The sequence below is a fragment of the Aquila chrysaetos genome, chromosome 14 (assembly GCF_900496995.4).
Source record: "Aquila chrysaetos chrysaetos chromosome 14, bAquChr1.4, whole genome shotgun sequence".
In the NCBI taxonomy this organism is placed as follows: Eukaryota; Metazoa; Chordata; class Aves; order Accipitriformes; family Accipitridae; genus Aquila; species Aquila chrysaetos.
The window spans coordinates 2,736,859-2,854,829 of record NC_044017.1 but is presented as its reverse complement, the minus strand read 5'-3'; the positions used below and the strand labels follow the sequence as shown (position 1 = coordinate 2,854,829).

The 117,971-nt window shown below is 42.1% G+C and overlaps 5 protein-coding genes across 15 annotated transcripts; 4 read left to right on the top strand and 1 right to left on the bottom strand.

Annotated features, from left to right (window-relative positions):
* Positions 1-15,983: 15,983 nt before the first annotated feature.
* On the top strand, positions 15,984-23,827 carry TEX30 (testis expressed 30). Of its 2 annotated transcripts, none has more exons than XM_030036616.2 (5): positions 15,984-16,018; positions 18,099-18,329; positions 19,783-19,834; positions 21,349-21,554; positions 22,745-23,827. In XM_030036616.2, the coding sequence occupies exons 1-5, from the start codon at positions 16,001-16,003 to the stop codon at positions 22,916-22,918; spliced, it is 681 nt and encodes a 226-aa protein (XP_029892476.1). In that variant the 5' UTR covers positions 15,984-16,000; the 3' UTR covers positions 22,919-23,827. The 2 variants fall into 2 exon arrangements, with proteins under 2 accessions (XP_029892476.1, XP_029892475.1); XM_030036615.2 differs by having other exon boundaries at positions 21,313-21,554.
* A 561-nt stretch (positions 23,828-24,388) lies between these two features.
* POGLUT2 (protein O-glucosyltransferase 2) lies at positions 24,389-36,110 on the bottom strand. Its single transcript, XM_030036609.2, has 10 exons — positions 35,721-36,110; positions 33,439-33,644; positions 32,817-33,022; positions 31,975-32,052; positions 28,003-28,175; positions 26,773-27,010; positions 25,979-26,188; positions 25,520-25,609; positions 24,874-24,978; positions 24,389-24,657 (listed from the first exon to the last, which is right to left on the bottom strand). The coding sequence occupies exons 1-10, from the start codon at positions 35,885-35,887 to the stop codon at positions 24,640-24,642; spliced, it is 1,491 nt and encodes a 496-aa protein (XP_029892469.1). The 5' UTR covers positions 35,888-36,110; the 3' UTR covers positions 24,389-24,639.
* Positions 36,111-38,711: 2,601 nt separating this feature from the next.
* BIVM (basic, immunoglobulin-like variable motif containing) lies at positions 38,712-55,965 on the top strand. 5 transcript variants are annotated; one of them, XM_030036602.2, is made up of 12 exons: positions 38,712-38,826; positions 39,126-39,328; positions 40,026-40,629; positions 42,121-42,247; positions 43,143-43,238; positions 43,328-43,432; positions 45,286-45,380; positions 46,676-46,808; positions 49,088-49,159; positions 50,026-50,109; positions 53,459-53,555; positions 54,457-55,965. In XM_030036602.2, exons 3-12 carry the CDS (start codon positions 40,140-40,142, stop codon positions 54,745-54,747), a joined length of 1,590 nt encoding a protein of 529 aa, XP_029892462.1. In that variant the 5' UTR covers positions 38,712-38,826; positions 39,126-39,328; positions 40,026-40,139; the 3' UTR covers positions 54,748-55,965. The 5 variants fall into 5 exon arrangements, with proteins under 5 accessions (XP_029892462.1, XP_029892467.1, XP_029892463.1 ...); XM_030036603.2 differs by having other exon boundaries at positions 38,749-38,826; positions 39,152-39,328; XM_030036607.2 differs by lacking the exon at positions 49,088-49,159.
* Positions 55,966-57,743: 1,778 nt separating this feature from the next.
* Positions 57,744-74,872, top strand: LOC115350718 (DNA repair protein complementing XP-G cells-like). 3 transcript variants are annotated; one of them, XM_041128715.1, is made up of 16 exons: positions 57,744-58,073; positions 58,233-58,353; positions 58,974-59,149; positions 59,665-59,780; positions 59,877-59,969; positions 60,788-60,848; positions 61,790-61,933; positions 63,446-63,653; positions 63,932-64,882; positions 65,288-65,520; positions 66,964-67,083; positions 68,813-69,026; positions 70,708-70,852; positions 71,677-71,915; positions 72,802-72,876; positions 74,204-74,306. In XM_041128715.1, the coding sequence occupies exons 2-15, from the start codon at positions 58,266-58,268 to the stop codon at positions 72,834-72,836; spliced, it is 2,823 nt and encodes a 940-aa protein (XP_040984649.1). In that variant the 5' UTR covers positions 57,744-58,073; positions 58,233-58,265; the 3' UTR covers positions 72,837-72,876; positions 74,204-74,306. The 3 variants fall into 3 exon arrangements, with proteins under 3 accessions (XP_040984649.1, XP_040984648.1, XP_029892461.1); XM_041128714.1 differs by having other exon boundaries at positions 57,745-58,073; positions 71,677-71,877; positions 72,792-72,876; positions 74,204-74,872; XM_030036601.2 differs by lacking the exons at positions 57,744-58,073; positions 58,233-58,353; positions 58,974-59,149; positions 59,665-59,780 and adding an exon at positions 60,119-60,318 and having other exon boundaries at positions 59,891-59,969; positions 71,677-71,877; positions 72,792-72,876; positions 74,204-74,872.
* A 105-nt stretch (positions 74,873-74,977) lies between these two features.
* LOC115350721 (protein-lysine methyltransferase METTL21E-like) lies at positions 74,978-94,138 on the top strand. Of its 4 annotated transcripts, none has more exons than XM_041128716.1 (6): positions 74,978-75,454; positions 77,456-77,561; positions 78,479-78,563; positions 89,007-89,167; positions 91,690-91,807; positions 92,679-94,138. In XM_041128716.1, the coding sequence occupies exons 1-6, from the start codon at positions 75,336-75,338 to the stop codon at positions 93,101-93,103; spliced, it is 1,014 nt and encodes a 337-aa protein (XP_040984650.1). In that variant the 5' UTR covers positions 74,978-75,335; the 3' UTR covers positions 93,104-94,138. The 4 variants fall into 4 exon arrangements, with proteins under 4 accessions (XP_040984650.1, XP_029892472.1, XP_029892471.1 ...); XM_030036612.2 differs by lacking the exon at positions 74,978-75,454 and adding an exon at positions 75,496-76,771 and having other exon boundaries at positions 77,456-77,587; XM_030036611.2 differs by lacking the exon at positions 74,978-75,454 and adding an exon at positions 75,497-76,771.
* Positions 94,139-117,971: the final 23,833 nt, after the last annotated feature.

The window sequence follows — 117,971 nt, the reverse complement described above, 5'->3', positions numbered from 1 at the left end:
GGGGCTGTCTGGCTTTGCGTCCCTGTTGGTGATATGAAGGACGAGGCTACGACCCCGCTGCCAGAGCTGACTTGGCTGAGCACGTGGGGTTAACCCAAACGGTGCCCAGCACGTGCGGGGAGAACCTGCTCCGGTGATTAGTCCAGACGAACAATGACGGGAGCCGAACACAAAGCAACGGGCCTTTTGGCAGAGCCAAAATAAATCAGGAAAAAGCATTCAGGAAACCCTTGGAGTTCAAGCCAGCCAACGCAGACCTCGCGGCGTGCGCCGGGTGAGGAGCTGCCCGAGCGCAGAAGGGGGAGAGGTGAGCTCTCCCGGTCCTGGTCACCCGCCGTCCCACCCGCAGCCAGACAGGATACTTCTGACCTGCTCTCTTCAAGGCCTAATTAGCTCAGGCTTAGTTTCAAACGAGCCGTGACACCCTCCTGAGTCAACCGTCACAACGCCGATCACTCCATCCTAGGTCTGACCCACTCAACCCTCCGTGGGGTGGGAGGGGACAGCCTGCACGGGCACCTGAGCTTTGTAACCCTCGCCCCACGGGACGGGGGGGTCTTCTTCTGCTGGAGAGGGTTTGCATGGAAGCGGTTGAGTCTCCATCCCTGGAGGTATTCAAAAAGCACGTAGACGAGGTACTCCAGAACATGGTTTAGTGGGCACGGATGATGGTTGGACTCGATGATCTTGAAGGTCTTTTCCAACCTAAATGATTCTATGTGCTACGGTGGCCAAGCGGCGCCCGAGGGAGGGCAAGGAGACAGTGGCACTGTGTGGTGGGAAGCGATGGAAAGAGGAACAGAAGTCAAGGAGAAGGAAGAGGAGCCACATTCTCGCTTCCATTCACCGCTCTGTGCTGGGACAGAGGCTCCCACCCTGCCAAGAGTCCCACAGCTGACTTGTTTAAATCGGTTCAACGGGGTACTCGCACACCGCGAATGAAGCCTGTGTTTTGAGGGCTTGTCCTCTGCAGAAGTGCTGCAGCCCCTTCTCCAGCCAGACCGAGGAGTACCCGGATCCAGCACATGTGCATTGTACACGGAGAGCGACAGAGATGTTGGGAAGTCACCTCCCTCACCCATTTTTTCCCCATCCTCCCTCTTACCCTGCTGTGTTTCCAGGACGCTCTCCTCTTTTCTTGCCTAGGAAAGTCCACTGGCACAGTTTTACATGAGCAAAGACTCCTTCCACAGAAATAGGAGCTTTTCTACTCTTGTCCTCTCTCTGCTTTAAAGACTCGCACTTAGACCTCTGACGAGGTGCCTAATTAGTTGTCGTGGCTATTACGGCATTTCTAATTCAAGAGGACACTCGGTAACTCAGGCTGCCTTTTCTGCTGGGCCACAGAGAGAAGCGGTCACCCCACCTCACCCAGGCACATCTCTCAGGTGGCTTGAGAATCCAGGCACCGGGATTATTGGTTCCCTATGGAAAGGGAACTGTGGTTCCCCGATGGAAAGCCGTGACCGAGAACTAGTCACAGTGTAATTTAAACACACCTAAGAAGTGCCCAAGTGCACTGCTTATTCCATCGACAGTGTAACATGGCCTCAGCAGACCAGAGACTCTGGCCCTTCCAAGCCTGCTGAAGTGGTACCTAAGCAATTACATTATTTATTTTCACCTTTCTGCTGTCATTTACCTTCTCTTACTGACTCAAGTAGTGTTGAGTTTTCCAGAGTGGGGACCATGTCTGTTTGCCTGTAAAGCACTCAGCACAGCGAGCTTTCCGTGGCCGGGCGTCCTTTTATCCCAGGCTGTTGCAGATGTCCCATCCGGACAGGGATTTCACCTCCTCTTTCAGACACAGGGAAGGAGAATAGGGAGGCAATGAATCCTTTGAATCACAGACTTTAATATACACGCGCTGTAACATCTCTGATTCAGAGCTGCCTAGCGCAATGCGACACGCTTGTGCTGGAATGGAAGCAGAGTCCTGTTAGAATAAAATTCACTATACAGACCAGGCCTCCTAATTCAATGATTTTATTTCACGAAGCCAGCACCCCAAATTCTAATTCAACAAAGTTCACGGTGGCACAGATGTGGCCTATCACTCGGGCATGTGTAGCTCTAAGCATCAAGTAACGCATGGTGTGCTCAAGTTATGGATGTGCTTAAGAGTTCATGTTTGACCTTGGTCCCCAGCAGCAAACTCCTTTGGATCTGATGTGGATGTGATGCAGTTGCAAGGAATTCCTTCTTCAGTTAAATACGGCCTGGAAAGCAGCTGTTTAATAAGCTGCAGGTGCATTTAGGGGTCTTCATACGTAAGATTACTTCTTATTTTAAAAAAGCCTGGGAGTGTTTATTTCTATCAGAGGGTGCAACTCTTCACAAGCAATTATTTTTGCGTCCTGGACCTTCCCAGCCTCCCTCGGCAACTTTTCCTAAAATCCTTTGACTTTACTGTACAGAAAGATCCCAAAAGTGTTGGGAATAACCTGTTCGCTTATCTCGGTGCACTTAACATGTACAACACTCCTGGAATAGCCCCGCTATCCCATTCAATGCTCCTGACTATACATACACCTAAGAGAAACTGAGGTTGAAATACGTATATCCGTATGTGTGTACGTGGACTCTGCACACACACAGGCATACAAACATTTCCTTAAAAAAAAGACCCGACGAAGCCTTTGACATACACCTATTTAAAAACGTGCGGTGAGTTTTTTGAACGCAGGTGAACGCGTCTCACTTCAAGCACCCCCGAACTCATCTGGATCTTTAACTCTGCAGCTGGCTCCCGGCACTGGGAAATACGCTGAAGCTGGATGCCTGACACGGCCAGGCACCATCGGGCCAGCGCTCTCCCGATTCTGCTCCCCTCACCTCTGAGGAAAAAGGAAATATCCTGGCATGGTCCTTCCCCGGGAAACTGAAACCTCAAGTCAGAAGCAAGTGTTACAGCCCTGCCGTTGCCTCAACTACCCATCCGCCAGGATGGTGCCAGAGCTTCGCCTCTGATATCTGTCATAGTGTCAGAGGTGTTAACATCCAATTACAGGAAAAAATGAGCTCTGCAACCAAGGGAAAAACTGATTCTGCCTTTGCGTAAGCCGGGAGATTTTTATTCCTGGGAGAGAGGGTATTTTTGTCAGCTATGAAATAAATAAAATCACCGTGAGATGCGTTTGTATTAAACTGAAAATGAGGGCTTCTTTTAATGTGTAGCTGTTCTTCCAAAGTACGAGGGACGTTATACACAGGAAGGTTTTGCCCATGTACGAGAGTGGGGAAGTTAAACTCTCCAGCGCTACCGCAGACTAAAGTTGTCTTGATCAACACCTGAGGCCTCCCTAGCTTTCGGAAACAGAATTTACTCTTCTCCTTTTTTCTTCTGTTCATTTTACTTGTCCATTGGCATGGATTTTTATGCTTGCAGTTTTCAGAGTCTGTGGCAAGCTGTTACTTGAGTTGAAAAGGCTGATGCAAAGCACGGCACCAGGCATTACCCTCTCTCTGCACATCAGTATTTAGGATCCCCCTGCCTCTGCTGGGATTAGGTTACCGCTGAGCAAGAAGACCTTCACGGTCACAAATACCCCGGGGACAGTCCGCTTCCCGACTTCCCCTAACAAGCAGCGATGAAAGAAAATCTGCCACGCGTACCCGCAGCCATAGCTGCTCTCTGCGCTCCCCTCAGGCGGGTTCGGGGTGTCCCCGTCTCGGCAAGCTGGGGTCCCTTCCCTCACCCCGGGAGGGACGGGGAGATGCCCTGCCTGGCTGCTCCCTCCCGCGCCTCTCACCCCACGGGGGATGCAGAAAACAGAGCGGCCGGGAAACTATAACCTTACAGGGGCAAAACGGGGAATAATTTTCTCAAGCTCGGTGCCCGTTCGGTTCCCTCCACGCAGCAAGACTTTCTAGGGGAGCATCGTAAAGCAACTCGCCGAACGAATACGGGAGAGCGCGGGAGGAGGGCTGGGCGGACATTGCCGGGGAAGGGGCGAAGTTAAAGGGAGTACCACCTCGCGTGTCCACCTTCCAAAGGGACGTGGACGTCTTGCCTCATAGCAGGGGCTGAACCGCGTCCTCGTGACTTCTGGCAGTCAGAGATAAAAGGAAAGAAGACGAACCTTCGAAGACTTGCTCACGGCCCCCCTGTGAACTCGCTGCCTGGTCCCCAGGAGGATGCAGGCAGAGCATCCTTCCTCTCCCGTGATAGAAACAAAGACAAAACCAGCCGCCACCACCTCGTCCCCCACAGCCCATCCCCGAGGCCTCTAGGCTGGCCGGGGCTGCCTCCTGCCACCAAGACCAACCGCTGATGGCACTTTGGGCTGACGAGGACAAGATGGTGGTGCTCTACCCACCCAGAAAGGGAGAGTCCCTCCAGGGGATGGAACCGTGGGGTACGATCCAGTCGGGCTTTTGCGGGTACCTCTCCGCCGCCTGGGGGGACACCCGGGCACAGCCACGACGGAGGTCACCTCACGCTTTTGGCAATCTCTTCCACGACCGTTCCCAGCACTGCTTTCCTCGCCCTCGCTGCAGGCGCCCGGCAATTTATTGATCATATCCTGGCATCATTTCGAAGCCCGCCGCTCTGTTAGGCCAGGCAGCCTGAAATGACGGTTTGGGATGAGGTGACAGTAGGGACGGGGGCTCCTCCAGAGCTGGACGTTGGAAGCAGTTAGGGAAGAGGGCCCCAAGAAGAGCTCTGTGCTATACCCAGGCCATTCCTGTCCCAAATACGGCCTCAGACAGACTCTGCCTATTCATGCTATCTATACCAAACGTGGCCTGAGGAGCATAGCTAAAAAAAAGTCATCTTCCCTCAAAACATTGATATTGCGGCATCCGAATGCTGAAAGCGAGGAGGATGCTGCCGCCGATGCACGCATCCCTGCCCCGATACGGGCATCTTCCAAAGTTACCCGTAAGCCCCGCGGCACAGGCGGGGAGGTGCTGCTGTCACCAGACGTTTTGCCTAAGCCGCACACCAGATGCCTTTCGTAAACGTGGCGCCCCTTGCACAAAGACTTACTTATTTATATACTTGCCGACCGATTGATCCCAAAGGACCGGGATGTCAGGGAGATATGCAATAGGTGTTTCTGCCCCGTGGATGCACCTTCAAGCTCATTACCCTAAGCGCTGGTGGCGAGCTTCCCGCAGCAGCATGGGGTTCAGTCTAGGCTTCAAACCCTACCCCACAAATGAACAAAACAGCTCGAGCTAAGCTCCGTGCTGCAACGTTTTACTGGTTTGACGCTACTGACCTGGAAGTGGTTTTGACGGGTTTGTCGGAAATAAGGGCACTACAGGCTTTTTTCACAGCACCACCGCTCCTTCCCTTCTGATGGGTGTTTTGATGGGGATTTCTGCCATCTGGAGAATATCTGGAGAAGAATTTTCTGAAGGGAGCAGCTGACCGGCAAGGGATCCAGCTGCCCTCAAAGCCGTCATGTGAGATTTTTCACAGGATGCCAGAGAGGGCAGCGAAATCAGCAAGATCACAGGTTTTCCGGGCATGGATTCCCAGTCACCCTACCTGTATCTATTAACACAAGCATTACTTCACAGCAAACAAACTCTACCCACTCCCCTTGCAGAGACGTGGCATGAGGCTCCTGCAACATTTAATACTATTTAAGCTCTCAAAATAGGGCGTTAATGGGGCTTAAATGCTGAGTTTGTGCTAGACCTTCCAGAGGGAAGTTTATATCATCCTGCAGGCCTAATATTCATGAACTTGAAAGCAACTCTGGTATAAGGTAAAAAAAAAAAAAAAAAAAAAAAGAGTGCTGTTTTACATGTGCGTAGGCATATCTGCATATTTTTGTGGGTATTCCTGTGTGCTGGTATTTGAAAGTGCACCCCATGAAGTTTCTGGCCAAAGATTAAGTGGTATAAGTATAAACATGAGAAAAGCTGGTGGGGTTTTTTTTTTCCGCTATATTTTATTGTCTGCAATAAGCATGACATTAGCATTGGAAATGAAGAATGAGAAGCTCCAAGACTGTGAACGTAGCCCGCTGATGTTGTACGTATTGCAAGTCTCCATCTGTACCCACAATGCACAGAACAGAAAGCGTTACCGATGATCCCTGTGGTCCCTTGAGGCTCAAGATGCTCTAACCAGTCCTTGTGGCTTGGAAAATCCTTTTATCAATTGCCTGCAGGTTAGTTAAAAGACCTGCTGTCATATAAATGGTGTAGTAAACGTACATCTATCTTCCAAAGATGTGGTCTTACTTTCACAGCTGCTTTGGGACTGGGAAAAGTAAACTGTGAAATAGAAGACCGTTTTTATTAATATTTCTGTCATTTCCTTCCCTTGCTTTTCTCAGCAGTTTCTCACCATCTCTAAGATGCAGAAGGAGGAAGCCTACACTTACTACACTTCTGCAGTTCTGGCTAAGACAGGAACTCACTAGGCTCCAGGAGGACCATGTACTTCAGCGCGCGGAGCCAGCAACAGGTCATCCATACGGATGAATGCTTAGCTTGCAGCGTGTATTAGCTTTACCAGCTTTACCAGCACAGCTACCACTTCGGTGGCCCTAGTGCTCCTGCTGCTGAACCAATATGCTGTGGTATGTGCAGGTACCGCATAGGCCAAGCTGCCTGCATTTAGTATGAGAAACTGTTAGCACAAGTAACACACGACTAAACCTTCCTCAAGCTGATAACAAAAAAAAGCAACTGCCACTGGAGGATTTATGGCTCCTTAGGAAGAACAAAAAGAAAAAAAAGGAAAAAAGAAAAAGAAGGAAAGTTGAGGAGAGTGTTCTTGGAAAGGTAAAGAAAGGGATGCAACTACTGGAGGAGAATAAGCAACACTTGATGTATTTGAGGTATTATCAGCCTCAAACAATAAACTAGAAAACTTGTAAAAGGTGGCCAGAACAAGAACCCATGAACACAGGAACTTAAAGGAGTACGTCTTCACGAAACTGTGAAGTCTCTGTCTTCAGGTTCCCCGGAGTCTCTGGGTGTTTGGCCCGCGGGCTGGTGATGAGATCTCTCAGCAAGGTCTGCAAGTCACCGCTCGGTTTCACCCAGTTCTGAGTGTATCCAGCAGAGCTGGCTGGCAGAAGAGACGCTTGGCTGCTGATTGTTCAACTACCAGCTATCCAGTCTCACCACTTTGGTAACAAACAACGTTGGGACATATCTGAGAGCTGACAATGTGCATTTCTGACCACTCTCTCTGCTACCCTGAAATGTGGAGGTGTCTGCAAGAGTCGAAGAACAGTAGAGTTACAGAAAATGAACTCTTCTCTGCAATCCTCCACTGAACCAAATCAGAAAGAGGACAGAGAGAGGTCAGTCCAGGAAAGAGAAGGCCCCAAAATGGCATGTGACATCCTCCAACTTCTTCTTGATGGATTCACCTCCATCAAGAAGACTCGAGAGCCCTGCCTGGTCACAAGTCAGCACAATCTGCTCAGGCCAGGCCATTTGGGCTGCCCACAAACTGCCAGTCTGCAGAAAATGGGCCTGCCCTGCCAAAAGACAGGAGAAACGATCTTGGGAGCTGAAGAAGCACAGTATGAAACTGTAAGGGCAGTTCGGTATGAAACATTATAAGACAGTGTTCAGGATTAAACAGGCAAGCCCTGGGACTGGAACTTTGCACATAAACACTTTGTCATATGAACATTAAAATAAACATGCACTAATCTGCACTGCGTGTGCAAAGAGAAAACAAGCAATCCATTTCAGAAGAAGATACACGGTTGGTCGCACACTTCCCCTAGGCAGAGGGGGAGAGGACAAACATCTGATGTTAATGATATTCTTTAATATCGGTATAAATTTACAGGGAGTGAGAGGGGTGAAGGGACTAAACAGATCACCTGGTGTGTTTGTACTGGCACTGCCTCTTCCTTCCCCTATTTGGGGCTGTGTCGCTGCAAACACAAGGACTGCTGCCGTAATGTGGTCTTAAAAGTTCCCGACAGCTACCACCGCGAATGTCATACAATGTTGCGCCGGCAGGGATAGGACTAGATGACATTGCTGGTTTCCGATTCTCTCATTTTTATGGTCCTAGGAAAATGCCCTACCACTTAAAAGATACTGAACTGCAGTGATGTCAAAGCATCTACTGAGATACATTTCTGCTGCTTCTCCATCTGTCGGATCCCACTAATCTATACTGAAAGAAAGATTTTAAGAATTTTAATAGATTGAAGGATTGATACAAAATTGATGCAAAACCATGACTTTCTTTCAACATTTCTTTGACAAATCAACTGACCAATCTCATCGATCAACTGATCTGACCTCCTTCTTTGCTGATACAAATTCATACCTGACTTTTGGTTTAGACAGGGTACAGACCACATGAGGGCATATAATCTCAGTCCAGCATTTGGACAAGGCCAAGAGCTCAAAGCGAACGGAACATCCAAGAGAATGACAAGTTTATAAACACAGTTTGCCACCACTGGCTCCTGAGACTGATTTGGCCAGAGTACAACACTGGGCTAAATCTAATCTTGATCCAAACTGAGGGTTGATAGATCTGCCTTAATCTGGAAGTGATTCATTATAAGGGTCAAAATTCTAAACTCACTGCTCAGAAACCCTGCAGTTATTCCCTTTGGGAAAACAAACAAACAAACAAACAAACAAACAAAAAAACCCAACAACCCACAAAACCAAAATCAAAAGAAAAACCACAGGGAGCAAATATTCCCTTTGGAGTGTAAAAAATTGGAAGGACTGAAAGCAGCAATTAAACCACAAAACAAATAGCACCATAAATTCCATCCTGCAGATGATCTTTCCCTAGGTCCCCTTTTCACCACCCCTTTCATTAGCCCTGCCCCTGTCCATCACGCTATAAAGCTCAAGGCCAAAACCTTGCCGCGTGCACCGGCGCAAGCTGGCACAGGCGCGATGCACTTTGCCAAGTCTGCCTCCTTCTGACGTTATCACCAACTTGCCTTTGACTCCAGGGACGGTGTGCCTGATGTCATTGCTCAGACATCCTCAGTCTGATTTGCTGCCGTTGGCAAAGACCTACGAATTCCCTACAGAAATGAGTCCTCCAGCTTCTGAGTATAATGTTACTATCCTTAGCGTTTTCCCAGAAGGCTAAAGTGCAATGAGCTTTTTTTTTTTTTTTTTTTTTTGGTTGTTTTTCATCTAATGAGGAACGGACACGTGAAAGACCTGTGATCTTAGATCCAATCTCCAAAGTAAACGATTGGGCTTTGCTTGTGGAGGTGATCAAGGCAAGGGTGCATGTCCAGAAGTTCAAAGGTTAAAACTGGGATGACCAGTCCCACATAAATAAAAGCCATGTAATCCTACAGGAGCTTGGAAGTACTCACCGTGGATGAAGTCCTGTGCTTCATCTTTCTTCTAAACTTATTCGCGCCATATAATCTATTGATTTACAAGTGCTGAGAAAAAGAAGTGCCAAACGCATCCGGGGCTAAAGGCTGTCACATGGACTCTGGTAATTTGTAGCCCTTGCAGCATCTTGTGGAAGATTTTCCACTTGGCAATAAACAAGTCCTTGTAAAAGAAAGGCAGATTTTGTAACATGCAACCCATAACTTCAAGTGGAGGTCAGGATACCTGACATGGTTAACCACATAGCAAGAAGCTCAGAAAAGAAATAGGTCAGGACACATTTAATGGTGTATCAGAGAAGCTCTTATGAGGCTCAGCTTTATTTAAAATCTGGATTTTAAATGAGTCACATGTACAATGTGTTACTACCTGCACCATTCCCAAATCTTCTCTTCCAGCCTATCAAAGTCTTTGCAATGGCTGCAAGAGCCATTCCTATACAATTTTATAACAGCTCTGATCCGTTAATTTCAGCTGAGTTCCAGCTGACTGACGGCAGCACAAGAAAAAAACCAGCATAGTCAGAGCAGGTCTTTCAGCCCTATTCAAAGAGTGTTCTTAGTTTGGTCACCATATGTTCAAGTTTCAACGCGTCTCTTTTGTAAATTTTACAGCCAAAACTGCAGAGCACAAATGGGGGGGGGGGGGGGTAGAGATAACTCACACCATATTTAACCGTTGCTTTTCAGGTAGCTGTAGAAGATGTGAAGCACACTTGCAAGAACTGAGGTGACAGTACACCTGATGGGGATTGGAAGCTCCTGAACAACATTGTTTCTGGCTGGGCTTTCCTTGGGAGGGAGATTGAGGAAAAGAAAGGAGGGCGATTATAGGACAGCTGAGATGATGGAAAAAAAATACAGTATACAGAAACAGAAAGTGGGGAGGTTCTGCTCAGTTGAGAGAGTATGGATACAAGGACCCAAGAAAAGGGTAAAGGAAAGGCTTTTCAGCTAGTGACACGGCTGGGGGAACACAGGCGGGCCGTAAGGCAGGACATCATCTCTCTACAGTTGATTCCTCCTGCGCTCAGAGGAGCAGGTCTTGTAAATAAAGAGATCTGTGCCAAAGATACTTGAGTCCCAAGACAAATGTCATCTCTCCAGATATGCTCAGATTTGTTTTAGCTATGGCACCAAACGCAAGACTTCAAGAATGCCCACCTACTTGGATTACCAAGTGCAGCAAGATGCTAACTCCTGAAAGCACTGATACATGGAGCACACGCACCCAGATGAATTCACTAGTTTGCAGAGCAGTGAGCGTAGCTTTGCATGGCACCAGGAGGATTTAAAATAGCTGGCAATAGCCATGTAAGCATTCCCCCACCTAAGACTCATCGAGCACAGTTAGGTGATGTCTGAACTGTCCTTTGGGCACACTGTGAGCTAGAAGATGGCTCTGAGCAGTACCAGTACTTTTAAAAATTCTGCCTGGGGCCACCCATGGCCACATCCGTCAGTCCTCAGACATTTACAGACTTGTTTCCTTGCTTGCGAACACTTTTAGCGTGCATGTGTGTATGGATGGGTATGGATGTTTATATTCAAAAGTGTATAGCTGGTAGCAACCTAGGTTCTGTTACATATGTAAATTCATGACAATGTGTAAGTTAAAAGAGGAAAATAAGGAGAAGCCAATAATCAGACCTTTCAGTTTAACTTCAGTTCCTAGGCACTATTAAAGCAGATACACACTCTTTGTGTACACTGAAATCTACTTAAAGATGAACGGTATCCAGAATGGATTTGCTAAATTGTGTCAAACCAAAATTATTTTTCCTCCTATCCCAGTGTAGCAGATTTTGTGAGCAGCAGCAGATGTTGGCTTTAGTGAACTTTGCCACTGCTTCTGTCGGACTAGAGAATTGTAACGTAAATTAAACTTCCAACAGCACACGTGCAAGGCCAGAAAACACTTCTCAGTGATGCCAGTGGTATTCTATCGGAACAGAAGAATAAATCAAAGAGACTTCCATGTGCTCCTTTCTGAAACTCACTATGTCTAGAAATAACTTGGATTACAGAGTAGATAATGTACTTCTTAAACGTACAGGTAATGTGAGGCTGAGAGGGATTGCTGGAATGCTTTGGAGAACATGGCTAGAAAGCAAACATCTGCATCAATGAAAGAAATGACCTGGAGGAATAATAACTGAGGAAGGTACGACAGACATCTGCAGAGCCTCAGGGTTACTCTGCAGTTGCCCATGCTCTGACAACTTATGGATGAACAAAGGCCTTCATGTTCCAATTTGTGTGAATCTGTGTGAGTTAAAGGTAAAGAGAGGTTCAATGTAATTTTCTGCATCTTAGAATGAATCAATTTATTAGTGGAAGTGAAAATGGCCTAGGAGCTTGCAACAAGATGCAAAATGTACTGAGTTCCTGTATTTAGGGGCTGTAACACTGTGTTTATAAATAGCAATAATCTCCAGGTAAGTAACTCACTTGGATGACTGATAACATGACTGCAGAGGGTATCAGTTTTAGACTGAGAATTAAATGTTAAAGAGTCTCAGATCTTAACAAAATGTTCACGATAATGGTAATCCTAGCAGCGGCAATAAAGTTCTTTATCATCCCTAACCATGCTAATCTTTTGAAGAAGCAAAAGATAGAAACAGAGTGAACCTTCAGAGTGAAACCATACACGGAATTGAGTTCAGCACTCGAAGACTGTACGAACATGCCAAAACTATTAATTCTTTCCTTGCAGCAGCGGGAGCAGAAATGTTTGTTCCACTGGCTCCTGGCCGGGTCAGTTCACCATTAGCCAAGGGGAGAGAATAGCCAGAGCGACCTCCTGCCAGCAGTCCACCGTGCAGTCCCAGCACACGAATGAATTGTAACAGCTGCCACTGGAAAACAAAAGCGGTTGCATTTATCCAAAACAATGAGGGAATACAAAATCCCTAACAAAGACCCTGAGAAATGTATAGCATCCAAAAGTTGCCATCCAGAAGCACACGTTATGATGACACCTTCCTTAATTAAAGCAAGGACCTTCCATTTAGCACCACAATTACAAAGCCAGAAATGTTCCCAAAGACCCTCGTGCAGTTTGAAAGGGAAAGTTTTTGTGCATTGCACATTTGTTACCTGATGTTATCTGTGCTCCCAGAGTTTGTGACCGATATAACGCTACAGAAGACACCAGTTCTTTGTACATGTCATAGTTTCATAAAAATCAGTATCTAACAAATACACATTACAGTAAGCGTGTTACTGATATATTGCAGTCTGAATAGGCTAATTAATGATGGATGGACACAGCGAGAAAGCCGAGACCACAGGAAAAGCTAGAATAATAAAACAACACTGTTATCAATGTCAAATGAACAGATCCCCTAATAAATACATTTTATCAGACTGAATGACAGAATTACCACTAATAGAAATGGTTTCAGTTTGGTTTGAGTAGTTCACCTTCTGACTAGCCTAAGGTCCCAAGGGAAGCTACAGCCAGGAGTTTCTGACCTCGCTGGTGGTCAACGTCCGTATCTGCAGAATGTGAGCATCTGGCTTGCTCCTTCACCCTTCCTGGAGAAAGTCATCCAATGCAAACAGCCAAGTTCTCTAGCTCATCATGAAGACATGGGGATTTACACACGCCACGTTAAAATCTGTGTTTTTCTACATGCTATAGTGGTGCTGCTTATCGCCTGCCCATCACTTCTTTCACAGAGGACCTCAAAATCTTTTCAGACCCTCAAGAAGTATGATACAATAGTTAAAAATTAGCCAGCATTATGGATATCACTACTTTTTAACTCAGGAAACTATACTGGCTATCAAATAATAGCTTGCTGATCACTTTCAGAAAATTAGAAAAGGTGCTTTTGATACCTGTGCACACAACGTGTGCACATGTTGCTGTGTATCCACATCCTCAGGAAAACTAAAAATGAAGGGTCTTGGTCAAAAGACAAGTTTCTAGTTTAGAGTAAAAGAGCTGAACTTTTAAAACAAATATGTATGTCTCCAGCCTAAAACAAAACAAAACAAATTTTGATGGTCTTTCATTAAAAAGTTTAAGAAAAGAAAAAAATTGTCTGTTTCTGATCTCCATGCCCTTCAGCCTTTAGTTATTTTGCACTGAAATACAGGGAAAAACCTGTATTACATTATGCTTTTATAATTATTTTTATACATTTTCCTAAACAAATCTGTTCTGACACAAGATTAGTGGGAAAGGTCATCTCTGTTGTTCCTATTGCATATAAATCTAAGTCTCTGGTATGAAAAGCTGTATTTATAATCCAAGGAAAAGAACAGGGATTGTCTGATGTGCTACTGAAAGTTAACAGGTCCCAAGTTTAGATTGGGGATAATGTCATTCTTTGATAAACAGCCACTGTTTCTTCAAACCCAGCTGTCTTTGGCGTATCAAATCTGTCAGAGGTGCTTACAGCAGTGTATAGGTTATTAAAACACACAACATATATTCTTGTTGAGACATGTCAGCTCACATACCTTTCATAATTTTAATAATTGATGACAAATTTAGATTATTATGCACCATATATTGTTTCCAGAATAAAATTCTACTTCCAAGAGTGATGTAAGGTTGAAGTTATAAAATTATGCCATGCATCTTAAGAAACCATGTTTTCTTAGATGTTTAATTAAAAACATTAATTTAGAAGTTCAGAAAATATTTATAATCAGTATTTTCAGAGGCGGGAGCTTAAACTTAGAGACTTAATTCATATTTGAGCATGTAAAGAGAAACATTGATTTTTAATGACTCCTGGCAGTGGATACTTCTGGATTTCAGAAGAGTTACTCAGCACACTTGAAAATCAACCAGATCTACTTACATGTCCCCCTAAAACCACAGAAACCTAATTTTGAGTTGCTAGATATCAGAGTTGCCTCACGTTACAAAATAAAAAAGCCCAATTCCTTCACACTTAAATCAACAGATTTCATTACATATGCGGAAATTCATAACACCAGAATTTATCCATCATAAAAAATATACCCATGAGTTGGAATCTAATATGTATATTTATATCTAAAGTTCCTAGCCTTTGACATATTAGCAATACTTGGGCCACTATAATTTAAAAAAAAAAAAAAGAGAGAATTCAAAAATCAGACCCAGAAAGAAGCAGAACACCACCAAAAATATAAACTATACCAGAGCAGGTAAGCATCCATTAAGTACAGGAAAGAAAGCAATGAAGAAGAAAAAACTAGAAAAGTAACATGAAGTTTTTCTTAACTCTCTCTCTTCTTCCCTGCGTTCCTGTGCTCTGAATTGGGGCTGGGGTTGTAACTGCTTCAGGGTAACAAATCTTCTCTTTTGCTAAGCATCTCATTTATAAAGGCTTAATTGGCGTTAAGTATTAATTGGAATAGTGTGATCTCCACCCAAGATAAGTCAATCTGGTATTACTCTGAAGGATTTGCTTTCCCCTTGCCTGCTGGACTCCCCAAATGTGAGCTACGGCTCGAGGAGCCGCTGCCCTAACACCGTCTGCTCCCAGCGAACGGCGTCCAACTCACGCAGGTGCACCGGCGCCTTTCACGCAGCTTTATGCTTCCGCATCTCACCTGAGCTCGACATTTTTTAGGCAAGGTATTAGTTTAGACAAATAACGCTCCCTGTCTTTTTCAGCTCGATTACAGCTGAACTTCTCCGCTTCTGCCCTTAACACTTACATTTTACGGTAACAATGCCTGGGCTGGGAATTTGGGTGGGTACATCCGAGCTGGCCTGCCAGGTTCGCTTTTCGGAGGGCCGCGGTATTTGGATGCCAGCGTTTGACAATATCCAGCCGGCAGAGCGACAGCGAGGCGCTGGGAGCGCAAGCCAGCATGTGTGCTTATTTTCCAGCAGGTGAACACGAGAAAAACAAAGTTCCGCTCGGTGATGGCATCCTCAATCAGCTAAGTAATAGAGTATCCTAATTTATATGAGTCTTATACGCTGATAGTGGAAGAAAACGTGATCTCTGACTAAACACCTTGCCACAGGGGCTTTTAGAAAAAACTCTTTTGACCTATCTGTGGAACAGCTGGTATATAAATGCTGCAAGCGCTGTTGTAGAATGTTGGTGCTGCTGTCCGTCAGTTTAAGGCCGTGTTTCGAACACACTAGGTTTTATTACTGTGCAGTAGAGCACGGCCCCGGGGATGCTGGGCCACGCAGGCTCGCCCTCCTGTCTGCGAACAGCACGCAGAGCCGGCGTGCCAGAGAGCCCGCCCGCTGTCTCTGCGGACACCCAACTGGCAGCAGCACTTAACCGCGTCAGGCGGGAGAAGCCGGGGAGGTTCGGGCGCTGACGATGCTTTCCCCCCCCCGCCGCCTCTGCCCGGACGCGGCCTCTGAGGCCTACTTCAGAGCTGCCTCCCGCCGCCTCCCCACACGGCTCAACCCCATCCCCGCTCAAAACTCCCGCCTTCAGCCAACACCTGCCGGTGCCGGTAGCCCAGACCGAGCCGGCGGCGAACCGCCCCCCCGCCATCTCGCCCGCCCACGGCCGCCGCCGCCATTTTCTCGCCCTGAAGCCCCCGCGCAGGCCGGCTACTTCGCCCCGCACTTCGGGGCGGGGCCCCGCACCCCTGTGGGCCAATCAAACACCGCGGCAGCCAGCAAACCCCGCCCCCCGCCCCTCCTCCGGGGAGGTTTCCTCAGGCGGAGGGCTGTCGCTTGCGTGACGGGCGGCGCCATGAGCGGGCAGGCAGAGGTATGGCCGCCGTCCTCCTGCGCCCGTTCCCCCCCTCAGCCCGCGCTTTTTGCTCCTGGGCGCGTGGGGTGCCGCGGCGGCAGCAGCCGTTGCCCTGTGAGGAGCCGCCGGAGGCGGGGAGGGGGCCGGGCGGGAGAGGTGCGAACGCGGCCGTTGGTCCGGCTGAGCCTCCCTCGGCCGGCTGTCCGCGCTGAGGCGGCTCCGGCCGTCCCGCGGCTGCCGTCCCCTGCCTGGCATCGCCCGCCCGCTTCGGCTGGGCAGGGGCTGTAGAGGCAGCGGCTGCAGCTCAGCGTCGGCTATTTCGATTATAGACGTACGTGAAATATGTATCTCGTGATATCTGCCATCACTTCATGAAAAAAGTCATTCCTGTGGGTTTTTTTTTTTTTCCTTATAGTTGCGCGTAATACCTAAAACTAGTGTATTCAAATCCATTTTTTGTAATACTCCATTTTGGTCTTTCTGCTATGTCATCATGCTTGTACATGGATCCTACAGCTACAAGATTAAACGTTTGCTGGCAGCATGGGCTTCTCTTAATACTATATACTCCATATGGCTCTACAGACCTGAAGTAATTTGGTTGTAATAAATGTTTAGGGACTTCCTTAATTCTTTTATTTTAATAATGTCTGTGACAGATGGGAGAAAAAAATACTTTTTCCACTATAGGAAACTGTAATTATAGAAGAGCTCATATTTCTTACTTATTTTTAAGACATAGAATCATTTAGGTTGGACAAGACCCTTAAGATCATCGAGTCCAACCATCAACCATGCCCACTAAACCATGTTCTGGAGTGCCTTGTCTATGCACTTTTTGAATACCTCCAGGGATGGTGACTCAACCACTTCCCTGGGCAGCCTGTTCCAATGTCTGACAACCCTTTCAGTAAAGAAATTTTTCCTCATCTCCAACCTAAACCTCCCCTGGTGCAACTCGAGGCCATTTCCTCTTGTCCTATCTCCACCCACCTGACAGAAGAGACCAGCACCCACCTCACCACAACCCCCCTTCAGGCAGTTGCAGAGAGCGATCAGGTCTCCCCTCAGCCTCCTCTTCTCCAGGCTGAACAGCCCCAGATCCCTCAGCCGCTCCTCACAGGACTTGTGCTCCAGACCCCTCACCACCTTCGTTGCCCTTCTCTGGACACGCTCCAGCACCTCAAGGTCTGTCTTGTAGTGAGGGGCCCAAAACTGAACACGGTACTCGAGGTGCGGCCTCACCAGCGCCCAGTACAGGGGACCATCACCTCCCTGCTCCTGCTGGCCACACCATTTCTGATACGGGCCAGGATGCCGTTGGCCTTCTTGGCCACCTGGGCAGGCTGCTGGCTCACATTCAGCTGGCTGTCGACCAGCACCCCCAGGTCCTTTTCCGCCGGGCAGCTTTCCAGCCGCTCTTCCCCAAGCCTGTAGCGCTGCATGGGGTTGCTGTGACCCAAGTGCAGGACCCGGCACTTGGCCTCGTTAAACCTCATACAATTGGCCTCGGCCCATTGATCCAGCCTGTGCAGATCCCTCTGTAGAGCCTTCCTACCCTCAAGCAGATCAACGCTCCCGCCCAACTTGGCATCGTCTGCAAAGTTGCTGAGGGTGCACTCGATCCCCTCGTCTAGATCATTGATAAAGATTTTAAATGGAACCGGCCCCAATACCGAGCCCTGGGGAACAAGTCTTACAGAAGAGTTAATTTTTCTTACTGTGGAAGACTTAATATTCAAGTCAATTATGGCAGTTAGCTCTTAAATAGCTGGATATATATATATATATATAAGAAGGTAAGAAGCATATCAGTTTATGCCTTGAAGCATCCTTTGAAGCTAGGGACGCTTCTTTTTCTAATGAAGAAAATAAGGTGTGGAGCAATAAGGTAACTTGCCCCTTATTGCATGGAAAATCTTTGAGCCAGAGGTAGAGTTACTCATTTAGTACTCTTAAACAGAAGGAATAAAAGTGGACGTGCAATTTTGGTTTCTTTCTTAATTGTCTGATTTTTCTTCATCATATGATGTGGACTGGGAAAATGCTTGCTTTCTTTACTTTTTCTTTATTATATTGTTTTTTGTTTCATTTCTAGGTTAAAGTGAAAATACCTTTTGGAAACAAATACCTTGATGCTATCTTTTCTGTCCCAAAGAAGAAATCAACATATGGAGTGATTCTTACCCATGGAGCTGGAGGAGATATGAATTTCCCTCATTTAGTGTCTTTGGCTGCTTATCTTGCATCCCATGGAGTTCTGTGCCTGCGGTTTACTTGTAAAGGCCTTAATATTGCCTATAGGACTAAGGCCTTCAAAACAGTTGTGGTAAGAAGTGACCAAATTCTGCCAAAGCTTAGATCCATGGATGTCTTCTTCTGGGTTTCTTAAATTGTGACCACAGATTAGTCAAGCAACAATGGGAAAATTAGAAGTGACAGTTAGTGAAATGGAGCACTGTCTGTGAACAGAAACAGCAGGAGCAATTTTTATATGGGCAGTAGCTGGAACAGCTGCAGCAAGTATGTGGGTTTGAGTTCAGGGAGAGAAAGAAAAGCCTGAGAGAAGGATGTGAAGAAAGCAAGGGTGTTTTGTGGGAAAACTTACAGCTTGAAAAAATGAAAGTATTTAGGATGGAAACAAGAGGTAGGTGTTCTGGGAGGGCTTGGTGAGGGGAGGGGGATTAAGGGATACAGCTTTGGGAGTGGTTTTGAGAGGAAGGCAGCTGACCTGAGAATTGTGCTGGGTCTCTGGCAGCTGAGAGAACAAGACTTTGGGGAAAGAGTAGGGGACTCTGGGTCGCAGGAGGAGTTGAAGAAAAGAGATAGGGAGTAGCATATGAGAGCCCTGGAACCAAAATGGTCTTTGATCTCAGAATCAGTTTAAACTGTTATATGCCTGTGTTTATCTTCTGCTGCTACATTATTTAAGATGTTCTTATGTACCTAGGTTTTGTTAAAATAAGTAACCTTTTGTTATAATAGTATCAGCTTAGAGTATCTTCCTGTTCTGGAGTGTGTAGGAAGGAGTGAAAATTTTCTCCTGATTATCTAGCTACTTTTACTGGGGCATGTGAAGGTAGCTTGAGCACTTTGCATTGAGCATCAGACATTTTTATAGGTGAACTAAGCCCAGTTCTTAAGGAATTAATTTGTAGGATGTTATTGTGATTATATGTACATTAATTTGAAGTTAGACTTTGCTAGCTTTAATGTGGATCTGTTCTCCATTCTTTCTTGAAGAAGCATAATGTTGTGAGTTTATGTTATTATGCTGCTGTGTAAAGGTAATGTAAAGGCCTCTGCTAAGATAGCATCTGATTAGTTATCTCCTCAAGACTGAAAAATTCGTTGCTGAATTTTATCTCTTCTGTCAGACATAACTGTCTTAAACTTTTCGTTGGGAATATGTGACCGCGGTGAAGGGCATTTTCGCTAACTTGTTTTGCCTTTTGATGGGCTAAGAGTGCAGCTGTCTGTCACTATAACTAAGTTGATACACAGTAATCTTTGATGTTTTGGTAACTTGATAGGGCATCTGGTATTTTGCTGAGAGCTAATGTGAAATTGCTTGTGTTCATTATGTTGTTGCTGCAAAATGTTATGAAATCATTTGTGTGAAAAAACAAGAGAGCAACTTGTATGTATCTGTTCTTTTGTTTAACCTGCAGTACTGAAAAAGCTTCCCATCTTCTGTTTGGTAGCTATAAACAAAAAAATCCCCAGCCTCCCAGCTGTCTTAATTCTGACTTGTAATGCTTCTCTTTATCTTATTTCTTTAGGAATACTTAAAGCTTTCTGATGATTATAAACTTTCGGGTGTCTTCCTTGCAGGTATTGTTTTTATTATCTATAATTTTCTCTCTTATACTGCCTCTAATGATAGCAGTCTGTAATTACTCCATTTTTGAAGTCTGTCCCACTTTGGTAAGAAGTGAACGAACAGATGGGGATGACAGGTTTCAGTTTGAGGTGGGCACTGAAAGCTTGCAGTCTAATGTGGGAGCAAGCGGAATAAATTCCCACTAGTCAGTATTGCCTAGGGAGAGCAATTCAGCTATCTGCTGACAGTTGAATGCTCTGTGACCTTCATTAATTGATCAGCAGTCCATGAGTGCTGTGGGAACGTAGGTGCCAAGCCCACTTAGAGATCTGCATTTGGGTGTCTGAATGCGACCAGCCCTGTAGCCGGTGGCTGTGCAGGACAGGTGTGCAGCTCGGCTCTCCGGTGGCACTGCTGCTCGGGTCGCAAATGGCAACACCCAGCCTGCCGCTTTCATCGGATTCTCTTGGGAGCACAGCTGTCTAGACCTGTTCGCCCTCCTCATGACGCCACAGATCTCGCTCCAGAAGGAGGAAGGAAAGAGCAATAGACCTTGTTTTCCAGGTACTTTGGGTGAAAACTTCCTTGTCACTTGTAAGTGACAGGGCGTGAGATCTGTGATAATCCATGTGTGCTTTTTCACTGCAGGTCTTGAAGAGTTCTGGTTACTGGTAAATGGAAAACCATTTTTCCCAAACAGGTTTTGGTAGATAAAACCTAGTGGCAGATAAAAAAATCAGATCTGTTATGTGAAAAGGGAAGTAGATGGGTGTGATTAGGAATAACTTGATACGGGAAACTCTGAATGTTCTCTGACTAAGTGAAACCAAATCTGCGCTGATGCAAGTTAATCCCACTGGAATCAGCCACTTCCAACACTCAATTACAGAGCATTGTCAACTCATGTGCCTCCTCTTTGAGGAGATATTTTGATATCCCCTTGCTGTTACTGGCTGACCTCATGCTACATGTTCACACTTTGTTGGGTTTTTTTTCTGCCCTTCTACTTTTACTTCTAGGCTGAAGTTTGAGGTGTGCATAAACACCTGCTGGGTTTGTTTTGAGAGTAAGGCGCATAAAACTCTGTTTTTAATTTGAGCAGATTAAGGTTGCATGAAAAAAATTATCCAAGATAATAACAGCATTGCTATCTTGAATTTCAAGGCTCTGGAACATAGGACCTGTCCCTCTCTTCCCCCTGCCCCCAGGATGGGCTGTTGTTCTTCCAGTATTGCAAAGGATCTCTCTCTGTTTATGTTGGTTTTTTTTTTTCCCCCTTCTTTTTTAAATGGGGATGTGAAATCGTAATATAACCAGGCAAATATTTTAGCAGAAAATGTTGAAATTAGGATTAGTATTTTTTGTGGAGTAGATGAATAAAAGCATCCCTGGCATTTTGTACTAGTGGTATGCTGAAATACACTCAGTTGGATTGTTTTTAGGAGTTGTTTACTCGAACAGAATGTAGGCGAGGTGACAGCAGAAGCAGATACCCTTTTTTCCTTTATTTTAACATGTGAGAAAGGCCGTTCCATGGGCTCACGAGCTGCTGCCTCTGTGATACGTCAGCTTAGCCAGGATGATGATGATGACTTCATTCAAGGTCTAATATGTTTATCTTACCCGTTGCATCGACCAAAACTTCAGTCCAAGCTACGGGATGAAGATTTATTACTCATCAGGTGTCCAGTGCTGTTTGTCTCGGGATCAGCAGATGAAATGTGTGAAAAAGTGAGTACCCTTGTAAATCCTGCTATGAAGGGGCAGTATGGAGGAATAGGAACGAGTCTGAGTGATGTCTGCACTGGTATACACAGCTGTGACTTTGATTGACAGCCTTCTCTAAATATATATGTATCTTCACAAGGAAGCCTTGGGTAGGAAACTTCATCAGACATGAGGAAGCCTGGTGGTGCTTTCTTTCGCTGCTTACAACTTCTGCATCGTGCTTAATCATCCACTTTAGCAAACTCATCTTTGGGCCACTAAAATACTGCTGATTTAAATGTAATGTCTTTTTTGATAGGATTGTACAAATTAAAAGTGGCCTATGGAAGGAGCGAGTTATTTGCTATTCTGTTTTAACCATTTCATGTTACAAAACGCAAACACTGCTGTGCTACCAATTTCACATTCATCACATTTTCATGACAAATTCTTCTAGCAAAGCAGTTTTATCCACAAGTCAGACTTCTGTGGTAGAAAGCAGTATTTTTGTAGAGATGAAGAACAGGTGTGCAGAGATGAGAATACAGTGGTTTTCTGCCTTGTTTTCTTGCAAATAGGTATCTGTTGTTCTTGAACAGTTCAGCTTGAATTTGGGGTGCGTGCAATTGGCACTTTCCATGCTTGGACAGTTTCTGAGGAGTTCATAATGCTTTTGTGAGTTGTTGTCACGAAAATAAGTCAGGCTAGCAACCGGCAGATCCTTGGAGTGCCCTCTTAAAGGGGAAACCGTTAAGGCTTTCTGAGCTGGTTCTGAGATCTGTTTGCTGAGAAAACTGAATGGAGTCAAAGCCAGTCTCTAGGGAATTGGATTGCTACTCTGCCACTGTAGACAAATCTGACTCAAGAAGTTCTGTCATTTTATTGCTAGTACTACCCCCTGGCAGTCAAAGTGGATTCCTTCGTCAGCGTGGGGAAGGAGCCTGCAGGGAGTTGTGATCTTTGCAGTTTTTGAAGTTCTAATTTTCTGCTCTTCTGTGTTCGAGTGAGGACAAACCTTTGAGCGAATTCCATTACTGAATACAGTTATCATCACATCTTTTCTATCAAGGTGTCTTTAATGTGCACGCAGATCCATCTTGTTTTTAAGAGCTGCCTATTATGCGTTGCACAGGCAAAGCAAGAGACATCTAGGAGTTGCACAGTTGTAGCAGTTGTTAGATTCTCTAACTTTTTTGTTCTTATTTTCTCCATAGCAATTGCTAGAAGGTGTGGCAAGCAAAATGAAAGCCCCTAAGAAAATCCATTGGGTTGGTAAAGCAAACCATGGGATGGCAGTCAAAGGACGGACAACAGAGGATGTCATGGAAGAAATAAATGCCCAAGTTTTTTCTTGGCTTAGAGAGAATATTGAACTGGAGCACGAATGATTTGCAGTATCTTCATTTAGCTGTTCCTAAATGTGGCAGATCAGTTTATTTCTGAGGTGTTGTTTTTTTAAAATGGGTGTTTTCAGAGGTCTGAGTGTAAATGCAAATAAAACTTTTTTTGTATGAATGAAAAAAAATTATGCAAAACAATAAAGAACTTTTTAAAGGAAAGAAAAAATTTACAAAATACTTTATATGGCAGCACTCTTTCCTGTGTTTCTCTGCCAATAACTGTATACAACACTTAGTAATGGAGAGCACTAAGTAAATGCTTTTGACTAATACTTGAAGTAATATACTGGAAAAAAATATATTTAACAGCAAATCTTTAGGTGCCTTTCACTTTTGAGTGTACTACTGATGCTGTTTGTTTGAAATGAAAACCTACCGCTGTGCAGAATTCCACAAGCACAGTCCCCGAGGCTGGCCCGGATCGGTTGTGCTACTCTGCCGTGGTGCCGTCCCCGGCACTCCCATGGTCTTGCGAGGAGCTGTTGTGTAAACATACGCCGGGTCAGCCCTGGTGAGCCAAGAGGGTTTCTGTCATGTTTTGGTAAGGTGCTTAGATTGGAGAGCTTTATTTTGTATAAAAAAAATCCATTCCAAGACTGTAGGCTCGTATGGTTAAATTGTACCATATATTGTTTACCACACGATCAAACAAACCGTTCCTTAGGCTTGCTTTTGCTCTAGTAAAAATAATTTTGCAGGTGAAAGTTAAAAATGTTTATCAGATGATACAATATTCTTCTGTTGTTTCTCACAAGATGCCTCAAGAATGCTGATGGCCGAGCAGTAATGTTCATAGGCAAAGCACACATCTAAATGTTTGCAAAGAAAAGAGCTGTATGGATTTAAAATTGTCTGGCTGTGTTACAGAGAAAATAAATCCTCACTGTGGACTGGAAACATATGCGTTAACTTTAGGATTTGATGAATTTAGACGTGACTTTAAATTCACCTATAGATCATTTTCGGATTATGTTGATATGCTCAAAAGTAATAGCTGAATTGCTTAGTATCACTGGAAAGCAGGTTATTTTAAAAAGACTAGACTGTTGAAACAATGCTTGGTTTAGTTTCAGTAGTCACTGTTCAATGCTACTTAATTCTTTTCGTATTGCCAAAGAGACTGAGTTTCACAGACAAAGCAGCTGTGAAAAATCGTATAGAACTTAAAAGTTTTATCTAATACTCCTGAACTGTCCAATAGCACTGTGTTTTCCCTTCAGATTAAAAAGATGTATTATAAACCCCACATCATTGTCTCTGAGAATACCGATTCTCTCAGGAGGAACAAAGTCATGGTCTGAAAAAGATGACTTTGGTTGGATACATGGGGTGGGAGGGTAGATTTAAAATTCTTACCTGCCCTTTTTTGCACAACAGGCTTGGGAATAGACTCAGTGTAACAAGCATGAGTAAAAAGTATCTGCATTTCCAATGTATCTCAGGACAGTAACACATGACTGATACAAACGTGTTTTTTATTTAAAAAAAAAATTATAAAAATGTTTTTGAGCAAGGCTCTGCAACCACTGCATGATAAAAAAGGAAATAGGGGGTGCTTGGTTTTCTTCCAGATGTAGATCATGATACAGTAATCTTCATAATATCCATTGACATTATGCATTGGCATTTTAACCCAAATTTTTCTTCTTTCCTTAAGATGACAGTCTGAATGTAGGTAAATATTAAAAAAATTATTTTATTTCCTTCTGTCAGAGTTCATCTTTGGCCTGCAGTCACGAAAGAAGAAACAGTTTTCAGTTAATTGGAAACTCAATTTTTAACTGTCTAGTCCTGCAAATACATTAAAAAATGTTTCTACGTTGGATAGGCGTTAACGGTCTGGTAACCAATACCATGGGCTATTGAGCAATGCCTGTTCCAGTTTGGCTGAATAAGAAGGGAAGACATCCAGCACTTTACGTTTAACGCTCTATGTACTGTACCTTTTTTCTGTGGCAAGTGCATGGAAAAAGGTCATCATCAGGCTGCTGCACTTTCTCCATCCCATCTCTGATTTTTGGCTCACTCACTTGCAAGCTGGCATATTCCTGGTTTTAAAAGAGGAAGGCGGTGTTAATTCATAAACTTGTTAAGTGTGTACATCCAGTTGTAAATACTGCACCAACTCAGCCGAGTAATTCCGTAAAAACTCTGGGGCTACACAATCTGTTACTCCACACTGCGTCATGGACAGGGCGAGCAGATTCTTAACTGCCGACAGGAGCCCCTGCGGGTGCCTCGCTGGACTTTCGGTATCTCAGTGCTAATGCACAGATATTTGCAGCTGTGGTTCACAGGGCATGCGTCTGATGTGGAATTCTTTGATCGTTGTGGGCAACATATTCTTGCAGATTAGATCAAGATTTATGGGATCTGACTGCTGCTCTCGGAAGCGCCAGCATAATCTTAAGAGTTTCAGAGGATATAACTGCATGCAGTGTTTGTAAACCAACTGAAGTTCCTAATGGCTGCTGCTCACTTTGTGGCTTCAAGTACTGGACTGGCCAATTTCCAGCAGCTCCGTTGCCCTGAATTCTTTCTGTGGGATTTCTATTTTTGTGGTAGGAGCCGTTAAAAATATAAACTAACCTGGAAAAGTTTGAAATAGTAACAAAAAATGTGGTCTCCCATGAGATTGTTTCTTGCAAATTCTTGTCCAGATTTTGCAATATTTTTTGCCTGTCAAAGAAAATAAAAGGGTTTTTTTAATTCTCAAAAAACAGTGGTTACTTCAGGATGCCAGTGTTGATTCTGGAGTTAAGTATAGAGTTGACAGTTTAGGATAACTTACTTACTTTTATTTAAGCATTCTTAATTTTAAAAGTAAGGCATTCTTATCAAAATACACTTAATTTTTCCAAAGTTCAATTTAATTTCAAATTAAGGGCAGTGTTATGTATTTTTTCAAAAGTATTTTTCTTATTTGTAGAGTTGATGACAATAATTTTTAAGTCCTCCTAATAGATTTTTTTGTTTTAAAGAAATGCACTTTTTGCTCGCTCTATTTTGCCTAGAAACATTGCCGAGTAATTCTAAATGTATATTTACCTCTTCATCATGCTCTTTTGCCCACTGAAGTTTTTCTAGTAGATCACTCAGGTCACCTTTAAATGGAATATAATGTTTCCATGGCTGCAGCTCGTTATAAAAATGCTCATAGTAGATGGAGTCTTGCTTGAGCACCACACTGTTTCCTGCTAGTAGATAAGGCAATCTGTATGCTGCCACTGTGCCATCAATATTAATTTGATATTTATACTGGAAAGAAAATGACCATAAGTTATTAACAAACAGAAGATCCAGGTAGCTTGGTTAGGTTATATTATTCTGAGGGCACTGGTTACTGACTTGCCGATATTGAGAAATGTAGGATTGGCTAGGCAAGCATCAATGTTTAAGTAGCTTTTATTATTTAGTTTGGAATTCATCACAGTGCAGGGAACACAGAGATGCCCTCTTCATCAATTAAGTTCTCCGGAAATTCTTAGACGCTCATCCTTGGATGTGAGGGTAGATGTGCCACTTCATCCACTGATTTTCCCACTATGTTAGTTATGTTAGTAGTCCTGATCGCTGAATCAGGAAAAAGAAATAAAAAGGAACTTGGAGTTATATAGATTACACAAGGTTCTACAGAACCTTTAGATGTAAATCAAACATTATTATCCTCAGTGTAAGAGCTACATAGCAGTTAATCCCACTGGAGGGATGCCTGTTCATGCTTGTTACTGGTGTTGTGCTGAAAAACTAATAATCACTTTATTATCAATAATATATACAAAGTTATTTGATAATGGGAAACACTGAGAACCTAGTTCTGTGAAAAATGGTTAGTAGCTTACCTTAAAAAAATCAAAAAATGAAATGTGCTTAACAATGGGGCCATAGAGGCTTTCATCATGTTTAAAAAAAAAGAAGTTTGTGAAAGCAGCATCTATGATCTCTGGGTATTTTCTGCTGAGTTTTACAAGTTCAAGCCTCTCTTTGCGGCTGTCACGCCCTCTCCAGAATGCTGTGGTATTCTTGTCTTCCCATGATGGGCCAGTATTTGCTTGAACTGACATCATATCCAGACTGACTCTGGAGGAGAAAGAAGTGATTTAATAGTGAAGCCTACTGGAAATCTTTTTGAGAGCAATGACTTAGAAGAGCTTACAGTACCAACAGGCAAATACCAAGGATGAAGGTAAGTCATGAGCACACCCGTATAGGTATTTTGCAGCAATAAAAATAGATAAGGAAGATCAAGTTCACAGGCCTGTGGCACAACAGCATCAGTTCATCGACAACGTGGCGTGTGGAAAGAGTACCTGTCAGTTGTCATGGAAAAAAGTAGTCAGAAGTGGACATGGTTGCCAGACAGATGAAGGTGATGCAGGGTAACTTAACTAGCTTAATACAACATATTTCACTTCCTTAAAAGCTTTGCTAAATTCAAACACATAAACTGGGGGGGGGAGGGGGAAGCAAATTTAGGAAAAGTCTTGATAATAGAGACAAAGGACCCTGATCTAAATGCAGTGAAATGATAAACAGGTTCAAAATGGATTACAAAGATCATATTAGAAGCTGGTGTTGTAGTGTTTTGATACAGCAACAGAGCAGTTACCAAGGTGAGTTATGATCAGTAATCAAAGTGGGAGATGGTAGGTCCTAGGTTGAGAATTCTGGCTACGCTGGGCTTTAAAAGGTACAGAAAAAATATTCTCGGAAAATCAGGAAAAAAGAGACCTGGCCAGTTGCCATCATGTTCATGGCAGGGAAACAAAGCAAACAAACAAAATACCTACCCTTGAAACATTCCCTCTAAGTACTGTTTTCAGTGACTTGACCATGTTTAGATTAATTTTGATTTTTTAAATAAAACGGTTAAGTATTTTAATGTATGTCATTTATGTTATATAATACATAACTTGGTTAATGTTAAGATATTGATTACACAGTTATTGCCTACCCGTAGGGTGCCAATGTCTCAATGAATAAATAAAACCAGTTAATATACTGTTAATACAAATATCTTTTTGGAAGACCATTCACTGTGAATTTTGTGAAAATTTTAAGCAATTTCTTACCGTCCCATAGTCTCCAAAACTGAGTCTGTTAAGTCATATGTTGGCATGACAATGTCTTTTGACTCGCTGGACCCACACCATGAGAAGATGGGGTGCAAGTTCTGTGGGGACTTCCTTTTCTCCAGAGGCCAGTCCCCCAGATTAACAAAAAATTCTACATCTGGCATTTTCACCTAAACAGAAGCAAAGTAGGCACAAATGCATTTTAATTCAAAGCAGTACTCTTCTGCTGGCATCTTGTATTTTGAAAACAACCTCACTAAGAGAAAAAATAGCCAGGTCTCTAATATACTTAATGTACCTCTAATAAATCATTAAAGTTTAGAAACATGTTAGAAGTAATGAGACCACAGAGTAAAGCCTACAAGGTATATTTTAGAGATTCGCACAAAGTCACATAAATGCTCTCTCTTTTTTTTAAAGGATAGGAACACCCCAGTTTAGAGGATGGTTTCTTGTTATACTTTACATAATTGGCCACACAATCTTTGTACTAGGCTAGCACTGGGATCTAGTAAGCAATCGTATAGTTCCAAGGTAAGCTGAACCACCTTGCTGGCTGTATGGAAAATTGCTTTTGGGTGGTAAATTAGTTTTGTGTCACATCAGTGAACTGATTTACCCCATGCCTGCATGATGAGTTAAATCCAACAGAAGAGAAGTAACAGAAATGAAGAGCCGTGATGGGAAGGCCACGTTTAGTCAGTGCTGGAGTTAATTATTAAGCATAACATCCTCACTTACTTAAAATAGTTTGTAGTATGGAACCATATCTGAAATCACCGTCGCAGCCAAAACGCAAGCAAAATACTGTTGACAGCCAGGAAATGTTGTAACAACATGACAGAGGGCATAATTTTGCTGCTATATGAAACTTTGATGTGCCTCCATCTTGAGCACTGTGTGTGGTTCTGGTATTTGCAAACGAAGTAAGAGAGGGTACAAAGAAAGGCAGCTACTATGATAGGGATGGACCAGCTGCCTTGTGAGAAGAAACTGAAAATGGTGGGACGTTTCAATTTGGACAGCTGAAGGCAACATATGGTTGAGTTTTACAGAACCCTGAAGGCATGTATAATGTCAGTGCAGAACTGATGTCGTATCTGTTCTTAGTTCACCCTCTCTGTGACATTAATTTTTTTAAAATATAAATCTCCACTACATCACCCTCAGCTGCCTCTCTCCAAGCAAAAGAATCCTAGTCAAATTAGCTTGTCTTCGCATGCCCCAACAGCCTTCTTGCTGGGTAGTTCTTTTTGAGAAAGTGAAATGAGAACTGCACCGTTTTCACAAGATAGGCATGTCACAGGTTTTATACTGCGCCGTAATCTTTTTTTTTTCTTTTGTTTTTGCCTCCCTCCTTAATAAGTCTTAACTGGGTATTTGACTATTACAAACATGTGATTATTATACTGGCATTTGTGGAAAACTGTTGGAATAACTCCAAGATCTCCGTCCCGACTACTAACAGATAATTTAGAGATCATGGTTGTATGTGTGTGATCAGGATGTTTTGCTCAAGTGTTGTCATCAACTATCTTAATACCTACATGAGAAATTATCTTCTCTGAAGAAAGAACATTTATAAATGTTAATAATTCTCAAATTAAAAATATACATATACACATAAAAATAGAGTTTAAACATATTGCTGACGACTCATCATATATATGCATCAAAGCATTTCTCCTCTCAAACCCCTTTATTCTTCAGATCAGAACGGCTGGTCAGAGGCTAACATTTCAGGATTCTTCTGTGGCCCAGATAGGTTTCATTAAGTTTATAGATTAAATTATCTCTATGGACAGAGGTAGAAATTTATAATTATTTGCCAAATATCAAACACCCTCCTAAACAGCTGAAGATACTCTTCTCTACCTTGTCGACACAGAAGAACCTTTGGCAGAGACATCCAGAAATTCTAAAGGCAGAGACCCAAAGCAGTACTTTTTGTCTTCAGTAAACAGACAGAAAAGGTTTTATTGTGTACCTTCATTTCAAAGGGGGTTTGGCTACACGTTCTGATCTTCAGCACTAAACTTTATTAGTACAGTGCCATCTAATGGTTGTAATGGACATAGAAAAGCTACACATTGTATTTTACCTACATCCTCAATGGCAGAATCATTCAGCAGATTAAACCTTCTTCTCCAGCCCAGTAGATCTATTGTCTTTCAGTGACACTGTCTTAATAGAAATTCCTGAAGTATTTAATGGGGATGAGACAAACTGTGTTTTCTAGATCTGTAAACAGTTTCTGTCTTTGGAGTTAGCAAATCTTTTCCAACATTTAGCCTAAATAACTTTGATGCAATTTAATTCCACTATTCCTTGTCCAACACGACCGGCACCGAGAACAGCTTACTTCCATCTTCTACACAGCAACCTTTTAGATAATTAAAGGCTACGCTGATGTCTTTCCTTAGACACTGTTAGATGAAACAATCCCCACTTAAATGGATCTTCATTTGTATGTCTAGTCGTTCTTACCACTTTCCTGTGCAATGTCAGTAATTGAACAATCTTTCTTGAAGCATGACACCCAAAGGCAGACACAGTAGCATAACTGATCCATTACTAATCCCAAGTATAGTGGAAAGGTTACTTTACATTTCTTTCATGTGTTTGTTCTGTTAATGTGTGTGTTTAGCTTTTCGCAACAGCATGCCACTGTTGACTCATGTTAAATTTGTGATACTGTAACCTTCACACTTTTCTGCAGAAAATAACCACTCACTCCCTATTTTAAATAGGTGTCAGAACTAAATGACTTATCCAGCCCGTGTCACTTTATTTTATCCATTTTTCCATACAGTTTCTCTTACTTGTTAAGAAAATTTTTACTTATGATGCTGTACCATGAAGTGCTTACAGGTTCTTTCATTTTTGTTATCTGAAAGTTCAATAAGCATATTCTCCAGTCCATCATTCAGTCAAAATATAACTAAGTTAGTAAACGGGGACTGAACCGAGGACAAATCTCTGAAGAATACATTTGTGACGCCTTTCGCCCCTCTGGAAACATTGGCAACTATTCTCCAAGTAAGGCTTTCCAAGCAGGTTACAGTAGTTTCTTCTAGGCAAAGTCTTCCTATCTTGTTTGTGAGAAACTTGTGAAACTTATGCTCAAAAGCCTAACTAAAATTAAGATACCTGACATCCGTACACGAAGTCTATTATCTTGTTATAGAAAGAAATTATATAGTTATGACTTATTTTTAGGATAAATCCATGTTGTTTCATACCAGTTATCTTTCAGCTGCTTAGACATAGTGTGTATATTTTGTATTAGATTTTTAAGGAATTTTTTTAGGTGAACAACTCCACACTTCAGTAGCTCCTCTCTCTTCCTTCTTTCCTTTTTAAAAGACAAAGTGCTTTGTCTTTCTACAGTCAAAAAATAGATATTAACTTGGGTATCTTCGTATTTCTCTTACTACTCTCTTTATGTAATAATCACTTATTTGTGTGTGCTGAAACTTCAACCCTGCTATATACTGTCACTATGCACATAATGTCAGTTTTTTCCCAAAGTTTCCCTAGTCCGCATGGTGCTTTTTTTTGCTTGTACGTGAAGGGAGTTTCCCCACACACCACCTGTTGAACTTTTGGTACTCTTTCTGAACCCTTCCTGTCTTGTTTTCAACATACGGAATTTAATGGGGAACAATATACGTTCCCTATTTTTTGTTTTTTTGAGTCATCCTGTAAAATGTACTAGCGGAGACAGAACTTTCTGTTAGATGCTACAGGATGATTTATTTAGTCTATGGAAAGATATGCTGATCAGATAGCATTCTAGAACATGCCAACTTCAAACAAGGAAAATCCATCTGACCTTTACATTATTAATCAAAGAACAAGAAGAGCTTTTTAACGGAAATAGCAACAAATACGCTGAAGTATATTTGTTAAGCCCAGGCTTCTATAAATTAGGACATACAGAATAAATGACTGTACAGATGTACTCACTTTTCTTGTCAAAGAAAGCAGTATGGCATCCATGAAAATTCTGAAGCCAACATGTTCCCCATACGTCTTTATATAAACCTGAAAATAAACACAGGTTTTACTGGTCTGGTGTTTTCATTTCAGAGAACGGCCGGCACAATTTAGAGCTCTTTTAATCACTTAGTAACTAGTCAGACAGATTGTATGGCTGTATAGATTTATGAATCAGCCAGGAAGCTTCAGAATCTCATCCCTCTAACTCATTGCAGAAAAGCGACCAAAAAAAAAAAAGGACAAGCTTTGCTTGCTTTTGCAGATGTTTTAGGTCTGTCTCATGGAAACAGAAACTGGTTGCCTGTTGCTGTTGTGTTCCATTGTTCTCATTTCCATATGAAACGCTACTGAAGACAGTACCATTTTGTTAAAAAGTACTGTAGCTCTGATCCTCAGTGGAGCTAAAAGTGGCATTTCTTTGCCTCAGAATTATGCACAACGTAATTTATTGATGCATGTCAAATTAGATAATCGTAACACTCCACAGCAATAGTACTCAGAGAACAGGAAACTGAATTAGCATTTAGGAGACTTGGGTCTGTGCCCAGTACTCATATTGATTGCTTGGAAAGTAATTTGCTTTCACTGTGCTTCAGTTGTAACAGGGACAAAAAGCACTTTACAAAGTAGAACAGATATTGCTGAGCTCATATACAAACCGCAAAGTATTCCAGGACAGAGAAGCGAGCAAAGGAAGTTTCTTCAAGAACAGACTACAAGAAGCCTTTCAACTGGGAACAGCCCAACAGCCTAGCTGTAGGACTTGCCACCAAATCCCCGTACAGACTTCAGATCAACCTATTCCGTACCTCATTATCTTTGATGGTGTAGTGACACAAACTCTGTCTTTGTCCAAACCTCTGTGGAATTTCTTCTGCAATCTTATCTGGATCAACTATGGGAAAATTTGCTAGGTCTCTTTGAATCTGTGGAATGATTTGAGGGCAGTTCATCTCTTCCAGCCATGCACTGCTCTCCTCCTGAGGGCAGTCACAGTTTTCATGGTAAATAGGTCCTATCAGGAACACAATTATTATTTTATTTTTAAAGTCACACTACTGAGCTGTTGAGATGACAAAAGAGGGTCAGGCACTGAGCATTCATTGCTTAGGGCCAAACCTTCAGCAACTCTAACTGGACACGTTTGAACTTTTTTTGACTCCAATGAAGTCATGCCAAGCTACATCAGCTTCTGCATGAGCCCTCTACATGTATGTGCTAGGCAACAACTTCACAGCATTTGTTTCTTTTTCTTATTTAGAATAGTACACACGGGACACTTATAATGAATCCGTAATTCCAATGGGATTTGATAGTCCAGAGAAGTACTGAGGTCCCGCAGAGTCCTATGCTAATCCGAGAAGACATTCTGGGACACAGCTTGTGAGAAGAAGCCATGATAGGAAAACTGTGTGTAGTGCTGCTTCTTACCTTTTAAAATATATGGAGACTTTGCGACATGTTTATCTCCAGTTTTGACTTCTATCTTCAGGTTTTTGTAGCTTGCATACATCCTATACCTTACAAGGAAGGAACCATCTTTCCTGTCTAATACTTGCACACCAACCCGAGTGAACTGTTCATCAGGAGCAGTGATCTTCACCTGGAATGCATTTTCACCCGGTGATGAAGTGAACCTACCCAGAGAATAAGTGGGAGCTTAACAAAAAAGGAAACACACAACAGCTTTCTTAGTCCGCTCCATTCAAGTTGACAGATTTCCAGTGACTTCACTGAGCGACACCAGGTCTTTACAAACACATCCTAATGTTCACAAGCAAGGCACGATTTTTCCAAAGAGAATTTTGTTAGGCTACCTAAAACGCCCCATGCTGTTAGAAGCATTAGGTATCAAGAAGGTTCCACTCTGATGCTCATGAACACACCTCCAACATCACTTGGTGCTCTACATGTTGAACAGTGTTGGAAATACGGTCTTCGATTATATGGGAATAGAGAACCTTTAAAAATCCAGCACAGATCTTGATTAGTAGTAGTTCAAGTGTAAAATGATGGGAAGGTAGAGAGCACGCAGATAAGTGGATCTTGGTAGATGTATCTTGGTGTCCTGTCCTGTAGGACAGGAGAAGGGGCAAGGGTTTTTAAACTGAAAGAGGGTAGGTTTGGATTGGATATAAGGAAGAAGTTCTTTACTGTGAGGGTGGTGAGGCACTGGAACAGGTTGCCCAGAGAAGTTGTGGATGCCCCATCCAGTGTTCAAGGCCAGGCTGGATGGGGCTTTGAGCAACCTGGTCTGGTGGAAGGTGTCCCTGCCCGTGGCAGGGGCGTTGGAACTAGACGATCTTTAGGGACCCTTCCGACCCAAACCATTCTATCATTCTATAAAAAAATACTAGAACAAACTTCACTTTAGCAGCTTAATAAGTCTGTTATTTTACATACAGGAGCAAAAAGTTTCCAGATTACATTATTTTCCAGGTATTATTTAAGGAAGTAAAGAACAAAGTTAAACTTCTTAATCATTATGGTCACTCATACAGGGGAAAAAAAGGATATTACAAATGCCAGTGTCCTGGTCGGAGAAAAACACTATAGTGGGATCATGTAATTCACTGTGTACTTATGACATTTTGGTAAAATTCACCATACACCAATCATAGAAAAATCTCCATAAAACCCAATAAAATAATTTGAAAAATCATTAAGTTATCACATATCATAGAGGTATTAACAAAGTTGGCACAGTCAAAATGCTACATTTGCCAACTTTCTTCCAGCTCTTTAAACACGGTCCCAAATACGTAGGGAGAGCTTGGGATAAAGAGGGAGGTGGTGCGAGCGGGTGGACTAACGGATTACTGCCCAGCAGCCCGGTCACCTTTCCTGAAACTTTTACAGACATACTAGAGAGCTGCCAGTTCAACTAAATGCAGGAGATATTTACTCTTCAAGACAAGTTGAACTGGCAGCTTCCAGACTTGCACGTGCCACGGTGCATCTAATCTGGACAACCTGGACAGAGCACTCTGAGCTCCCATCTAGCTTGTATGGTCAGGGTTTCTTTCCTCTAGAAATGGAAAGCCACGAGTATCCTCTGAAAACTAAGTTTACCTCTTTCATTCCTATGAGGTTTACCTAATGGCCTATACAGTAGTTCCTAAATGACTCTACTGATCTTGTGCCTATGTGTTTAGGGGAAATGTGGATGTTCCTAAGTGTGGAAACAAGCAGGACACCTGAGCACATGTATCATAAATTATACATATTAGGTATTGTTAAGGTTTTGACAAAGCAGGATAAATCATAAATTCTTGGTTGGACTAATACGCACGTTTTGCCGTTTAACGTTTTAATCCTCTTGTCTCATCCCCTCGTGCAGTTATGTGATGCTCCTAAAAAGCTTTTTCTAAGCGATACACAGAAAAAGTCACGCAGGGAGCCTTCAGCCCTCCGTTTCTACAGGAAAACCCCAAGTAAATTTCTGCCTAAAAGGTGACAGCGGCTCGTTCAGCCGGCACACGGGCCGGGAAGGTCGGCCTGGCCGGGGAGGGGGCACGGCTGCGATTCACAGGCGGCGGGGGGGGATGGTGGTCGCTTCGCTCCCTCACAACAAACCCAGCCGTTGCGGTTTGGACCCCGGGCCCGCAAACACGTACGGGGCTGCCCAGCCCGGGCAAAGCCACGCACCCCCGGGGAATGCCTGGGGAAGGGCCCGCAGAAAGCTCCGCCGCTCCCCGCCCGGCCGCCCTTACCTCTGCCCTTCGGCGTCCGCGGCCTGCACGTAAAAATAGCGAGCGGGGAGGGCAGCCTCCGCCCGCAGCCCGGGCCCCCATACCGCGCTGCGCTCGGGGCTCGGCCGGCCGCCGGCGCCCGCCGCCACGGCTCCCAGGGCGACGCAGAGCGGCCACAGGACACGCATTTACGGCGCCTCCCCCCCGACGGAGAAACACGGCCGGGGCGCGGGAAGGGGAGCGCAGCCGGGGCCTTCCTCCTTCCCTCACCGCGGCACCGGGCGGGCTCGCCCCTCAGCGCGGCTGCATCGGGCGGGAAGGGAGCGGGGCGGATCGCGGGGCCGCCGCCGCCGCCTCGCCTCCTCAGGGAACCGTGTGTGTGTCCCGGCCCTGAGGGGAGCGGGGCGGGGCGGGCGGCGCCGCGCTTCCCGCGCAGCGCGGCGCTGCCGGGAGCTGTAGTCCGGCGACCGGCGGCTGGTGGCCCGCACCGGGTTAGCCCAAGGCTGCCTCAGCTCCGCAGCGGCCCGCCGGCTCCAGGGGCTTCTTGGCTGGGAACCTGCCGCTGGATTACCTCAGAAGACGGGCACTGGGGATAGAGGCGGTTCTGCCCCCCCCCCCCCCCCCCCGCGCCGTCTCTGGCATTCGGATGTTTTTTCTCCTCGTCATGAGCACAAGTTCCACCCCCTCCGCCCCCGTTTGCTCCGTTTCGGTAACATTAAGGTGAGAAATAAAGAGTTTACGATCGGGAAAACAGGTTTTCAAAACTCTCCCCAGAGCGGCAAGAAGGGGGTGCGTGCCATCCAAGAGAGCGTGGGACACTGACGCTGTTCTCGACTACGCATGGACACACGCACACCCAAATGCTTTTCTTTCGTCGTTTAGCCACGGAAACCTCACCCAAATTAAGGTTTCTTCATGGGAGAGCTTCAATCCCAAAGCATAACTTTCACTTTTGCTGCTCATTGCTTTTCTCTCGTTAAGGGAAACAATACAGAAAATTGAACCTCACCATCAAGGAGTCATGGATTTCAAAGAGACCTCGTATTTCACCTTTTGAAACACTCCAAGTATTTTTATAGAAAAGCACACAAAAAATGACTTGCTTTGAGAAAAGTGCAAGCTGAGAAAGGACCGCTTGGGTCAACGAACACGGTCTTTTCCAACCAGCAACCTCATTACGAAACGCCTTAAAAAATTACCAAGCTCCAACTTTCAAAGGCACAGCTTTTGTCTCCCGCTGTTCCCATTGACATGATTTTACAGGACATTCAGCAGTTAGAATTGCAGTTTCCAGCTGAAAAATTCACGCAGGCCCTATTTTTTATCCGTGACCCTTTAGCTCCTCTCCCTTCCCCATCTTTACTCTCCTGATGCATTTCACAAGCTGAAATCACGCTCCTTCTCAGCTTATGTTTTGCTGCATGAGACGAGCCAGTCTCCTTTAGCGGAGGAGAACTTTAAAGATGCTTTTATTTAAAAAGAAATTTCATAGCTACAGAATTCACGGAACGTCCTTCCTCCTCCTAGCAGGGCGGCATCGGCACGGTAAAAACAGCACAGCAGCGATGAAGTAAAGGCGACACGCTTCTACCCTCCTGCCGTTCTCTCCTCCAGCTTTTCTCCCCCACAGAAGCGCAGCTCGGGGAATCTGCGTACAGATCTGGCGCTATTTGTCAGCACCCAAACAAGTTGTAAAATAAATCATGCAACCTAATTTTAGTCCTGGCTGGCAAAGCCAACGTTGCTGCTATCCTAATGCCTATAATTTGGCTCAGAGAAAAATGCTTTGGAGGCAGAGTTGTTTAATTATTTCAAAGGCTGTTGGCCGACGAAGGCTCAACAGGCTTCCAGCTGGCAAAGGCAGGAGGGACGCTCTCCATGACGAGAGGCAGGTTGCTTTGGGATGAAGCCACAGCGCATTCTGAACCCCACTGAGGTCTTGTCTTATTCGTGTCCAGGGGATGGCAAACATGGCTGTGCCAACAAGCGTTAGAGGACTTTTGCACCTCTGCTCTGCCTAACCACCGAAAGCTATCAAGTAATAAGAAATGGGATTCTTCTTTCCATTACTTGCGGCACCTCTCACGGAAACCGCTGCCGGGAGTAGGAGCTCCGTGGGCTGAGGGCACCGTGCTGTCACCGCTAGCATTGAATCTTCTCTCGGCAGGACACCACCGAGCTTTTTGATCTTATAAAAGCAATCACTCAGTATTACAAACCTGAATATTTAACAATAAGTCAGTTTTAAATAAGCGTGGCAGTACCGAAAGCGCTCCACTCGCGTCTTCGGCGTCGCTCTGTTTGTTCACGTTGAAAATCCGCCGACCGTGGTGGGGACGAGGTGAGAAATACCGTCAGCAGTTCCAGACACCGCTTACCTGACGAAATCTTTCGTTCCTTTGCCGAGTTTCCCGGCGGCGTTTTTGTCACACGCGTGTCCCACTGCGGGCAGAGGGAAACCGAGAGAGACCCGGTGCGGCGGCAGAGGGGTCCGGACGCCTGTCCCTCGTTCCCCAGGAGGAACACAACGCTCCCGGGTACGGCCCGACCCCTTCCCCGCCCCGGGCGGCAAGGTTTAGCCGCGGTGGGAAGCGCGGTACCACAGCGGAGCCCAGCCTTGCCGCGTCAGCCGAGCCTCCCCGAACCCAGCGGCAAACCCGGCCGCCCCGCTGCCCTCGGAGCGCCGGCCTCGCCCGCGGGTGAAGCCCCCGGTCCCGCCGCTCCCCTTTCGCCCCCGCTCGCACCTCCCGGTCGCGTCCAGCCGAGGGCTCCGCCGAGGAGGAGCGCGGCCGCCATTCCCCGAGCCGCTCCTCTCTCCTCCCTCGCCCGCCCGCAGCGGACGAGACCATGAGGGGGCATACCGGGGGGGGGGGACCGGACACACACACAGGGCCGCAGAGGTGCCTCTCCCCGCGCCGAGGCGCAGCCGGTTCCTCTCCGGCGCCGCCAGAGCCCGCAGGGACAGCGCGGCTCCCCCCGGCCGGCTGCGGGAGTTGGTGCCGGCCGGCCGGGGGCGGCGGGGGCGCAGGTGAGCCGGCGGCGCGGCACTCGCCGCGTCTGTTTCCGGCGCGCTCGCGTCCCCGCTCCGCCGCGGCCGGGGGAGGCGACGCAGGCGGGCGCCGCGCAGGTAACGGGCCGGGCCGGGCCGGGCCGGGCCTGGCCGCCCTCTCTCCCCTCTCCGCCGCCGCCTCGCTAAGCGAGCGGGGCCGTCCCGCCCTGCCGGCGGGCCCCGCTGCCGCCGAGCCGCGGCCCCTTCCGCCAACGCGGGGCTGTTCACTCTGGAACCGACTGGCGGCAGCGCCGGGGGGCGGGGCCCCGCTTGGCGGCGGCGCCGCAGGCAGCTTGCTGCGTCCGTGCGCGCGTTTTGATGTTTCCTTGTCCTGTTTGGTTTTTTTTTTTGTTGTTGTTGTTTTTTTTCCCGAGCAGAGCCCCCGCTTGCGCCTGGTTGCGAGACCCGCTTCTGTCAGAGGAGGACCGCGCGCGCCGTGGGTTCGGTTCGGCCACCCGAAGTCGGCGTCGCAGGGGTCTGCTCTCGAGTGGAACTCCGGCCTCCCGCCCGCCAGGTTTCCCGCCGGCGGCGCGCCTCGTCGCCCCGCAGATGTGCGCGCTGCTGAGATGACGGATGACACGTACTGTCAGTTTGCTTTTTAAAAAAAGATGGTTAGAAGCAAGCCAAGCTTCTAAATTTGTTTTTGGTAGTTCTTAGCTACTCTAAACAAAACCTGCATTTCTTTGTCGCGTCTTGAAGAATAGCAGGCGCGTAAAAATTAAAGGGAACCCTGAACAGCCGTATGAGGGAAGCAGTGAAACAGATTGAGGGTAGTGTTGTCAATTTACAGTCAACAGAGGTAACAGCTACTGTAATTTTCTGTAAGCTTGAGCCTCACTTGCTGCGCAAGTATGGAGGATTCGTCAGAATTAAGTGACCTTGAGTTGCTGTTGCTGTGATTTATTGATTTGTACAGAGTATTTTGTACTCCGCATAGGCAGTGTATTGTGACTGGAAGGAATAGAAGTGACCAACCACAACTATGTAAATGTGGGAAGCTTTTCTCTATTTTTTTTTTTAGTCACGTGCTGGTTTACAAGCGTAATTACTCTTGATGTCTTCGTCATGGTATCACTGTGGTGTATGCTGTTGGCACCTCACTAATAATAAAAAGTGCTGTTTGTAGAATTCTAGAGATGCTTAGGAAAAGACACGGTGTGTGTTGTGATGTATCTTGAAGGGTGTTTCAGCTTTTGTTGGATGCAAGTTCAAAGATAAGCGTTGTATATATTTTATGTTGATTGAGACACCTGTACTAACTTCTCATTTTCTTTCAGGTACCTCATCAATACCTTGCAGAGGCAATGGAGGCAATGATGCAAACTCTGTTGTAATTAAAACATAAATAAAAAAATATTCTTAGCCGTACAATACTCTTTCAGTATTGTTCAATGCCTAACATTTCAGAAGATGAAAAGGAGAATGGTGCTGGAAATAATGGAAACGCTGAAAACAAACCTGGGAAAGAATCCCCGGAAGCTTCTCTTTGTGATCCCGTGAAGCCATACTGCATGTCAGATGCCTCCACTGCGTCCTTGGTGTCTAGGGGAGATGGGCATTATCCATGGGGATGTCCTGTGACTCATACACGAGAGAAATTTTACACCATCTGCTCAGACTATGCTTTTTTAAACAGAGTAACATCTATTTGTAAAAGCCCAAGTGCTTCAGTTAGTGCCTGCCTGTCAGGCGGTGCTGCCTTAAACGTTGGCAATAACACACCTAGCTTGCTCGGCATTCGAACTGGTGCTTCAGAGATCATCTACAGTGAAGATGCTAACTTGGAAAGCCTGCCTGGCGATCTTGGAAAGCTTCCACTGGCATGGGAAATCGACAAATCGGAGTTCAATGGCGTGACCACAAATCTGAAGAACAAAGCAGGTGAGGTGGTGAAGATTGGATGTGGTAGGAAAAGGCTTCTTGTTTACAGCTTGCTTGTGGAGGGGGCTGGTCAGCACATGTACCTCTCGAGGAAGTGCTATAGAACAGCCTATACATCATTTCAAACAACTGGCTCATTGGGAAGGGAGGGAGGGAGGGAGTGTGAAAGTCAGGTGGAGCTGCCTGGGGAAGTGGCTCTAAAAAAAAGGCTGGCTTCTGCTTAAGTGTGTGTGGGTTTTTTAGGTATTGTTTGGGGTGGCTTCTGGTTTGTTGTTTTTTTTGTTTTTTTTTTTTTTTTTTTCCTGGGGCTTTGGGGGTGTTTTTTTCTTTCTTTTCTTTTGGTAGGACCTAGTGCATTGTGCAGTGATTACTTTTACCTGTTAAGTACAGGTTTTTCACTCGCAGAAATGTTTCAAGGTACTTCAGAGGTGTATTTTGAAATTAAAGACGTGGTTTATTTATGTGAAGAAGTAAATGAAATCGTTACGGCTTTCTAGGAAAGCAGTTGATTTCTGTAACAGAATTCTATTTATTTTGATTTGCTATATGTATACAGTGTCAGGGAGCCCATTTCTTTAAAACTGGCTTCTTTGCTGCCTCCTGTGTTCTTTCTCTGCCTAGTCACAGGTTGCAACTGTGAATCAAGCACTTGCATACGCACTTGGTTTTCTTTGTCCTGTAATCCCTCTGCTTATCTAGAGTGGGCTGTAGATTTTTTTTCTTAATGGCTTGGCGAGCTAGTCAAATTGCTGTTTTCTCTACCTTAGTGTGAAACCAGTTTAGCAAAACTTAAAAACGTGTTTGGCAAGTTGCCATTGCCTTTTCATGTGTATAGGTAGTGTCCTTAAATAAAAATAAGAAACAAATGATAATATCTTACAGGATGTCATTTTTGCTATAATGTATGTGATATATTTCATTTGGATATGATGGCTTCAAAATGGGACGGAAATACTCCTGCTCTAGCATGTGGCGCAACTCTTCATTTTCCACTGCCTCAGTAGCTTATAAAAAAGAAAAGACCTTGGTGGTGTATTATTCTTACTGAATTTGCATATAAGTTCTCATCAGAAAGTGTAGCTGGTTACAGCACTTGGCTGTGAAGAGCGGGTGTTTCATTATATTTCCCTGTGCATTTAATGTTAGGAGATGGAAATCCTTGTTGGTCTGAGAGTCTATTTCTGGGATGGCTGATTTAACGCATTAGAATAATCAGATTGGCTGCTCTCTCTAAACAGTTGAGCAGGTCATCATTAATTCTGTTCACGATCTAAACATGATGTTGTTTACGGAGCTAATGGCAGCTTTACAAACCTGTTGACAATCTTGATTATGTATTTGAGCTTTTTCCTTCAATTAATGTTTAGTCCTGGTTTGCACTTACTAACACAACCAGTGCTTCTGTTTGAGGTGCATGCTGTTACTAAAAATATTTAAGGAGGGAGTGATGAAAGGTAAACTAGTCATTCGTTTCTGAAATCTGTTTTGCAGGCAACATGAAGAAACAAGTGACAAAGAAAAAATCTGTAGACAAAAAAAGCAAACAATACAGGGAGTGTCCTCAGCGTTCTGCTCTTGAAGATGTGAAGGAGAGGAAAGTGTTGGACCTCCGGAGATGGTAGTATTTATTAATTGTATTTAAGAGTATCCCCATACAGTTTGTCGGTAAACACTGTTGGTAGTTATCTGATTTCAAACTTCTTAATAGGTCTTCGTACTTTTTTTTTTTTTTAGTAGAAAGGGGGATATGTTAAGCATACATACACTTAATCTCATACTTTCTACAAGAAGAATGAGAGCTTCCCTCTGATCTGTTGAAATTCTAAAAACACTTTCTAAACTTTTTTTCTTTCAATAAGGAAAATTTGGGGATTCATTGCTTAAAAAAATGCAAATTCATTAGCATGCTCGGGCAAAAAGTAACCTTGAACACAGTACTATATGTCTTACTCCTGATTTTTCATTTCGCTGGGAAATACTTGATCAGAATCTGTTGGTTCTATACAACCTATATCATATGAATATAGTTCACTAAATTCACTTAGTTCGATGACTCTGTCTGGTTCTTACTGTATGTCTGTAACATCAGACGGTTAGAGCTAGTCTAGGGAATCTGCGACCGGGAATGACATTCTTTAGTGAATTGGCAGAGATGCAGTTTCCTACAAGTTCACGTGTTAGAAGAGACCGGATCAAACTGTACATTATATTAGTATAGAACCATTTCTTCCTACGGGAGCATTTGTACAGAACTGCCATGGGGCTGTTAGAAATTTAACTGGTTTGTATGAAATAGGGTAGTACTATCTGACAAGCTTAAATTGGTTAACATATTTGCTCCATTATGTATTTTTTTAAAAGAATGCACTTTTTTTTTTTTAATACAGGCAACGTAAAAACATTTACTATAACATGGCACTTCAGTGGCATGTCACATAGGAAAGTAGTTCAGGTTGCTCCTCTAACTAAATGAAGAATGCTTACCAATCTGTTTGGGTTTTCATTTGTTTTAGGTATTGTGTTAGCCGACCTCAATACAAGACTTCCTGTGGAATTTCATCCTTAGTGTCTTGCTGGAATTTCTTATATAGTACACTGGGAGCTGGAAGGTAGGTCACACAGACAGCTTTGCCTCTAGAAAGTCTAAAATATGTTGCCAATTGTGTTATTAAACAATATTTCCTACCCTCCCCTCCAGTTTACCACCTATTACTCAAGAAGAAGCTTTGCATATACTGGGCTTTCAGCCCCCGTTTGAGGAGATTAGGTTTGGTCCCTTCACTGGAAATACAACTTTAATGAGGTACGTTTGGTTCTTTTGATGCAGCTAAATTGTTAATGTACGCAAAAATAACATAAAACTAAGAGACAGGACCTTTAAAAATACAGTAGTAGTTCATTTGTTAAAAAAAAAAAAAGTGGCATACACAAGTTAGTCGTCTTAAGTTTTAGAATAATGAAGCATACCTGGGTACTCTGACAGCGCCCAAAGAAACTCCTTAAAGAGTTTTTCGCACTAGCCATTTTGTATAGCGCGATGTTGCTACACAGATCGGGTGAACATGAAATTCTGTTTGATTTTTGTTCAGTTTGTTTAATGGTTGTATAATACTCTAATGGATTGAGTCTCCTGGTTAGGAAATTTTTTCTTTACTCTCATTTTCCTGTTTTTGAAAATGCATGTTAAATGCTTGTTAACGTCACTGAAACAGCCTGGAAAGGCAATTGATATACTAGTAGCTTTATGTAAAATATAATTTAAGAATTGAAAATGAGATAGTGAGTGCTGCACCTTTGCTGCAATGGAGCTGTTCAGGAGGAGGAGGGGAAGAAAAAACCCAACCAGAAAACATGGGGCTGGAGTCACAGAACACTTGAACTTTCAAATTCTGTTTCACTCCTGCTCTTCTGTTTCCTGATCTTGATGAGTTGGGTCTAAAGTCTTTGTCCTTTTGTTTGTTTGGGTTTTTTTATTAAGCTCATAAGGAATTTTAGGATTAAACAGGGCCAGGAGTGTTTTGTACGTGAGTGTTGAACATCTCGACAGGGCTTTGGTGTATTACCCTTCTCCGAGATTTAAAAGTTTTGCAGTGTTCTTGCCTGTTTCCTGAGTGGCATTTGATCTAGTTAGTATTTTTTGAAGGCAATGTATAGGGTTTGGCACAGAATGTGGGTGCTGGATTTGAAAATGTGGCAGCAGTCTGTTCTTTAATGGTAGCATGCTGGCTAGATCATTGGAGAGTGTTGTGAAAACTTCCTTCTCTGCCTTAGGAGACTCAGATCCAGATTTTGTATCTCTTTAGCAGTATGTTAGGGTATAGCAACTCTTGTAGACCAAGCTGATAAATTGTTCTGTCTTTTCATGTCAACAGTCTATACAAACGAAAATTAAACTTGTAATTCTTCTTCCTTTTCCCCTGTGAGTGCCCTTTGCGCTGCAGAAAAGTTACCCTTATTAGTTTTTTTTTCTGCCGGGTCAAATAATTTTTAAGTACTCGGCAGACTGGAAGACAGGAGGGCTGAGAGCCAACTCCATCACCCAACATAGCTTTATGATTGAATATCTTCAGAGATGTGAATTTTAGTCTTCTAATGTGGAAAAAGTGAGTATCTGAGACAAAATATTATTTGCAGACCTGTCCTCACTTACTGCTGCTGTGAGGAGTTGCAGTATGGGACTCCTGTAACGCTTGGGCATTGTGAAGCTTATGTGACAGAAGCCCAAAATGATATGCAGAAAGTCTCACTTGAAGGGTCCTGCCTTCTGGTGTCTTAGAAGGTTTCCTTCGTGTAGCTTACAAATCATGCTTGAAGCTTGGCACTTCAGAATTTGAGTGCCTTTCTAAAGGCTGAGTTACTGAAAGTTAGGCGTGACTGGACTGAACACAATAGGACCAACGTTTCGTATCTAGTCCTTTGGTTATTATGGATCTATGTTGGAAAAGGCTTTGAGTATTTCTTTCTCTCTCTAGGACACGTTAAGTTTTGTTTGTATTAGGGTATTAGGTCATCTACAATCTATATCCTAGCATGCTAGGTTCTCTAGTAGCACACTGAGACGTTTTTCTAAACAGTCAAGCAGAGGGAAAGTGGGAGGAAAGACAATTGCATTTAATAACTCTTGAGTTACTACAATCTTTAAGCTTATTGTTTCAGATGGTTTAGGCAAATAAATGATCACTTCCATATCAAGGGATGCTCATATGTTCTGTATAAACCTCATGGGAAGAACAAGACAGCTGGAGAAACTGGTATGTAGCTAATCCTAAAGCATTCTTCTCACAGTATATAAACTGAAAAATCCTGCAATGTGTAGCATTTGACAGGACAAATTCTGTAAGTAGTACTTGCAGTTTGAGATAAGCTGTCAAATAGCTCCCAGTTGCCTGATTTTTCTGGTTGTACTTTTTCTCTTATTTTGCCAAAACTTTCATTTGTACTTTTATTTTGATAAAATATATTCTGTGCTATATATTCTGCTATCACAGAACTGGAATTTTAAGGTATCCAGGAGGACGCTGCACTTCCAGTTCTGTGTTGGTATCCTGGAAGATGCGTTTGCTGTAATACACTGGGGGGGGCAACACGGTTGTATTTCAGCATTTTAGAAATCTGTGTTGTATAAAAATTTAGAGTGTACAGCACAAAAGTATTAATTTCTTTAATAAATGTTTTATACTTTTAAAAAATGCAATTTTAAAGTTAGTGAACTGATCCGATCTGCCTGACTTTACCTAAACATCTGTCTCTGAAAGTTAGGTGATTATTCTCAATTAGCTTGTGAAGCTGCATTTTTATGTCTACTTTTAAGTGTGTTACCTAAAGAAACATTATACTTTCATACACAGTTTATTAGCCTTTGGTATAGTCTGGGTAATTATCTTCTAACTGTAAGGTTCCTTAAAAGGATAAAAGCCATGCTGAAAAGTTTTGGGGGAGATTATTAAAGTGGAAATAATTTTCTGTTCTTGGCATCCCATTTGAGAATTCTGTCATGTTTCAGTGCCTTTTCTAGTCTTTTCCTGAAACTGAGCACTGCAGTCATGTTACAAAATATTGTATGCCCAAATGTGGAATGTGTTCCTGAGACTAGGAAGCTCCAAGAAGCTCATGATACCAAAACAATTGAAAGCTTTCCGGGGTTTCAGTAGTATCATTGATGTGTGCTACATCTGACTTGGGGCAGTGGGACTACATTGTGTTGCAGTGTGTATTTTCTAGGTTAAGAGATACTTCTGGTTCTTTTTTTTTTTTGGCAGAACAAGTAATTTTTAATATGACTTCGATCTAAATATAGTGCCTACTTTATATTGCATTTCCCTAGTACAGACCGTGTGGCAGATGCTGGGTTTTTTTTGTATCAGGCAGGAAATTAAATACCAAGAAGTTTGAAATCAAAACTGTATTTTGTGCATGCCAGTCAAGTCATGTTCTAACTTAAAAAACAGTGTAACTATTTTTATGTTATCATATAGGTATTTTTTGCTGAATATGTTAAGGCAGGACTCAAAGTGCTCTGGACTGTTAATGTGATCTTTCTTTGTAGCTGCAGGGGCCCTTGCAAAGCTGACACGTGGGCTGAAAGATGACTCAATGGCCTACATCTACCATTGCCAAAACCATTATTTCTGCCCAATTGGATTTGAAGCAACCCCAGTAAAAGCTAGTAAAGCCTATAGGTAAGATACTGTGTTTATGCTTATTTTAGTGGAGGAAACGTACAGAAAAAATTTACTGCAAGTTGATATCATTTTGCTCCCAAAATAACTTTTCAGTGTATGTTGTAAAAGCATTTATGCCTGAACTAGCAGAACGCTACTGTGTGATTTGAAAGGATTGACTTAAAATTAAACACAACTAAGCAGACTAGATTGAGAGAACTTAAACAGAAGGCTATGAATGGTACTAAGAAATTGGTTAAAGACATTTTAGCCAGATAGGGAAAGGGTAGTTATTTTCTTGAAGGACAAGTGAAGGTAGTTAGTCTGAAAAATAAAACCATATGGGCTGAAAAAAAATGGGTGTTTTTTAAGGTAAAACAATAAAAAGCCAGCTAATTATGGGGGGAGTCTGTTCCCAGAGAACTTGGGGGGAAACAAAAGAAGGAAGTGTGTGTGTGTGTGTGTTGGGATTTTTCTTTGTAGACTAGAAGCAAAAAGCCTACAGTGATGTTGATCCATTACGAAGTGGACGTGATAAAATCTGCACTTACAGAAACCAGTGTTTGTGTATGGTGAGAACAGGGGATGTGTAGGTATTGCAGGATGGTGGTAACGTACTTCTGCAGTGTTGACTAATAATGATGCTAAACTGCAACTACTGGAGTGTAAGGCTTAGAAAAGTAAAGGTATGTGAATAATTTGTTACCAGGAGTTGGTGGGGGTGGGGGGAGAGAAGGTAGACGAGATCTCTGGACAGTCACAGTTTTGCTTTTGCTATGTTGGCTTTTTTAAACAACACTTGGAATGCTGAAGCACTTCTCAAAGACCAGGAGAAACTTAATACGCCAGTTGTTTTAGAATAAAAATACAATTACCTGAATAATTTCAGGTTTGTCAGGGTGATATTACTGAGGATGAAATAATGGAATAATTGATACAGGTTTCAATTAAATATAGGTTTTGAAAGAGGATAATAGCATTGATATTCATACTGAGTTTAGGGAAAGTCTTGCATTAAAAACACAAATTTTAAGTTCGAAAAATTTCATTATCTTGAGGCAATTTATCTTAGCTTTTGTAAGGCATTTAACTTGCTGCAGTATGATATGCTGAGAGTAGTTTGTTTTACCTCATTCACAGAACCATATTAAACTAAACTGGTTTTGCGCTCTCAAAGTAGTTGCAAACAAAGTATGTATTGGATGTTTCTGTTGGACTTCCTCAAGGTTCAACTGTTGGTCAGTATTTATTAGTATTATCATTGAGCATAAGAAGACAATCCCTGACAAAATTAGCAGATACCAATAGTGTGGAGTGCCAAACAATGAAAAGACTAGGTCCCTGGTGTAAGGTGAACCTCAGTCTTGCACTTTGCTTACCAAGCAGTCTACCTTTGGCTGTGTTGAACATGTAGAGTCGCATCAAGGAATGGAGAATACTAGCTCTACTTTTAGAGTTCAAAATGGTAATTGTTTGGAGGTAATAAAGCATAATCGTCTGAATCTAATTTGTTGCCGGTGTGAGTCTGACCATAGGGTTAATGAAAGCTTTTAGTATGTGAACAAAAGAATACAGAAGTTTATAATTAACACTGCATTCACTGACATGCCATGTGAGTGAGATGAGTGTGGAAAATATGCCCCAAATAGAAGTCCAACACATCAGTCTGCTTAAGTTTACCAAAAGGTTAATGGCTTACTTACTTGACCAGTTACTAAGAATTTGCACTGGAAGAGCAAAGTAAAAAAAAATAATAAATTGTTTACTAGGTCAAAAATGCAGTTTGAGAAGCAATATGGTCCACTGTGTAGAAACTTAATGTGCCTTATATCTAGTTTAAATTTATATAGTTTAGTAACGAACGAGAACAACAGTTTCAATACTTTACCCATGGTTGAAATGGATTCTCAGTCACTAGTGATGTTATTTTTAAGTCAATATTAGATTTTCTTCCTAATGACAGATGTCTTCTAACAATGTAACATGAAGTAATGAGTTCAAGGAGCTTTTATAGCCTTATTTTAGGCTGGAGGTCAGACCAGAAGAGCATCCTCTTCTCTTGATATCTTCTAATATCTTACTGGGAAAAAAAAAGTTTAGGTTTCAGAAGCACTATCAATAAGATTCTGCAGCAGTTCTTGTTTACCTGTTTTTGCATTCTAGTTACAAAGGAAAGCTTTTCTTTAAAAATCCAGCTAAGAAACATTTAAGTTCCAAAAGAAAAGGGTAGATAGGTTGCTAGGCTGAGTTTAGGAGACAGTTGTTAGGTCACCCACAGACTTCCTGTATGATCTTAGGTTGCTGGATTTGGACTCGGGAGACCTGGGTTCAGTTCCCAGTTCAACCACAGACTTCCAGTGTGACTTTAGGTAAGTCAATTAATCTATCCTGTGTCTTGGTTTCCCATCTGTAGAATGATGGCATACATTGTTATTTTACAGGGAATTTTTTATAAGTAAACAAATTATTACAAGTAGTAAGGCCACATGCTGTCTAATACCCAAGGCAGAAAAATCTCAGGTTTTGTCACAGTTGAAACTGAAGTAGTTTTTCATGGGATTATTATACACAGGAAGTCACAGAACAATCCTCTGTATCTCATCAGTCTTCCCTGATGTCTGTCACAAATTTTCCCTGTCAAGGTTACTGCAGGCTTTGAGTTTTTTGGATGTTGCTCACAAACTTGAACTAGTATCGGTTGAGGGTTTTGTTTTTTAATATGTGGTACTGGATGCTTAGGAGGAAGCAGTTGAAGTTACCAGTTGTTTTCATACAGGTTACCCTACAGCTGTCAGTAACAACTGTCAGCTGGGGTACAGTTTAAAAATAGTGGAAGGGACTCTTTAGTGATTCTGTTAGACATCACAGATAGGAAGATGTTTGTCACACCTTCATGTGGCTTTCCACAACTCTTATTTCCGTTGTTACGTATATATTTATTGTATATTTATATTTGGATCTTACACTAGACTGCCTTTCATCCAAGTAACACTATTTTTAATGAAGATCTGTCTTCCTGCCAAATAATGAGTAGCTTCTATCTTGCTTCCAGGCCGTGTGAAACAAAAAGTTCCCTGTATGCAATTGCAAACACTATTTATGGCACAGGAGCTGGTTTTTAGTTTGGGTGAGGAAATGTTAGAAAATCATAAAAGGAACAATAGAATGTTAATCTCTCTTTTTCTTTTTAGTATGCATAATAAATCTTACTAGGATTGTATCTTCTATTGAACAGAGGTCGTGTCTTGCAGCAAGAAGTAGAATATTGGATCTTAATTGGAGAGCCGAGCAGAAAACATCCAACAATACACTGTAAAAGGTACGTTACTTGGTAAGGATATAAAACAATATGTTTTCTTTCAAAACAATTTGTATTTCTCTACTAAGGGTCACCAAGTGACTTTTTAGTTCTCTTGAATGAATATACTATAGTTCTAACAGAAACAGGCGCTTTAGTGAGAAACTTCATGTTCTGACCTCAAGGCTGGCTCTGCAGTTTTATATCATGTGGCAGGACACATGTGGGCTGCTGAAAGCCAAAGCCTGTTTCTCTTGTTAGAGTGTGACACAGCTCACATTAGTTATGAAGAAAAGACACCTCAGCTGTCTGTGATATTGCTAATTGCGACTTACAGGCTGTACAAACCTTGGGGGAGTTTATGCTGCAATTGAGGATGTACACAGGCTGTGTCTGGTGTGTGCACAGGGTATTTCGCTGCTACCAAGGTTCTCCTAGCTCAGGTGCAGGTACAGCCTGTGCTCTGCTGCACTATTAGCTTATCTATGCGGTAAAACCATACATTTATGATGAGGTCTGGCTCATACGAAGTTGGTGTCTAAATTAGACGTACAGATTAGGAGAGCTAGAGGGTGCTATGTAGAAATTTCATCGATTAGTTATATTTGTCATGATAAATTAATAGAACAGCTTTCTCATCTTGATGTACTAGTTTGTCATGGTTAATATTAATTTCTGAAATGGGGGAACAGTGCAATAGAATAGTATTTCTCAAGAAACCAATTCCGTGGCCAAAACATAAGTTTTAGTGAATAGCTTCTCTGCCTGGCCCAAGTTAATTATGGAAAGATTTTTCTTGATACATTAGGAAAAGAGCTGTGGAAAAAAAAAAAAAAAAATTGAAAAATCACACAACTTCTTTGTTTCCTCTTCTTTATTGTCTAATTATTTTGAAAAATTGTTTGAAAGCGCTTATCTGATGATTTCATAGCCAGTCAGATCTAACCCAGTACCTAAAACCCAGATACCTTTTTTTTTGTTTTGTCAATGATGTGACTATGTCAATAACTGTAAATAGCTGAATATTTTGGACTAATTTAAGTACAACAAAATAAAAATCACATTATGCATGTGGTTGCTGTGCTGAGAAATGGCATACTATACATCCCACTGACAGACTATTGTCCTGTGGTATATCAGCTACAAATGGCACAGGAGAAGGTTTCTGAATATAGAATACAAACCTTTGTAATATTATTTTTGGTTGTGGAGACATGTTTCCTCCTGCTACAGTCCCAATGAGAGCTAGCAGAAAGTTCTGTGCTTAAGGTAGGAGCTTGGGATAGAAATGGATTTTCTGAACTTGTAGGGTGGTGTTAGAGAGAAGCAGGTAATTAGATGTTGACAGAAATGAAAAGGTGATGTGTATGCTTAAAGAGGTCTGGCACGTGAGGTTAGCAAATGTGACGCCCATGTACAGGAAGGATCAGAGGGGGTACCTGGGGAACTACAGGCCTGTCAGTCTGACCTCCGTGCTGGGAAGGTTATGGAGCAGATCATCTTGAGTGCCGTCACTCGTCACGTGCAGGACAACCTGGTGATCAGGCTCAGTCAGCATGGGTTTATGAAAGGCAGGTCCTGCCTGACTGACCTGATCTCCTTCTATGACAACATGACCCACTTAGTGGATGAGGGAAAGGCTGTGGATGCTGTCTACCTAGACTGTAGTAAAGCCTTTGACACTGTTTCCCACATCATTCTCCTGGAGAAACTGGCTGCTCATGGCTTGGACAGGCGTACTCTTTGCTGGGTAAAAAACTGGCTGGATGGACGAGCCCAGAGAATTGAGGTGAATGGAGTTAAATCCAGTCAGCGGCCAGTCACAAGTGGTGTTCCCCAGGGCTCAGTACTGGGGCCAGTTCTGTTTAATAACTTTATCAATGATCTGGATGAGGGGATCGAGTGCACCCTCAGCAAGTTCGCAGACGACACCAAGTTGGGCGGGAGCGTTGATCTGCTCGAGGGTAGGAAGGCTCTACAGAGGGATCTGCACAGGCTGGATCGATGGGCCGAGGCCAATTGTATGAGGTTTAACGAGGCCAAGTGCCGGGTCCTGCACTTGGGTCACAGCAACCCCACGCAGCGCTACAGGCTTGGGGAAGAGCGGCTGGAAAGCTGCCCGGCGGAAAAGGACCTGGGGGTGCTGGTCGACAGCCGGCCGAATGTGAGCCAGCAGCGTGCCCAGGTGGCCAAGAAGGCCAACGGCATCCTGGCCCATATCAGAAATGGTGTGGCCAGCAGGAGCAGGGAGGTGATCGTCCCCTGTACTGGGCACTGGTGAGGCCGCACCTCGAGTACCGTGTTCAGTTTTGGGCCCCTCGCTACAAGACAGACCTTGAGGTGCTGGAGCGTGTCCAGAGAAGGGCAACGAAGGTGGTGAGGGGCCTGGAGCACAAGTCCTGTGAGGAGCGGCTGAGGGATCTGGGGCTGTTTAGCCTGGAGAAGAGGAGGCTGAGGGGAGACCTGATCGCTCTCTGCAACTGCCTGAAGGGGGGTTGTGGTGAGGTGGGGGTCGGTCTCTTTTCCCAAGTAACAAGTCATAGGATGAGGGGAAATGGCCTCGAGTTGCACCAGGGGAGGTTTAGATTGGATAATTGGAAAAATTTCTTCACCTAAAGGGTTATCAAGCACTGGAAGAGGCTGCCCAGGGAAGTGGTTGAGTCACCATCCCTGGAGGCATTTAAAAGACGTGTAGATGTGGCACGTAGGGACATGGGCTAGTGGTGGACTTGGCATTGCCAGGTTAACAGTTGGACTTGATTATCTTAAAGGTCCTTTCCAACCTAAATGATTCTGTGATTCTGTGATATTTGTTTCAGTTGGGCTAGAAGGAGCTCTGAAGCTCTGAAGAGCTGAGTGAATGGGGAATGATTGAATTGATAGTTTATTACAGATGGGAATTAAATAGAATGCAGGAGTGAGTTATGGTGAGAGCTGTCTGGTAAAAACAGACTTAGGAGGTGAGAAAAACAGCCAAGTGTTTGAACAAAATAATACAAAAGGGTAAGAGAGGTATAAATAAAGTAAAAGCTAATGTTTCTCCTTGCCTAAACCGCACTTTGCTGCTTCCTTTCACAAACCGATGAATCAGCAATGCAACTAATGCCTCATGGTGCTCTAACTCATTTTGGAAGGTGTTTCCCAAGAGCAGGAATAATCACTGAATGCTTTGATTAAAAGTGATGCTTTTATATCTAGCTTGATATCTTTAATACTGAGGCTTTTATATCTTTACATGTTTGTTTATCTTTAAATCACTGGTAAGACTACTTAAAGCTGCAGATCTGTATTTGCATGCGTGTGTACATGAGTCTTATTGGTGGTGAGGTTTCATAAATGTCATCTCAGTAGTAATAATCGTATTCTGTAGGTGGGCAGATATTGTCACTGACCTAAACACCCAAAATCCAGAATATCTAGATATTCGACACCTAGAGAGAGGATTGCAGCATCGAAAAACAAAGAAGGTAAGATGAACTTACTAAGATGGGAGGAAATTAATGGTGGATTTTTCACAAACTTACTTTTATTTCAGCAGTGTAAGATAACTTCACTAAAAGAAATTTGTTATGAAGGGTTGCTGAAGACAAAAGTCAAATATGGGTACTTACATACCAGAGTCATTTATATTTACTTGCAGGACAAGATACAACACAGCAGTAGCATGCCATGTGCTAGGATGAACCAGGATATCTGCGTATACAGTATATTTGGTCACAACATTTAACCTTGTTGGCTTACAATGTAGCTGCAGCAAGTGTAGAAATAGTCTACAGACAAATTACAGAACCTTTTGGTGCATGACCTTCTAGCTACATGTAAGTGGGAAAGAAAGTACAGTTGAGTAGGATGACACATAAAGGAATGCATGTGTCTCTTGTGCGGACTTATTGTCAATACATACAGCTTGCTTTCCTATAAGTAGGGCTATATCTCGTGGGTGGGGATGCAGTTTTGATTTGGAGATTGGAAGCCTATGAAAAATAATAGGCTGAAGAGATGATTTCAGATGTGGAGCCTCTATGGAAGACTGTGTCAGCAAGATGAGAAGGGACCAGAACAGATAATTTGTGTGAAAGTGGCTAGAGGGTAAAAAAGATTAGCAGAAGATAAGTTATACTAGCCCATGGAAGATAAAAAGGGTAACTTAAAAAGATGAGAAAGGTGGCAGTAATTGAATCTGGGAAACAATCAAAATTGATTGAGGTGAGTTGTTTGTTTGTGGATATGGTTTTGTAGGGGTTTTTTTGTTTGCTTTTTTTTTTTCCTAAATAATTTGTTCCCCTCCAAGATGTTTATTTCAAGTATCTGTGTCTGTTAGAAATGTGCTTGTGTGCATTTAACAAAGAACCTTTTTACTTTGATTAGGTTGGAGGAAATCTTCATTGCATCATTGCCTTTCAGAGACTTAACTGGCAAAGATTTGGTCCTTGGAATTTTCCATTTGGAAGTGTTAGACAGGATAAACAATGCCAAACACAAGGACAAGGAATTTCCAAATCTGAGAGTGAAGACAATATCTCTAAGAAACAACATGGACGACTGGGTCGATCTTTTAGTGCTGGCTTTCATCAAGAATCTACGTGGAAGAAAGCTAATCTTCGTGAGAGGAGGAACAGTGGGTATCAGAGTTATAATGATTATGATGGAAATGATTAAAATTAACTTTAGATAATAGAGTTGATACATTAAAGTTAGTTTTAATCAAGACATATTAGGGATCTATTAGTCCTAGAATACATATGAATAGAAACTATGGTATAAGATACAGCTTCATAATTATTAAATAAGTCTGATGATGTGGTTGCGATGGATGAGATCTGATGTATAAACTGACAGATAAGCACAGATTATTGTACTTTTGCAATCAAAAGTAAATACGACAGCAAAATCAATCATTTCTTTTGAAGTAATTGTACCATGTCCTGATTTGTGAAAATGAGAGCAGATTGAAATTAGTCAATGTAATAAACAGACTTTGCTGAAAATACTTAGTATTCAAAAGCATGAAAATTTATGATACGACTTTATAAAAAGGGTTATGCTGCAAATGGAATAAGGATAAAAGTAACCATTGCCTTCCTTTTTAACACTCCATTTTATTAAGGCTGCCCATACCCAGTGAAAAGGAAAAAACCCACATAGGTTAGAAAACCTTGTCAGATTCACAAAGTGAAGGTACACTCTCCATTTAGTTCCCAGTAGACTTCTGTCAGTCAGATAATCAGATTTTGTCAAGCAACTCTCAGTTACTGTTAGTTCCCTTAGCTGGATGCCTCTTGTAGACTGAGAGGAATTGCCTGTGGCAGGGTAAGTTCGAGGACGGACTTTCTTCATTGCTTTTGTTCTGTGGGTACAGCGGCTGAATTCTTACCCTGCAGCCTCTTGAGAGCACGGACTTGCTTAACACAAGCTTGTGAAATTCAGCATTAAAAAGCTGCATTTACCACTAGCCAAATGAGCTAGCTGAACACTGCGTTCTGTTGGCAGTTCTTTTCCTTGTTCAGTCTTAAAACCTCTGTCATTTTTCTGCTGCTCTTTTCATTTTGTATGAAGGGGATGCAAGTGCCGAAAACTGCTGGCAGCCCTGATGATATTATATACCTCTCAGCCAGCAAACAATTCAAGCTTTTTCAGGTGACCATGTGCAGTCTCTTCCCCCCCAACCCCCTTGTTTGAAATTCATGCAGTTGTTTGCCCAGACACATCTCAACAGTTGTAACTTTCTGCATACAAATGTTCATACCTGCTCAAGGATTAATTTTTTGACATAAAAAGATTTGTCATGGAATGCAGGGGTTTTGTAGGTTGCTGCTTTTGTTAACCAAAAATGGGAGACTTTTAGACTTTTGTTCATTCAATAAAATTTGTTTTCTATTTTGTCGTTTGCTTTTCATTTGTCCTGGGAATGCTGACCCTATGTTTAGTGAAGGCTTTCAGGAAAGTAGGTAAGCAAAGCATCAGAATTGCAGCCCCTACTTAGCAAGGTAATCCAGGAGGTAGGATCACTTTGCTCGTAAGCCTGTGCAGCCACTGTGACTTAACTCGTAGTATTTAATTTCCCAAAGTCTGCAGGCTGATGACTGAACAAAACCCATAGGTTTTGAAATTTTATTTTCGAGATGAACTATTTTCAGACTTTTTTTTTTTTTGGCAAGCTGAATTTGGGCTGACTCCTCAAATTTTTTTAGAATACTTGAGCTTTAGGGTACTTCAGGCTTAAAGGAGTCATACAAACGGCTCCAAATTTTGCTTAATAATGATAGTTGCACTGAGGAACAGGGAGTCTCCTCTGACAGTAGCCTGCTGCTATTCTTAAGTAGGTGTGTTGTGATGGATGTCTGTTTTTATGGGTACTTTATTTTGCTCTGGGGTCGGAGACTGTCACGCTTCATCAGTGAAGTACGTGGCGTATTTGATTCTTCCAGCCTTAGCAGAAGGAAGCTGCCCGTCCTTGGGCACCCGCTGCTGGGAGCTTTCCCTCGGCATTCCCGGGTGGGAGGTGGGTGCAGTGCGAGGCACTGGGGATGGGGTCTGAGCGGAGCGGGGATGATACCAAAAAGCCGGTCGAAGAAACTCTCCAAGACTCCTTTTGGAGTTTCAGAAAGCAGGCATTCTTTATTGCAGTGCTGGATGCACGGGGGATAGTTCACCTAGCGTGCATGCCGCAGCTGTAGCACAAACGGGTTATATAGAGTAACTAATTGCATATTCATCAGATTAGTATACGTATACATAAAAATGATGGCAACTGGTTATCATAGTACTGCCTACATCCGATCACGCGCAAGGAAGGATCCATTTGAGACGAAGGGCTGCTTTTGCGACCGCCGACCCATTTGAAGTTCCTGCTGGCTGTCCTCAAAGTCTTTATTCTTGTCCTCGTTCTTTGATCTTGAAGCTTAACACAGTTTCAATCACATGTGGTCAGTTTGAGCATTGTTCTCGTCTAGCGTACAGGAACATCTAGTCATAAGAGCAAAGAACTGCAAAACTTATGAGTAACTATCTCTGCTAGTTAATTGCTTGGCTATACTTGTCTGTTGTTTCAATCATAGTGTTAGTATAAGATTTCTAATAATTATTTACCAAATCTCACTTTTACAGTCACCTAGCAGCAAACAAGTTTCCACGGCTGGTACAAAATATTAAAACCATCAAAATATTTAGACGTGCCATACAGAATGTATGGAAATACGCTATCAGGGAGAGCACCGGCTGCAGGGAAAATCATGCTTAGGGGAAAAAAAAAAAAGGACTTTTTTTTTTTTTTTTTCCCTTTTTTTGCGACGGGATGTTCGGTATTTCGCTCTCCTGCGGGCAGGCGAGGTCCCCGCGGGTGGCTGCCGCCCCCCTCGCTGGAGCCCGCCCGCCTCAGGCGACAGCGCGACGCTGCGCTGCCTCCGCCCGGGGTTCCCCCCCGGGGAGAGGGGGCTCAGGCCGCGGGGGTCCATCGGAAAGGGCGGTGGGAACCCCAACGCCATGGCAGCTGGCACCCCGGGGGACGATGCCGGGCCGCCTGAGGGGCGAGCGGGCCGCAGCCCCGCTGGAAAGCGGCTCCCGGCCGCGCCGGCACCGGCACCCAAGATGGCGCCCGGCTCCGCCCCGCGAACTGCGCTTCCCGGCGGGCAGCGGGGCAGGGCGAGGGAGGCGCAGGCGGGCGCTGCGCGGGGACGCGCCGGAGCGGGGCTGCGCGGCCTGAGGCGGCCGGGCCCCCTGCCCCGCCGCAGGCGAGCTCCGCCGCGGCTTGGCGGCCTTCCTTCCCTTCCCTTCCCCTCCCTTCCCCTGCCTTCCCCTCCCTTCCCCTGCCTTCTTCTCCCCTGCCCTGCCCTCCCCTCCTTCGGGCCGGTCGCCGCCCCGCGGAGCGCCTCGGCGGGTGCCCCGGCGTGAGGGGCGGTTGTGTGGGAGCCGTGGCGGTCTCCGCAGAGAGCGGAGCGGAGGCTGCCCGAGAGCTGTAACGCTGCGCTCGACCGGGTTTTTTAAAGGTTTGTCACGTACCCAAAGCCGAGGGAATCGTCCGGATCCGGCCCGAGCGGCTGGCGGGCCCCCCCCCCCCCTCCCCAGCCCCCTGATTTCTGTTTGCGGCAGTAACGCCTTCGCGGGTCGTGTAATCTTTGGGTTATTCCGTCTTTTCTTCCTCATAGGTTCTTCTCGCTCGGAGTGGCTGAGAAAGCACGATGGGAGTTCAAGGACTTTGGAAACTGCTTGAATGCGCTGGGAGACCTATAAACCCAGAAACGCTGGAAGGAAAAATTCTTGCTGTTGGTATCCTTTCAAAGTAAAGCTGAGGAACCAGATTTGTGAGGGAGGTTATTTTGACTGTTTATCTTACCTCTATGTGATCAGCTTTTTATTTTGTTTTTATATTTTAAAGCATGACAACATTTTGATGAGTAGATTTTATGCTTTCTAATATGTGGAATACTACAGTTTGTTTTGTTTTTATCTTTTAAAAAAGAGACTTTTAATAGGTTCCTTACACAGGTGTTGGGCTGTAGGATTTTGTGCCTTGTAAATAAATGTGCTGCTCTCAGTAGGACTATAAGATGAAAAAGTTTAAATACTTTTGCATCAACTTCCCTATCATATATACTTGGTTAAATGCTGGAAAGGTGTGGAAAGAAGTCACCCTTCATTTATTTGTAAAAATAATTGGGAAGGTGTTATGTGCTGCACAGTTGTTTTAACTCTGCTTTTTGTCCAGGGAGATAGGGGCAAGAATTTATTCTCTGAAGTTCACAAGCATTTGAATAACCTTGGCTTTGATAAGCCAAGCCTGAAACAGTGGGCAAAAGCCACTCAGTCAAATATGTGCACTTCATAGAAACTATTAATATGGTATATGTGTAAGATAGCACATTTTTTTCTCTTAACCGTTCTTTAAGATATCAGTATTTGGTTGAACCAAGCAATAAAGGGAGCCAGAGATCGTGGTGGTAATTCCATACGGAATGCTCACCTCCTCACTCTGTTTCATCGACTCTGCAAGTTACTGTTTTTTCGAATCCGGCCTGTCTTTGTTTTTGATGGAGAGGCACCGCTTCTGAAGAGACAAACGTTGGTAAGTACCTTTGCCGAGTCATTGCAATGCAAAATAGGATGTACGTTTGCTGATATTAAGTAGCCATTTTCAATTTCCCTCTTATTCTGCTTATGCTTCTGAGCCATGAGGTTGGAGGGCTTGACGTGCACTGCTGTACACGTGTTCTTTGCAATCCCAGTCTTAGTTAGCTGTTGGAGCATGCAACAGTTCCCTTTTGATATATTCGGGTTTGATTTGCATAGAAACCAGAATGCAGAGAGGTAGACGATGGCATAATCCTGGGTCTTGCTCCAGAATGGGCCTGACCAGAACTCTTGCAAGTGTTTGTAGCCAGAAGCTGAAAACTATTCCCGAGTCCCACAGAGGAAACCTACATAGAGGGATTTAGAGGATCTGAAGGCTGTGTCCCCATTGATGTAGGATGAGTTAGGAGTTGCTTGTAGACTCAGCAAACGGAATTATAACATTAATTCAGTGGATATCTATCTTCAGCATCCAGCAGAATTCTGATGGTGTTAATCTTATTTTCACAGGCTAAGCGAAGGCAAAGAAAGGAAGTTGCCACCAGTGATTCCAGGAAAACTACAGAGAAACTCTTGAAAACATTTTTGAAGAGACAGGTTATCAAAACTGCTCTTACAGGCAAAAGGCAAGAATAAAAATTATTTTCCCCTTGTTTATAAGGGCAGGTAAGTTTTTATGTAGCTCTTCGTCACTAGGTTTTTTTTTTTTTCCTTTCCTTAAGCAATGAAGCTTTGCCCAGTATTACACAAGTTCGAAGAGAAGAAATTGATGATATGTATGTATTGCCTTCTTTAGAGGATGAAGAGAAGAACAGGTAGGTAGAATTAAGAAAAATAGCTTAAATGGCTATAATAAACTCAGATAAAAGTATGAAACACATTTTTTGACACTGCTGAAAGGCCTTTGACCCATGAGACTCCATAATATGTAAAGTATATTTCTTTAATTTCTATTGTATTTCAGTTTCTTTTTGGAGAGTTTCTTGGTTTGTAGCTCCGGATACAGAAGCTTTCTAGTTATTTATGGGAAAGTAACAGAAGAAGCTTTCAGCCCACAGACTAAATTTCCACACTGCGTTCATGTTTAAGGATGAAAGTGCTACTTCAATCTCTGTGGCCATGTCTACGACTACAGGGAACTGATTGTTGAAGCTTGGGTAGCTGGTGTGTGGCAGCTTGATTCTGGTTTGCATCCCCTCATTCAGTAGCGTAGATGTGTTCAGCAGAAGTAGGCTTTGTATGTACTTGTCAAACTTGTGACATCTTAAATAATAGTAAGTGGGAATGTGGAGCTATTGGTTAGATTACTCTTTGCACATCTTATATATACTTTGTGATGACCAAATAAGAATTGGGTAATGATTTAAGCAGCAAGTTGTCTCAGTCTGGTTTTAACTGACCTAAGTCTGCCTTCTTTCTTTCTCTTCAGATCTTTTTGACTTGTATATGTATTTATATGTATATGTACGTGTGTATGTATGTATATGCATATATATATGTGTGTGTAGTTTGATATTGTGTGTGACTTTTTGTACTTGCTAGTGAAGGGATGACTAATGTCCTTTTGCTTAAAATAGGAACTTTATTTTCCTAGGTAAATATATACATCTTTTTTTCTCTTTGTGATTTTTAGCTCGGAGGAGGAAGATGAAAAAGAATGGGAAGCAAGAATGAGCCAAAAAAAGATGTTGCAGGTAAGTGCATCCTAATTGCCCTGTGGCTGTGAACAATCCTCTCATTCATGTGCTATGCTTAAAAGACAACCAAAAAGGTTAAAAAAAAAAAAAAAAAAAGTGCTTGGAGGTGTAGGTCTTACTGTAGCATTACTTATCAAGCAAACAAGTTAATTTTCAGTACTCTATAAATTCCTACTAATGAGGAAATACAAATGTAATTTTCTCCACTAGAATACATCAGAATAGGGATTTCTTATGGTATCTTTCTTTTTTTTTTTTTTTTGACTACTTTCTCTGGACATGTGGAGAAGAAATTGTTTTTTGTAAATATATAAGTGAAATGTATGCATTTGTGCACATGTTTATGCACATATAAGACAGCATATTTAACAAAATTCCCATGCTTTTCTAAATATGAATTGATGTTGAAGTACTTCGGTCCTTGAGTTTTCACAGATAAATTCTGTATTCCCTTCTGATGTGCTGATCCCCTGGGATGAGGAGAAGAGAAATATATAACCTAAGAAGAAGGTATAATGAATAATACAATTATGTCTGCTTTCATCAAGGTTTAAAAAAAAAAAGGAAGAAAAAACTCTTGGAAATACTGTTTATCTTTGAAGTACTTCACATTCAGAAGGAAACCCTCTTTAGAAGCATAAAATCAGACTAGCTGAGGCTATAGGACCTGCTTCTGTGATTTATACTAAATATCTTTTTGTAAAAAGAATAAACTCAAATTTCTCTGTATAGCGTACCTCAATAATTATGTACTTTATTTTATTAGGTAGTAGTTACCTTTTTTTTTTTCTTACCTGTTTTCTTCACAGTATAGGAAGTAGCAACAAAGATTTTGTGGCGTTTTTTTTTTGTTGTTTGGAATAATGCTCTCAATACTTCATTGTTCTTGCTGTGCTGTAATATAAAATAGGTGTTTCTGTTGTTTTCCATTTTTATAGGAAGAGTTATGTGAAAATCCTCATTCTGTAGATATTGAATCAGAAGATTTCAACAAGCTGCCTCCAGAAATAAAACATGAGATCTTGACTGATATGAAAGAATTTACAAAGCGAAAAAGAACATTATTTGAAGCAATGCCAGAGGTAATACTTAAAATAGTTTTCAAGCCACCAGAATGGAGCTATTGCCATTAATGCAGATGAAGACTATGTGAGAGTATCACATCTGGAAATCTTTACCCCTGGGTCTATTTAATAAGAGATGTTATGCTGAAGGGGGAAAAACCCCAATGAGATAGCGACTCTTAACAGAGCCTTCCTGTGTGTCTATTCAGAGTCCTATCTCTTGATTTCCACTAAAATTAGCAGAACTAATTCAGTTTGGCAAGAATGGAAAAAATCATGCCATCTCATGCCTCATCAGCATTATGCCCAAGATTTCAATTGCAAGAACATACTATGGTGTGGATAAACCAGGCAGAATGAATGCAGCTTCAGTTCCAAACTCTCAGGTTGCTAGGGGAGCTGGCAGCTGGGAAAAGGCTTTTGTAGCTTTGGCAGATGTGTTACTGAAGCCATTCAGAGACAATCGGGGAATTCTGTAGTGCCACTTCTATGACAGCTTTTCAGAGCACAGTTAGATTTTAAAAGTACAATATTGTTGTGGTTTAACCCCAGCCAGCAGCTAAGTGCCATGTAGCCACTCACTCACTTCCCCCACACCCAGTGGGATGGGGGAGAGAATCGGGGGAAAAAAAAACATAAAACTCGTGGGTTGAGATAAGAACAGTTTAATAGAACAGAAAGGAAGAAAATAATAATGATAAGAATAACAATAATAAAATGGCAATAATAATAATAAAAGGATTGGAATATACAAAACAACTGATGCACAATACAATTGCTTGCCACTCGCTGACAGATACCCAGTTAGTTCCCGAGCAGCAATCCCCCGCCAGGCCACCTCCCCCCAGTTTATATACTGGGCATAATGTCACATGGTATGGAATACCCCGTTGGCCAGTTTGGGTCAGCTGTCCTGGCTGTGTCCCATCCCAACTGCTTGTGCCCCTCCAGTCTTCTTGTTGGCTGGGCATGAGAAGCTGAAAAATCCTTGATGTAGTATGAACACTACTTAGCAACAACTGAAAACCTCAGTGTGTTATCAACATTCTTCCATACCGAATCCAAGACATAACACTGTACCAGCTACTAGAAGGAAAATTAACTCTATCCCAGCCAAAACCAGGACAAATACAGGTCGGATCAAATGATAGCTTGTGCCCAAGTGTAAGCTAGGAACTGTCATCTTAAAACCATCCACATGTGGATTCTGTTATCATTGCATTGTTTTTAAGATGGGGACCAGCTGTGTTAGCCAGCTAAGTTTTGTTGGTCACATCATTGAGATCTCATTGTGTTTAGCCAGCATTCAGAACTGCTTAATGCAACCTTTTAGAATTGTTGCATGTTACCAGGCTAGTGTTGCTGTTGCTTGGGAGTGCAGCAGTCAGTAAAAGGCAAATGTTATGTGCTTAAAGGAAACTCTTAAAAGGCTCTCCAGAGCATGGTATATGAACTTGCTTAAAAGGTGCAGCTGGTGGCATTTTATTTAAATGGACTTGGTTGTTTGTTTTGTTTTTCTTTTTTTTTAAGGAGTCCAGTGACTTTTCCCAGTATCAGCTTAGGGGTTTGCTTAAGAAAAGCAACCTCAATCGGTGCATAGAAAATGTACAAAAAGAATTGAATCAGCAGCACTCGGGTGAAATCCAAACGCAATATGAAAATGAAGGTGGTTTTGTGAAAGAAGTGGAATCTAGTAGGGTAGTCTCTGAAGATACTTCTCACTATATCCTAATAAAGGGTATGTCAGGTCTTAATTTTGTAAAACCTCTTGTTTGGTGTGTGCAATCTGCAGCTGTCAGTTTTAAGAAAAAACTGAATATTGTTCACAGGTGCATGTAGCCAATACTTTGTATGAAATGTGCATTACTGTTACACATCATTAACTGTGATCTGTAAATGTGTAGAAAACTGCTTTATTAATCTTTATATAATGATGTTCATTATGTAAAATGGAATGTTAGTATAAAGCAGTTTTTTTACTAAAAAAACATAAATCAACAAAAACCTTTCTTTCAGGTATTCAAGCAAAAGAAGCTACAAGTAGAGACGTGGAAACTACTGCAGGACCCTCATCAAAAATGCTTGAATTTATTAAACCGAATAAAGTCAATGAATCTCCTGCTAATGCAAAGCTAGTTGCTTCTGACAAGTTGCAGACAGAGAAAGGTAACAGTGTGGTGACAGCACCGCCCTCTCCTCGGACTTTGCTTGCTATCCAGGCAGCTATGGTAGAAAGCAGCTCAGAAGAAGAACTGGGGGATGAAGATACAGGACGATGGAATGTGGACCAGTCTGTAACAGAAGGCGGCGGTGTGTCTCCAAGAACGCTAGAGGCAATTCAGCAAGTTCTGAGTGACGATGATAGAAGGGAGGAAGTTGTTACTGTTAGAACTGATGGAGTGCTACCAGAAAGATCAGAAGTGAAGGATTTTCTGCTTAGTAACTCAGACGAGGAAGATCAGATTCTTGAAGTTAAGGAGGGAAAAAAAATACCTACATCTACAATTCATTTGTCAAACCAAGTGATTATGCAAGATGCTGAATTTGAACAAAAGAGTCAGGAGTTGGAAAAAAGTCATGTTACGCTTAAGGACACCAGTATATCCAAAGCTGAAAATTATTCTTGTATTGACAATACGAGAAAAGGCACGGAATATGTAGAGAAAGAAGAAAATGGTTCCAAAATGGACTTAAATTCTTTGGGAGATAAGGATATGAACTTGTGCACACAGAAACCAAGCTGTTCCCCTGTACAAACTAGTATAGGGGATTTGATTCGTGCTGAAACAACAGACCTTTCTAAAAAGGAGGAAAACTTGAAAATTTCTGAAAATATAGAGGAGGTAATTTCGCAAACAGAAGAGAATGTATCTGAGGTACAAAAGGATATTAGACCTTTTCTGGAAGCAAAAGGTCCTGAGGAGGAAAGAGAAGGGATATCACAGTCTGAAGACAGTGATTCTGATGGTATGTGCTTTTTAATTGTGTAAAAAGATAAGAAAATACGGCCTTATTGTATTTCTAGTCAGTCAAAGTTAACCTTTTCTCCTAGTAAGGAATGCTTTAAAATACATCTATTCCTGTGTATGTAGGAGGTAGGAAGAAAATCTGAGCTATGTATTTCCCCTTGGTGTTATGTTTTATCATTGAAACCTGAGTATACAATACGGAGAGTCAGGAAAGCATGCTGTTGCATACATTGAACTTAACTGGTGTGTTAATGGTCAACCACTTGGTTTCTGTAATTTCACAATACTTATATCTATTTACTGCATATAGGAAAAAAAAATCACTGCTGAAGTTAAAAATGCATACAAATGCTTCTTTTTAAACAAGTAGCAGGAAGTTGAAATTTTTGTTTTCCTTTAATAGGAAGCTTTATTGAAGTGGATACTGAAATCAGTAATGAGGCTGAGTTTCCTACTAAATATGATGAGAAACTGGGTGATGAAACAGCACTTCCAGAAGTGGAGACAGACAGACATGCAGTTGTCACACAGGACTTGCTGAAGGAGTCTGATGAAGTGCAGTTGGCAAGCAATCAGAACGTTGAAAGAGAAGATGATGGTAAAGATGCAGTGGATGAGTGGCAAGACGTCAGTTTGGTAACTCGTTGTTATTTGTTTTGAGCTAATAATGAAAGTGTACTCTTCGCTGGGTAAAAAACTGGCTGGATGGACGAGCCCAGAGGATTGTGGTGAATAGAGTTAAATCCATTTGGTGGTGGGTCACAAGTGGTGTTCCCCAGGGCTCAGTATTGGGGCCAGTTCTGTTTAATAACTTTATCAATGATCTGGATGAGGGGATCGAGTGCACCCTCAGCAAGTTCGCAGATGACACCAAGTTGGGCAGGAGTGTTGATCTGCTCGAGGGCAGGAAGGCTCTACAGAGGGATCTGCACAGGCTGGATCGATGGGCCGAGGCCAATTGTATGAGGTTTAACGAGGCCAAGTGCCGGGTCCTGCACTTGGGTCACAGCAACCCCACGCAGCGCTACAGGCTTGGGGAAGAGCGGCTGGAAAGCTGCCCGGCGGAAAAGGACCTGGGGGTGCTGGTCGACAGCTGGCTGGATATGAGCCGGCAGTGTGCCCAGGTGGCCAAGAAGGCCAACGGCATCCTGGCCCGTATCAGAAATGGTGTGGCCAGCAGGAGCAGGGAGGTGATCGTCCCCTGTACTGGGCACTGGTGAGGCCGCACCTCGAGTACCATGTTCAGTTTTGGGCCCCTCACTACAAGACAGACCTTGAGGTGCTGGAGCGTGTCCAGAGAAGGGCAACGAAGGTGGTGAGGGGTCTGGAGCACAAGTCCTGTGAGGAGCGGCTGAGGGATCTGGGGCTGTTTAGCCTGGAGAAGAGGAGGCTGAGGGGAGACCTGATCGCTCTCTGCAACTGCCTGAAGGGGGGTTGTGGTGAGGTGGGTGCTGGTCTCTTCTGTCAGGTGGGTGGAGATAGGACAAGAGGAAATGGCCTCGAGTTGCACCAGGGGAGGTTTAGGTTGGAGATGAGGAAAAATTTCTTTACTGAAAGGGTTGTCAGACATTGGAAGAGGCTGCCCAGGGAAGTGGTTGAGTCACCATCCCTGGAGGTATTCAAAAAGTGCATAGACAAGGCACTCCAGAACATGGTTTAGTGGGCATGGTTGATGGTTGGACTCGATGATCTTAAGGGTCTTTTCCAACCTAAATGATTCTATGATTCTATGAATTGCTCTGTCCCCACGTAGTTTTTAAGGAAAACTATTGCACAGCTTCTTAGTGTTTCATTGCTTTCTCGTATATGTATCTAATTTTGTGGGAACTGATTTTTCTTTAAAGATGATAGTTAACCATAATCTCTCTGAAATCAGAGGGAAACTTTAGGTTTTAGCACTCTGAAGAATAGACCCATCTCTGATCTTATAATTTACTGTATTAGTGAAGCTATGACAACTTCCAAGTGTGAATTAATGGAGCATATACTACTAGAATAATTATAGTTGGAGACTCAGAGCTTACTTAACTAAGTATACCTGAATTGTTGAAATAATGAAAATCTTGTTTTATTTTTCAGGAGGAACTAGAAGAATTAGAAAATGACCTTTCTACTGAGCAGAATGTGCTTCAGGCTCAAAAACAGCAGCAGGAACGTGTTGCTGCTTCTGTAACAGGACAGATGTTCTTGGAAAGCCAGGTAGCATTTGTTGAATCATTTTGATTTGATATAGCATCATGTGGTCCCCCCTCTGCTCCAGTCAAACATTTTCTCAAAAGGTGTTAGTAATTTTGCTTAATTATAGGCCACCTTTTTCTCCTCTTAGGAGCTTGTTTTCTTCAGTCTGCTTGATTTAAAATATTGAAAGTATTGAGATAATCTTGAATTCCAGCAATGTTAGATAACTTATAACATTATAAAATAATGATAAAATCATGAGTAAATCATCGGGTTTTTTTAAGCACCTACTTTTTAAGGTTGGGCCAGTTTGATCTTTGCCCGTTGCTGTGAAAGGTGCAAATTGAATAAAAAAAATACTAGGAAGTTACATTCAGCAGTATGGAATTGGTGTAATCTGAGTATTAGGTAAATTGTGATTTCCCCTAGGGATTAAAAGATAAAAGTTTACAAGAAATCCATATGGTGACCCAGGTTTATGCCCTGGTTAACTGATTTTTAAAGAATCTCACCAGTAATACCTGCATAAGCCTGTAACTTCTGTTTCAGTATTAGCATTTAAAGGTTAATGCAGTCTAATACAAGGACTATGTGCAATACAATGTGTTGGGGTTAACATATTCATAATACAGTAGGCTACTGATAGTATCTATGATGTAATAAACTTATTCTAACAAATTAATTCTGAGAAATATGTAAATGCTTTTATTTTCTTTGCATATAAAAGGGGTAATTTAGATAAACATTTCAATCATTTTAAGACTGTTTCCTTTGTTAAACATTTGCTCATACTTGTTTCTTCAGGTGATTTTTTTAAAGGCCAGTAGATTGTGCTTTTGTAATATTACGTGCCATATAATGGTCGATACACCATTATAGTTGTAAATCTTTTGACCTTTGTGCTTTTTCTCTTTATTACAGTAAAAGTCTGAAGTCTTGAGCATGACTTTGTCAGGGCACAAAAGGCAGCTGCACTGAGAAAAAAATAGTGTGTATTTGTGCAGATATATGTATACATATCAAATATATATTTAATAATTTTTACACCTTAGCTTTTGCAGTGATTGTTACATCCAGCTTGAGAGCAGGAGAGTAAATGGAAAGCATAATTTCTGGAGATGACGTAATCCAGAATTGTGTAACTAACACAAGCCTGTAAACCTAGTGTGTGTGGGATATTTATCTGAGGTTAAATAATGTATTCCATAAAAGCAAATTGTGTAAAATGCATCAGAATACACGTATATCAAAACACCATCCAAAGGATGATTAGTCTGCCCACTGTTTCCTGCTTGATATTGATGTTTCTCATATGCTTTCATACTATTTTGTGAGCTAAGGTGATGGCTGTTTGATTTTTTTTTTTTTTTATTTTTTTTTTTTATTTTTTACTTAACCTGCATCCTTTTTTCATGGAGCCCACATAATTCTAATGCACGGACTTTTCTCTGTGTTATGGAAAGCACAATACTTAAGTATGATTGTGTAATTAAGATAGCAGATTCTCAAACTCTGTGGTAATAGTGTGATCAAGCAGTGCTTGACTTACATGGCACTATCTGCCTGAGGTGAGTAAGTGGGATTTCCACCTTGACTTAACTGTGCTTGCCACTTTCTAGTGGAAATTAAGATTTGCTGTGAAATATTAAATACCTCCTAAGTGTGAATCTAGCAGTTCTGAGTCAAGCAGAAGTATAATAGAAGTTCATTCTTCAGATGAAATATTAACTGTTTTCTTTCCATCCTACAGGAGCTTCTCCGTCTGTTTGGCATTCCATATATTGAAGCTCCGATGGAGGCAGAGGCACAGTGTGCTATATTGGACCTTACTGATCAGACCTCTGGGACAATCACTGATGATAGTGATGTTTGGTTATTTGGCGCACGGCATGTTTACAAAAATTTCTTCAGTCAAAACAAATATGTGGAGTATTATCAGTATGTTGATTTTCAAAACCAGCTAGGTAAGCCTCAGGTATTGATTTGTTAAACAGAGTCTTTAATAAGACAGCGCTGCCATGTATCTCTTTGAAGTTGTATTTTCTACAGAATTTTGTGTGTCTGTTATTACAATGCCTGTTCTTTGGAGAGTCTCTAAAGACATTCATTTGGGTTGCTGTTTTTACTGCCAGATGACCCCCCTGAATTTGCAGACACCTGCATTTAATACACTGAATTAGTGTGATGATCATCAAGGCTGGAGGTATGAGCTGTGGTACGAGTTTCTGGGTAAATGTCAGCATGACTTTTCTGTCATGGTGGGAAAATTATATTCTGATCACATCAGATTTATAGTTTTCTGGAAATGAAAGTTAATTTGGGACATACTGTCATGTAATGTATTAGAAGAGGATCTGGCATATGTATATGGTCTGTAAAAGGTTCTTCATTTAGTTAATACCGACAGCTTTTTTTCTTCTTTCAGATTGCTCTTGTACCAGTCTAATCAAATTGTTGCTACTTATGTTGAACTACTAAACTTCAGTGTCACGTAGTGTATTAAGGAAAATATGAGCCAATTTTAACTTTTTCTTATGCTTTGTTTAAGCAGAACTCTTTTAAAATCAGTTTTGACATTTTCAAAGTTGAGAGAGGCTATAGACTTTGAAATAATATTTTAATGGCTTCAGCATGTAAAATTTCGGAACATTTTTCTGTGGTGAAAAATATGTCTTTGGATTCTTCTCCCAGAAAATTGGGTGAAATATTTTTTCCCCCTACTTGGGTATGCTACTGTAGCTTACTTGGAAAGGACTGCTGTAAAAGCATGTGTGTGATTTTTAGCTGTTATTAATGTAATAAACCAGGGCTTTTATTTATTTATTTATTTATTGGGGAAAAAATAGTCACCATTGGTCTTCATGTCACATTTCTCTGTAGTCTTGTACTTCTACTCCTTTTCCACGCATTGCACAAGTCTTATTTCTTGACAGTTGTTGGATATCCTGAGTAGCATGCCGATGGTCTTGCTTTGTGTGCTTAGACACACATCCCTCCTTTTCTCCACTGATTTTTTTTTTTTCTTTTTTTTTTTTTTTTAATCTAAACTCCTCAAGCTAGTAAGTGAAAATCCGTCTGGTTGCCTCAGATCTTACAGCATACCAAGTAGAAGTGGTCAGCTGAGTTCTTCCTTTGTTCTGTCTGTTTCGCAGGGTCTTTTGGTCTAATTAGTAACTAATGAGCACAGAGCAAAAGGCTTCCAGTTTGGGTACGCTTTTAAGAAGCAGAGGCATTGATATTATGGACTAGAATTCAAACTGAATGTTTTTATTTGTGATTCAGGGGGTTATTAAATTCAGGTCACCATTAGATGAAAACTGGAGAAATATATGTAAAATAGTATCTCTTAGCTCTTAGGAACACAGAATTTCCCAGTGATCTATACATTGTAACATTTTAATTTTGGCAAGATGCATTTGCCAAGTTAGGACAACTACTGGTGCTTGAGCTGGTAGTAGCATATTGACACTGCTCCAGAATATAATTTAGCAAGTTCTAATGTTGAAGTAAATGTAATTTTACAGAGTTAATGCCTTTGTGTTCCTTTTGGGTTTTGCCTTTCTAATAATACGTTATTTTTTAATTTGTAAGAGGACAGATGCTGAATCCCCTGGTTTTATTTGGTTTACTCACTTTCTTTTACAGGGTTGGATCGAAGCAAGCTAATTAATTTGGCATACTTGCTTGGAAGTGACTACACCGAGGGCATCCCAAATGTTGGCTTTGTAACAGCGATGGAGATTTTAAATGAATTTCCTGGGCATGGCTTGGAACCTCTCTTAAAATTTGCGTATGCTTCGTCGTCTTTTGCTTTTTTTGTCTCTCAGTAATATGAATATTAGTGAATATACTTTTCTGCTGCTTAAGCATACAACAAAACATATGACCATCACTGACCATCATTAAGGAGACTAAGTTAACTGTAAAATATATGACTCCATTACTATATCACTATTTGGAATGGCAGGTAAATAAGGTGACATGTTTATACAGCAGTTACAGTGAGACTAATGAAGACAATAGAACAGCTGTAGAACGGTGCAACTGCCTCTGAGTTCATTGCAGAGTTGGATCCGTAGTGGACTGGAGGTTTATTCTCTCTGAGTTTGTGAGAAGGTGCTGTAGCTTGCTCGTAGAGAAAAGAGACTTGAGTGAGGAATGGATGACCTGGAAGGAGACAGACAGGTAGGCTGTGGGGAAGAACAAGATTTGAAGAGGCAATGTATTGGCAATGGCGAGGATAGTTAGAAGTCTTTTTTGCCTTTTTTTTTTTTTTTTTCTTGCATACCAAAAAACCTCCCAAAATGATCATTATGTGTGGAACATCCTCCCCAAGTGAGGCTGAATTTAGGGCCTTCTGTTCAGCAGCTTATGGGGAATCCAGGCGATGTTGGCTACTGTGGCTTACAATGGCTGCATTTACTGTGTATGTTTTGTCTTTTCTGCTTTCAGATTATATGTCCCTTTGGCCATTTTTTAATTTGGAAATTTCCTACCTCATCTCACATAGTAACTGAAGTAGGGAGACTAAGGCTACTGAAATTAGCATGGTGGGTCTTGATATTCCAAATTGTATTTTATGGAGGCAAATTAATACTTTCCTCTGTTTTTCAGTGAGTGGTGGAATGAGGCTCAGAAGAATAAGAAACTGAGACCTAATCCACATGATACCAAAGTCAAGAAGAAACTGCGGGAGCTACAGCTTTCTTCAGGTTTCCCAAATCCAGCAGTGGCAGAAGCATACTTGAAGCCTGTGGTGGATGAGACAAGGGGTTCATTCATCTGGGGGAAGCCTGATGTAGAGCAGATCAGAGAATATCCTTTTACTGTATGGCAGGACTTGTTAGCTAAAAGTATGCTGATTAAAGTTCATAAGGCCCACTACTGAGTCAGTAATGGAGTGTCAAATTCTTAACATCTCATTGGTGTGAGGGGCCCCCTGTCCCATCTGCATGCACCTTCCTACAATGATACCAGCTCTGGAATGGAAGGGAATGCAGCCATGCATGTGTGGCACTCAGGGCTGCTCTGCCCTCCTGAGAGAGTGGGATGCTTTGCTTCGCATGCAGAGAGAGTCTCGTAGCTGGACTGACTAGTTTGTTGTGATGTTACGTTTCTGTAACTGTGCTGTGCCTATTTCTAGACTTAGAGCGGGATTGTGTGCACAGTCCTGATTATGTTTCGCATCTTTCACAAATAAGTTTCAAAACCTAGTTAGAAATAGTGATTCAGTCTGCACTTTATTCCTAGTTATTCACTGCATTTCTTGCAATAATGGCTATTTCTTCCATCCATTGCAGCTTGAACTGCAGTGAATTGTTGAAAAGTAGATGGCAATGCGTGCAGAGCTAATAGCGTTTCAAACAGTAAATGAAATTTCCAGTGTGTGCAAGTGTAAAAATAAGGTTTACTTATAGGTATTTTGTCTTATGGCACTACCATATAGCCAGAATGAGTTCTGTCTTCAGAGGCATGCCTTTGGAAATGTTGATATTGGAGAAAAAGTTCTGTAACTAATAGAGATGTAACAGCAAGATTAAGGTATGTAGCGTAATACTGGAACCATCCACATAAGTCAGCTGTAATAACTTAGAGTATTTTCTCTGGGTTTGTAGTAGAAAAAGCTTTGGAGTAAATTTCCTCCAGACATTGTTTATTTGAGGAATTTTCATTTTATGTGTTTACAAAATACTAGTAATAGCCTTGTACAGTTCCTTAACTTTCTGCACATTCTGTCAGGATCACTTTGGCTGGACGAGGACAAAGATAGATGAAATCCTTCTGCCTGTGGTGAAACAGCTGAACTTGCAGCAGGTAATGAATAAAACTATGTATAGTTTAAGGGTAACTGCAGAATTGTAAGAGAAGGATTTTAAAATGAACAGCAAGGCTTTAATCTAAAATACATTTCTCAGAAACTGGCATTTGGCCATTTTTTTTTTCAATATATATATTTTTAAAACTCATTAAACTTACTTCTCTAGACTTCATTTCTGTATGATTTGGGTGTGCTGTGAGGCACTGTAGGTAATTCAGTTGTTGGTTTCAAATTTTGTTATCTATCAAGCATCTATCACAAGTCCGGGTTGCTGTTTGTTCTGGATGTAGCTGAAACTACAGGAACCTCCGGCACCTTCAGTACTTTTAAAAGGCAGTGTGCTGTCTCTAAAATGATTTATAAAAATGCCCCTGAGATTTTGGTCAAGTGAGACCGACCATTTGGTACCATACATATCCTTTGAGGAGGAGTGCGGACTGAACCAGTGAGCAAGTGCCCATTAATAACATTACTCTAATTTCCAAATAAGTGTTCTGTCAACTTTAATAAAACTTAAAAGTGAATAGTTGTGCATGCTGTGATACTGTGAAAGTCAGTTGTAAAACTGATCACCTAAGGTCACATTCTTTTCTCCTTTTGCCGTAAGCAAGATAGATACGGAGTCTAAACCAGTGTTCTAGGTTCTCTCTATCACTCAAAGGAGTGAAAGGTACCAAACCCTGTAGTTAAATTCATATACTTTCAGGCTGACAGGAACATCCTGCCTCTCTTAGACAATTTTAGGGAGAATACAGAGGACTAACTTTGCCTATACAGCAAGCCTAGCTGTGGTTGAGTAACACAGACCCCTTGTGTGTGACTACTTCTAGTTCTACTCTTAAATCTTGATGCTGTAGCAGCATGTGTTAAAATGAACTTGAGTCAACTGACCGCGTTTTGTTGCACTAGTATATGCAACTGTAAAGTGAACTTACAACATTTGCTAGTAAACATTCTGTTGTTTTAGCAGCTTGAAGCTAAGGATGTGTTTGTAAGGACATACTTAAGAGCACTACAGAGATTCTCTGTATTAGGGTTGAAAATAGCAACACATGTCTAGTCATCAGCAGCACAATGTTTATAAAATTTCACTGGAGTCTGCTTATTATTTAGTTTCTGTGAAGGCTCTTGTGTAATTTATAATAAAGTATAGGTATTAGCATAACAATGCATTTTATTGTTCACATCTATTTGCATGCATGTTAATTTCATTAGTCCTTTGTCCTGCTTTAATTTGGGATGCTTTATAGTTATAGCTGAGATAACGACTGAATTCCCATCACAAAAACATCCAAAGGTGTTTCTCTGTTTTATTTGTGATAGACTCAGCTTCGGATTGATTCATTCTTCAGACTAGCACAGCATGAAAAACAAGCTATTAAAAGTCAGAGACTGCGCAGAGCTGTGACGTGTCTGAAGAGAAAGGGAAAAGAAGAAGAAGCCGATGAAATACGGGAGGCCACCGCTGTTATGGAGATTGAAATTAAACAGCGTGAGGAAAAGAAAGGGGAGGGTACTGCAGGCTGTGCCAATCATCAGGCTGTGGCAATGGAAGTCCAAAGTGGAAAGAGAAGAAAACATTCAGATTTCAGAAAAGAACATATATATGGAGGTGGTTTTATTGGAAATTTGCATCTTTCAGAAACTTCTAGTGACTCCTCAGTAGAGGAATCGGAAAGCAGAGATTTAGGCAAGAGCAGAAAGAGGAAAAATGTCTCTGCAATGGAGGCAACAGATTGTAAAGAGAAGAAAGGGTGTAGTAGCTCAAGCAGTGAGGATGAAGAACTGGGAAGCGTAGCCATGGTGACTGCCAAACCTGTGTTTGAGGGCAGAAAAAAGAAATCACAGAGTAAGAAAGGAAGAAAAAAGAAAAAGCCTTAAAGAAAAAAAGTCTTAAAAAAGAGAGACTGTGTGCACGTGATTTTTTATGACTTAAGCTCTGTAAATATTCTAATGAATTTTTGATAAATAATAAATTATCCCTATTTGTTACGTATTTTTCATGCATTTTGTGTCCAGAACATAAATTGGAGGGATTTTAAATGATGGAAATAAATAATTTTATCACATTTACTCATGAAGACCTACATTGGACTTGATATAAGTTTTCTGTTTTGAGATTTTAAAATTGAGCCAAAATGTGATGCCCATTTACTTGTATTCTGACTGAGGTGAGATAGCTGTTAAAAATCACACACAATCTGTTGCTTCCTTAACTTCAAACTTAAATGAAATTTTGAAAGAAACTTGGATTATTTCTAGGTGCTGAGAGAAGGAAGATTAGTTCAGTTAGTGTTGTTTTCTTTATTCCCTTCACTATGCCTGTCCCGAAAGTTTTGTGCTCAAAGTAACGTTGCTTATTGAACCATTCATGAGACAGTGTAAGCCCTCGGAAAATCATACAGTACAGTAAGTCCTTATATAATCTGAGGTGCTATAATTGTTCACATTCTGAATGTTAAATGTTGTGTTTCTAGAAATGGAGTTATGTGACCATGTCCAAAGACAGAATTTGGCTGCAGAAGTGATGTTCAGAGGTACCTGCTGGTTGCAGCACTCATGTCAGATTAATTTGTGAGAGAAACAATGTGTAGAATTTATTTATAGCTCCTGTGAATTAAGATGGAAAAGCACTGAATGCTGCCAGTCCTACTTGGGTTCTTACATTACATTGTAGTCCTCTGTCTTGCTTCTTTTATCTTCCCATTTACTATTTCTACTTCATTTCTCATTGTTCCATTGTTTGAAAGTCCAAGTCCATACAGGTAAGTTCCATATGAAACATTAGCCTCCCCTAAAAGGGTGAAGGGCTGAGGTGAACTGGGTAGGATTTGGCCCTTAGTTGCTGGGAGTGTAATACTTCATGTACAGTGTTTACTGGGCAAAAATGATCCCTTGTGACACTACTTTTGTAAAAGATGATCATCTTTTAAGCAAATTCTCAGCCTGAACAGCCACTTTAAATCAGTGTTTTGTAAGTCACTCTGTATTACTCAGTTTTGCTTTAAAAGTGTAGGTCAGGTCTTGGTGATTTGTTTGATAGTTTCTGAATGTAGAAGAGGTATTAATTTCTTCTGCCAAGCATGGTAAAGTACAGAGACCTTCAATTCTCCGTGGGGCTTGTTTAGTATTTTGTACAATAATTTATTATTTTTCAATGGCACCCAGAAACCCCAGCTGAGGTTGAAGCCTAATTTTGCTAAAAACTGGATAAAGGAGGAGACAGTTCCTGTCCTGAATTGATTACAGTCTAAATAAGAGAAGTCTTAAAGACACCTGTATTTTTCCCCATGGCAGTAAGTGGTTGCGATTTGTTGAGCGAATGTACATCTTGTATTTACAAAAGAGGAGTGGTATGTGTATGGTTATGCACGTTGATGGCTGCCTCGTGGGATAAACTGTGCTAGGATTTTTGGGGCTGTGTACCTTGTTACAGCTCTGCATTCCAACGTGAGCAGGCATTTATATACCCCTGCCACAAATGCCCCCCTGCCCCTTTGTAAATGGCGCTCGGTGCGTGGAAGACCCCTTTGACTCTCAAGACTGATATTTAGCTCTGCGGTTACTTTTTAGTGACAGTGAGTGGTTGCTAACACTGTGCCACTGTCTTATTTTTGTGAAAACCACACAAAGTTGGTTACTTTGTTGGTTGGAGCTCCCTTGAGGGGGTGCCTACTGCTGTTACGAAATCTGCTCCCTTACGCAAGGGACGCGGTGCCCGTGTTGTGTTCCGGCTGCAGCTGTCGGGGTTTATTCTTGCTTCTGGTGTGGGGATGTTGGCAATGCGTGACACACGCTTCAGAGCACACTTCTGCCCGGGAGGGAAATGACCGGGCAGATAAGGATTTTTTCTGTTTGAGTACCATCTTTGGAAAGCTGCAGGAGTTTCAGGTAATGTTGACTGAAATGCAGCGGATGCCAGTGGTATTTTGCTTGTCTGTGTCTTTAAATTACTTTGTGTCATTTACTTTAAACAGCATAAATCAGCAACTGAGCTGTTCTGCACTGTTTAGTTGCTTGTAGTACTCCTGCATTCATAGGTTGAAGTCAGACAGGTTGTTGTGTCGTTCAGCGTACCTCAAAGGATATTTTTAGAAGGAAAAAACCCCCAAAACATAGAGAACCACAAAATACAAAGGTTTTCCCTTTAAGGATGATTTTATAGTGCAACATTGCTTGTCCTTCAGAATGCAAAAGGATTGATTATTAACTTGTTATTTTTATCTTCTAATGGGAAGAAAATTTGTCTTTTTTTATACTTCTGAGGTAGATGACAAGCTGATGGATGTGTGTAACATTTACTGCTCAATGTCGCAGTAGTTTCTAATGCTACCTGTTACCCTGAAGATGCATACAAAGACTTTGAATCCCATTGAATCTCTTTTCTGTTCCCCATGTAATGGTGTTACTGTTGCTAAGTTCATAGGTAGACATAACTATAATAGCAGTATTTTTGTTCTACAAGTTACAGTGATGTGTAGAAGCCCCATAAGTTATTTTCCACCTTCAAATAGGTTAATGCCTGCTGGCATTGTGATGATAAGGTTAAACATTGAACCTGTATGCCTTTTGTAGGGTGAAGTCAAGAGAATATGGTGCATCCTTTCTAAGAAGGCAGGGCTGTTCTATACTGTCCTCTTTCCGAAGCCTTGAGAGGAAAACCTGCCTAAGGCTTTGCACTGTGAGGAACTTTTCTTGATATTCAGCGTATGTTTTTACTTGCCTTTTTTTTTTTTTTTTACTAGATAGAGATACTCCTTCACCCATTGCCTTATTTAATTCCATCCCTATTGGGTGTTTAGACATCTGTAGATTATTAACTGTATGCTGTCTGTAACCATTCCTGCAAAAATCAGTGAAATTTCCATATAACAATGCAAGAGCTTTAAAAATTATCAGAGCACTGATTTTTTTTTTTTTTCTTTTTTTCTTTGAACTCAGTGTGTTTCTGATTGTAAAATATCAAGAATTGGAGACTATTGGTTGTCTGTCTGCTTTTCTGCAGACAGCTGAAAATTGTATTGGCCTCTGTCATACTTTTCCTATTACTTTTTTTTCTCCCAAGTCTGCATGTTCTGTGTCTGTCTGTATAGGCACATACACATTCTATTCTGCATGTTGTCTATAGCTCCTGCTTCCTACTTATTCTGATGAGCAACTTTTGCTAATAGGTTGTTCCTTCCAAGCCACGTAATTCAAGCAAGATTAGATCCTTTTGGTGCAATTTTTCTTCTTTCAGACATTTGTTGCTACCTTTCCTTTCAATTGTTTATAAGCCTACTAACCCTGACTTGAATTGATTCTAATTTTAAAATATCATAAAATAGTTTTAAACATTTATCAAACTTTTTTTTTTTTTTTTAATTCAGCTTGCTTTTTTCCCCTCTTTGAGAGTAGAACAGTTGAGCTAGTTTGCTGCTTCTGGTTCTTTTATGCTTTGAATACTGATATCTATGTGTCTACATGTCTTTATTATCAATAGAAATAAATTATAGCATAATACATGTAAAAATAATTTTAATTTTTTTGAGAAGTGTTATGTGGGGAAAAAGAAATAAAGTAATTTTATTCAGGCAGGCTTGTGTTTCTCTGTCCCAGGTTTTGTGGCATAGTATGGATTTGACGTCATCACAACATAGTCATCTACAAAATGAACTGATAAGAGAATTGGAAAGACAAGAAGGTAAAATGTTTCTTATTTCACTGTGTTTTCTTGTTGCACTTAGGAATATTGTTAAGTATAAGGAACAAGGTGTCTTGCTGACAATGAGCTATCTTCTCATTCATTTTTTTCTGAAGAATTGTGTTTATGGCACTTGTACAGAAAATACAACAGATAGCGCTGTTGTAGTATTCTAGCTATGCAGTAAGTATCTGCTATGCCGGCATACTCTGGTCCTGGCAGTTTCCTACCAGTGCCTGGCGTCTTGCCTGTAACTGGTTCCAGGGAATGAAGCTGTGACTACGATGAAGCTATTCAGGAGAGGTTTGTTTGCGGGGTGTCAATTAGGGAGAATTGGTTATTACAAGCTTGGTTTCTGTCTAGACAGCCTCAAACTTAATCTTCAAATACCTTCAGGGGCTGTTGGCAGCTTTTTCTGTTAAGCAAGCTCATGGTTGCACATCTTTCAAGATCCTAAAGCGTCATGAGTAATCCCCTTTTTAGGGGTCACCGGGAGTATACAAGGTTTTAGGGCAAGTGTGTGTTTTGTTTTGGGGTGGGATCTAGTTGCGTTCTACAGCTGAATGCGAAAGAAGGAGGGTTTTTTTAAAAATTATTTAGTTTTTCTTAATATTTTTGTTTAAAATCTCAGCTGAGTCTTGGTTCATGTAGAGCCAGGCTTTTGAGCTTCTGCTTTTTCAAGAGAGCTTAGTGTCCGGCTTTGCTTTGCTACCTGTTCAGTGAGGCAAGGTGAAGCTTTGGGCATGATGGCAATACTTAAAACTAATTATCTGCTTAGTGAAACTAATGTTTGTTGTTTTGCTTTTGAATACTTTAAAAAGTACCCCGAATTGATGACCTTCTCTGGAAATCTGACATTGCACAAGAAGATGGCTGATAGGGATTGGTATAGATTGCTGTTCCATAAAGCAGTGTTCAAGTGCCTTAATCTGGAGATTTTCTTTAATGCAATTCCCTTTCCTATTGTGTAATTCTAACTTGAACAAAGAGCTCAAGTTGATCCTACGCAATGAAGCATGATTCTTGGGGGAAGAAATATCTAGAAGTATAAATATTAAAGATAGAATGACTAAAGACTGGAATATTGATGACTGTCATTATGTATTCCGTACTACGTGAGGGCTGGGGTAAAGTTGCACAGGCATTTCTATGCTTCTGCAAGCTTGGCTCTCTAATATTGATCCTCTCTTCATGCAGAATTCAGGGCGGGGAGGAGTGAGTCTGCATGTAATTTTTTTAGCTTTTGAATTATGAAAATACATTGAGTTCTGGGACATTATGTCAATGTATGCAAAATTAGTTGGTAGGGCAGAATCTTTAGACCAAGTACAGAAATATATTCCACTTAGCTAACAGAGTAACTGTGTTGATAGCAGTAGCAGGTGGTTCTCTTCCATGTCTAGAAACACTAGTTTAAGAGGATGAGGAGACATGGATGGAGAATGGGATATCTTTACAGTTTCATCTGACACTAGGCTTTGGCATATTAAATTCAATGCCAGGTTCTGGAGGCGAAGGATGCCAAACCTGCTGCACGGAGACTTAACCTGCTCCATCACCCTGGGCCTGCGCCTTCCTTGTTCCCATTCTTTTCCTCTACCGCCTTCCCCATTCCCATTTCATTAACTTCACCTACCCAGTCTCAGTCTCTGTTTCTCAGGGTTCTTATTCCAGTTCAGTTTCTCTGCAAGTTCCAGTCTGAGCTCTTGTGCTTTCCCCTTTCCTTCTTAATTGGCTTGTCACAGGTTCTCCAGGTTAAAACTCCTTATTCTTGTTCATGATTCCCATTACTACTGGTTCTCAGCTCACAGGTAGATCCTCACCCAGTCTCATCTTTCCTCTGGTGTCTTTATCCAATCAGTTGTCCATCACACCTGCATCGTTAGATGTCTCTATTCTTTCCTTTCATGATTTTTCTTGATCATTATCTTTAACTCTCCTTGGCTAAACTCTTCTGAGATGCCAATCCTGTCTTAATTTCTTGGGATACTAAATTACCACAGTCAATATTATTTAAATTCACTCCAGAATAATTTTATCTCTGAGACAAAAGTAGGAGAGCAAGTTTGCAAGGCATGCTTGTCCTTGACACTCCATCGTCTCACTTCACTTGGCCAGGGCTCAGTTTTTAATCCATAAATATCTGAGAAAATGCTGACCTGGTAACCTTCACATATCTCCCAGCATTTTAGAAGGGACACACTCCTCCTACTCACCCTGCTTGACAGATGTCCTAACTGATGACAACTCCTGCCATCATTTCAAGTCTCTGTGTGGAGTCCAGAAAGGTTCCTTAAATGGGACATAGTTGGAATGGAGGCAAGGGAGAACCAGCCTAACCCTGTAACTTAGAAGTCAAGATATTCAGCTGGGAAGAGAGAGTGACTTAGTGTCTCATTCCTATTTCCTGGTTTACTTCTAAAGACGCTTCTTACCTTTCTCACTCCCTTCCCCACTGACGCTTTTCCACTGACTTCAAAGACTTTGCTATAAAATGTGAAAAACATCCTGGGACCAGAGCGTGGAGCCCAATTCCGCCTCTTTACAATTGAGTGCCCAATAGCTGGGCTTTTCCTTGCTTGTTGTCCTTCTAACGTGATTCTTGTAATCCTGGTTTCCTGATGGCCCACCTCTGGTGATGGAGGGGAAGGGAAGCAGCCCTCGGGCGAGTTGTGAATTTGAATCCTTCTGAGGAAGGTCCAGCACCCAGTTCCTCCATTTTCTGAGTGCTTAAATTGCTGAATCATTCTTTATATTGTGGACTTTGCAATTAACAGTGCTGGTTAAAAAACGAGCCTATTTATACTATATAGAAATTATGCTTTTGCTGTATTTTCCCACCACCTGCCTTCCCTTCTTTCATCTTCCTGTTTTTTTGTCTCTTGGCTTTGACTTATGCTTCTGTCTTTAAAAAAAGAGACAACCAAACAACCTCTTCCATTAATTCTTATGTTAAAAGCATTAAACCCCCAAACTCATGGAATTCACACCATTAGTTTACCATCTTTTTTTTCTTCACTGCAGGATTGACCTGAAATACCAGAACTCAAATTCTATTCCTCTTATGCAACAAGTTGTCCTCAAATACTAAAAGACTAATAGAGGTAGTGTGGAATAAGACTTGAGTATAACCCAATTAAGGAGTGACTAGAGCTAAACAGCACCTTCACAGCAAATCAGAATAGTCTAAAAATACCTCTTCTCTGAATTTACTTCTTGGCTATCTTATAGGAACTTTTCTCTGAGCTCTTTTGTTGAAAGTGGCAGCATTCAAATACTGTAGTAAACATCAGGTGTACTAATTTGAATTAACACTTCTCTGTTCCTTTTCTCTCCCCCCAACAAGTAGACCTGCTTTTGCTGAAGACTAAACTAAAATAGAAACTTCTTGTATATGGATAGAACAGAAGTTGGAGGCAATACCCAAATAATCAAGGCATGGATTAACTCTGTAGAGAAGTCTGTAACATATACTTCCCTCTCAGCCATGTGCCTGTCTTTCCTGTTTTCACATCTTTCCCCTTTGCAGTAGCTGCATTTCAACAATAAATTAAATATTTCTCAACTGCCACACGAGAAAGGTGGTAGGTTTGCATGGATTGGTGGTGTTAAGTTACTTTCAGGTCCTTTGCTCAAAGAAATATTTTAGAAATCCTGAATTATTGGTAGCCGAAAATTGGGAGGCATTTTGTTGAGTCCCTTCTGTTCTGCTGGCTGTGGTACCTGGCGTGTTCTGGCATGTCGTTACAAGGAAGTAAGAGCTTTCAATGGCACAAAGCCCTCTTGACCGGGCAAGGTAATGTATGTGAAAGATTAGACTAGACAATGTTTTACAGTGTCTAAATTACTCATCCAGAGCCGTCCTATCCATCAGGAAATTGGCTGTCGGCCTTTTATAATGTACGTTAGACCATCTAATTTAAGAACACAGTCTGCTTTTGTAGTCAAAGGGAAGTAATTTCATTATCTTTAGAGATTAAATAGCTGCTGAGTCTAGACCTGAAGATGTTTTCAATGACAGACAAACGTGATGAAGTAATAAGGGAAGTACTTCGCACATTTGAATTCATTATGTGTTCATGAGATAATCTGACTAGGTGCTTCCATTTTCAGCCTTCTAATGGTTTTTGATGACCTGTGACTTGGATGGGGCTGGGATATCAGTGGTGTGAATTTCAAATTGAAAATGTACCTCTCAAGCCTGGGTAAATACGTAGACTGGATACTGTGAGCATACCCCTCTCCTGTTCTTGTCTCCTCATCCTCCGAGCTAAAGTGCATCTTGTCTCTTGGCTGAGAAGAGGCTGCTCGTGGGTGGCAGTTTTGTATTTCTGCATTTCAAAATATAAAGTTTCAAGCGTTAAATTACCCTGACGTAGTATCTCAGATTAATCAATATAATATACCTTGTCATTGCCGTCACTTCAGCAGGTTGAGCTTGTAATGAACGTACTAGAATGCCTACACTCAGTTACATGATCATTTCCCTCTTTGTAGGTAGGGATGAAGTAAGGAAAAATTAACCATGTAGTTTAGATAAGTACTGGAACAGTACTTTGCTTTATATTCTTAGAAAGGTGTAGGTTACATCTGACTTCTGGAAAGTCAAGGGCGTGATTAGATTTCCATCCTAACCTCTTCCTTTAAGGGTCCTTAGGTTGGAATGGAATGAAATGAAATAGAAATTAGTGGAATGAAATAAAGATACTAAAGTGATACCACCTGGAATTTGGGGACTGTTCTGTGATTCAGGATTGTGTATGTTTCCAAGGAGCCATCTGTAATGCTTGCAAGACCAGGGCTCTGATCCTGAAATGTTAGTAGCTCAGTAAAAATTGTGAGACTCCAGAGTCCCTTAGAATTGGGACCTAATGTAGATTTGGGGTAATCTTCTGAGCCATTAGAAATACCCAGATGGATTCACAGGGCTACCTTCTGATGATTCCTATCAGTCTAGTAATGTAACGCTTCTCCAGTCATCTCTTACAGTTAAAGAACTGGTTGCAGATCTGTTCCCTTACTGACCTTTCTGTAGGTATCTTCTTGACGTTGGGGTATATAGATAGCTATTTTTTATATATATATGTGTGTGTATGTGTGTATATATAATATATGTAATGTATATTATATATAAAGTACATATTGAATCTTTACTTTGATATATGTAAAACACATCTTGAATCTTTACTTTGGATGATTTCAGTTCTGTGTGTCCAGAATGAGGAGATCTGAAGAGTCCTGGCTATCATGAATTCTTGGAACTTTCTCTCATGCATTACTCAATCAGTAATGTCAGTACAGGTAGTCCTCCTGTGTTCATCAGACTCAGAGGCAATTGCTGAGAAGTCTTAGAGGAACCATGTATGTTTTCACAGCTGTTGATACATGGTTCTTAAAATATTTGTAAGTACAAGTCTAAATGGTAAATTTTAATTCTAAACTCTACAGGTGAGAGTATGCTGCTTCTGAAGAAGGGAGAATATGTTGCTGTAGGCCTGAACTTTGTCAGGTCAAGTCCATGCTGAAGGCTTGGATTTCATTCCTTTTGCCAGTTGGAGAGTATCCATCAGAGCAGGAGAGAAGCAGAAGGCAGCTGGATCTTATTTCCTTATCACCTTGGGCTGTGACACCATTTGACCTCAAGAGATTAAGTAGGGTCAGGCCAGCACTTGAAAGAGACTAATCTGTATTTTTTCCCCTGTAGGTTGTTTTGATGAATCATTGGGTGAAACTATTGTTTCTGAATTAATGCTGTCCTAATCCATTAGCAAAGTACTTGGAGGATGTTTTGTTACTCTGTGTGCTATTTGTGAATGAGTCTGAAAATGGAGATATTGACTGTTAGTATATTCTTTGCAGCTTTCATGCAGAAGGGTCATTTTACTTCCTTTTTTAGCCACATTTTAATACAGGTATCTAGACAATGGTATCTATTTTTTTTTAATTTGAATTTTAATTCATCCCTCTTGTCTTTGCTGCTTTTCCTGCATTTTAAGTGCTGTTTAACAGTGCCTGGCTCTGTTCCCTTTTTGTTCAGTGGAGAATGCATTAATGTAGGTAGTATCATTAATTATGTAGTGAGAGTTTTAACATATACTATTAATTGATGGAAGATACCCAACTGATTTTTAAGGCTACTGTTTCCTGATGGAGCTGTATGCTCCCAAGCATGGTTTTATGAGACAATTGGTGTAAAGGGAACAGCTGATCATGTAGCATGTTTCAAAAGAGGTACTATTTCTACTCATTCTAAGCAAAAAGTGTGCAGATGAAGATTGCCTAAGGCCCATTCGTGTGATTTGCTTCATTGATATAGAAAAAGATGCTGCAGTTTGCAACTTGGTCCATTCTGACCTAGTCTGTCTCCAGTTATTTTCCTTCTGCCTTCCCTTCCCCACTTGAAGGACTTGAACTCTGTCTCAGCAGAACTCACGTCCTTTTCTTTCTTTAGGTTTTGTTCTAATATAAAACATTCCATTTGACATTTGAATGTGTCAGCAAAATCCTCTGGTTCCCTATGCAAGATTTTGCAGCTTGACACGCGTTTCTGTAACTAACCTGCCACTGACTTCACAACTCCAGTCTTCCACATGATTTAGTATGTCTCTTTGGAAAACTATGTTCGCATTTCAGTTGTAATAACGATGATTGCTTTTCCTTTGAGAATGATGTTTACACTGTTTTCTTAATAATGTGGTTGATATAGTGTAAGATGTGTCAGCAGTATACGACTTTTCTCCCTCAGCCCTGATATTAAGTTAAAATCAAGGGAGTTCAAAGAACATGCTCCAGAGACATTAGACTTTTATGATAAACAATCCTTTACCTGAAATATTTCAAAGAATGCTGTAAGAAATTAACGTATTAAGCAGAAATTCTTAAACTTAAAGACATTCAAACTCTATTTCAAGAAGAATTTGGGGCATCTATGGCTGGGAACTTTGTGAACACAAGTTCAAGACCAAAGGAGCGCTATCTGTTTCACCAACAAAAATTGTCTCAGTTTTGATACGTTGCCTGAACAGGATCAGACTGTGCCATCTTAATGTAAATAAGGTTCTAGCACCTGAAACTCCAGTGGTTTCTGTGTGTACATGCTCATGCAAAGAGATGAATAGACTGAGGAAAGTCATTCTATGTATATACCACTTCCATGCCTCTCCAAGTCACAGAAGAGGAGTGAGGGCAAACCCACCTGGTCAAACCCAGGCAAATGAAGAAGGGAGGAACCAGTCCTAGCAGACCTTTAAGTTCTAACAGTTTAGCATGGGTGCTGGAGTACTACTGCTGGAAATGCCCACTAGGCACCTACATTCTTACAGGAATTGAAAGCCAGGTCAGTCAAGCCTCCTCTTCTCTTGTCTGATGCTATTCTACTGATGAGTCAGCTCTTGTTGTTTTAAAATGTCATTAAAATCCATTCATTGAGTCATAATTCCAAGATTATTTTTTCTTCCTGAGCAAGAGACTATGGACTAATACAGAGATAAATGCTTCCAGGAGAATAACTTCCTATCGGCTTTTTACATCTGTTGTCAAGAAACTAGTTTGGTCAAAGTACCAACAAAACTTTCTCAATGTTTGCAGGTATTAAAAGACTTCATCTCACTTGGATTTTGCTTACTCTGATAACAATTCTCTTGTTGCTTGAAAGATTTCCCGCTAGTTTGTTATTTTTCTGTTCTGACTGCTCTGAAGGCAGTTACAGAAAAATTAACTTCTTTCCTTTTGTGCAGTCCCACAAGAAGTTTAGTTATTCTGAAAGTTATAAAGCAGAAAATAGAAGAGTGCCTTTTGCATTACGAGGGGAAACTTGTATGTAAGTAAGGAAATCTGACTAAAAGTCTGCACTTCTTGATTTGTCAGCGCTCTTTGTCAGAATCTTTAGCATCCTGGTCCTGATAAAATTTCTCATTAGGGTGTTGAAGCCTGTCTACCATATGATGTCTCTGATGAAACATATGCTCTTTTTCATTCTCCACAATAGTAAGATCTTCTTAAGGGGAAGACAGAAAATATAAAAAATATGTAAACTTCTCCAGATAACCCACCTGGAGGATTACTGAAGGGATAAGATGGCCAAAGATTTATGTGGTGTTATTAATCAGCAGATTTGGGTTTCTTCTTTCAGGGGTGTGGACAGTTTAGCTCAGGTAGGGAGCAGTGGCCTACAAACTCTGTTAGTGTAGCTGCTATGCAAGCCTTAAGTAGAAAGATTGCTGATAATGTAGGGAATAAGTGGGAAATGTTTATTGAGTACTAGAGGGGTAGCTGTAATACTGCTAAAGTTTTATAGATCTTCTGGCAGAAACTTTTTAAGACTTAGTAAGTTACGGCTTCTCAACAAAATTGGATCCAAAACAGATGTCAAGGGAGGAAGAATCAAGAAAAATGGTTGCAATTGGGAGGTAATAGAAGGAATAGCTTTTTACTTCCACAGCTAGTACTGATCACAGAACAAGCTCAGACTGCTCTAAGCAATCAAAGAAGATTAAAAGCAGGCTGTATCTGGTATGTGTGGAAACAGGATGATATATTAAATACACTTACGATATGTGTAATAAGACAGCTTCATATTAATTCTTTCATAAGAAAAGATTAATTTTGCCCTGGAGCAGTATTTCTCTGGCACTTAACTCATGTTTTGCAGAGTACCCTGCTTGCAGGCACGGTGACGCATGTGTGTTTTCTCAACTTAACATTAGAGGCTTGCAGAAGGTGTACTGGGCTGCCACATACTACTTATTTCCTAACATCTTAAAATATTATAGTTTCAGTGTTGACTATTTTATTTAAGTTACTTTTATAAAATTATACTGTTTATATTTTTTCCAGTAGTATATGCATTACATTATTTCTAATTTTGCTGTATCCCATGATTAGGGTTCGTTCCCTCTCCTCCCCCCAATAAATTGTTGGAGTACAGTGGGTCGGTTAGTTGTTGTTTGTTGTTGGGGGTTTTTTGTTTGTTTTTTTAACTTTCAGATTATGTCTTAGTGTCAACACACTAAGATTGAACATGAAGATTTTTGCGTTTTCTTCCTTGTTTGTTGCTATTCTCTGGTTTCCTCTGATGCTTAGAGTAATTTGAGTTGCAAACTTAAAGCGCTGGCTAATGAGCCTGAGCATCTTCCTGATGTGTTTTTGTTTGGTATTATCTCTTTCTTTCTTCATCCCTGCTTTTGTTCCTTGGTTCTTCTATCACAAGGAAGGGAGAGAGACTTTGTCAATAGGTTATGGCAATAAAAATACTGAGGTATATGGCAGAGCAAATAACAACACTTGAGCCCGTCATGTCCTGTGACTGCAGTGATTTGAGGGGGAAGAAAACGTGAAGAATCTTTGGTAGAGCAATGTGTTTTATGCTGATGAAAACACAAATGTTTTCATTTTTAATAGCCATTGGGCCTGCAGTTTCCATGCAGATCCTATCTTGGTATCTGTGATTTTGATGGTAACTGCAGGCTTGATACAGAAACTCTGCTTTGGACAAGATGGTAACCCAGTTATCTAAATATCTAGCATGCTTTCTAGGAGGTTTAGCTTGTAAACATGTTTTGCTTTAGCTAATTTGCCAGGAGATCATAGTTGGCTGTGAAAGCAAATTTCCTGTGAAAACTTGGAATGATTCTAGACTTCGCTAAGAAAATGCTCTGGACAGCTTCACTTACTTTTTTTTTTTTTTTTTTGGTAACATTTTGGTGCTGCTTTGTGTGATGATGGCAAAACTGAAACTGGCTTGGTATTCAGCTAAAAAAGAATGAGTCTTCTCCTGTTAGAAGAGTTATCTGGGATTATGTTAGCTATCATAAATATCCTTCGCTTAGCAACAGGGATGGCATTCAGGATATCAAGCCAACTGGAAAGAATCTCTCTGACAGGGCTCTGTTGGGGTGGGTGGATAAGCTTTCCTGACAACACTAGTGCTTTCGCTCCTGTCTGTCATAATTTGTGTTGCTAGGATCTGTTTCACAAGTTTTGTGACAGACTTATAAATGATACTGTGGGTCCTTTTGTTTACTGTCAAAAAGAAACATAATGTGGGGAAAGTGAACAGTAAAAGGATATGGAAAATAATAAAAAATCTGGGCACATAAGGCCATGAGTGTCTATACTAGGGCAGCTGCTCTTGAAGGGAAAGAGAAGTTAAAAAATTTCCTTTGGATTGCTGAAATGGAAAGCGATATATGGTAACGTTCCACTTCTTTACTTTTTATGAACTTGGCTTCTTCACCAAACAGGAAATTATTTAGTCATAAACTGAAAACTTCAGTTAGAATTCAGGAGACTTCCCATGTATCATGCTAACCATTAATGGTGAAATGTATTTTTATTCACAGACATAATTCACATTCTTGCTTCCAAATCAGCTTTTCAATATAAATTGGTAGTTTCATTATCAGTCCACTCAGCCTGTTTGACCTTTTATACTTTTGCTTCCAGGGGAGAAAGAAGATGATGAACAGATAGTTGCAGAAATCATGAGAAGGCGTTTTTTTCCTCCTCTTATAACTCATAAAGCCTGGGAAGGCTTTCACTTCGCTGGCCATGAAATACGAATTACAGAAGCCACTGATTGTTACGGGGCGGTCGTCTGGCTATCGGTACAATATTTATGCAGCATTGTTATTTTTTAGTTTTGGAGTCTGCTAGCACTTTTAATTTGTTTTGCATTATAAATATGTTTTGTTGTGTGTTGTAAACCAAAGGAAAACATTCTGTGCTTCTCTGTCTCTGTTCTGCAAATCCCAAAGCTGAATTTAGCCTGACTTTGTATGGATTCCTGGTTCTCAAAGCTTAAATGGTATTTCTCCTTTGTGCCCCTATCACACAAGATCTATGATCTTGTGTCCCCTCCTCACTTACCAGTAACTTTTGATCCTATTGGCCAATTACAAGCATATCTTGAAGGATATACGGCAGTCTTGCGATGATTACATTTCTGTACATTTTGAAATACAGATGGCTGTATAGCAGGCAGATCCAGGTTGCGGAAACAGCTGTGATATGAGCTCACAAGGTATTAGCACTCATGGAAGCTACTGAACCTACTCATGTGAGAAACAAATTTACCTTGTAAATACGCAGACATGGGAAAAGGTTCAGCTGGAGCTTTCAGTTTCTTAAACAGCCAGAAATCTAGTGGGAGAGAACCATTGTCCTTGGCTCTTGATATAAGAACCATCAATATACCCACCATACAAAGAGCCTTCTTCAAGGTTTTGAATCTGTGCAATGCAGCTAACTGACTGTTTTGAAATAATTAAGAGTGAAAGAAACCACTGTGCGCAGGGAGGTGTCACGATGCACCATTGACACTTGCGGCAGTCAGAGAACATCCCTGAAACAGAACCATCTCCTGGAGCCCCGATAGGAGGGAGAAGACTAAAACCCAGGAGGCTCCATTTCTGTCCCAACAGTATCAGCCTCCTAGGATCATACTATTTTTAAGAAGTTCAGCTGTAGAATGTAGCCAAGTAGGCCGTAGTTCAGCTGAGGAGAGTTAGCATACTCTGCTGTTTTGAACTCCAAACAATTTTCCTTGTCTTAGCAGACCTGGACAAGTCATTTATGCTATATCTCTTAGTGGCCTCAGTGCATGTCTTCAGGGAAAGGTTGGCTGACGGCCAATTATTCTCACAAAATCGTGGGCTGTACTTTTTTTTTCTGGAAGGGTTTAGCCAGTTTTGCTGTGGAAGGAAGGTAACCCTTCTCTCTGTGTCTCTTCGTGTTCTCCCTTCCTGTTCCATCCAGCAGTATTTGAACTCTTCCGAAAAACGTCAGCCAAATTTGTCGAGAGGGCAGAAACTTTAAGGAAAATAAAGTTTCTGCATGTTTCGTGGAAAGGAAGGCAGATTTCAAAGTTTCCCTAATTTAACCCACAGAAATTTTGATCCTGCCAGCCAGTTTCAACAACAGAGTATGGCAGAACCCTGAGGGAAGAAATTATAGAAATATATATAACTTACAGAAAATCTTAATATCATGTGGTTTTAAATGTCAGTCAAACATCAGGCACAATCTTTAGGAACCTGGCTTTAATTAGTCCTGGTGCTCACAGACTTACTTCTTTATCAAAGCTTTGTTGATTTTGAGGTATATGGAAGTTCGCATAAAAGACCCTACTCTTTTTGCTCTGAATTAAGAGGTAGAAGGCAAAACCTTTGTTTGAATTTCTAGCATGTTAACATTGGGTCAACAGTCCTTCTGTTCCTTTCCTTCTACTTCTTAATTGGTTAAAAGGAAAACTAAGAGCGTAATTGTGCTATGCCAGACTAAGCCACTAGTAATTACCTTTCCGAATGGTCATCTGTATTGCAAAAAGATGTGGCAACCATCATACATATTTCTCAGTGGAGACTATGTAATTATCAAAATATGGGAAAAAACGTGGGAGACAAGCTGGAAACTATCTTTGCCAGAGAAATAAAATTAGTAATTTCAATTTCAACAGTGTACAAGAACTCACTGGTCAGTATAAGACAGGGCAGAAAAGCTGAAGAAGCTTCTTAATCACAGTTTATAAATGCATATATAGAGAGTCTGTTGTAGAGGGCTCTTTGTGGCTTTGTTTGCTATAAAAGTTTGCTAAGCTTAACAAAGTAAGCACATAGTAACTGAAAAACTGAACGGGAAGAAAAGGGGTAAATATATTGGTCCCTTTTGAATCATTGTGGTCATTAATGATTGTTAGAAATAATTGGCTATTGGAAGAGTTTAACAAGGGGTGTTGTGGATTCTCTCTCACAAGCAGTCCTTATATCAAGATGTCTTTGTGAAGGACACATTTTAACTCAACCAGAAGTAAGTGCAGTTATAAGCAGGAATTGCTGACTGGAATTTTATAGCTCATGTTATGCAGCATGACAGATTAGATAATTGCAGTTGTTCCTTCTCGCTGTGATGCTTTGCAAGCCTATATTGAGGCATGTTGTGGCATTTATGTTGTCAGCCTATAGAGCTCAAAGATCATGGTGAACTGTGCTCCTTTAGGGAGAGCACTTGAATTAATATTGCTCATTTGAACAGACATGAATTTTTTTGCATGCTTTTAAATGACAATGCATATTTAGTGAAGAGATTTATTTCATTTGTTCAGTATGTTCATGGATTCCCTCCCCTACAGGCTCTTGTTCTGTGTTATTTTTTGGAAACTAATTCTAAACAATACAATTTGGTTGACAAAAATGTGATTGAAATTGGAGCTGGAACTGGGTTGGTCTCCATAGTAGCCAGTTTACTGGGTGAGTACATGCCATTGCTCTTATGCTCTACTGGAGGACAAAGGAAGTGGTTCAGTTCTTCTAAAAGACTGTTGATTGAAAGCTTCCAAGAGCAGGAAAAAGTAAATTCCAACAGGCTTGTTTGGAAACCTCCTCCTTTATTTTTTTTTTCTGTAAAGCTGTGAGTGTATTGATGCAATAAAGGAGGTCCCAGTAGACGATGTTGTCATTAACAGTGTTAAACAGAGAACCAAAATAAGGAACTAGTGGCCTCTCAGGATGTCAGTGGCAACCAGTTGAAGCCAGATGTAGGTATGACCAATGCATCACCTTCCAGTGACCAAACAGCTCTTGGATGCCAGGTCACTTTCTTTCCATTTGTGTTCAGCACTTTCTTTCAGCAACTGATCAGCAACTTGATTTTTCTGCTACAGACACTGTTGTGTTTTCTCCAGATCAGCGACTTCTGCATTTTAACAGAATTTTAGCTTTCTGTAGTCTGAGAGAGCTTCTTCCTATGTGAAAAGGGAAGAACCAGAGGCAATGCTTAAATCTCATGCTGACTTCTTGGAGTCAGTAACTGGTATTCTTCAATCCCTAGTCACTCTTTGTACTTTTAACCAATATGATATCAAGATGCAGTAAATATCTGCTTTCTCCACCCATCCCCAGCTGCATTTAGGTGACAATCTGTAGAGTAGAACTGCTGGGAACCAAATATTTATTTTAAGCACAATGGCTAAGAGCTATTGGGAGCATTTACATTGTTCTGTTCCCCTCAGTGAGAGCTACCTGGTAAAATCAGTTCCTTGTGCAGTGGCTTTTGTGAATGGACTTTTACTCAAGTCTTGAAGTATATTCAAAGATTACATTTGTTTTTTTCCCTGTACAGGTGCACTTGTGACTGCCACTGATTTGCCAGAACTGCTGGGAAACCTTCAGCACAATGTTCTCCAAAATACAAAGCTGAAATGCAAGCACCAGCCTCGTGTTAAGGAATTATCTTGGGGAATTGATCTGGAAAAGAACTTTCCTAGGTCTTCCTGTCACTTCGACTACATAATGGCTGCTGATGTAGTTTACCACCATCCCTTCTTGGATGAACTCCTCCTAACTTTTGATCACTTGTGCGAGAATGACACTGTTATTCTGTGGGCTATGAAATTTAGGTTGGACAAAGAGAACCAATTTGTGGGCAGATTTCAGACGCTGTTTGACTTAGAGGTGATTTCTAATTTCCCCAGCTTGAACATAACCTTGTATAAGGCAATGAGGAAAGGCAAGATGAAAGCCAGACCTTCCAAACTGGCAGTCTGAAAGAGAGATACAGGGAGGTGACAGTTTCAGCTGTTCTGCAGCTTGTTCTCTTTTTAATAATTTCCATGTTAGTAGCTGCTAACACCTGCATGAATGACATTTTAAGAGATAGCTAAAACAAAACATCAGATTCCTAGTGCATCCCTAATAAATTCCTAAATTCAACTTGCTGATAGTTTTATACACAGAAGTGTATCTTTGACGTTTTCTTGACTTTTATGTGCTAAGCTGACAACACTGATAACTTTCACAAGTCTTACCATTATTGTTATGGGTCGTGTAATGAATATTTCCAATAGCTTTCAACTGCAGCTTTGAATGGTATCTTATAAGATCAACCAATCGTTTAAAACCTAAGACTATGATAAATCTTTGTATTTAAAAGTTGTGGTGTTAAATCTGATCTTTCCACATTCTCACTGTCGTGTAAATCCTTCCTTTGAATACCCTTTATAGGACATTAAATTAGCTGAGCTGCCCCCTCCCTGGGAAATAGACTGTCATAATAAAGTGACAGAATATATTAGTTACCCTTTGATTTAATGATTATGCTTTCTTTGCCTTCCATTTCTTGTTTAGATTCACGGATTCTTCAACAGACAGCCGCACACATGAGGCAAGAGGGACTTAAATGCTTTGTTGCTTGAACAAAGGTCTTGGATAAGAAGAGTACAGTGTATCACCAACTGCCCTTTGCAAAGACCTTAAATTCTTGGAGGTTTGCCCCTCCAAAAATAGACAGTTATCTGGACCTCAGGGAACAACAATGGAAGACTGACAGTGGCCATCAAGAGAGGAGTTTTGCACTGCCAGCTGGTGGTGGCTGGAGGTAGAAAACTAAACCAGCCTGACTGGCTGAGGCATGGGCAGGCTTAGATGTTTTTTTGGTCTTGTAGTATGGGCAAACAAAATACTTTTCTCCTAGCTGCTCAGTACTGCGTGTTCCTGTTTTCAGTGGTCGGATTAATGTCCGTGAAAGCCTATCAGAGAACTTTCTCTTGGGAAGATTAATAAAATGATTCTTTGCACACCTCATTTTTTATGATTCTGTTTGTAATTGAGCATGAGAGACCTTCAAGTCCCTTGCAGGCTAGAGAAGAAAACCCAGCTCATGTGCTGATATCCAGGCAGAGCTTTACCAGCCCTGCTGTAGCAGGCCATTGCTCTAGCTATATGAGGGCTCTGGGAGCTGTCAGTCTTTAACTTTTTAGCTCCTGTTTGTATTCTCTCCAGGAGTTTTTTGTCAGGAAATTGTCAGTTTTATTGTCAGGTTTGAGCATTTTTTTGTGGTGACTTCCAGAACATAGTAGTGTTTGTACCTCTTCTTAGGACAGATGCATGTTACTTACTCTGCTGCCTGGCACAAGTATGGGGCAGAACTATGATAAATGACTGGTGTAACTGGAATGTACTCTTACTCCCAGCTGAACATTTGGTTTTCTTGGAACAAAGGTGCCCAGCGTTAGAGATGAAGTGTTGCAGAGAGGAGAGTCTGAGCTGCCAAGCTTTCCCAGTGGGAGCTGGGGATCCTATGTGTGAAAGGAGGTGGTGAAAAGGATTTTGGGGGAGAACGGATGAGGATGTGGCAGGAGGGATCTGGAGTTGGAGGGAGGATTGCAGGGAAAAGGTAGCTGTAGGGAGAAGGCGAGATGGAGGAAGAGAAAGAGAAGAGGTAGCAACAGTGAGACTGACTTCAAAAAGGGTTAGGAACCATAGCACAAGCGTAGACCATCTTTCTTGCTACTGACTGTAAGGGGGCGTCCTTGGTGAGCCACGGAGGATGACTCTGTGATAATGCTAGAGCAATCCGTATGTCTTAGCCCAGGACAGCAAAAGGAGAAGAAAGGAAACCCAGTACATTGACTCTACTTTCAGGCTCTCCTGCTGGGAGATCACGTGTGAGGTTCTGGCTTGGAGATTATTAATGAAAATCTTCTAATCCTCATCAGTTAGTTTCCTGTGAGGTTTGTAGGCAGAGGTACCATCTTTCATTGGATCGACCAGTATAGCGAGAAAATTAGCCTCTGTGACAGCTGGTATGGGTATTGCCTCTACTTACAGATGTTATTATGCTTATGTCCTTAGATCATTACAGCTGTAGAAAAACATACCTACAGAATGGAAATATTTTTTTTCCACACTGTAATAGAAATAGTTCAGTTTAAGTGAATAAAGAAACAAACATGGATCTCTGCCATTTCTAGATTTCCTCTCCCTGCTTCCTTCCTCCTAACTGGCTTGCAACCGTCAAATCCACTGCAGTTGAAACTCTAATCCTTGCATCCCAAAGAGCATCTCTGTTTACAAATGTTTCATGGATAAATGGATTGACACTGTAATTAACGGGTAACAGCAAAAATATCTTGTGAACCCCAAAGTGATGAAGGCTAAAGAGGAAAAGGAACACTACAGCAAAGTAGTTAAGTGCGATCACTTTTAAATAGCAGTTCTGCTGATTAGCCCTCCTATATGAGCTGCAGGCTGTCCCCTGCTGAGCTCCTGCTGAAGTCAACAGGAGATGTGTTTGTAGAATGGATTCAGGATTGGGCCCTTCAGGCCCAACAGCTTGTTAATATTTACTGTAACGTAACATTAGTCCTCTTTCTCACAAGTCTTATCTAGCACCGCTGTGTGAAGCTGCCTGGGAAAGCTCTAGTGACTGGCTGCTCTATTGTACAGCCACCTTTTGTCCTCTGCTATGATGGGCAGGTCATTAGCCGTGCCCAATGGAGGGTGAGGTTGTATGTGGCATTTGCCTATGGAGTTTATTTCTGCTCTTTAAGAACACGTCTCACACGAATGTCAAGTATTACTGACTTCAGAAGTCAGTCATAATTTTAATAATCACTTATTCTTTGTTCTAATATTTCAAATAAAGAATCAAGTTGTCATTCAGTGCATTATGTTGCTAATGCACATGGCATTTGTATCTGTAGTTTGTGAAAGGCAGAGTGAAAAAAAGGTCAGTTAAATTTGTGGGTGAAAGAGCTCCACCTATGAGGAATGTCAGAGAGGCTGCCTAAGCTGGTAGGCTTTTACAGTGTCTTATAGAGTGTTATGGTAATCATACTTATTGAAGAGACAAATTGGATTGTATGGTATGGGTTCAATCGATTCCTTGGATTTTCTGTATTCCAACATAAAAATAATTTATTGAGCAACAATATAATTAACTAACTTGACAGAACATGTTAGATTTTCCACAAACAATTTGTTTTCAGGAAGGGTTCTTTTTGTCTAAAGTATATATAAAATCATTACAGTGATTTAGTTTGCTGCTTATTATATAATATCTCCATCAAGGTCTTTTACAAATCATTGCTTTTCCTTCTCAGAATTAAAGTAACAAACACTTCAACACTGTATGGTTTCCAAATGGTCATATCAAGATTTTGGCCTTGTCTTGTTGAATTGTGATGTTGCAGCTCTGAGTGATTTGGTTTCATCTGCATTATTAAACCCACCAATTTGGGCTTTTGCATCTTATAACAGCTGTAAGAAAAAGCCGTAGCTGCTGAACATTTAGAAAAAGCATTCAAATGACAGTACAGATCTACTGTGCAAACTTCATTTTCATTTAGAAGCAGTAATGGAGGCCCAGCCTAAGAAATGCAACTGCCAAAAAATACTCAAATAACTACTCGTGGCACAAATGGCAGTTGAATGATGAACAACTTGTGCTTGTTTAATAGCTAATATAAGTCAGTGTTAGGTGAGCAAAGAAGACTAGCTCTCACACGTGTCCTCCTTAACGGTGATTGGCATTAAAGATCCGTTGAGTACGACAGCACAGGTGACGCAACCATCTGAAGAAATAGTACATTTACCAAACAACAGAGGATCCTGAAGCCTGAATGGGTTTAGAAGACCCAGGTTCAGCTAACACCCTTTGACCTGAAAGGTGCAGGATTTTTGCCCACTCATAGCCACCGATACTGCACTGGTAACCATGAGGTGATCTCAGATAACTTCAGTGAGAAAGAAAGACCGATAGATGCTGTCAAGATGTCATTGCTCCACTGGTGTACTTCAGAAATTGATATGTTCATTCTTATAATAGCTCTGTGACGTCAGGGAAATATTGTTACACAGGTGTAAAGCAAAGAGGGAACTGAGCTAAATGTCAAGTGATTTAACCTCTGTCACAGTGGAGAGTCCAGTACTAAAGTTCTTTCACAGTAAAAATAACAGTTCCTGTGCTCTATCTTGTTTGAGTTTGCCCACATTAAGGAAAAATTTAAATTAATTTTATTATTTCATTAGAAAAAAAGAAATTTCCATGCCACTGTAAATAAATTATAAAATGCCTAAGAGTATAAGCACTCAGCAACAGGCAAGAGTAAAATCCCAAATTTCCCTTTCACGTAGTTATGCCAACCAACCACACAATACACAGACTGCATTGGCTACTGTGGGATTTCAGAATTGTTCAGGTTGGAAGGCACCTCTGAAGGTTACCTAGTCCTACCTCCTGCTCAGATCTGGGCCGGATTCAAAGGCTGAACAGATTGCTCAGATTCTCCAGTTGGTATAGGAAAGTCTCCAAGAAAGGAGATTCCACAACGTATCTGAGCAGCCTGTTAATTTCAGTCTCGCCCCCATATCCAGCTGGAATTTCTCTTGCTGCAACGGGGCATCTGGCTTTTGTCATTTTGCAGTGCACCTCTGGCTTCATCTTCTCTAGAACCCTCTCGTTAGGTAGTAGAAGACAGCCTTTAGATCCACGCCTAAGCTTCCCTTCAGACCAAACCAACCCAGTACTCTCAGCCTCTGCTTCCTCTGGCCCCTTAACCATCTCAGTCCTCCTTCTCTGCATTCGCTGTAGTTTATTAAGATCCCTTTTACTAGTGGCTCCACTAGTCAGCTCATGGCCTCTGCTATTGCTTGGTGTTCTTCTGTTGGACTTCATGTGGATTTTGGTAGCCTACTCCTTCAGCCTGTCAAAGTCCCTCTGAGCAGCAGCTCTGCCCTTACCCCAGTTTGGTGTCTTAACAGCATTTCATTTCAATGTATTTAATCCATTGTCCAGGTCACTGATGGAAACGTTTAATCAGTCCCTGCCCTGAGCTCACCTGCATCACTCCTGCAGGGTGCTAGCTGGGCTTTGAACTTTTGCTCACTACCTTTTGAGTCTCATGGCCCACTCAGTTTTTTAACCACTTCGTAGTCCATTCATCCCGTCTGCGTCTCTACAATGGAGCTGCAAAGCTTCTATAGGAAAAAATGTGATAAAATTTATCAAAGAAAGAGCAAATTATATCCATTGTGCTTTGCTTATCCACAGGAACAGTCATAACTAACAGTTTGTTTAGGTCCTTACTGCAGTCTTACAGTGGCATCAGCCAGCTCCCTTGGCATTCTCAGAAGGATTCTGCCCCGTCCCATGGACTTCTGTATGCTCGGTTTACGTAAGTGGGCCCCAACTTGATTGTCCTACCCTACTGCTACCTATTTCACCAAACCCTGTCACTGAACGGAGGGAGGTGGAGATCCTGAGAGCTGACCTTGCCAGTAAAGACCAAGGCAAAGAAGGAAGGGATTAGCTCAGCCTTTTTCATGTCCTTCGTCATTCAATTTCCTGGCCCATTCAGCAGTGGAGTCACATTTTCAATTGTCTTCCTTTTGCTGTTGATGTACCTATAAAACCCTTCACATCTGTATCTTCTACCAGCTGAGCCTTGGCTTTTCTAACTCCACCACTGCATGTTTGAGCAATGGCTCTGTATTCCTCCTGGGTAGCCCATCCCTGCTTCCACTTTCTGGGTACTTCCTTTTTTTTCCATTTTAGCTCAATCAGGATATATCCCTTTTCATATGTGCTAGTTTTCTGCAGAGCTTGCTCAACTTTCTGCGTGATGGGATGGACCAATCTTCTTTGAGGAGGTTGTTCCTGAAGATCAGTCAGCATCTGGGCCCCTTTGCTCTTCAGGGCAGTCCACAATGAGATCCCATCTACTCATTCCTTGAGCAGTCTGAAGTTTCCTCTCTTGATATCTAATGTCTTTATTCTGTTCCTTGCCTTCTTCACTTTTCTCTGAATCTTCAACCACCATCTCAGGGTTGCTGTAGCCAGTGCAGCCACAGGCTATCATATGCCTGACCATTATTTATGAGTAGCAGATTCAGCAGAGCACTTTCCCTATCTGGGCAGTCCAGCATCTGCATCAAAAAAAAAATGACCCCAAGGCACTCCAGAAACCTCCTGAATTGCTTGCAGCATTGCAAGTTGTCCTTCCAACATACATCAAGGTTGGTTAAAGTTCTTCGTGAGAACCAGGGACCATGATCCCGATGGTTCCTCGGACTATTTAAAGGAGACTTGTCCACTACCTTGTCTCTACCAGATTGTCTGTAGCAGATGTCCCTGTTGGTCTCCCCTCTGATCTTCTGCATGAGCTCTTGGTTAGCCCATTGCCTCATCGATAGCAGGGTGCCAGGCATTTGAACCTCTTCCCCACATAGAGTTCAAATCCCCCCTCGTCTTTGTCCTTTCTTCCTGTCCTTCTGGAAGACCTGTAGATGACAGCACTGCAGTTGTGCTATTTATCTGAAAGACAAGGCTCTAAAATATACCAGTGCGACTCTATTACTATCTCTGAGGAAGCACGGTAATTGGAAATCGAGAGACAAGTAAATCAGGGTTACTTAAGAGATGCTGCAGACTCTTAGTCGCTGTCCAGACATAAAGTCCAAATGCACTGAAATCCTGAGCGCTCATGTTCTAGGACGTCCATAATTAGATGAGTTTTCTACAGAACATTATTCATCGATTGTTAGAGATGATTAATCTCTAGTATCAGAGTATTGCATTATTGGATCACCCAGATTATATATTATCAGATTATTATTATTACAAATTAGCTATAGGCCATCTATCCTCTGTGTTATTGACTCTACTCATATTCTTTTCAGGCTTGAAAGCAGTTCATGAAAACAGAAAATGTTGTTGCTCTCGTGATGCCCGTGATTATTACACCCATGTGTGCGGCAACAACTGTTGCACTCCGAGGTTCTCAGCCTTGGCAGCAGAGTAAAAGGGTCGTTAGATATTGGCTGTGTTCCTGCCAGGAATCAATCAGCCTATAGTAGCATTAGGACTCCTGTATTAATTGGTAGAAGTGTATGGGCACTCTGGGTAACTGAACAGATTTCTTGATGGCGGAGACCATCTTTGTTTGGAACATATGTTTTCTCATGATTTCTTCTACTGATCTCTCAAAAGAAAATTGTTAGCAGTGTTCCCCAAGTGGCCTGAACAATCAAAAAACATGGTCCTGATGACCTGACAGTGAAACCCTGGAAGGCTCTGCTGTTGTCCTGCTGTAAAAGGTAAGAAAGACACGTGGCTCCACTCCAGGTTATTGAATCTTGGACAGTGTTGGTTTGATTTACAATGGGAAGACACAGACGGAGATAGATGGGAGGTCTGATTTAGAGGATCAGAGACTACAAGCAGAAAGAATACTTTCTTGCCCATTTCTGCCTGATATGGATGACTGTAAAAATATTTTAAAGTGCACTCCATAAGCACAGTCTGCCTCTTTCCAGACTGGAGTCTTTCATCAAAGAAAGGAAGTTCTTGGGGAGAGTTTTGGTCTGAATCAAGATGAAAAGCCTCACAGTTTCAGAGAGTTGTCTGGGATCTGGGTGGTGAGAGTGAATGTCTGAGGAGCCCTGTTAGTGCCCTGTCTCCCAAGATGGGTGGTACTCAAAACTCTAGCACAGGTGCCTGAAAGACTTTGGCTCAGCCTACACGGTAAATAGAGACTCTTTGACTTTTGAAATCTGGTTTTCCTAGCAGCATGGTAGGCAAAAAAATTATTTCAGTTAAAGTGTGCTTGTTGAAACTGCTCTGTTCTGCAAAACCAGCTTTTTATACCATAGGCTAACTTTGTCAGAAAAGTCCCAGCAAATTCCAGTTAGGAAAGTGCAGTGGGAAAATATCTGTTGAAAAAGCTGTGCAGAAGGTTGCAGAGATAAGAAATCATACGGAAATTAACACTGAGCTCTGTAAAATGGCCCAGCTTTATTCAATACTTGTTTTCAGTCTAGTGCCCATTTTTCAGTAACGCTTAAGTCAAGCATGTAAGTTAGGAGAACTTAATTTCACCTTGTTTTTATTTGTTAGATTTCTCTTAGTCCTTAAAAGAATTTACTCAACCAGTTCCTTTGATAATTAGTCTTTTCTTCCCAGAGCACCTTCTCTGCAGGTAACACAGCACTTAGAGAGAAGCCCCTGATATTAGAGGGAGTTCAGTCTGCTGTGGTCCATAAGCGAAGTACCAGATCACCACAGGAGCTGCAGATTCCTTATTCATATAAAATAGATCACCCCTTGAAGTTGCAGCCGTTCCAAAGATGCACATACCAACAATTCTGTTGTTAAAGCATCTTTGAAACCTGACGTACATTTGGCAGTTGATGTTTCTGACATCAACACAGTTCTGCTTTTTTCCCAGCGTACAGACAAGTGTTTTGACTACTTAGTGATGTTTGTGAGGCTTTCACTGCATTACATATAGGCTTTGGATATATGGCAACTGCTGATTAACTAGTACTACATGTGGTGCTGCAAGCCCCATTGGATGCAGCCAACACCTTCAGTCTACATATTTGCTCCTACTGTGATACTTGAATTTTCTTGACTGGATCCTTCCAGTCTTCCAAAATGTGTGAAGCTAACGACTCATTTTTCAGTAAGCAACCCATTTAATTTTCACATGAGGAAGGCTTGTGCTCCACAGAAAACTTCCACTCAACATTTGTATCTCCAGACATCCTTATTTTACTTCAGCTGACCTGATCCCTAGACCACCTCAGGTCTTTTATGTTTCCTTATCTTTGTCTTCCCAAAGCCAGGAAGTTCCCACAAAGACTGAAAATGGTGTGTTGCCTGAGCAACAGGTAATTTGGGTCAAAGCAAGCTCTTTAAGAAATTGAGTTGTGAACTTCTCTCCTCTCCTCTCCTGTCCTCTCCTCTCTCCTCTCCCTCTTTCTGACATCATGATCTACTGTGATACCATTTTTTTGGAGTGCAAGCATCTAGGTATTCCTATGCCTGAGAACTAATTATTACAGAGAAATGCTACACTTGGCATAGCATCCCAAGGTTGCACAATGCCGTTTGTGTGTCTGCTGAATCCAAAACCCTGTTCTCCCGTCTATTTTTACAGGGATTCTTCTTACGAGGGCTCTCTGCAACAGGAGGGCAATACCTCCCTTGGTGTGCAAGAAGTCTCGCTTGATCTTGTCGCAGTATTTGGAGTTCGTGTCACCCTTCTGCTGTTCCTTGCCATCCAGGTTGACAGTGGCAGGTGTCTCTTCCTTCAGCCAGAAAGTTCTTTCCAACCGGCTAACAGCCTGTGCTCTCCTGTGAAATGCGATCCCCATATAAATGTGCTGAAGCTCCGGGAAGTAAGAAACGGGAATTGTGCCGTCTTTTTGCATGTTCAGGGCCACCTTGTGTCAACGGAGATGCACAGCACCAGCACAGTCTAAGCCTTCCCTCCCAGTGGTCAGGGATCCATCCTTACAGGACACCAATACACTGAACAGTGGCTACATCTGTCACCAGTATATTTTCCCAAAGCCAAGAGCACGGCTGTGATGGGGCTGAATGGTGAACGGAAAGGTTGTGATAACATCTTACAGGCATTGGGTGTAAGGTGGGCTTTTCCTAATGGGAGAATATGACTGTTCAGGAAGACCCTGGTTGTACCCGTCTACAGCTGAAAGATCTTGAGGACTGGCCATTTTGATGCAAAGGTGGGACAAGATCCTTGGAAAACCAGTTGTGAGAATTAGAAGTGGACTCTGTCACTGTTTAAGCAAATTAACTGCCTCCCATTTTGGCATTTATGGGCTGCTACAAGGGGCTTTGTGATATTACCCGAACGTGTCAGTTTGATGCTGCCTCTGTTGCATTTCTCCTTCAGTCCGTTATTCAACCAAGGCCCCCCTCATCTCTCAGGGGTGTGAGATGCTGGGACTCACCTGCACGGTGAATGAACCTGTAGGCAAGCTCTTGAAGCAGAAAGAAGTAATATCTACCCCTTGTAAAGATGTAATCTCAGTAGGTACTCTGATACTTGTCCTATCAAGGCCCAGAAGGATTACCTGGAAATCTGGTGTTCAGATGGAGGGACATGAAACAATGCTTTTATGGCTGCAGGAACTTCTGTGGAGGGGAGTGGGAGCCTGTGGATGTCCCTACAGGTATTGCAGAAGAGAAAAAAATATTGTGCTACCTCTGCTTGTGACTACATATGTGAACTCAGTAGCACCACATTGAAAAGGATCAATTAGAGTAGCTTTTCCATGACTTGATCTCATCTTAAGACCACACTTTTTTCATTTTTGCCTTTAGCAGTCAGACTACTGGCTGTACTGGCATATGTCCTTGAAAACCATTGGCCTGATAGTATTTTAGTAGCTTGGAAACCATAATGAAGAGTGCCACCTACAAAAATTAGTGCTGGATAAGAAGGTAGCTCCCATCTCAAGCCAAGTCTGAGGAGGTTGAACTTACTGGCTTGGCAAAGTGTGTGCATGTAGTACATGGCAGGGGCCGTTAACAGAATAGAATTTGCCGTACTGTGGACTATATAAGGGACTACACCATTACATCCCTTCTCCCACGGAAGTTCAGCAGTCCAACATGGGGAAGGTTTATCACCTGGATGAAGCTGTTGCACTCATCAGAAGCTGAAATACATGAAGTTGTTGAACTGCAGTATCAGAAAGTGTATAGCTGCTTAGTGTATACATTTCTGCATTCTTCTTCTGCCACTCATTAGCTGTTAATTCTTCTAACTTGAATTTCACTTTTCCATATTTTACAATATTTGACTTTTTTTTTTATAACTTGTGATGTTTTTCATGTTTGATAAAGAAACGTGAAATTTGTTCCACTAAACTCGCAATGCAGAGATGCTACCAGAAGGATTTATAGATAGATAAACAAGCCTTGTTTAATTAAAGGCATACCAGCTAAAGAAATGGCCAGACAATGAATTCTTTAAACTTCTCTCTTGTTACTTAATTCGAGATAACATAGTTCGTTAGTCTTCAGCTTTGATCCAGAAGCACACGGATTCAATTTCTGTCTCCCTTTCCAGACCCACCCGTCACACATAGATAATAATCAGGGATAGTTTTACCTTTCCTAAAATAAGTTTAGAAGCGTGAAAGGCTCATTGTGGCCACTGGAGGTCACTGTAGCTCTACAAAAAAAAAAAAAAAAAAAAAAGACCTATTGGTGAACAACTGACTAGAGAAAGGTTTAAAGACTGAGCATTCTGGGAATTTCTGTATTTATGGTGTGAAAACTGTGGGATAAACCCAATAAAATCCTATTGCAAAATGTGACATATTTTGTACATATTTTTTAAAATTGTGCATGTTTAGGATTTATTTTGAGCAAATAGCGTAGGAGTCCACTTCCCACACGCTCCTTCTCTACATGCTGTGAAGCTTTCAAGTGCTCGGTCTGAGAAAGGAGGCACAAGGCTAGTGCCCGTCCTCTCATCTTTACATAGGGAAGGGATTTTCCTATCAAGAAGTATTTCCAGCCTCATGTGACCCTTTTCTGATTCCTTTGCTTCCCTTGGCTGGCCACCTCTTTGGGAGACCTAAACCATGAGGATGTAGGAAATACAGGTTATTGTTTTTTGTAATTTCTTGGAATCGCACCTTTGTCCTTCTCTGTCCTCTCCAGACAGCGAAGTGCCACATCTGCCTTCCAGCAAGCACGTGATGTTTTCAGCCACAGCAAGCGCTGCGGCACCCAGGATCTTGGGGCAGGACCCAAACCCAGCTCTCGTTACTCCTGCTTATCGATGCACGAGCAAGCGTGGCTACAACCGCCTACAGCTGCCGTATCACTGAACTGCCTCCTCATAAACTTGTTACCTGCTGCGTGTATAGCAGTGACAGCAAGGAAGGCTGCAAAACCTATCTGAAAAGGGGGTTAGACTTTCTGGCCTTTATCCTGAGCTCCTTGCTGCTGCAGCAGTCCTGCCATCAGCTGTTGAGCCAGCCAGTTTAAAGCCAGCTCGGGAAGGATGAAATTTTGGCAGTAATACAGAAAGCGCTTTCCTGCAGCAAAGTGCTTTAGCATATGCTCATGCTCAGGCATAGCTATGTCCCCTGACTTCAAATGATGCATAAGAATGGGGTTGGAGAATGTAAAAACTTTTAAAAAGACACGGAATCGGTTAAGTTCTTGTGAAGCTTCCTGTCTCTTGTGCTCTAACAGCTGCTCCTTGGAGATCTCTCATGGGAAGACATGGATCTTGCCTCAAAAAAGCCTTTAGCTAAAAAAACCCAGCATATGAAAAGCACATGTGAGGGGAAAATGAGATTCTGGTCCAGTAGACCCACATCTACTAAAAGCACTGAGGTCAAGGTTCATCCTACCCAAGGTACAAGCCCCAGTTTCCTTCTATAATTTAGCTCCGAGGGGATTCGCCCTCTGCCTCCTTTGAGCTGCGCAGAAGAAAGCGCGTGAGTGAGTGAGGGCTGACACCTCCCCCGTACAGAAGGACTCACCTGTAGGTGACGGTCATGCCCGGTGGTGAGTAAGATGTGCTATCAGCAGCGTAAGGGACTTGGCACGGAACAACCCGCCTGTTTCACCAGGGAGAGGCTTGTTGTAAATGAGGCAAGCTGGCAAACCAAATGGCAGAAAAGGTCGCAAATGTGATGCATTGCAGAGAGAAGCCAGGGTCGCTCACATCGCTTTCTCTGAGGGAGGTGGTAACAAGCCAGTTTAATAGAGAATTCACGCCTGCTTAAGTGTTGGTTGTTCATTATGTGTATTGCCATCTGATAGTTTATGCAGATAACCCTCCTGCACCCATCTGGATACTGATAATGCGAAGTGTGGCTAGTAGGTTTGGAAGACAAGAACGTTGTAGATTAAGATCAGATGACCAAATCGTGGAGCGGAAGCCTATGGATTCATCTGCCTGCGTCTTTACTTAGCCTGCGTGCAGTCAGCGTGTCACACGTGTAATGGGCTCCTGCAGAGAACAGCAGCCCTGCAAGGTACGTGGCGTACGTATGGAATATATCCCTGTCAGTGCACCGCAGCTGCTGGTTTTATGCCTGTGTCACAGCACGTCTCGATAAAGAGGCAACAAATTTGGAAGGGGCTCGAGATTTTGATGTTTCCATTTCAACTCATGTGTTGCCTCGTTTTCCTTGGTGAGAGAATGTCCAAAAAAGAGCCTTTTTGTTTCCTGTTAGAGATGCTCAAGATGATTATGAATGGGGTCTTCACGAGTGTCCCATCAACCCCTCCCTTAGGAGTATTGCCACTTAGGCCACATATTTTTAAGGCCGATCTTATCTGTTAGAGTTGTTCGGTGTCTTCACGGACTCACACAGCACCTCTTGCTCGTCTAAGGAGCCGTTAGGACATTAATATTGACATATTTGACTTCGCTATGTGCGTAAATGCGATCAATACGTCATTAGAATTGAGTCCTGAGCTGGAGTTTGAAGGAGCATTAAGAAATGCTGTTCCAGGACAGTTCCACTGCATGTGTCCCAGGCACAAAAGAGAGCCAGTGTCAAAATGCCTATGAAGACACCTGGGGAAAAAGGGGAAAATAGGGGAATAGGCTCACGGCTGGTGTCATTGCTGGGCAACGGTGTCACGAGACGTACGGACCCTCCGGCACAAAGGGGTTACTAAATCGTTGCCTGTCGCAAGGCTTGTCTTGACAGGATTATAGACAGAAGGGAGAGGCTGGTACAAAGGCCACCATGTGAGGGTCAAGGTGTGTGCTCTGCTGCTTCCAGCTGGCAGAAACTGGAGAAGTTTAAAATGCTGACTTTGACGTTTGATCTGATTTACTAGCCTTCTGGGTTTGTTTCTTTGAAAGTCAAGTGTGGGAAGAGACCTTAATTGGGGCTGCATTTTTCCTTCCACCGTGCGAGCCTACCCTTGAGTCCCGTCAGAGACAAGGAGAGAGCGGTGGCCCCAGGTTTGCCAGGAGGGGCCTGGAAAAGGGCTCCGGGCTGGATGCAGAGGGCGGGCTGAGTCTGGATGCTGTAACTGGGTTTCCCTGGAGAAAAAGGGACAAGGAAGCCCAGACAGGAGCAGATGTGATCGAGGGGGACCATGGCTGTGCATGGGTCCGGGGGACATGTGCAGAAGGGAGGGTCCTGAGCGGGGGGTGGGTGCTGGTACCCCTGCTCACTGTTGAGAAACCTCCTTCATTCCTTTTCGGAAAGAAAATGGAAATCATGCACTTACCAACTCGTCAGCCAACTTGGTTGTTTTCAAAATGTTTTGTGTTTACATTCTTTTCCTACCTTTCATTTTGAATATCAGACAGGGAGAAGGATTTCAGAGGAAGAGAAGGTAGTTTCCAAGGGATTTTCACTGTAGGATTTCACTGTAGGACATCTTCTCAAAGGGAAATTTTTAAGAAAAGTTAATATCTGATCCTGACCTCCAGCGTAATTTGGAAAATCAGCTCTCTAGCTCCTGATTAGAAAGTGTGGCTGATAGCTCTATAAAAACCAGCCATGCTTCAAACAGGAGACCTGGCATCTGAAAGACATTATCCATCAGTCTGTCCCCAGTACCACATCAGCATCTCTGGGGGAAGCAGGACCAAACACAGGGTGACGTACCTGGAGCTCAACTTCGCTAATTATCTGCAACTGCCTAAGTGATTTTGGGCAAGCCTCTGTGCTCCTGCCTCTGTTTTCCTATCAGTCAGATGTGGTTTTTCTTGCCGGGTGCTATGACATCTGCCTTCTCTCAGGTGCTCCAGTATTTCCAGTCTGTTTACCAATTCCTCCCTCTGTTTTTCCAGGACCACTGCTTGACCTGTAACCGTACGTTTGACAGGGATACCTGACAGCCGTGGCATAAGCTGTCCTCCCCCTTCTCCCTGCCTGCTGGGGCTGGCCTGAGGGTCTGGGCTTTTTCCCAGCCAGCAAATGCTCTATTGCATTTGGACCTTGCTCTGCTGGAACTTGTTTCTGCTGGGAGCTCGGAGATGTGGCCATCCTCTGTGGCAACTTGCACATTATAAATTTAAAAAAAAAACCCAAAACAACCAACACCCCCAAATGAACAGTTTGTCCAGTCTGAGCTATCCACCAGTCAAGACACATCATTCCCCTCGCTCAGCTTGGCAAAATTTGGCCGTGTGGCAGTGGGTGTGACAAAGACCCAGAAAGAGGGTGCAGATGGACGCCTACATGCAATCATTCATGTGCTTATGTCATGTGTACCACTGCTTTGGTCAAAGCTCTCTTCCCTGGTTTACTTATCTTGCACAGGCAATGGAGGCATTTCCTCTGATTGCTCATGGAGCTGTGGGCTCTTAAGTCACCGAGGGTGGGCAATGAGCAGGGCTTGTTTCTGGCTGTTGGGATTTTGGTTGCAATGTGCACAATTTTGGACGTGCTTCTGAAAGGTCCTCCCTTGGAATTAAAAGATCACAAAGCAATTTCATCTTTTATTTTTATTCCTTCTCCAAAACAAACAAAAGACATCTTTCCATGTTCTGTTAAAAAATTGCTGAGGGCCGTATCGTGGACTGCTATTCTCACTTCCCCATGGTGGATACTACAGTAACACATGATCATACATACCCAGCCCATCTTTCACTACACATTGCACACAGTGAATAATAACGTCTGACTGTGGGCCACAGTTTAGAGAACGTAAAGTTGGGCAATTTGCAGTAAAATTTGGATTTAGACACATTACTGCTAGTCTCCATCATTCCCAGTATAACAGACGGTGGAAAAAGGCATTAAAATAATAAATTGTCCACTGAAAAAGCTGTAAATCCAGACTCGGCTATGAATTTAGCACCGCAGAACTGCCTTAATGAGCCATGGGCTGCCACCTACTGACATGCTGTTCGGCAGGAGACTGAAAGCAAGAAGGCTGTAATGTTAGAAATGTTACGGGAGTCACTGGCAAGCCGCAGAGGTATGAAGAAATAGGTAAGGAGGAAAATCATTAGTCTGTTCGTGTTCAGAGAAGGAAATAACAGCTGTGGCTCAGGGAGGTGGTGTTGTCATACTGTAACTGCTTAAACCTCACATAACTTTGCGGTAAGATTTTTTTCTTAGCATTTATTTGCCACTGCCCTTCACCTTGCAAAGTGGGTATGATAGTTGGTCAGTACAGTCTCACCAGAGGAATGGGTACTGCAAAGAAAGGAGGCAGGTAGGCGTTCACTTGGCCCAGTACAACTCGAAAGAGTTCAAGTCCGAGTCAATATGCTCAAAAGCAGAAAACAAGAAGAGCCAACACTTTTGTTTTTTCAACAAATCTCAAGATTGTGAGGGCTTGATTTAGCTCTGCTGAAATCTTCAAATTATCAGTACTGTAACTATCCACGTGACTGAGATGCAACCAGAATTGCTGAAGAAATTGTACTCTGAGCTGGGAATCAGAAATGTGTATATTACTAAGGGAATTATCATTATTTAACCTTATAGATGTAATTACCTTCATAAAGGAATAATTATATAATGTACAATATAATTTTTTATTAAGAAGCATTTAGATTTTCATATTTAGATATTAAAAGAAATTCAAAATTCCCCTGCTGAGTGGGCAGTTTAAAGAATTATGCTGGTTATACCAGCAGGGGAAATTCAGCTTCTGCATGAAAGAACAAAAGCTTTAAACAACACAGCAAAGGGGTTTAAAATGAAAGCAAAGGTATATTATTTTTCACTTCCATTTTGTGTCTGCCATTATGGGAGGTACCGATGAATGAATATTTCCCAAAACATTTGCACAGTGTGTGCAGGAGAAGGTTAGATCACTATCTCTGGACTCTGGACTGGGATTTATCTTGCACAGTTTCAGACACTTATGTTGTCATCTTCTGCATTTTCTGCTAGATAACAGACTTCCTGAACGCCTTAAAATAGACACTTGAAAATGCAGTTCACCTGTCCTGCTTTAAATGTCTACCTAAGGATGAGAGGAGTCGTGTTCCTCGCCATGGGCAGTGAACTGACATGGCAAGTTCAGACAAGCCCACCCCATCTCTCGTCCAAGTCCCCAGAGAGCAGCCACGGTTGGAAATGGCAGCAGAACATTTCCCAAGTACCCTACCGCTTCCTCCTGCCCTTGGTTTGGAAAAGCTATGCAGAAAGGGAGAAAGGGAGATTCAGTTTCTCCAACAAGGTCTGCGTGATCTCCGACAAGTAGCTTTGAGAGCATTGGCCAGCAGAAGGTGCCCATCGGTGCCCAAAAGCTTTGCCTGCTATTTTGCCTGGAACAGGCTGCCCAGGGAAGCGGTGGAGTCACCATCCCTGGAGGTGTTCAAAAAACACGTAGACGAGGCACTTCAGGACATGGTTTAGTGGGCATGGTGGTGTTGGGTTGACGGTTGGACTCGATGATCTTAAAGGTCTTTTCCAACCTAAATGATTCTGTGGTTCTGTGATTCTTTCGGGCGGACAGCTCGTCGGGGTGGTGAGGACCTCATGGTCTCCTCTCGCCGTGGGTGCCCTTCGCTTGTACCCAGGCAGTACCGGCAGCTCCTGCCCATGCAGACTTCGGCTCTTGGTTTAGCATGGCAGTGGACCAGATCTCCAACACTGTACAGATGTATTTCTCTTTCAATTCTTGGCCTTTCTGTCATCAGGAGAATCAAAAAAGCCCAACCGGGGTGATAGTTCTCATGAGGAGGACACGCAGTCACCAAGACCCTGACTGAATCAAGCAATTATTTCCCAGGTGAGAACATTTCAAAGACAAGCTGCCTTAGCATAAGAGAGCAACAGGAGTGGAGGGCGGGGGGGACAGTCCATCAAGATGAGAATATGCTTCAGACACGTGCAAATTTCAATGAAAAACTAATGATAATTTAGCCTTTTTTTTTTTTTCCCTATAACTGGCCCCCTTACATCTTACAGCTGATCAATAATCTGCTCTGACATCTGAGTTGCAAAAAGAAGGGGGGAAAGGGAAACTCGTGGCAATATGCCACCTAATTATATCTACAACACAAAAATCTCTGCTTCAGCTGTATCTGACAAACATCAGGGAAGCTTTAAACCTAACTATGCATGAAATTTCTAACAGACTTACCACATGTGTGAAAATTGCCTGCAAAACATTAAAAAGGACAAATTCTACACTTTATTGTGTTCTAATTAAATAGACAATGAGGCACCGTATCTGTTTGGTTTTTTTTTAAAAGCCTTAGATTCTCGCCTATCTCATTATAATAATTAACAATACCACTGCAAGTGAAAATCAGTTTTGAGAGAGCTGATGCCCAAGTTGTCATGAAAGAGAATAGTGAGGAGAATTGCTTTCTACTTGGAGAAAAGCAAGCTGTGAGATTTCAAAAATAATTATGACTGTGAAAAATCTGCTTGGCAGCTCATTTCATTTGTGTCTCAGGGTTGCCATTCTTTCTTTTCAATGATTTCTTGCTAGGTCTAAATACAGACCTCCAGTCTGAAGTTAATTCCCCACTTCAACTTCTAAACGCACTTTTGAAGAGAACTGGGAAAGAATTATGTCTGGTGACTTTCATGATACTCGGCGTTTAACTGCACTTCATTTTCACTCCTGGATCTAGACTTCAAAGTGCCACAGAGCTATTAATCCATCCTTCCAGTGTTTGCCATTTATTCCTACTGTAAGTTCTTGTTTTGCTGTGGTTGGCATCAGAAAATGCAGGCTAGCCTTAGCAGGGGCATCAGGAGCATGTGTCCAAGGACTTCACAGTCTGAGGTCTTGCTTTTGTGACTGCTTGAGCAAATTCTTAATTTTACTCTCCTTAGAAGTCCCGATGTGTGGGTTAAGGTATATTATTTTTTAATAAAAAGGGAAAAATGAGGAACCTTTATAAACAGTTTCCAATGTTAAGCCTTGTCGTAAAGAATCCCTCGGTGCTTTACAATGTAGAAACAGCGCTGTGTTGTTCACATATAGTGCTTGCCTAGCTTGTTTTTAATGTGCTGCTATGGGGAGTGTCAAGGGTATTCCTATAAGGGGAACTGGAATGAGAAGTGCTTATGATGGGCTCTTGTTAGGACTACACACTTGAAACAAAACTAAACTATGCTCTACTAAATTTTGTCTTGGTTCTGCCCCCTGGAAAAAACAAAACAAAACAAAACAAAACAAAACAAAAAACCACGGAGAGTTATAACCCCCCCCAAAAAATAGGCTTGAATGGAGATGTTGCTGGTATTTTTCTAATCTAACAGAAAACATATTATTTTGTGAAAGACATGACATTAAGCAAATTTTTTTCTCCCATGCTGCCTATTTTGCTTGCAAAGATTACCTTTTAAAAGGTAATCCTTGACGCCAAATCTCTTCTGAAAACACACTTTAAGCATGTACATGGCTAGGAACGTGGCAAAACGTGGTCAAAAGGAAGCGTAGGCAGATGGGGAAGAAGGTCTCCCTTCCCCAGGGTGGAAAAGGGGCAAAAAAGCATCTGGAAAGATGGGGTTCTGGAACAAAAATTGTCTCTCTAAAGCTCTGGTTGCAGAATATGTCACTTGTCAAAAGAGGACCTCTTTCTTTTGTTGTGCTTCTTGGTCCCACGTGTTTGCTGCCTTCATTTGTCTTTTCGCTACCTTGATGGTGAGCTCGTAGTGGCAATGACTCTCTTCTTGTGCAGTGTGCGTAAGCAGAGGGGGACGTGATGCTTTCTGTCTTAGCGTAACAGTAATTAATACTGGGATGACTGGCACTGGATGCAGCAGGGATTCTGCCTTAATTTGAAAAGGCATATTGAAAATTCTACGCATATATCTGCAGGTATTGTATAATGACAAATTTGAGAGTAACAGTGAAAGTCTCTTCGGTTTATACAAGAATTGTTACTTTTGTTGACCTGTCCATAACGGCTCCATGAGACTTTTATTATATTTATATTTGCATAGATTTATACTGTATACTTCAGGGGGCTCTTTTAAGAGATGTGACATTACTCCTGCTATCTCTACTTCAGGGGAAGTTCTCTCCATAAGCATTAATGTGGGATAATGCTCAGTTTTTTCCACATCTAACTAGAAGAACAGGGAAGATACGCCTCTGAACCCTTTGGCCTGGAGAAAAAATATCCCACATCTTGGGCAAGTGCTCAGGCTGCCAGGCAGTGATACAAAACGAAGGCACTGATCCTTCCCCCCTTTGCCCTGTTACTGATGGACTCTGGGCAGCTGACATAAGTCTAGGGTTTGCTGTCCTCGGCTGCGGGGTCCAAATTCCTCCTTGGTGCCCTAGGACTGTCCTGCACCAAGTTATGTGGATGGTGACACATGACAGCTGCTGTTCTGAAGCAAAGCAAATTAAATGCTGCAGAGAGCAAAATTCTCTTTAGAAGACTCTTTATATTCCAATGAACACATCCTAATTGCTTGCTAGTGGACAGGAATGTACTAAAAGGAGATCCCGCTTATAACATCTGAAGGATGAAAGCCCTCCCTGGTGGTCAAACCGCACTCAAACACTCTTTTCCTTGCTTCCCTTTTAATAAAAGATACTATACAAAATATAGTTTATTATATTATAAAGCTGTATGTTGCAACCCAAATGTTACTACTGGCAAATCAACAACAAAACCCAAGTGATGATTTGTACATTCTGCTCTTACCATCAGGAAATGAATTTTGCTCTTTAATACTAATTTTCCTCCTCATCACAGGCTAGACAAAAGTAGTAGACCAGGAAGGCACTGCCATTTATTTTCCCGGACATTAGAGAAAACTCCATGTACCTATGTACTTCTGTGCAAAGCATATATTCAGGCATTAATGGCCATTGCATGAGATATTGACTGATCCCTCGATGACTGACTCTCTCTGTTTGTGGAAAGCAGAGTTGTCTCTCTCCCTCCATTTCTCCTGCCATAGCTCTGGCTCACCTCATACTTAGACTTTTGTCACCCCATGCCAATCGCCAGCTTTGGTCACAGAAGGCTATCACTTCACTAAGTCCAGGAAAACTCTGAAATGATGGACAAGCTACTGAAAAGGATGTGTACAAAACCCACACTTCTGATTTCAGCTGTTTGGAATGTGTCCCCTATCAGTAAAAAGTAAAATGACTTTTCTATGACTGCTTACAATAATTATTGATATTTTAACCAAAAATTTTGCAACACTAAAAATTTGAAACATAAATATATTTATTATCCATGATTTTAAAAATAAATATACATCTTAAGGAAGAGCAAAAAGGCTTTTCATATCCTGCTGAAAGCAAGAGTTAAAGGGTCATTCTTGGCCTTTTTACCACAAGACTTTTATTTTCCTTGCAAGCCTATAGCCATTGTGCGACCACAAAGGATCTGTTTATTACTTTTATCGGCCCCGTTTTGCTGCAGCCCGGTGGGTACTGCCACCCCCACTTTTGCTGCCTCGGCGACCGCTCTGTTGGCGTGGAGTGGAGCACAGCCGGCGGCGCTGGGCTCATCCTCACTGCGCGGCTCCCCAGGGGCCTCCGCCGATCCTCCCGCTCTGCCACTCAGCTTCTAGAGCCTGGACTTCTAAGTATTTGCGCTCAAAAATGCACCGTCTTCCAATCCTTTCAGAAATGGGACAAACGGATACGCAGTTTGGTCCTGAGGTTGAGTCTGAAATACTTTTAGCAGCCTAGGCTATAAATCCTTGGGCTGGATGAAGGGAGAGTTTATCAGGGAAAAGATTAAGTTTAAACCCAGCGTTTCCATGTTGATAACAGCATTATTATTGCCATCAAGTGCACGCACTGCATATCTCACTAGTAAGTAGCTCTAGCGTATCATTCAGCTTTAAGGGCTGTTCAAAGGATTTTTTGCTGTGCTCTTGTTAGCTTTGCATTGACCTTGCTTTCTTCTCTTTAAGTTTTTGTTTGTCTGAGGGACAAGTTTTAGAAAAATTTTACAGGCATTTACAAAGACAAAGCTAAATCTACTCAGGCCATCTCATGTCACGGTGCACAAATACTCTAGCTGAAAATTAAGGTATCTTATACAGTTATATTTTAAGTACATTTCAGCAGGTGAATATTTAATAGTTGGCTTGTCTTATTTAGGCGTGGCTGTTGCAAGGGGAAGAGCATCGGTGTTCTGGTTGGCTCAAACTTCATTGCAAGCAGACACTTATACATTCTCTCATACTTTCTCTTAGCCTCTGCAGTTAACCCGATCCAGTTGCCCACTGTGGTTTTTGGTGGCTAGCCAAGGCCCTGGGGTGTGGAGCTGGGCTTCGGTCCAATGTGTTTGGATGATTTGTGGGTGCACATGCAAAGAATATCTGCAAAACCCTTCTTTTTTCAGATTATACAGTCTGACACCTTCAAGGTTTTACATCGTGTCCTCTTTTTTGGTTTCCAACAGTGCTGCTCTTTCTGAGACTTCTCAAGAATGTCTCTCTCCCTCATCCTTATCAAGGGTGACACTCTTTCTTAGTCCTACCAGTGGTGGCTCTGTTGTTTAAGGCCAGTTGTGCACTGCAGCTGTTTCTCTTATCACACGCTGAAGGTTGAAACCACTGGACCTCTACAAACCCATTGGTCTTTGGCCAATTCCACAGATTGTGCCTGGTCAGTATCACGCACAAATGATCTTCCATGAACCTTGTGATCAAAGCACGTTGACCTTCATCAGCTGCATAGTGGTTCTGACAAGTAGTACATGCTGGAGCATTTGTTGAATAATGTTGTTGTTTTAAACAGGATGCCTGGGTGGTGTTTTGGTATTCCTGAACGTAGAAGACCAAACCAGTAGTATATTTGCATAAAGCAAATGAATGAAAGCCTTTGCAGTCCATCTTCTTAATTCCTTGTCAGTCTTGGTCTTGATAAAGGGTTTGAAGGATATTAGCACAGATCTCTGCGTCTTGGGTTTTTATAACCTGGCATCCTTAAGTGACATACTATATACTTTTAAATTATTGTCATTCTTGCTTGTTTGCAGCCCTCCAGCCATTTCCTACAGGTATTTCAGTACTAACACTCTATCCACCTCTCGCTCGGCCTCAGAATTACACAAAGGAGGGGTTATTCCAGGATCTGACTGTAAGTATCTACTATAGGTGCCCAAATTAGGAATCAGCATAGACAGTCTAGGGAAAGAGTTCAGATGCTGCTTCTCTCTGCAGACAGCCTAGGTTTCCAGCTCAGGAACCTGCCTTAGACTCTTTAAGTCAGATTGTGTTGCGGCAGGATGGGGCTGTTGACTGTAGGCTTTGAAGTCGTTCAGTGGTTTAACATGTTCAACTGTACATCATTATCTACTGAGTGTAAATCAGTTTTCAGTTGGGCAAATAATCTGTCCTATCTTGCACATCTATTTAAATGAAAACCTGCAATTAGGATGGGATACTGTTGCATTTTGCTTGGCAAAGTCTTGGTGATAAACTTTGGTGGCCAGTGTTACAAATATGATTGCAGTCATACAGAATCATAAATTACAGCTTGAATTGAAACTATATTTGCTGAATGATTTTTCTTCAATACATGGGACTTCAGATGGTTTGAAAAATGGACTGAAATTTCTCTTGGTTGTATAACCACATTGATCCTCACAAGATGGAAAACCTCTCATATCTCCTTTTAAAAGCCTAGTGTGTTGCCATAAAATGAATTGTTTCATATGAATGTCTCAGTTCTATGATTAATGATAAAACTGAAGAATTTTTTTTATGATACAGGAAAATATTTAGCTCTATCCAAAAGAAAACACCAAAAGGACAACTGGGAAGTTCATCAAATGGGCAAGAAAATTTGAGAGAAGACTTCTGTGGTGACCAAAGATTGCAGTTCTGCAAATTCTGGCTTCTGCTTCGGTTGCTTGTCTCTCTAAGTGCAATTCATATAACTATGATAATGTCGATAGGTGTAGAATAAAAAACACTGCAGAAAAGTGGGATTTGTGCGTACATGCGCGTGATGTCTTCATGACTTCATATACGTTGGGAGCGGGTTCAGGCAAAGAGTTTGACACGTAAGCTTTATAACGACAGCGTCTGAGCAATCCCCCCATAAGACAGCAGTGCCTCGCTCAAGAGCAAACGGAGCTCCGCACTCAGGGCTTGCTCTGCGGCAGCTCCCTCCCTCCTTGGCTCTCCCTTAGCCTAGTCGCGGCTTCAGCTTTTGCTTCACTCGTGGCTACAGCAGAATCCCCGCGGCCCGGGCTCTCCTGTTATGACTTCAGGTCCTACCCGAAGCACGCAGAAGTGGCTGCGGTGCAACTCGTAGGCGTCCTTTGGGATTCTCCAGGGTACCGGAGACATCTGCCTGGGCCTGGCAGACATGCCACGGGACTTATGAGAGGTCTGTGCTCTTCCAAAGGGGCAGGTGCAGGCCAGGTGGGTACTCTGGGGCATCCGAAGTAGAGCTGGCTACCAGTGCTCAGGCAATGAAATCACACTCCCGGACCCCCTCTATAATCAAGGGGGAGCAATAATCATTTTCAGAGGACGGTTCAAGATACGAGGTAAGTTGAATCATGCTGCTATTTCTTTTTCTGTCGACTGCAGAAGACTCTTCAGATGATAATGCTCTGAACACTAAGCATCTCAGTTTGATTAGATCTGGGTTTGTACATCTAGCTGTTCCAGATGACACGGTAACTGTGCAGAAAAGCATATGCTGATTCTAATTAGTTTCTGATTAGACCCAGGCAAAGTGTTTTTCTCTGAATAACATATTTACAAAAAAAACCCCCACCGTTTCAAGGTGGCTGAAAATAATTCATGATATTTGTCTCAGTTTTGCCAAAAGACTGGGTTACACAAAAGTGACAGCACGCTGTAAGGAAAAGTCAGAGGAGTTTACTTTGATCTTTTTTGAAATGGTTGTTCCCACATTTGTCTACTGGGTGAGGTTCTTGTACTGACACAAGCAAAAAGGGGACGG

Bases quoted from the DNA above. Each gene is read 5' to 3' on its own strand.
- POGLUT2 (XM_030036609.2), bottom strand. From the start codon at position 35,887: ATGCGTGTCCTGTGGCCGCTCTGCGTCGCCCTGGGAGCCGTGGCGGCG. The intron at 32,053-32,816 runs GTACGGAATAGG...GTTTATTTTCAG, and splicing joins ACACCATCAAAGATAATGAG to GTTTATATAAAGACGTATGG. The intron at 27,011-28,002 runs GTAAGAAATTGC...TTTCTCCTCCAG, and splicing joins GTTTTGGAGACTATGGGACG to AGTCAGTCTGGATATGATGT.
- LOC115350718 (XM_041128714.1), top strand. From the start codon at position 58,266: ATGGGAGTTCAAGGACTTTGGAAACTGCTTGAATGCGCTGGGAGACCT. The intron at 59,970-60,787 runs GTAGGTAGAATT...TGTGATTTTTAG, and splicing joins GAGGATGAAGAGAAGAACAG to CTCGGAGGAGGAAGATGAAA. The intron at 60,849-61,789 runs GTAAGTGCATCC...CCATTTTTATAG, and splicing joins GCCAAAAAAAGATGTTGCAG to GAAGAGTTATGTGAAAATCC.
- TEX30 (XM_030036615.2), top strand. The intron at 18,330-19,782 runs GTAAGAAGTGAC...TTATTTCTTTAG, and splicing joins AGGCCTTCAAAACAGTTGTG to GAATACTTAAAGCTTTCTGA. The intron at 21,555-22,744 runs GTGAGTACCCTT...TTTTCTCCATAG, and splicing joins CAGATGAAATGTGTGAAAAA to CAATTGCTAGAAGGTGTGGC.
- LOC115350721 (XM_041128716.1), top strand. From the start codon at position 75,336: ATGTTAAATGTTGTGTTTCTAGAAATGGAGTTATGTGACCATGTCCAA. The intron at 75,455-77,455 runs GTGAGAGAAACA...TGCCTTTTGTAG, and splicing joins CACTCATGTCAGATTAATTT to GGTGAAGTCAAGAGAATATG. The intron at 89,168-91,689 runs GTACAATATTTA...CCTCCCCTACAG, and splicing joins GGGCGGTCGTCTGGCTATCG to GCTCTTGTTCTGTGTTATTT.
- BIVM (XM_030036602.2), top strand. From the start codon at position 40,140: ATGCCTAACATTTCAGAAGATGAAAAGGAGAATGGTGCTGGAAATAAT. The intron at 45,381-46,675 runs GTATGTAGCTAA...CTTTCTTTGTAG, and splicing joins CAAGACAGCTGGAGAAACTG to CTGCAGGGGCCCTTGCAAAG. The intron at 50,110-53,458 runs GTACGTTACTTG...CGTATTCTGTAG, and splicing joins CCAACAATACACTGTAAAAG to GTGGGCAGATATTGTCACTG.